Below are 144,179 nucleotides of genomic sequence, written 5' to 3'. Positions count from 1 at the left end.
TATAGGGCTATCCTTCTATAACCAGGGCCCTCGATCCACGTTCCTAGATTACACAAGTCACTTCCTAACATTAAATTGGGAAAACTCTTTAAACTCTAACTAATCTTCCTAACAAGGATTAGTCCCTATGTTAAGATCTTTTTGTTAGAATGTATACTAAAAGCCTAGCTTTTTGTATGAACATTTATTTTGAAATGAGAATCACATTGGTCAAATGTCTGCATTTAGTTAAATGCAGTTGTCCATTTAATTTATATTATAGATAACATGGTGTGTGGTGTCACACAGAAGATCATGTTATCAGTTCCTTATAAATTATAAATAGAAGCTCACAACCAAGATGGATTGGGGCAAACCATTGGAATGGTTGTAGTGTAATTTGATACTAGTTTATCTTGACTATAAATTTATACTAGTACACTATGTGTGTATAGAGTAGGACCATTTGAGATTGTTCCTTTTATACTGACTACATAAAAGAACAGAACCTCTGTTATTATGGATGTGTGTACTCTTAATCCCGATATAATAACAAGCACGTGTACTTAGTATTTATTTCTTTAATTTATCAAAGGGTGAGATTTATTCGTTAAATCAATAGGCCCGATAAGTAGGGAAATAATATTATTTATATGGTGTGTTGTTGATTATAGAAGGAAATTGTGTCCTAGTTATCTAGGTTGATGATGTCCCCTTGAGGAGCTCATAAGGATTGTCAAGTAAACCCTGCAGGTAGACTTAGTCCGACATGACAATGAAGTTGAGTGGTACTACTCTTGGAGCTAGATATTAATTAAGTGAGTTGTCAGTAACTCATTTAATTAATGGACATTCGATATCTTAAACACAGGGAGATTAACACACTCATGATAAGAAGGAGCCCATAATGTAATATGGGATTGGTGCGGTAGTTCAATAATAACTCTTTAGTTGTATGAGTTATTATTGATGAACTTGAGTTGAGTGTTCAAGTCGAACATGTTAGGACCTTCGAATGCGGCTAGAGAGGTGGGGTGTGAATAGCCGACCCCAAATTTTCGTTTCTTCCTACAATTTAGGTTAGCGCAGCGGAAATACAGTGTAGAAACGAAAGTGGAGAAGATCAAACCTCAAACACGATGATGTAACGAGGTTCGGAGATGATACTCCTACTCCTCGGCGTGCCCGTAAGGTGGATGAAGCCTATCAATCTGTCGGTGGATGAGACCCCGGAAAACCGGCTAACAACAACTCCTTCTGGGTGGAGAAACCTCGCCACAAACTCTTTTGCAACAGCAATAAAGGAGTACAAGATAGAGCAAGAAAACAAGAAGAATATGAATGTAACAACACTTTTCTTGCCTTCTTGTCGACTGGAGTTCGATGAAGCAACAACTTCACAATGCCAGCAGCAACTGATCAGCAAACCAGCCGAGGGAAGCTCACACGAAGCTTCAGAAACACAGAGCTCAGCAGAGCTCAGATCGCAAGAGTGAGGAACAAGAAGAATTACTGTAGAGGCCCTCGACCTCGAGATATATCTGCACCTGCGAAGAAGACAAAGAACAACACAGAAATCTAGCCGTTGTGTCTCAACGGCTAGGCCTGGACCGATCAGGCTATGGCCTGATCGGTCCAGGACATCCCTGATCGGTCTGGGGACCGATCAGGACCTATGCTGATCGGTCCCCAGACCGATCAGCCCGCTTCATAGAGAGTTGCCGAACTCTCTGATAGGTCTGTGGACCGATCAGGACTCAGGTGGATCGGTCCACAGACCGATCCCCCTCTTTCTTCTTCCGATCTTCTTCGCTTCTGTATGATTACTGATCGGTCACCAGACCGATCAGGTAATTCACAGAAACACACTGTTTGGTTACTGATCGGTCACCAGACCGATCAGTCAACCAGCGTATCACTGGATCGGTCACCAGACCGATCCAGGTTTAGAGCTCCCAGCCCTAAACCCTACCTGGTCCTGAGAACGAGCTACCGAGCCCTCTCAGACCTAGTCCGGAGAACGAGCTACCGAGCCCTCTCCGACTTCCCATGTTCGGTCCAGAGAACGAGCTACCGAGCCCTCTCTGACCTAGTCTGGAGAAGGAGCTACCGAGCCCTCTCCGACTTCATCCGGTCCAGAGAACGAGCTACCGAGCCCTCTCTGACCTAGTCCGGAGAACGAACTACCGAGCCCTCTCCGACTTTGTCTGGTCCAGAGAACGAGCTACTGAGCCCTCTCTGACCTAGTCCGGAGAACGAGCTACCGAGCCCTCTCCGACTTCGTCCGGTCCAGAGAACGAGCTACCGAGCCCTCTCTGACCTCGTCCGGAGAACGAGCTACCGAGCCCTCTCCGACTTCGTCCGGTCCAGAGAACGAGCTACCGAGCCCTCTCTGACCTAGTCCGGAGAACGAGCTACCGAGCCCTCTCCGACTCCATCCGGTCCAGAGAACGAGCTACCGAGCCCTCTCTGACCACAGTTCGGAGAACGAGCTCCCAAGCCCTCTCCGACTTCCCATGCCAAGTTTTCATACTTGGACTTTTCTCGTGCCAAGCTCCCTGCTTGGACTTTTCACCAGATGTCTGGTCAATCTTGACCTATCTGGATTTCCCTTGCCTGGCTTCACTCACCAGGACTTTCCAACTGCCTGGCTTCACTCACCAGGACTTTCCCTTGCCTAGCTTCACTCACCAGGACTTTCACCTGGCTTCACTCACCAGGATTTCCCGAATCAGGTCGACTCACCTCGGGTCAACCAGGTCAACCTTGACCAAAGATTGCACCCACAATCTCCCAAGTTTGTATTCTGTCAAACATCAGAATACAACTTTTCTACTCTCGTCAAACATCAGAATAGAACTATTCTATTCTCGTCAAACATCAAAATACAACTCGAATCAGGTCAACTCGAGTCAGGTCAACCAGGTCAACCTTGACCTAAGGTTGCACCAACAGAACACAGGAAGCTCAAGCTCATCAGGAGGTCAAAACCAATTCCTCCTTTAGGTCACTGTTGTAGCTTCTATATATAAAGACTCGCATCCACCCAAGTCATCCTTATGGCCGGCCACATCCTTGCTTGGGGGCCGACCAAGATGGGTTTAAAAGTGGGTTTTTAATTTTTTAAATCTTTCTTTTTGTATCCATCTACAATGTTTTAAAAGAGAGATTTTAAATTTTAAAAACTTTCCTTTTTTGAAGCCATCCACATGGTTTTAAAAGAGAGTTTTAAATTTAAAAAATCTTTCCTTTTGTAGCCATCTACAATGGTTTAAAAGAGAGATTTTATTTTTGTTAAAACTTTCCTTTTTGTAACCATGATTTAAAAGAAAGGTTTTAATTCTAAAAATCTTTCCTTTTTATAGCCATCTACAATGTTTAAAAAGGGGATTTTTAATTTTAAAACATTCCTCTTGTAGCCATCCATAATAAGAAATTTAAAAGAGAGATTTTAATTGTTGTTAAAATCTTTTCTTTTTAGCCATTACCAAGGATTATAAAAGAGGATAGATTGTGCCTTAGAGGAAATAATCATCTACACAATTTCTATTCCTCTTCTATTCTCCTTGTGGTCGGCCCCCTCATATTCTTATTCTCCCCTTGCTTTCTCACCTAAGGACGGCGGCATCAAGAAGCTTCAACCATCTTGTGGCCGGCGGGTTGCAAGGAAGAAAGAAGAACAAGAGGTGGTGTTCCTAGCTTTGATCCCTTGGTGGCCGAAAGTCTTGGAAGAAAGAAGAACTTGGGTGGTTTTTGCATCTTGGTAGATCGTCACCCACATGACGTCCAAGAGAAGGAGAGGAATATAGCAGAAGATCAAGAGGTCTTTAAGATACAAAGAAATGTATAACTAGTTAATTGTTTCTGTTGTGTACTAGTTTATTTTTCCTTTGTATGGATCCTGAAGTACCAACACAAGAGGCTAGCGATCTTATGCTTTGATTGAGATCTCTGTAGTTTAACCTAGGGTTTACTGTAAGGAGTTTAAATATTCAATTTCTTTGAAAGGCTTTGACTAGGAAGTGGTGGATGATCTCACACCCAAGAAGGCCGAGTGCCTCTCCAACGACCTGGAAGCCAATCCTTGAAATAAATATTTAATCAACTTCTGTAATATGGTTTAACTTCCGATGAACACATGGGTTGAACTTAGATTAATAATGTTAAGTTTTATTTGCAATCCAAGTTTAACTTCTAAAAGGCACATGGGTTGCTAGGAAAAGTTCTGTGCCTGTACAAATTTTTGTACAGGGGAAACAGAACGGAATTCCGAGTAGCGCCAACACTTTTGACTCTAGAAATTGGGTAAGTATCGATGTCCTCTGTCACAAAGGACATAATATGTCCAGTTAAATGGGTATCCTTCTGTCACAAGGATCCCCCGGTTATCCAATCTAGTAGCAACTTTAACATAAAGAAAAATCCCTCATATCTACATGAATTGTCCTCACACATATTTCGTCAAACACATAAAAGGCACAATACACAATAGAATATGATATAAACACTTTATAGCATAAGGAAACATCCAAATACATAGTTCATACATCACATCGCATCACAACTACTTCCTACATCCTAGATCTAGAGATCTACTCCATTGCAAGAGAGTTTACAAGCAAAGATGATAAGTAAAGCAAACTACAACTCAATACATGAAGATATAGAGAAGAGAAAGCTTATCCTTGATGCGTGGCATCCTCGGAGGTGCTCCCTTGCTCTGGAGGAGGATGGATCGGCAAAGATGGAAGATCTAGGGCCTCCCCAAAGGGGAGAACCCTTCCCAAACAATGGGGAAGAGCCCCAAGCCAAAGATGAGTGAAAAGGGGAGAAAACCCCTTTTATAGAGCAGGGCACGGGAACCACATGGTTGTGTGGCCTCCACACGGCCTCCTTCTTCTTGCTCACGGCCAGGGTTGTGGCTCACACGGTCATGTTCTGCTTTAATTTTGAATGGGCTACACGGCAACGTGTCTCACACGACCTAGCTCTTTTTGACCTCTGGAAATGTTGCACGGTCGTGTGGCTCACATGGCCAACCACTACTTACTCTCTGGAAGTGTTGCACGGCTGTGTGGATCTCACACACCACTTGCATGGCCCTTGGCATGGATATGTCTCATTATACCATCTTTTATACCATCAATATGGAGTTTTATCTAGTTGAATCTTTATCAAAGTTGTAGATCTTGAAGTTATCTACATTTTGATATAAAGAACAACCCATAACTCCAACCGAGCACAAAGTTATGCCCATTTTAGTTTCATTCTGTAGTGCTGAAAATTTCACGCGGCCTTCAAACGACCATGTGGATTCCACATGGCCTCCACATGACCCCCACATGGCTTCCACACGCCCGTGTGATTTCTACACAATCGTGTGGTTTCCACATGGCCAGAACATGGAAATACTTAGTTTTCACATGCCCGTGTGAGTTCCACACAACCCAGACACTCTGGAAGCTCTAAACTTCATTTAAGCTCCGTTTTTGCTCCAAATCGCATCTTATCAATCAAAACAAGCAAAGTGCAGATCTCCGAATAGAATATAATGGAAGTATGATATTATAATAAAATAGAGTACAATAAACATAGATTATGCTAATGAAATACAAGTAGATGCACATCAAAATATGATTAAAAGTGTATATAATCTATGCACATCACACCCCCAGACTTAAACCTTTGCTTGTCCTCAAGCAAAACCCGCAATCTAGATTTATGTGCGTAGATGGCATGTAATAATCCCTAATGAATCAATATAAACCTATCATATAGTTTCATTGATGAGCATGATACAAAAATTATTTGAGTGTGGCCTAAGTAAAAGTTCTCCATGCTTAGTGTGATAAATGGCTTAACTTTCTCAATTGTTAATCTCTAAGCTTAGTCAATTTTTTATTTAACCATATTCCTCATACTTCCGGCGATAGGCACTTACCTGTCACACGCAAGGTTCGTTCCCCACAAAATGCTATGCATCGTCTACATAAGGTCTCAAAGGAATACTCAGTATCAAGAGAAACATAGCATTCATTTCCCCAATAACCTAACTCAGTCTCAAAAGAGTGAACTACTAGTTTCCACTCACAATAACTATTTTTTTCCCTTATTTTTTTCTTTCTTTGAATGTTTACAAAGTATCAAACTTGAACAAACCTTCATTATTTTTTTTAGGGATTGATTTTTCCAAATGAGCTTGCATGATCTGAGTTTATTCAGTAACTAAAATGTAGTTGAGATGTCACCATAGAAGCAAGAGTACTAGTCCGGTTCTATGAATCATGACTATTTTCAAAAATATCTACCATCAAAGTCAAGCATAATGTGAAGAGATCCTAAACTAGACCAACATTCAAATTCTTCTAGTAATAACAATGCTCACTTCATGCTACTATGGATAGGAAAACATAGATCAATGGACATACTAGCATACCAAATCATACAACATAAATATCTAGATGAAACATGCTAGTATTTTGCATAAAGGAACAAACAATCATGATGTGATGATTGATGCAACTTGGAAAATTTTCAAAAAGGAATGTGCAAAAACTAAGAAATATGACAAATACTAACCTAAACTCAAATATCGCCCCAGACTTAAACTTTTCATTGTCCCAATGAAAACTATAAATGGAATGTGGAGGAGATTTATGAAGTTTAGAGAAGTTACCAAGTGATGAGCTCCAAATGGTTGACATTCATGTTTTGAAGATACTTCCCTATATGTGAATTGCAATCCTCCACAACTTAGCATCCTACAAAAAGAAATAGACAAGAAACATTAAGTAAAGGGATTAGAGTTATTATGAATAAAGGAAAGAAACTAGAAAGGAACTAAAAATATAAAGAAAACAAGAAAGAAGAACTTGTGTTGCCTCCCAATAAGCGCTTGTTTTAGGTCATTAGCTCGACCACCTCATTAGTCTCATCAAAATCTTGCTCTTGGAGGGATAAGATATTTCAGCACCCACTTACCAAGGGCTCTTATTATAGAGAGAGCTTTCATCAAAGGAGTTGCAAAGTAAAGTATAGCTCTCTCCATCTTCATCTTCTTGAAACTTCCTTCAGGAGGTCAAAGATGATTCAGATTGAGCTTCCAATTTTCAGCCCAAGTAAAATCTACACACCTACAAGAAAAATAAATCTTCCACAAGAAAATAATATAAGAAAGAACTAGAACCATATTAGAATGAACTGAGTATGTATCAATAATTAAATCATATCTAGCAAAATTAATTGCAGGTGCCTCCATGAAATTTTCTAAAAGATCACTAGAAATACTAACCTTGCTTTGCTGAGAGATACCTAAAATTTCTAAACATGTGAATGTGACTTCCTCTGAATCAAATGATGGTTCTGGCTCTGGCTCAGGTGTTGGTGCTACCAAATGTGGTGATTCTTGAGACTCTGTTAATTCTGCATAAGTCCTTACACATTGGTCCACAACATGTTCAATCCTTGCAACTCTCATAATATCAGAAGATTGTGTGGGCAAAGGAGGTGATTCTTGAGATGTTGCTTCCACAACAGAGCTCCCTACACTTTCTTTTATAACATCATCATCAACACAAACATCAAAAAATAAACCAACATCAATATCCTCAGTGGGAGAATCAACTATAGGAGGATCACTGACTTCATTTGCATTCTTAAGTTGATCTACCTCATTACATTCATCATCTGTAAATTCAATTTTATCATAATATTCTATAAAACTTGGAGGTAGATCTGAAAACTTGTTATCCACTGCATTATCATCACAATCCTCATATGAAAAGTCTTCATCTTTATATATATCCAGAAATCTGCACTCAACCATATTAGAATCACAGAATTTTTTAAAATCTTTGTTTTCATTGACCTTTACTAGCCTTTGTGGAAAAGGAACCTTTAGTGAAGATCTTGGGAAAGATTGAACTTCTTTTTTCCCATATTCCCTTTGAGCTTGCAAAGGAGGTCCAACTTGCTTATCTAGTGTTGGTGTGATCAATCGTTAAGGGAAAGGTACTTGTGGCCTTTGGGAACTTCTTGGAGAAATGGAATTGAGTTCTTGAGGTCTTCTATTGTTCTTCTTCTCAATTCTATACAAGTCCTTTTTTAGAAGTTCTTCACGATTCTTGCCACTTCTCAACTTAATATCATTACCATTTTCACTAGATCGTGTCTGTGTAGGAGGGGGATCATGTTTGAACCATTTTTAAACTATGCTATCAATCTTTACCTCCAACTATTTGGACCCCTCATTCTGTGACTTGTAAATTTCAAAACTCTTGGATGGTTGAATTGCAATTTGTTTGACAGGCATTCTTGCATTTATAGCTTGCACTTCTTAAATTTTTGAGGGAGATTCCATCCAACTTTTGTTCAACCATTCATGGAGGTTCAATATGAGTTCATGAAAGAACCACCAGCTGATGAATCTAACGAACACTTATCTGAGAAAGAAATTCCCCTTATAGAATATGTGCAAGGTCAACCATTTTTTCAAACCATGATAAGGGCACTGTCTTTGTAGACTCTTGAATCTATCTCATGCTTCAAATAGTGATTCTCCATCTGCTTGAGTAAAATTTGTGATGTAATTCCTTATATACATTGTTCTGCTTAGAGGGAAAAATGATTCAGAAATTGCTACTCCAATTGTTTCCAACTTGTGATGCTTTGAGGATGGAGAAAATTAAACCAAGTCTTTGCCTGATCTTTAATACTGAAAGGAAATGCCATCAATCGAATTTCATCCACTGAGACACCCTCAGAGTTTACTATATCAATCAGGAATTCTTGAAGATGAAAATATAGGTTTTCTGATAGTTCTCCTCCAAATTTGTGACCTTATATCATGGTAATTAACTCTAGGACTAGTTGGAAACTCTCTGCTTCGACATGAAGTTGCACAATCAGAGATAAAAATCTTACATAAATAGGTGCAAAAAATTCTCTCAAAGGCCTGCTTGACATGTTAGTGCTCATGATATCTTAAAAAAATTATGAGAAAAAAACAAAAATGAAGAATCAAAGACAAGAAATAAAATGTTATAAGAAAAATAAGAAAGAAAATGTAGAATTTAAATTACAAGAAAGAAAGTGCATAATGGAAACAAGAAAGAAAAGGCAAAAGGAAAAAGAAAAATGTCTAGAGTAACTCATATGCTAATCAACTAATGTTAATCAAAAACAGTCCCCAGCAACGACACCAAAAACTTGTTACATCATGGCAAGTGCACGATTATGTCATCAATAATACAAAAGATTTTCAATCCCACAGGGGTTGTTGATTAAACACTAGTTAACTTTGCTAGAGAGAAAGAAAAGAGAAATGAGAGAGAGAGAGTAAAGAGCATAAGTGAATGAAGGATGTTAGATACTAGAATTTGGGTTTCATTGCGATGCTAGTTAATGTCCCTATGCATTATTCATTTACCTAACTTCATGCTTACACTCGTGTAGGAGTTCTAACTAAAGTCCGATACAATCCCGTGAAGATCACACCGAAGAGTTTACCCAAGTTCTAACGCCATTAAGTAGAAGAGGTAATTTAGGAAGCCCGATTATAGGGCTATCCTTCTGTCACCATGGCCCTCAGTCCACATTCCTGAATTACACAAGTCACTTCCTAATAGTAGATTAATGTAATTAAGTAGAAGAGGTAATTTAGAAAGTCTAATTATAGGGCTATCCTTCTGTCACCAGGGCCCTCAGTCTATATTCCTAGATTACACAAGTCACTTTCTAACATTAATTTGAGAAAACTCTCTAAACTCTAACTAATCTTTTTAACAAGGATTAGTCCCTATGTTAAGATCTTTTTGTTGGTGCAATCGACCTAGGTTTTGATGTGTGTGTCAAAGAGTTTAAGTTAGACTTTCATATGTATTTGATATGTGTTTGAGTCTTGCAAGACTTGGAGAAATACATGTGGAACTCATCCAAGGGCTCGGATCGTTGAGTCGGTGAAGGGTGGTGTGGAAGACATCCGAGGGACTAGAGGACGAGGAGCAATGGAGTCGAGCCGAGGGAAGTGGACTTCAAGGCAACGTGAAGGATGGCATGGAGAGGAGTCGTGGGCTTGGGTGCATCTGAGGGATGAAGGCCGAGGAAGAGGACTTCAAAGGCGACTCTAGAAAGGATGAGAGGAGTGAATGTACTGGGACCAGTCGACTGGTCATGGGACCAGTCGACTGATCCAACTTCACGGAATGCACAGAAGCATTCTGTGCGTGTTGGCTACGGGGACCAGTTGACTAGTCCTGAGACCAGTCGACTGGTACATAGTCGTTGGCAGAATTTGGCGTTCTGCAGAGAGTCGTTGGATGTGTCCAACGGCACACCAGTCTACTGGTGCTTGGACCAGTCGACTGGTGTCGGGGTTTGAGTTGATTTGTGATCAACTCTCTCCTCTTATTTAAGGAATGCTTCGGGGCTTGAAGAGCGTTACTGGTGCTAATTGTAAACCTTCTCAGTCTTGCCCAAAGCTTTCAAGTTTAATTCTCTTCCTCCCAATCTAAACTCCATCTTGTAAAGAGGAAGAGATCATTTTGTGGGAGGTTTGCTCCACCGAGAAGGAGAAGCTTTAGCCGGAGATTGCTGGGGACTGATCCACCGAAGGATCAAGGGATCGTCCACCTCAAGGACACGTGGTGGAGTAGGAGCATCATCTCCAAACCACGTTACATCGAGCGTGTTAGCATTTGTATTCGTGTTTGTTTTTCATTGCTTTAGTTTTAGCATATTCCGCTGTGCACTAACCCTCTTGTAGAGAAGAAATTGATTTGGGGGTGACCTAGCTATCCAACCCCCCTTCAAGCCAGCCATCGATCCTCCAACAATTGGTATCAGAGTGAGGGCACCCTTCAATGGACTAATCGCCGAGAAGAGCACTTCATCAGAATGGCCGGCTCAAACATTCATCCACCGAAATTCGAAGGGGACTTCTCATGGTGGAAGAAGAAAATGGAGGTATTTTTCAATACCAATTTTGACATTATGCTAATCATGAGAAGTGGTTTTGAAGAGCCCAAGGATGAACGTAATGAGACAATCGACATAACAAGATGGACCAAAAGGCAAAAAGAAGAGGATCTAGCAAATTCCAAGGCAATGCATCACCTACTACATGTCCTTCCACAACAAAAAGTAACAAGAATTGGAAACTATACAAGTGCCAAAGACTTGTGGGAAAAGCTAGTGGAGCTTCATGAAGGGACATCGGAAGCAAAATTGGCAAAAAGAGACCTCCTTCGAACTCAACTCAATAATATCAAGCTTAAGAAAGGAGAAAAGGTATCAATTTTACATTCTAGAATTAAGAAAATTATTAATGGGCTAACAAGTGTAGGTGAGACACTTTCAAATCGAGACATGATGATGAAAGCCCTAAATGCTTTCCCAAGAACCACAACTTGGAGCTCCATTGTAGATTCATACTACATATCAAAGGATCTAAAGAAATCCTCTCTAGATGAACTCTTCTCAACAATGGAGCTTCACGAAACAAGAGTTGAAGGATTAGATGGAGAAGCAAATAGATCAAGAGGAGTAGCCCTTGTGGCAAACAAGGGAAAGGGTAAGAAGAAGAAGCCTTCATCCCCACCATCCTCCGACTCCGAAGAATCAAGCGCCTCAATGGATAGCGACCAAGAGGCGTATATGGTAAGAAAAATGAGAAGAGCTTTTAAAAAAAAAATCATCTAACAAATCCCATGATAGGAAAAGCTCAAGAAGCAAGAGTAGGACAAGGAAGATCATTTGCTACAATTGCCAAGGAGAGGGACACATAAGAGATGAATGTCCCTATTGAAGAAGAAGGAAGAAAAGAAAAAGACAAAAGAAAAGGGGAAGAAAGTCAAAAATCTAAAGGCGACATGGAATGATCCATCATCATCATCGAAGGAAGAGGAGCACCATGTAGTCAACTTTTCTCTAATGGGAATTGATGATGTAGCCTTCACCTCATCCGAAAATGAAGAAGGGAAGAGCTCAAGTGAAGATGAAGAAGGGAGCTCAAGTGAAGGGGGAGGTCAAACATCGGATTCGGACGTCTCGGTAAGTGAGGTATACAATCTTCCTCCTCATGTTTTAATTAAGATCATTAAAAGTACAAATGATGATTTGTTCAAGGCAAAAAGGAAAAATAAAACCTTGAAAAATGACATTTGCATGCTTAAAGAAAAATTAGAATCCATGTCTATTAGGGATGATGATATGCATGCTTCTTCTTCAAGTTCAAATGTATCATGTTTAGAAGAAGAAAATAGGGAATTAAGGGAAAAGGTAGAATACCTTACCAATGCCCTTAGGAAATTTGAAATTGGCTCTAAAACCCTAAACATGATCATTGGGAGCCAAAGGGCAAGTTTTAAGAAAAATGGGATAGGATACAATGAACCAAATAATGAAAAGACCTATCATTGTTTACTTGCTAGGAGGCAATCAAAAACCAAGACCATATATAGAAAATGGATCCCCAAGGAATATTTGGTTAACCCAATTAGAAAGAATTTCTATTGGGTGCCAAAATCAATCCTCAAGGGTTAGAGGATTTTGAGTTTAGTCAACCAATGAAATCATAACTCAAATTTTTGAAAATTGGTTGACTTGGAACCTTAAGGGGGAGGACTTAGCCTTGATAGAGATTCATGATCAAGAGGGCTAAGTAGAAGTTACCTTTATCTCATAATGACTTGTCTTATTTTCTAACCATAAATGTGAGATATTATGATGATACAAATAATTCACATATGCTTATGGCATTTTGATGAGTTATGTGATGTATCAATTTTTAGTGATCATAAACCAACTATGGGGAAAGCAAATGTTTAATTAATGGACATCTTGCCCATAGATCATAGTTGGATATTTTAAATATTTTGAAAACAACTCTATGTTTTATTTACTATGGTATAGCTATATTGAAACATATGAGTGCAAAATTGGGTTTTAACTTGATACAAACTTGCATGATTTTGAGATTTTTGAGATTTGGTCAACATTTCAAAAATACTTTGACTTTTCATGAAAAAATATTTTTCCTTGTTAAAGAACATGTTAAGAAATATGTTGTCAAAATTTCATGATTTTTCAAATTTTCTAGAATTTTTTATGCATTTCTGAAGTTGGCCTCAGAAGGCTGAAATTTGGGTTCAGCATGTACCAGTCGACTGGTACCAACCTTTCAGCACTCTGAGGGTTTCTGAAATCAAGTTTTTGGTCCAAAATTGGTTGGAATTGATGTCGTAGTATGTGTACGTGTCTAGTACAATATTTTTGATGGTGTCAAAGGGGGAGAAAAGGGGAAGGTTAAGTTAGTAACCTACTTGGTTTACTTGTGTGAAAATTTTTGAAAAATAAGGTTGAGAGCATGTGTTAAGGGGGAGCTTGGGTTTTATGCTTCATGTTTACATATTGCTTCAAATTTTCAAAGTTGTTATTTATGCCTAACTTAAACATATTGCCACACATCAAAAAGGGGGAGATTGTTGGTGCAATCGACCTAGGTTTTGATGTGTGTGTCAAAGAGTTTAAGTTAGACTTTCATATGTATTTGATATGTGTTTGAGTCTTGCAGGACTTGGAGAAATACATGTGGAACTCATCCAAGGGCTCAGATCATTGAGTCGGTGAAGGGTGGTGTGGAAGACATCCGAGGGCTGCAGGACGAGGAGCAATGGAGTGGAGACGAGGGAAGAGGACTTCAAGGCAACGTGAAGGATGGCACGGAGAGGAGTCGTGGGCTCGGGTGCATCTGAGGGACGAAGGCCGAAAAAGAGGACTTCAAAGGCAACTTCGAAAAGGATGAGAGGAGTGAATGTACTGGGACCAGTCGACTGGTCATGGGACCAGTCGACTGGTCATGGGACCAGTCAACTGATCCAGCTTCACGGAATGCACAGAAGCATTCTGTGCGTGTCGGCTACGGGGACCAGTTGACTAGTCCTGAACCAGTCGACTGGTACATAGTCGTTGGCAGAATTTGGCTTTCTGCAAAGAGCCATTGGATGTGTCCAACGGCACACCAGTCGACTGGTGCTTGGACCAGTCGACTGGTGTCGGGGTTTGAGTTGATTTGTGATTAACTCTCTCCTCTTATTTAAGGAATGCTTTGGGGCTTGAAGAGGGTTACTGGTGCTAATTGTAAACCTTCTCAGTCTTGCCCAAAGCTTCCAAGTTCAATTCTCTTCCTCCCAATCTAAACTCCATCTTGTAAAGAGCAAGAGATCATTTTGTGGGAGGTTTGCTCCACCGAGAAGGAGAAGCTTTAGCCGGAGATTGTTGGGGACTGATTCACCGAAGGATCAAGGGCTTGTCCACCTCAAGGACACGTCGTGGAGTAGGAGCATCATCTCCAAACCACGTTACATTGAGCGTGTTAGCGTTTGTATTCGTGTTTATTTTTCATTGCTTTAGTTTTAGCATATTCTGCTGTGCACTAACCCTCTTGTAGAGAAGAAATTGATTTGGGGGTGACCTAGCTATCCAACCCCCCTTCAACCCGGCCACCGATCCTCCAACACTTTTGACTTTAGAAATTGGATAAGTATCAATGTCCTCTGTCACAAAGGACATAATATGTCCAGTTGAATGGGTATCCTTCTGTCACAAGGATCCCCCGGTTATCCAATCTAGTAGCAACCTTAACATAAAGACAAATCCCTTATATCTACTTGAATTTTCCTCACACATATTTCGGCAAACACATACAAGGTACAATACATAATAGAATATGATATAAAAATTTCATAGCATAAGGAAGCATCCAAATACATAGTTCATACATCACATCACATCACAACTACTTCCTACATCCTCGATCTAGAGATCTACTCCCTTACAAGGGAGTTTACAACCAAAGACGATAAGTAAACCAAACTACAACTCAATACATGAAGATTTAGAGAAGAGAAAGCTTATCCTTGATGCGTGGCATCCTCGGAGGTGCTCCCTTGCTCCGGAAGAGGACAGATCAGTGAAGATGGAAGATCTAGGACCTCCCCAAAGGGGAGAACCCTTCTCCAATCGATGGGGAAGATCTCCAAGCAAAAGATGAGTGAAAAGGGGAGAAAACCCCTTTTATAGAGTAGGGCACGGGCACCACACGACCGTGTGGCCTCCACATGACCTCCTTCTTCTTGCTCTCAGTCAGGGTGACACGGTCGTGTGGCTCACACGACCATGTTCTACTTTAGTTCTGAATGGGCTACACGGTCGTGTGGCTCACACGGCCAACCACTACTTACTATCTAGAAGTGTTGCACGGCCGTGTGGATCTCACACACCCCTTGCATAGCCCTTGGCATGGCTCTGCATGGATATGTCTCATTGCAACATCTTTTATGCCATCAATATGAGGTTTTCTCTAGTTGAAGTCTTCATCAAAGTTGTAGATCTTGAAGTTATCTATATTTAGATATAAAGAACAACCCATAACTCCAACTGAACACAAAGTTATGACTGTTTTAGTTTCCGTCTATAGTGCTGAAAATTCCACACGGCCTTCACACGACCGTGTGGATTCCACACAGCCTCCACACAACTCCCACATGGTTTCCACACAACCGTATAGTTTCCACACAGCCAGAACATGGAAATACTTAGTTTTTGCTTGCCTATGTGAGTTCCACATGGCCCAGACACTCTGGAAGCTCTATACTTCATTTAAGCTCCGTTTTTACTCCAAATCGCATCCTATCAATCAAAATAAGTAAAGAGCATATCTCCGAATAGAATATAATGGAAGTATAATATTATAATGAAATAGGGTACAATAAATATAGATTATAATAATGAAATATAAGTAGATGTGCGTCAAAATATGATTAAAAATGTATATAATTTATGTACATCATTATCTTAGGTAACTTCTCAAATATAACATGATCTCCTTGGTTATTTTTTATATGTGTCAAAGGGTAAAAGGATAGGTTAAAAGTTAAATTCTATATTTTTTAAAAAATTAAAAAAATATATAAAGAAATTAATTTTAGGGTGAGAGATTAAGTTAAGAGGAGGTGTTTTTAAAAATTACTTCATATTAACTTTTTGAATCGCTTTATTTTTCCTTAACTTTAAACAATGTTGCTATAATCAAAAAGGGAGAGATTGTTGGTGTAAGGAGTATCATATAATCGAACCTGGTTTTGATATTGGAATAGGGTTCAAAGTTAAGCTTCGTTGTGATCTAACAAGATTGATCAAGTGTGCACGTACCTCAACTAGGAAAGTCCTAATAGTTCAGCTGGACCCGATACTAGGAAACTGAAAGTCCTAGTAGGTCAGTTAGACCAAATACTAGACAAAGGTGGAAGACTTGGTAGATCAAGGACACTAGGTGCAAAGACTGCTCAGATGTCTAGCGGGTCAATGGGTCAGCAAGGACTAGACATCGAAGAAAGTCTTGGGGTCATAGGATTAGATGCTAAGCAAAAATCTAAATAGGTCTCAACGACCAGATGTTTGGCAACCAAGAAAACTGTCCTGAGTAAAGTGGGTAAGGATGGGTTCCCTTTAAATAGTAGGCATCAGTCCGACCCTGGGTTTCACGAGAAATCTAAAGTCATGATCAGACAGTTGAACAACTATAAAAGTTCTTATTTTCTATATATTGTTGTGCTAACATTATGATGCAGGGATTTATAATCAGAAGATGCTAGAATCAGTGAACTCTAGGTGACCAGACTGGTTCTAGCCACCAGAGATCTGGGTGACCTAACAGGGTTTAGGTGCCTGGATGGTCCGAACTTAGTCTAGTGTGCAAATGAGGAGGCACGCGTGATTGGTCTGCACACATCAGCATCCAGATGCGTAGACAAGGATAACTCACCACTGAAGAGGTCGGATAGAGCTTCACCTAGTTCTCACCACATCAGCAATCTAGGGCCTAGAAGGAGTCCAAGCACTCGGAGATAGATCATTTGGATATAGTCAGATCAGACGAGGCCAAGCTGGGGTCACCCGGGGCTAGTCTAGGCGCTTGGAATGGTCTTTAAAAGAAGTTGTGAATAGGAGCCTTGTATAGATGAGGTGGCACAAGCTGATTAGTCTGCACACATCAGCATCCAGACACCGAATAAGGATAACTCTCCACTGAAGAGGTCGGATAGAGCTTCACCCAGTTCTAACCATGTCAGTAATATAGGGGTCCAGAAGGAGTCTAGGCCCCCGAAGATGGATAATTGAGACATAGTCAGATCAAACGAGGCCAAGCTAAGATCACCCGGGGATAGTCTAGGCACCCGGAATGGTCTTTAAAAGAAGCTGTGAATAGGAGAGTTGTACATCACTTGACTATGTCCTAATACTCCTATCTCATTCCTGAAACACCGCTATAATGCCAAACTACTATAACGACTGTCACACCCAAGAGGAGTCCCTGCTCAATAAACGAACAACATCTCCCCTGTAATAGTGACAAATGAAACCTAGCTCACACTGTTATACAAGAATAATATCTACAACCCACACAGCTGGAATCAAACACAACCACACAAGATAATATACAGCCCACGTGGTTGAATCAAAAACACAGCGGAAGACATAAGAAAAATATATAAACAGCACAACTGACTGCAAGCCATCCCAGCTTGACACAACAATTACATAACCAAATAAAAGGATGCCACAAGTCTCAAAACCCACACAGAAGATACATATTACATGTACAAGAACAAAACCAATAATGCGAGTGAAAGTAATAATGAAAGACGTCACTCAATGTGACATGGGACTGACGGACAGGACCTCCAAGAGACTCCATAAATCTTCTACCCTCTCCCTGGTAAAAAGAAACCAGTACAAGGGGTGGTGAGTCCAAATGACTCAGTGGGTATAAGACAAATAGTGTATGTGTTAGGATGTATACTAAAAGCCTAGCTTTTTGTATGAACATTTATATTTTGAAATGAGAATCACTTTGGTCAAATGTTTCATTTTATATGTTAATGAAGTTGTCTATTTAATTTATATTATAGATAACATGGTGTGTGATGCCACATAGAAGATCATGTTATCAGTTCCTTATAAATTATAAATAGTAGCTCACGACCGAGATGGATAGGGACAAACCATTGGAACGGTTGTAGTGTAATTTGGTATTAGTTTATCTTGACTATAAAATTACACTAGTACACTATGTGTGTATTAAGCAGGACCATTTGAGGTTGTCCGATTTATACTGACTGCATAAAAGAACAGAACCTCTGTTATTATGGATGTACGTTCTCTTAATCCTGATATAATAACAAACACATATACTTAGTATTTGTTTCTTTAACTTATCAATGGGTGAGATTTATTCGTTAAATCAGTAGGCCCGATGAGTTGGGAGATAGTATCATTTATATGGTGTGTTATTGATTATGAAAGGAAACTGTGTCCTATTTATTTAGGTTGATGATGTCCCCTTGAGGAGCCCATAAGGATTATCATGTAAACCCTGCAGGTGGACTTAGTCTGACATAATAATAAGGTTGAGTGGTACTACTCTTGGAGCTAGATGTTAATTAAGTGAGTTGTCAGTAACTCATTTAATTAACGAACATACAATATCTTAAATACAGGGAGACTAATGCACTCATGATAAGTAGAAGCTCATACTATAATATGGGATTGGTGTGGTAGTTTAATAATAACTCTTTAGTGGTATGAATTATTATTGATGAACTTGAGTTGGGTGTTCGAGGTGAACACAGGAAGCTCAAGTCCATCAGGAGACCAAAACCAATTCCTCCTCTCGGACCCTATTGTAGCCTCTATAAAGCCTCGCATTCACCCGTTTTGGTTTTGCTTCCTATCCAAGAAAGGGGTCGGCCACATCCTTGCTTGGTGCCTAAGCAAGGGGTCAGCCAAGCCTTACTTGTTGCCCAAGCATATGGTCGGCCAAGCCTTGCTTGGTGCCCAAGCAAGGGGTCGGCCAAGCCTTACTTGTTGCCCAAGCATAGGATCGGCCAAGCCTTGCTTGGTGCCCAAGCAAGGGATCAGCCACAATAAAAGAAGAAAAAAAGGAGTTATGAAAAGGGAGATTTTTTCTCTCAACAGAATTCTAAAAAATCTATTACTTTTTCTCCTTTTTTTATCTGGCGCAAAGGGTTATAAAAGGAGAGGAGGTTGGGCCACAACAATCAATCAATTAAGAATTGATAAGTTTTTCTCCACAACTAAAAAATCTCTCCTCTCCATAGCTAAAGGGGGATGCTGTTAAGTTGGAATCACGTACAGAAGTTTGCTTGTTTGTGGGTTATCCTAAAGGAACGAAAGGTGGTTTATTTTATAGTTCTAAAGATCAGAAGGTCATTATAAGCACCAATGCTCGATTTTTAGAAGAGAACTATGTGATGAACCACAAGCCCATGAGTAAAATTGTTCTTGAGGAATTAAGAGAAGACACGTCTACTTTAGTACCAATGGTACAAGATAAGATACCACAAGAAAGTGCAACACGTGTCACAAATGATGCACAATTACAAGTAGTGCCTCGTCGTAGTGGGAGAGTTGTTCGGCAACCTGATAGATTCATGTTTTTGGGAGAATCTTTGGACTTGATCCCTGGTGAACATGAAGTTGATCCCTGGATATATGATGAAGCACTCCAAGATAAAGATGCAGCATCTTGGCAAAATGCAATAAACTCTGAAATAGAATCTATGTATTCTAATCAGGTCTGGGAGCTTGTAGAACCACCAAATGGTGTAAAAGCCATCGGATAAAAATGGGTCTACAAAAGAAAAAGAGGGATAGATGGGAAGGTGGAAACCTTCAAAGCAAGACTTGTTGCAAAAGGGTATACTCAGAAAAAGGAAATCGATTATGAGGAAACCTTTTCATCGGTAGTCATGCTCAAGTCTATCCAGATTCTTTTATCTATTGATGCTCATATGGATTATGAGGTTTGGGAAATGGATGTCAAGACAGCTTTCCTTAATGGAAGTCTTGAAGAAAACATCTATATGAAGCAACCAGAGAGATTCATTACAAAGAGCAAAGAGCATCTTGTATGTAAGCTCAATCGGTCCATTTATGGACTGAAGCAAGCTTCAAGATCTGGGAACATCTGATTTGATGAAGTAATCTAGTCTTATGGATTCATTTAGTGTCCAGATGAGTCTTGTGTATACAAGAAAAGTGACGGAAATGTGGTGATATTTCTTGTACTATACGTAGATGACATTTTACTCATTAGCAACAATGTCAAAGTGTTGTCAGACATAAGGGTATGGTTGTCCAAGTAATTCGATATGAAGAACTTGGGAGAATGTGGACATATTCTTGGGATCAAAGTAATAAGGGATCGTAAGAAAAGAATATTGTGTTTAACCCAAGTTTCATACATCGATACTATCCTAGCTTATTTTAGCATGCAAAACTCCAATAAAGGTTTTCTACCTTTTCGGCATGGAGTACCTTTATCTAAAGAGATGTGTCCTAAAATATCAAAGGAGATAGAGGAGATTAAGGCAGTTCCTTATGCTTCGGTTGTAGGAAGCCTAATATATGCAATGCTATGTATGAGACCGGATATCTGTTTTGTCGTGGGCATGGTTAACAGATATCAAAGTAACCCATGACAGGGGCATTGGACTGCTGTAAAGCATATATTAAAGTATCTGAGAAGGACTAAAAATTATATGCTAGTTTACTAGGTAGATGATTTGCTCCCTGTGGGTTATAGAGATTCGGACATCCAATCAGATAGGGACAGTAGTAAGTCAACCTCGGGGTATGTGTTTACTTTGAGAGGTGAAGCCATAGCATAGAGGAGTGTTAAGCAGAAATATGTTTCAAACTCCACCATGGAAGCCAAGTATGTGGCAGCCTCTGAGGCAGCCAAAGAAACTGTATGGCTCAAAAACTTCTTGATGGACTTAGATGTGATTCCTGGTTTGCCCAAAATTATCACAATTTATTGTGATAATAGTTGTGTAGTAGCAAACTCGAAGGAACCACGAGCCCATAAGGCAAGTAAACACATTGAGTGCAAGTACCACCTGATACAAGACATCGTAAAGCGAGGAGAAGTTGTTGTCACCAAGATTGCATCAGTAGATAACCTAGCAGATCCTTTCACTAAGGCCCTTCCGGTGAGAGCTTCTGATGAGCATGTTGAGGGGATGAGAATCGGATGTATGACAGCATAGTCTTTTAGTATAAGTGGGAGATTGTTAGGATGTATACTAAAAGCCTAGCTTTTTGTATGAACATTTATATTTTGAAATGAAAATCACTTTGGTCAAATGTTGCATTTTATATGTTAATGCAGTTGTCCATTTAATTTATATTGTAGATAACATGGTGTGTGATGCCACACAGAAGATCATGTTATCAGTTCCTTATAAATTATAAATAATATCTCACGACCGAGATGGATAGGGACAACCCATTGTAACGGTTGTAATGTAATTTGGTATTAGTCTATCTTGACTATAAAATTACACTAGTACACTATGTGTGTATTGAGCAGGATCATTTGAGGTTGTTCAATTTATACTGAGTGCTTAAAAGAACAGAACTTCTGTTATTATAGATGTGCGTTCTCTTAATTCCGATATAATAACAAACACGTATACTTAGTATTTGTTTCTTTAACTTATCAATGGGTGAGATTTATTTGTTAAATCAATAGGCCCGATGAGTTGGGAGATAGTACCATTTATATGGTGTGTTGTTGATTATGAAAGAAAACTATGTCCTATTTATTTAGGTTGATGATGTGCCCTTGAGGAGCTCATAAAGATTATCATGTAAACCCTGCAAGTGGACTTAGTCCGACATGATAATAAAGTTGAGTGGTATTACTCTTAGAGCTAGATGTTAATTAAACAAGTTGCCAGTAACTCATTTAATTAACGGGCATACGATATCTTAAACATAAGGAGACTAACGCACTCATGATAAGTAGGAGCTCATATTATAATATGGGATTGGTGCGGTAGTTCAATAATAACTCTTTAGTGGTATGAGTTATTATTGATGAGCTTGAGTTGGGTGTTCGGGGCGAACACAGGAAGCTCAAGTCCATCAGGAGGCCAAAACCAATTCCTCCTCTCGATCCCTGTTGTAGCCTCTATAAAGCCTCGCATTCACCCGTTTTGGTTTTGCTTCCAACCCAAGAAAGGGGCCGGCCATATCCTTGCTTGGTGCCCAAGCAAGGGGTCGACCAAGCCTTGCTTGTTGCCCAAGCATAGGGCCGGCCAAGCCTTGCTTGGTGCCCTAACAAGGGGTCGACCACAATAAAAGAAAAAAAAAAGAAAAAAAAGAGTTATGAAAAGGGAGATTTTTTCTTTCAACAGAATTCTAAAAAATCTATTACTTTTTCTCCTTTTTAATCTAGCGCAAAGGATTATAAAAGGAGAGGAGGTTGGGCCACAACAATTAATCAATTCAAAATTGATAAGTTTAATTTTCTCCACAACTAAAAAACCTCTCCTTTCCCTTAAGGTCGGCGCCCCATCCTTTTCTTCTTCCCTTTCTTCCCTCTAGGGTCGGCGCCCCACTTCTTTTTCTTCTTCCATTTCTTCCCTCTAGGGCCGGCGCCCCATCTTCTCTTGGTGGCCAGAGCTTGGAGGAAAAGAAAACGAAGAGACGAAGCACCTTGGTGGCCGGCGATTATGGAGGAGAAGAAGGAGGAGGCGCCCCTTTTCTTTGCATCTTTTGGTGGTACGCGGCTTGGAAACAAAAAGGGTTTGTGTGTTTTTGTATTGGTAAATCGTCGCCCACTCGATGTCCAAGAAGAGGAGAGGAATACGGCAGAAGATCAAGAGGTCTTTATCTACGAAGAAAGGTACAACTAGTTATTTATTCCGCAGCGCAACTAGTTTTGTTTTCTTTGTATGGATCCTGAAATACCAACACAAGAGGCTAGCGATTTTGTGTTTCGACTTTGTGTTTTTATTTTGTGTATCAATTTTGTATTTCGATCTTGTGCTTCGATTGTGGTCTCTGTAGTTAAACCTAAGGTTATTGTAAGGAGCTTAAATATTCAATTTCTTTGAAAGGCTTTGTCTAGGAAGTGGTGGATGATCCCATAACCAAGAAGGTTGAGTGCCTCGCCAACGACCTGAAAATCAATCCTTGAAATAGATATTTAATCAACTTCTGTAATATGGTTTAACTTTTGAAGAACACATGAGTTAAACTTGGATTAATAATGTTAAATTTCATTTGCAATCCAAGTTCAACTTCTGAAAAGCACATGAGTTTCTAGGAAAAGTTCTGTGCTTGTATAAATTTTTTTTTACAAGGGAAACAAAATGGAATTCCGAGTAGCACCCAACAGTATGAACATAATATATCTATAGATTCAAAGGTATATAGTCTCATGGGAAAATAATAACATGAATAATAGTGATATCATAATAAATATCCATACCTTGACCCATATACTAAGCAAGTAATAGAAAGTTAGGTGTAAGTGAGGATCTACAATAGTACTGCTCATAACTACAAGAGCAACATGAATGGCATATAGATACTACCAATAACTAAGCCGGTGTCAATACACATGTAGTAGGCATATCTCAATCATATGTAAACACAACGTAATCATATGGATACAATAAAACAACAACATATGCAAACACAATATCATATGCATATACACGACATGGTCACTCCCACCCACCCCTCAGCATCATGACCCCTGTATGGTCGAGAGGCATGGATAATGACAACTGTATGACACTCCAACCGCCACTACTTTCGAGTGACCTAGTGGGCAATTTGCGTAGTAGCTAACTTGCTAATATACGTAGATTATATACACTCTTATGCATATTTTGAGACACATTCATGTACTTTACTTATGCTTGATCTGTATATTTTTACACCTCTTATCTTACTTTCAGCATAAGAAGAGGAGCAAGACACGGTCGTGTGATCCCACACGGTCGTGCCACTCTTCCAGAAAGCAAGACACAGCCATGTTATCCCACACGATTGTACCACTCATCCAGAGAGCAAGCAAGACATGGTCGTGTGACCTGAGCTGAGACCAAGAAGGAGTCGTCCATGTGGATTCACACAGTCGTGGCATGGACCATGCCAAGCATATGCCTTGCACTATAAAAAGGGGATCTCTTTCCCTTTCCAATGGGAGGAAGGTTCTCCCTTTAGGAAATCCATCTTGCTACCAATCCATGACCATTTAGACCTCTGTTCAACAATCTGAAGCTGCTTCCACCATATCACCAACTCTGGAAGCTAAGGATTGGATTTGAAGATCACTTCACTCTACACGATTGGATAAGCTTCTCTTCCCTTCTCTTTCTCATTAGGGTTTGGATGCTTGTAGTTCTTATGTCTTTAGATCTCTTTTTTATTGCCATGGAGTAGATATATTGTTCTAGGATTATGGGAGTAATTGTGGTGTGGATTGATGTAAGGACTCATGAATATGCTAATTTACTATCTAGATGACATTATCATGCCTTGAATCTATTTGATCTTATGTGAATGCATGTGTTTTGAGCTTAATTCTCATGTTTGATTGAGTGGGATGTGTAGGATTGTTGATCCCATAGGGAGATGTCTTAGATTATATGACTAAGGGGCCCTAGTGATAGGGGTAACCCGTTAACGGACATTTCAAGTATGATTTTGAAAGGAAAAATAATTCTCCACAAGGAAGTAGGGAATTAGACATAATTGTCATTTCTATCTCTATGTTATTGAGTGTTAGTATATTCTTGTGATTTATAACCAAGGGGCCCTAGTGACAGGGGTAATCCGTTAACGAATTTCATAGGAATTATTACCATTTAGTAGCATAGGATATGGTTCAATATAGCATTCCAGCTTGTCCACTGTAGGGAGAGCCGGTAATGAATCTAACTTCCTAGAAGTGCATGCAAATTGAGGATAGGTAATTGGTGAACCATGATGCATTAATAAACATCACAATAAAATCGAACCACTAGAACATTTCACAAACCAAGTTCCTCTCTCTTCTTATTCTCAATCTCATTTCTTTTACTTAGCACGTAACTTATCACTGTCAATTGTTTAGCTAATTCTATGTGAGAGATCACTAGTGATTGTAACAAGTCCATGTGGGTACGATAATCTTTTATATTACTAATGATATAATCGTGCATTTAGGTTCGTAATAAATTTTTGACGCTATTGTTGAGGACTGTGCTTATAATATTAGTTGATAATCATTTGAGTTAGTCTTTAAAAATTATTTTTATTTTTCTTATTGTAAATATTTTTTGTAATTCTATTTTTGTAGATATATCTTGCAATTGTTACTTTTTTCAGTAATTTTCTTTTTACAACTTAAATTCTGCACTTTGGATTTCAAGCATTTTAATTCTACTTTAAAAAACTAAAAAATTATGTTTCTTTTGCACTTAGAATTTGTTATTAGAATATTTTTAATCTTATTCTAGTATATGTTGGGTTTTTCGAGCCGTGAAAACTGCTTTTCACGTTGCAGAAACCCCAAAACCCCCCAGCCACGGATCCGTGCGAAGTAAAAACTTTCAAAAACAAAATTACGAGTATGAGTTTACCAACCTATAGATCTACACTAGAACTATATGTTAAGAGATTTTTACCCTTGATGCGTGCCTTTCGCGAATCCGCTCGTCCAAGGTGTCGGATCTCAAGTTGTCAAGGTAGACAACTCCCTATGCGTATCCACACGAACACAATAGGTGGAGAAGCCAAACAAAGGTGTGCTAGCACCTAGAGTGTTCGGCCAAGAAAGGAGGAGAGGGAGAGAAGAATTGGAGCAAGGAAGAAGATAAAGGAATGAATGAGAATTACTCACAAAATAAAACTTATTCATCATTGATGTGGCCAGCCACATTAAGAGATGTAGTAACCTCCATGGAATGCCAAGAGTCACAACTCTTGGTAACTCCCATGAGGTGGCATCGCTCTCAATCAACCATAATGATGTGGAGCATCATCATTGGCCCACTCAATGCCAACTCACCAATGAGGTGGCATAAAGTCAAGTCAAACTTGACTCTTCATCTTCCTCTCAAGTCAAGTCAAACTTGACTTAATCTCTCTCATGGTTGATCTAATCCAACCATTTAATTCAAGCCAATTTAATATAATGAATCTAATTCATTTAATTAAATTGATTCAATGAGTCATAATCTAAATTAGACTCATTGAACACATGAATCAACTTGAGTCCAACTCAATTAGCCCAATTAGGATTACTCTTAATCCAATTTGATTCATCAAATGAATCTAATCCTCTTGGTTCATCATATGAACCTAATCTCCATCTAATTGTCCTTAGTGTGTGACTCTATAGGTTCTTGTAACGTTGGCAATGCCCCTAAACCCATTTTGGAGCATAAGTAATGAGCGGTATCTAGCAAGACATCATTACTACCCAAGTTACAAGAATGTTGAGATCCAACATCACCTTGTGACTACTAATTGTGACTCCTCACAATATATGACAAGTGTCCTTCTATCCTAGACATCTAGATTGATCAATGTGAGGCATAGACCGTGTCATCCTCTGATCAATCTAAATCTTGATCTCCAAGTAGACTCACTAAATCAAATGAGCTCAATATCTCATATTGACTCATTTGGGCATGGCCATGCACTTCGTGGTCTCACTCTATCAAGAATATCGATGTCGCTCCCGTCATATAGGAGGGATAGATCCCATCTACATCACTCACATCCCTCTGCATAATTCGTTATATACCCAGTAATCACCTTTATAGTCCACCCAGTTACGGGTGACGTTTGATGAAACCAAAGTACATAACTCCTTATGTAGGGATCCATGGTGACTTCAGGTCTAAGGACTAGTAGTCATACTAATAGCCACATGAGAAAGTATATGACACTGATATAACGATCCATGATACTTTCTCATGGCGGATCATTCAGTATACATTCTCCAATGCATACCCATGTGTCAACTTGATATCTCTATATCCATGACTTGTGAGATCAAGTCATCGAGTTGACCTATATGCTAGTCTTATTGCATTAACATTGTCCCTGAATGTTAATACTCGACTAGGAATGATTAAAAGTTGTGTTCCCTATATCATCTCACTATCGGTTCAACTAACCGATTGATATAGGTGAGAACCTTCTACTCAAGGACGCTATTATACTTAGTTTATTTGGCACCAATATAAGTAAGTATAATAACCAAAACAAATGCCTTTATTTATATAAGAATATGATACAATAAGTCCATAATACAATCATCAAATGATTGACTCTAGGGCTCTAACTAACAGCATGCAAATATCCAATCTTGCAGGAGATCTATTACCACTCGATCCTAAAATTGATAGAACATTTTGTAGAAAGAGAAACCTGCAAAGACATCAAGAAGAACGAGAATTATCAGAAATGGCAAACAAACCTCTAAAGGATTACGCAACACTTTATGCACGTGGGCTTCAGTCTAGCATAACTAGACCACCCATTAAAGCTAATAATTTTGAGATTAAGCCTGCGGTGATCACAATGATTCAACAAAATCAATTTGGAGGGGAATCACATGAAGATCCGAGCCAACATTTGGAAGTTTTTTATGAAATTTGTAGTACAATGAAGATGAATGGAGTTCCAATAGAGGCAGTAAGATTATTGTTATTTGGATTTTCCTTAAGAGATTGAGCCAAGCAGTGGCTTAACTCCTTACCAGCTAATAGCATCACATCTTGGGAACAATGAATCAAGAATTCTATCCTCCCAGTAAACTGCCCATATGTGGAATCTTAAAGTAAGTTTCAAATAGTCAGACTCATAATCATTATTTGAAGCATGGGTTAGATTCAAAAATATGTTCAGGTAATGCCCGTATCACGAACTTGAAAAGTGGTTAGTGCTACACACTTTTTATAATGACATCAATTATCACACGAAGGTGTCCCTTGATTCCACAATTGGAGGGCATTAATGAACAAAAGCTTAGATGAGGCCAAAGATATCATAGAAAGTGTGCCTCAGAACCATCATTAGTGGGCATCTGAAAGATATGGAAGCTCTTTCTCTAGAAACCCTATCAAAGCATCAAGAAAATTTGATATGGATGCAATCACTCTTATGTCTGTAAAATTATATGCTCTGACTAAAAAGCTTGAGAATATGGGAACTAGTACGACCAATGCGATTGTATGTGTATGTGGCACTTGTGGAAGCACAGATCATGCTCAAGACACTTGTCCTTTAGGGGCCATCTTTGCACAAATAAATCAACTTGAGCAATACGATACAATAGTGAGTTATAATCAAAGATAAAATGATCCGTATTCCAACACATACCACCCTGAATAGAAGAATCATCCAAACTATTCTTACTAGAACAACCAAGATCAAGGATCATCCATAGGGGCAAGGCCAAGTTACCAACCTGGACAATAAAGCTATCAATAATAACCAACACGAGGCAACTATCCAGAATAGAAAAGTTGCTTGAAGAAGTTCATGCTGAGCAAAAGGAAATGAAGAATGAAATCAAATAGCTTACTCAAAGAATGGTGCAAGATAGCCAGATTGCCCAGATAGCTTCATCTTCTTCAAGAACACCAGGAGCATTCCCAGGCAAGCCTAATGTAAATCCAGTGGAACATTGTAACATAATAGAACTCCAAAGTGGACAAACCTTGGGTGATCCCCAAGTGACTGCTCCTAAAGGGATTGACATTCAGGAAGAGCCCTCTCCTCCTACACCTAACCTTGTTAAGATCCAAGGAGATGAGGAGATTATCAAGAAGGTTGAAGGGACTCTTCCACTTCCTATACAAAGTCAACTAGTCCCTTTTCCACAAAGACTAGCCATGACATAAAAGGATGAAGAATTCAATATATTTCTAGAGAAGGTTAAGGAGATTTGTATTGAAATCCCTCTAATTGACGCTCTTCTACAAATACCTAAGTTTGCTAAATTTTTGAAGGATAACATATCCAACAGAAGAAAGAAAGGAGAGTTCGAGACCATAGCATTAACGAAAGAATGCAGTGCTCTGTTCATGGCACGATAGGAGCTACATTTATAGAAAAAGCTTTTTGTGATTTGAGTACAAATGTTAGCCTCATTCCATATTCGGTCTGTAATAAGCTAGGTCTCAAAAACTTTAAATTTACTACTATGGCACTTTAGTTAGTTGATCATTCATGCAGGTACTCAATGGGTATCGTCGAGTACGTGCCAATAGAGGTGGATGGTTGTATCATACCCACCAATTTTATCATTTGTACATGGAGGAGGATCCAAAGATCCTAATCATATTAGGAAGACCTTTCCTTACTCGGAGCCATTATTGATATGAAGAATCATAAACTATCTCAGCTATTGGTAAGGAAAGGTTAGAACTTGATCTATCTGAATTCCCTAACGATGTCTCTTCTTTTCTAGTAAGCATTTGCAATGGGGTAAATGCTTTTAAAATTCAGGAATGAACTTTCCATCCTCATGGAAGGCCGCCGGATGAAACACATGACCCGACAAGAGTTGGGAGAAGGCACCCAACAAATAATGAAAAGTACATCTGCCCTACAAGGGCAAGAATGAAGGAAGAGTCAGCAGCACTAAACCAAGGAGGAAAAGTCGTGCCTCCATGGGTATAATCCATATCAACGGAGACGGGGTCAAGCTAAAGACCTAAAACAAGCGCTTCTTAGGAGGCGACCCAAGGGTTCTTTTTAGTTAGTTCAATTTTTTATTTTTCTCTCTTAGTTAGCTTATCTAAGTTTTTCTTAATTTTGTTTTCAAGTTGTGATCTACCTCCATGAACTAGCCATTGATCATCTCATGAGCGTGGAGGCATCAATGAAGTTAAAAAGGAGAAAATTTAGCTCTTGTACACTTCAAGAAAGCGGTCGTGTGACCTCACACGACCATGTGAAGCAAGCAGAAAAGGAAAAGCACTAGGCCATGTGACTTCACACGGTCTTATGACCTTGGAAGAGAAAAGGAAGACTACCGTGTGATTTCACACCGTCATATGAACTTAGCTGAGAGGGAGAAGAACATGGTCATGTGACTTCACACGACAGTGTGAGGATTACAGAAAGGAAGCAGACACGACCCGTGCCAATCAACACGGCCGTGTGGATCAAGCCGAAAGGAGGAAGAAGCAGGTCATGTCACTCAACACAGCCGTGTGAAGTTACCCTCGGCCGGGTCGTGTCTATAAGATACGGTTGTGCCGAGGTCGTGTCAGCGACAAAATCTTTCCAAGAGCACCATCTTCACTCATTTCTTCTCTCCAATCCTTTTCCTCCTCAATCCCTCTTCATCCACCTTACAAATCTAGATCTTAGACTCCTTTTCTTCAATATCCAAATCTAGATCTAGAACTAAACCCTACTTTCAAATCTAAGAATTCCCCATCTTCTCCTCAATCTTCTTCCTTAAGATCTATTTCTTCTCACAAGATCTTTCCTCCTTTTCCTTCAATCAATCACTATCCCTCACTTATCTTTCCATCATGTCTCAACTTTTGAAAAGAATCTGAAGAGAAAGTGGTGGATCTAGTGGAGGAAAAGAACCGAGAAGGGATAAAGGCAAGGAAAAAGTTTCATCAAAGAGCAAAGGCAAGAGGATGGCACACGATGAAGGTAACGATAATGAGCATCGTATTATTTTCAAAAATGAAGAGAGCATATATATATATATATATACATACATACTCTTGTTGTTAGAAAAATTATGTTCACTAGATATATGGATCCAACTACCATGTTTTGAGAATTAGGGATGATGTAGATTTGATGATTAGTGCTTTTGATTGGGATGATATGATGTACTCATATATATATATATACTCTTGTTGTTAGAAAAATTATGTTCACTAGATATATGGATCCAACTACCATGGATGCTTTGAGAATTAGGGATGATGTAGATTTGATGATTAGTGCTTTTGATTGGGATTATATGATGTACTCACATCTACCAATATATCCCCACCTTGTCCTTGAATTTCTAAGTTCAATTGATGTCCACTTCTCTTCTGAAGATGATTAAATTGGCAAAATCAGTTTTAGACTAATGAATCAAGAATTTCAGTGGATATTTAGTGATTTTAATAATTATTTTTTAATTACCTATAGGGGTGCTCGAAGGTTTAATTCTAGTTTTAACTGGAATGGATTTTAGACCTCTATTACCTGGTCAAACAATCCTAGCCCTCTAGAGCTAAAGCTTCCCACATACAAAATCTCGTATTCAGATACCTGTACTGTGTTATGAGTAAAATTATTTTTAGTAGAGGGGATAGTGATAGTAGTTAGAAAGGTGGAACTTTACTCTCTTTGGGTTATGCTCAATAAAGTTGATTTTGATTCTGATTTTTATTTTTTTATAAAACTTTGTGAGAGCCAGGAAAGCATCCTTGTTATAAATTTGGGTTATGAACTTGATGAGTTGAAAGTCATTCATGGCAATAACAAGATTGATATCGATGCTTGTATTTCCATGAAGATGATTTTTTGGAATGAGAACGGGTTTGCCTTTCCTAGAAAGGATGGTTTTCAGATCCCTCTACCTTATCCCGAGCGTACCTCAGTTTGTAACCCTGCTAATTGGGTTATTACCGATGTAGATCCCGAATCTGTCCCTCCATTGGTAGGAGACACCGAGCCTCACCTTGAGCCCTCATCATCTGGACACCCATAGCTCTCCGGACAACCGAACCCTACAAGGTATTCTTTTGCCTATGGTACGGGTCCTTCCATATTTGACTTTTCTGACTTTCGTGCCTCTGTAGATTCACTTTATGAGAAGCACAGTGCCCAACAACAAATGTTGGAGGGTCACTTGAAATTGTCTGATGACCAGTTCCAAGAGGTATGTGACCACTTTCAATTCACGAGGAACTTCCAAGGCCAAGTGGCCGAATTTATTCAGGATTATGATACTGACCAAGTGAGAATACAAGAGTTTATGGAGGCCATGAATATTACTAGACATCAGGTGGATACTCTATTCCACTACCATCAGCAATTGGCCAACTCCCTGGTATGCTTAGTTTCCCTTCTAGCCGACGTGGATGAGGACCTCCCTTTCCCCCACCTCCACCACCAAACTAATTTCATCGGGACGATGAAAAGTTTAAGTCTGCAACTTGAGTCTTTTGCATTTCCTTTCCTTTACATTTTTAGCACTTTCATTTATTTTGCTTGTTTTGTTTGCTTTGCTTGTTTGCACTTTCATTTATTGTTTTCTAGTTTTTTTATCATCATTTTGACTGTCTTTTAAATTATTTTGTATCATATCAAGAATATTGTTCCTCACTACTGTTGACTTGTCTAATAGTAAAATTGTTTGCACGTTCATTTCTTGATTCATGTTGTTGGGATATAATGTTGTATGTTTAGTGTACCTCTTTTCTATATCTCTAGTAGCATGAAATAAGCTAAGTATTGTACAGAGTTAAGTTTAAGTTTTAGCCTAACCTTAAGGATCTTACCTTCACTTTACTTAAGCTTGAATGGTAGATATCATTGAAATAGTCACAATTCATCCTATTTATTTAGTACTTTAGTTCCCATGATGATTTCTTGGATTATTTTTTTGTTACTTGGTGATCTTGGATCATGTCAACTCATTTGGAAAAAAATCAAAAATCCCTACATTTACAATTGTGTTAGTACTTCACCTTCAAACCACCAAAAAAATGATGAATAAGGGATTAAAAAATAGTTGTTGTGAGTGGAAACTAATAATTTACCCCTTTGAGACTAAGTTAGGTTACTGGTAAAATAAATGTTATGTTTCTCTTGATTCTGAATAGTCCTTTGAGACCTTGTGTGACCTAAGAAATATGAAACAAGTGTGTGGCAGGTACATGTCTATCACCAGGAACATTAGGAACTCAATTGGATGATGACTTGACTAGGACGGAGATTAAAACTTAAAGAGTTTAAGTCACTCATTGTACTGTGCACAATACCTTATGCTTAGGTCATACTTAGGTTATTTTCATGATCATGCTCACCAATGAAACTAGTTGATAGAGTTAAGAAAGTGCACTAGGATTATGATGCATTATAGGAGCAAATGAATTTTGATTACGGCATTTTACTTGAGAACAAGTAAAAGTTTAAGTCTAGGGGTGTGATGTGTGTAGATTATATATACTCTTATGCATGTTTTGACACACATTCACATACGTTACTTATGCTTGATCTGTGTATTTTTACACCTCTTATCTTACTTTCAACATAATTACTCTTCTTTGTTGGAGATCTACTCTTTGTGTATCTTTATGTTGACAGGAGCCACTTTTGGAGTGAAAACGACGTTCACTGTCGATCCGGAGAGCAAAAGAAGGCAAATGGCACCAGCCATATGATCCCACACGGTCCTGTCAAAGAACCAGCCAAGAGGATAGCCATGACCGTGTGAAGGCATATGGTTGTGTGGCCTGACCAGAAGAGGAGCAGAACATAGCTGTGTGATCCCACACGACTATGCCACTCATCTAGAAAGTAAGTAAGACACGGTCGTGTGATCCCACACGGTTGTGCCACTCATCTAGAGAGCAAGCGAGATACGACCATGTGAATTCACACTGCCGTGTGACCTGAGCCGAGGCCAAGAAGGAGCCGACCGTGTGAATTCCAAACGACCGTGGCACGGGTCGTGCCAAGCCTGTGCCCTACACTATAAAAGGGGATCTCTTCCCCTTTCCAATGGGAGGAAGGTTCTCCCTTTGGGAGATCCATCTTGCTGCCGATCCACAACCTTTCAGACCTCTATTCGACGATCCGAAGTCGTTTCCACCACCTCACCAACTCTGAAAGCCAAGGATTGGATCCGAAGATCACTCCACAATTGGATAAGCTTCTCTTCCCTTCTCTTTCTTATTGGGGTTTGGATGCTTGTAATTCTTATGTCTTTGGATCTCTTTCTTCTTGTCATGGAGTAGATCTATTATTTTAGGATTAAAGGAGTAATTATGGTGTGGATTGATATAAAAACTCATGGATTATACCAATTTGCTATCTAGATGACATTATCATGCCTTGTATCTATTTGATCTTATGTGAATGCATGTGTTTTAGGCTTAATTCTCATGTTTGATTGAGTGGGATGTGTAGGATTGTTAATCCTGTAGGGAGATGTCCTAAATTGTATAACCGAGGGGTCCTAGTGACAGGGATAATCTGTTAACAGATATCTAGAGTATAATCTGGAAAGGAGAAGTAATTCTCCACAAGGAAGTAGGAAATTGGATATAATTGTCATTTCTATCTTTATGTTATTAAGTGTTAGTGTGTTCTTATGATTTATGACCAAGGGGTCCTAGTGGATTTTATAGGAATTATTATCATTTAATAGCATAGGATATGTATCAAGATAGCATTCCGACTTGTCCACTACAGGGGAGAATCAGTAATGAATCTAACTTCCTACAAGTGCATGCAAATTGAGGATAGGTAATTGGTGAACCATGATACGTTGATAAACATCGCAATGAAACCGACCCTCTAGAACATTCCACAAACCAAGTTCCTCTCTCTCTTCTTATTCTCAATCTCATTTCTTTTACTCAGCACGTAACTTGTCGTTATCAATTTTTTAGCTAATTCTATGTGAGAGATCACTAGTGATTACAACCAGTTCCTGTGGGTATGATAATATTTTATATTACTGATGACGTAACCATACACTTGCAGTTCATAACACTAGCTACATAGCAATAGAGCCCTACTATTCGTAACTCCAGTTACCACTACTCATGAGTGGTCGAGTGTGGCACGACAGGACAAGAGGTACATATTCTAACTGCCACTACCCATCAGTGGCTGAGTGTGTGGCTCTGTCCAATGATTCTCTCAATCATAAGGGAGACATAGTCACCAACATGCATGCAATGATATGATGAGAAAGATGCGAACAGTCATCACCATAGTTTTATAAATAGCAATTAACTATGCTAACATGCTCAACAGAGTACATGTATATACGACATTCAATGCGAGTAAATAAGGTATCCAGTATCTGTTGGTACTGGAAGCATCCGACGATCGAACTTGTGTTTTGATAATGGCAAAGGGTTCAAAGTTAAGTTGATTTATGATCTAACAGTTTGAATAAGCTTGTAGGAAAGTCCTAAGTGTACTTAGGCAAAAGTCCTAGCTGTGGTTAGGCAGGTGGAAAACCCTAAGGGGTGGTAACCCTAGGTCATAGGAGGTGGTAACCCTATGCGGAAAGTCTTGGCGGGTCGAGGGCTTCAGACAAAAGTCCTAGGGGGTGGTAACCCTAGGTGGAAAATCCTAGTGTCGCGAACCAGGTGGAAGACTGGACGGGTCGGGGACCGGGCGTCCAGTAGAAAGTCCGGAAGCATCGAGCGCTGAGCAAAAGTCCAGTCAATCTGGAAGATCGCACTAGCAACAGGTAACTCTCCTGAGTGGAGTAGGTGAGGATGAGTTCCCCGTAGAGGGAACAGTAGGCATCGGGTCGACCTAGGGTTTCCGGTAGAAAATCCGAAGTCAGACCCGGGCAGTCCAGAGACTGTCAATATTTTATAACTATTATGTATTAACTTTGTTTTGCAAGGTATGTGTTTGGGACTAACACATTTTGCAGTAATAAAGGAGCAAGTCACACTTCAGATGAACAGTATCTGAGGCGCCTCCATGGAGCTTGGAGGCACCTCGAGTGCAAGGCGGAAGCTGTCTGCGGCAAGGAGTTGGAGGAGCCTCCATGGGACTTAGAGGCGCCTTGGAGTTGCGTTGAAGGCACCTTTAGATGGATAATGGGCAGCGAGCAAAGGCTTATCGCAGAGTGGATTTCGGGATCAAACTTCAAGTTGGAGGCGCCTTGAAGCGTGATGAAGGTGCCTTGAACACCCTATATAAGAGGGTCTCGACCAACATCTTGAACACACACATTCTAAGCGATCCTTCCATGACAAGTTGCTAACAAGAAGTTCTCGAAGTGCTGTAGCAACATCCCGACGACCCGGAGCTCCAGATTTGATATTCTTGTTGTCAGTATTGCTTTCTTTACAGTTCAAATTGTAATAAGTTTGTAATAATCTTTCGAGCTTATAGTTGTTGCCCACCGGAAGCGATCAACGATCGCGGGCCTTAGAGTAGGAGTCGTCATAAGCTCTGAACCAAGTAAACAACTTGTGTTAGCGTTTGACTGTGTTCTTTTATTTTCCGTTGTGTTTATTATCTCGAGTGTTTTAAATTGAATGAAATAGCCACGAGCGCTATTCACCCCCCCCCCCTCTAGCGCTTCTCGATTCAACAATTGGTATCAGAGCGGGGTCGCTTCGATTGATGCAACCACCAATCAAGCATTTTTTTGTGGTTATTTTCAGTTTTACGGAGTCAATTAGAATTAGCTTAATAGCTACATTCTAATTCTTTTTACGAATCGAGGTTTTACTTGAAATTGGTGCAACACCACTCGAGCTCGTTATTTTAACTTTTTCCCGCACTACTAATCCAAGACCTAGTCTTGGGACATCTCATTCTATTTTGTTCTTGCATATTAATTAAATGGCTCAGCAAGAAGGTTACAACACCGTTCATCCCCCGCTCTTCACTGGAGAAGATTTTGGGTACAGGAAAGGATGAATGGAAAATTTTCTAAAAATCTAGTTCGAAATGTGGATGATCGTCAAGACTGGATTTCAACTGCCAACCGACGAAGATGGCAAGCCTACACCCTGCGAGAACTAGGAACCAGCTCTAATCAAGAAGGTGGAAGCCAATGTCAGAGCAACCTGCACCCTCCAATGTGGACTGACCAAGGAAGAGCTCAACAGAGTTGGTCCATTTTCAACCGCAAAAGAGCTATGGGAGAAACTGATCGAACTGCATGAGGGCACCTCCGACACCAAGGTAAGCAAAAGAGATTTGTTGTTTAATAAATTATATAATCTCAAAATGCAAGAAGGAGAGACAACAAGTCAACTCCACGCACGTATTCAAGACATTCTCAACTCCCTCCACGCGATCGATCAAAAGGTTGAGAACAGAGATATTATAAGGTACGCTCTCAACGCATTTCCGAGGAGTACATTGTGGGCTTCAATGGTAGATGCCTACAAAGTCTCCAAGGATTTATCTTTTATAAAATTAGACAAGTTATTCTCTGAGTTTGAATTACATGAGTAGACTAATGCACAGCCGACCGAGAAGGGCATTGCTTTGGTTGCAGGTACAAGCAGAACACGCGAACCAAGACCAAGGCGTAGAACCAAACAAGAATCAGATGAAGAACCTGACTCAGACGATGAAGATGATGAACTAACGACTGAACTCATCAATCTTGTAAAGAAGCTCTACAAGAAGAAGAAGGGGTTCAAAAAAAGGGACCTCAAGAAGGCAGTCCAGTCCAAGGAAGCCCAATCAAGCTCAAAGGTAAAATTTGAAGTGACGTGCTATGGCTGCAACCAGAAGGGACACATCAAGGTCAACTGTCCCAACCAAAAGGAGATAAAGAAACAAAGAAGGAAAAAGGTCTTGAAGGCAACATTTGAAAAATCTTCCTCAGAAGACGACGACGACGAACTCGATCAGACGAGCCTCCTTGCACTGATGGTCTGAGAGCGAGAGCGAATCAGAAGCTGAATCGGAAAGAAGCCACGGATCCGTATCCATTTCTAAAGGTCCTGACCCCACTGTAAGTATTCCACGTTTAAATAATTTAGTTAATATTTGTTACGTAAATTAGAAAAATCCAATATTCGGATCAAGCCACTTCTGAAAGAGGTGATAACCCTTAAAGAAGTTACCAACTCCAAATCCTTGTCTGAATCCATTTAGACTGGAACCTCGACTCAAGTCCAAAAGCTTGAGGAAGAGAATTCCAACCTGAAAATTCAAGTCAAGGATTTGAAGATCGCGTTGGAACGGTTCACTTTGGGTTCCAAGAATCTTGACTTGATTCTTGGAAAACAAAAGGTCATATACAACAGATCCGGAATTGGATTCAAGCCTAAAAAGAAGTATAGATCTTATTTATCATTAGTCAACAAACCAAATAGTAAGACAGTCCAAGCATGGGTACCCAAGTCCAACTTGGTCAATCAAGTTGGACTTGGTCAATATTGGGTTCCCAAGGAACAAGTATATTACCTTGATAGACCTTATCGAGACTATGATCCAGGGGAGCAAAAAGAAAAATTATCTTAATAAATAGATAAATAATTAAAATATAAATAAATTAAGAAACTTAAATCCAATCTATAAATTAATAATGTAGGGAGGCTCCAGAATAGTTGGCACCTCCAAAACTAACCTACCCAACAGGGTAATCCAAACCAAGCTACCCGACAGGGTAATTAGGGTTAGAACTAAAAGGGCTAGGTTTAACTTGACCTATGTTACTGGTGAAGTTCTGGATAATAGTATGTTAGGGAAGCTTAGTCTATGCATGTCTAGGAAAATATGACTTCAACCTAGTGCATTTGGCTAAGTGGAACTGACCGAAGCTACCCTTTACAGATCCTAACTAGTTAGACCAAGGTTTTGTACTAAGTTCGGAGGATAGGACTATTTGGAAAACTTCGAAGGCATGGTCACTTTAATGATGTCCAAGTGACTCACCATAGCCCAGAAGTTTATCCAAACAATGCCTATTTGCTGAGCCCAAAGCTAAACCTGAATTTAACACAAAGTTAAACCAAACCCTATAATTGAACCTAATTCATCTCACAAAATAATAGGATCCCCTGATTGAAAATTTTAGATTGAGTGAGATGACTAAGGATAAAATTAAAAATCAAATTAAATTAAATTAAATCAAATTAAATTAAAATCAAATTAATTAAAATCAAATTAATTAAAATTAAATTAAATTAATTAAAATCAAATTAATTAAAATCAAATTAATTAAAATTAAATTAAATTAACTAAATAAAATAAAATTAATCTATCCTTTAAAACGTTTTAAAAATTTTATTTAAAAAACTTATTCAAAATGTTTTAAAATTTTATTTAAAAAACTTATTCAAAATGTTTTAAAAATTTTATTTAAAAACTTATTCAAAATGTTTTAAAATTTTATTTAAAAAACTTATTCAAAATTTTTTAAAAATTTTATTTAAAAACTTATTCAAAATGTTTTAAAAAATTTATTTAAAAACTTATTCAAAATGTTTTTAAAATTTTATTTAAAAAACCTATTTAAAAATCTATTTTAGAAAAACAAAAAAAAAACTTATTTAAAAATTAAATTAAAATTAAGTTAAAATTCAATTTAAAGTAAAATTTCTCAAAATTACTTACCTTAATTATTCTTCAAAAGGCACTTACCTTACTCAACTTAAAACAAACTCAACCATCTAACAATCACCCATAACTAAACTAAGTGTTAACCTAGACTAGGTGAGATGGAAAGACAACTTAATTCAATAAAACTATCTTCTGATCCATCAAATAGAATTCAATCCAAATATTTTATGTGTAGGGATTGGATCAATGGATGTTAGATAGTGGATGTTCCAGACATATGACTGGAGATAGTTGAAGTTCACTAAGCTCAAATGCAAGAACCTAGGATCAGTTGCATTCGGCAACGTCGATAAACTTAAGGTAATCGGAAAGGGTAAACCTAGCCGACATATTCACAAAACCCTTACCTGAACTTGAGTTCAGTGCACTTAGAAGACAAATAGGAATGTGTTTAGTAGAATAGAACTTATTCAGTTTTTTTTGAATTTTAAACTTCTAGGAAAAATAATTTCAAATTTTCAACTTTATTAGATTTTCAAAATTGGACTTAGCCTAGGCACTTACCTTTAAATATCATGTTACCCTAGATTTTAGCCAGAGCATCTCACAAGCACACTAGGCATAACTTGTTTATGTTTATAAAACTTAGAACGACGTGAGATGCATAGGGTACAACCTAGACTTCAGAATGCTTATTCTTGTGCATCGTAGGAAGTCTGGGCGTTAAATACTAAAAATGCAGTAATCAAGTTAAGTGATCCTGACTTAGTCAAATCTAACTGGATTGTCAACTTAACTTGACTAACCAAGTGAAAGTTGTTACCTTCTAGGTAAACAGTTAGTAGCTAATGGTTAGACATTTGACCCAGTAGATTAAATAAATACTCATGCTTGGACTTTAGGGCTACCTGAATTTAGATGAACGACCTTAATTCAAACTTTCACAAGTTAAGCTCCTCCCTTTTTACAGCTAAATTTAACTAAGTCTTTCAAACTAAATATTTCAACGTTAGCTATATTTTCTAACTTTTCAAAGCTATTTTTCAAAAGACCTATTAAAAGTACCTTGTATAGCCATTTTCAAATATTCTTGCAAATGCCTTTTTTGAGAAAAATTCTTTAAAGTCATTCGAATCTAACTAACTTTTCTCAAAAAGGGTTTTTCCTTCAAAAGTTACCTAAGTACTTTTTCGAATTTTGCTTCTTAATATAACCTTTTCAAACTTTCTTAAAAAAAGATCCTCTCTGAATCCTTAAACATTTACTTAGCTAAATGTTTTACAAAAATCACTCTCTTAGTTAAGTACTTCTAAATTCAACTAAGTATTTTGTTTTTCTTTAAAGTATTTTGATTAGCTAAGTTATTTCTCAAAATTGAAATAATTTACAAGAATATTTCTTCTAAAAAGCTAAGTATTCTTTCAAGGTATAACTAAATATTTTTTAAAATCTTTCTAAATATACCTAAGTACAATGGTTTTTCCTTTTTTCCTTATATTTTGATATATGGCAAAGGGGAAGAGTAGCATAAATTCAAAATTCAAAAAGAAAGCTCTAATTAAGGGGGAGCCTTACACTTTAAGGTGTTAGATTAAGCTTTGATTGCGTCTAAAATTGTGTTCTTATGCTTACACTAAAACTTTAAAAATGTTACTTATGCATCTGTTTAATTATGCCTATTTTTACTTAACTTTGAATTTGAGTTATCATAATCAAAAAGGGGGAGATTGTTGGTGCTGGAAGCATCCAACGATTGAACCTGTGTTTTGATAATGGAAAAGGGTTCAAAGTTAAGTTGATTTGTGATCTAACAGTCTGAATAAGCTTGCAGGAAAGTCCTAAGTGTACTTAGGAAAAAGTCCTAGCTGCAGTTAGGCAGGTGGAAAACTCTAGGGGGTGGTAACCCTAGGTCATAGGGGGTGGTAACCCTATGCGAAAAGTCTTGGCGGGTCGACGGCTTCAGGCAAAAGTCCTAGGGGTGGTAAACCTAGGTGGAAAATCCTGGTGTCGCGAACCAGGTGAAAGACTGGACGGGTCGGGGAGCGGGTGTCCAGCAGAAAGTCTAGAAGCATCAAGTGCTGAGCAAAAGTCCAGTCGATCTGGAGGATCGCACTGGCAACAGGTAACTCTCCTGAGTGGAATAGGTGAGGACGCGTTCCCCGTAGAGGGAACAGTAGGTGTCGGGTCGACCTAGGGTTTCCGGTAAGAAATCCGAAGTCAGACTCGGACAGTCCAGAGACTGTCAATATTTTATGACTATTATGTGCTAACTTTGTTTTACAGGTATGTGTTTGGGACTAACACATTTTGCAGGAATAAAGGAGCAAGTCACACCTCGGAGGAACAGTATCTGAGGCGCCTCCATGGAGCTTGGAGGCGCCTCGGGTGCAAGGCGGAAGCTGTCTGCGGCAAGGAGCTGGAGGTGCCTCTATGGGACTTAGAGACTCCTTGGACTGCTGCTTGGAGGCGCCTTGGAGTTGCGTTGAAGGCGCCTTCAGATAGATAATGGGCAGCAAGCAGAGGCTTATCGCAGAGTGGATTTCGGGATCAAACTTCAGGTTGGAGGCGTCTTGAAGCGTGATGGAGGCGCCTTGAACACCCTATATAAGAGGGTCTCGACCAGCAGCTTGAACACACACATTCTAAGCGATCCTTCCGCGACAAGCTGCTAACAAGAAGTTCCCGAAGTGCTGTAGCAACATCCCGACGACCCAGAGCTCCAGATTTGATATTCTTGTTGTCGGTATTGCTTTCTTTACAGTTCAAATTGTAATAAGTTTGTAATAATCTTTCGAGCTTATAGTTGTTGCCCACCGGAAGTAATCAACGATCGCGGGCCTTGGAGTAGGAGTCGTCATAGGCTCCGAACTAAGTAAACAACCTGTATTAGCGTTTGATTATGTTCTTTTCTTTTCCGCTGCGTTTATTATCTCGAGTGTTTTAAATCGAACGAAATAACCACGAGTGCTATTCACCCCCCCCCCTCCTCTAGCGCTTCTCGATCCAACAGTATCTACTAAATATCATGAATGACAACGAGAGTCTGTATAAATATTAAAACGATTATCTCAAAGATCAAGTATGTAAGTATCAAGCTTAGGTAAAATGTGAGTGGAGTCAAGGTAAATGCAACAACTATCCTAATATAGCTCATACACTAAGATCAAAGTACTAAAGTGTCAAAGTAGGATGTACCTGACATATGTGTAGGTCGCGCTAAATGACTCCCATGTCGTGTCACTCATCTCGGTAATAGTCCTACATCCGTATATACAATTTAGCTACCTTTATAAGAATTAAATAGCTGAATTAAATTCTCTAAACTAATTAGGGAAGCCCAAATCGATAATACAATCTCCACTTAAGCCCTGAATAGATATTTAAGTCTCTCTAATCCCATTTTCTTCATTAGATTAGGTTTAATCCTCAATTAGCTCTAATCACTTCATAATTAAATTAGATTAGCTAAGCATGAATCAATTCCAAAAACTCACCCAAGTTGATGCCTCAGTCGTTGCTTCATAGTTGGAGAATGTCACTGTCAGAATTGATGGTCAGAGCTACAATAATCGATCAAGCTGCTAATCACAATATCCCAACACTGAGAATGAAAACAAATCTCTACAAATCTAACCCTAAGAATGTCTTACGCCTGAACTAGATTGACTGATTCCTCTCGAACGGAATCTAAATGCCGCTGTGGTTGCAATGAAGCACTCTTTTTCGAATTCGTAGAAGAAATGGTGTCTCTGAATCGTCCCTCTCTGGATTGGGGGGGGAGGAGTATAGGGATCTAGGGCATGGTAGCGAAGAATTGAAAAGAGACTCAACGATGGCTGCCATGGTACCATGCCGAGGTAGAGAAGGGCAGCGATAGCTCCACACCGGCGATGAGGGGTAGCGAAGGTCGGCGATGATGTGGAGCTTACAGCCTCTAGCTTGTGGCCGAAAAGGACAGCCATCGGTGAGGATGCGACAGCATAAATTGAGAGAGGAAGAAGGGGGCTCAGTTGACGGTGGATTGAATGGGATCAGCGCAATCGGGATGTCAGCGACAGAGACACGACGACAGCAACGGAGACACGACGACAACGACATCTGGCGTAGGGTGGCCAACGAAGGGCATTGGGTCGTGGTGGTCAGCAGCATTGCAAAGAGGAGAAGGGAGAGGAGCGGCGATGTTTGGGATCGGGAGAGAGGAAGAGGGAAAAGGATAAGGTGAGAATGAAGAAAGGAGTTAGGTTTTGATTTAAATACTTAGATTAAATATAATTAAACCTAAGTTAATTTCTCAATTAACTCCCACTCGAATGATTATTTCAAATAGTCTTTTCTTAACCCTAATTACTTCACCCCCTTAAACATGTCATATAGACTCCGTTTAAATCCCGAAAAAGTTTTAAAATTTTTTAAAATATCCAATAAGATTATTTTTCCAATAACACTTGTTATTTAATTACTATATCTTACACCGGCAACTACATATATGCTACTCCGAGCTTTTTATTGTTGGTATACTTTTAGATATTGTTGTTCTTTTCGTGCTTTGATTCGTTATAAATGGTTAACATGTTACTGCTCCTCGATTTTTGTAAAAGACGAATCTCTATCTTCGAGTTGCTATTTGGAGGAGATTTATTAGTGGATTGTCTATAAGAAACGATCAAAAACCGCGAACCTTGGACTAACAGCCACCGAACTATGAACCAAGTAAAAAAGAAAACATATCATTGTTGTGTTGTGTTTTTATTCCGCTGCTAAAAATCAAACAGAGTTTTTGAAAAATGAGAGTTAGCGACACGAACTATTCACACCCCCCTCTATTACTTTTCTCGATCCTACAGCTCCATCTGATTAACTAATCTTCACTTCATCAAATTTTATTCACAACTTTGATCGACAACACTACACTAGTTGGTCGACTAAACAATTGTTGACTAACTTTAATTGACTCCGTCGTGACTCTTACCTACATTGGTCGACTAATAGGACATGTTTGGTTAATTAAACTCATGGTCGACCAAACATAGGCCCTCGTTCGATAAGATCATAAACCACAGTTCATTATTTTTTTGTCAACTATTTTAATCAACTATTAATTTGACTGACTCATTTATAAATTAAATCCGCCTAACTTGAGTTCTACCTTCACCCAAATATAGGTTCGCTCAACCCTCAGCTCACGACCCTTTGCCTTCTCTAATAGTCTCCCATTAGGTTAATAATCCCTTTGATGCATCAATCCTCTGACTCTCTTCCTTCTAGTTCCACCTACTATTCCACCGAGTTCCTCTCTTAGATGTACTTGGTGTCTTTCCTACATCTTTCATGCTTACTTGGTGTCTTTTGCTTTTCTAACATAGCTACCTCAGATTATTCCTCATATTTTGAGCCATCAGGTACCAATGCAAGGCCTTTAACATATGTTCCAATGCAAGTTTTTTTTTTGGGGGGGCACTCGCCAATATAAAATTAACATAACTAAGAAAAAAATTGTCAAAAATCAAAAATTGACAACATACTGTCAGCTTTCTGTATGATTATTTACCAATCAAAATAACACATTAATACAATCACAAATTTACAAGTTGAAAATTGATTTCAAACAGTCATGATTCTCTGTTCATTGCTTGAGACTACTTTCTTATACTTTTTCGATGAAAGGTAAAAATGCATATCATCAAAAGGTGCACAAACATACAAAGGTAATGATGGATCCCCTTTTGTCATCACACATCCTGATCCTATGGAATACATCTTCCATATTCACAATTACATCTACCTACCGAATATATAGGCATCTTCCAAATCCAGCATTCTCCATTCCATTCTCAATCACATCTTACTTGGCGGCTTATCCTTAATAAGATATGTTAGACCTTTCTCAGCATCAACACCCAAATGCTTTTCTGCAAGGAACTTGGAGAAACGAGATCCTTTGCTTTCGTGGTTGTTCTTATGTGAATCTGAGGCATTTTGCAATTCGGATGGAGGTAGCAATGCCCAAACAGAAGATAAGAGATCATTGGGCTCATCCAAAACTTTTAGTATTGAGAAGTTACGTTCGTCTGTACAAACACAATGATTTTGTATTTCTAGAAGCTAAAAGTAGTAAACAAATAGAATCCTTGTTTGAAAACTTTAAATAAAAGTTATAGATCACCTGAGAACCTGAATATGGGCAGCAATGCTGCACAAGGGATGCAAAAATTTAAATGTGGTATGGTACTCCTGTCACCATGCTTGGCATTGCTGAAAGAAAAAGAAACTGGTAAGCAACCAACAATCTCAAACGTGCTATAAAAGATAATCTTTTAAAAAATATAAGAAAAAAATAACTCGATAGTTCCTATTGTCTCCGGAAGAAAATTTTGCCTCATGAAGCACACTTAAAAAGACGGGTTTCCAAGAATCAGCATAAAGTTCCATTAACTAGGGACACTTGATCATCAAAGAACATGCTGAAGCTAGGGCTAAGTGCATCCACATCAACTTCCCTAAATATAGAATTTACATTAAATTTTACATTTTACGTTAAAAAAACTTTTGCATCAGCTACCCTATTCATTCTCTAAATTTAAATTTCATGAATAATACTTTTTAAATTTAGGAAATGAAATTCATTCCCTAAATATTAAAATATCATTTTATTTGAGAGAGAAAAAATCAAACAAATGGATTGGGCAATGAAAAGTATATATTACATAGGGAGAGAAAAAATTTAAAAAAAAATTGAAAGAGAGAAGAAAATAAAAAAAAATGAAGATAATGAAATTTTAGGATAGCTAATGTAATGCATAATGAAAAGTGATTGTCTAAATTTAATAAAATGGGTGGTGTATCCTAAATTTTAAATATATTATAGAGAAACTGGCATGGATACTCTAAGTTAGTCGCTGTGACCAAAGATATCCTGGTATTGTGAAAGTAATGCATAAAGAAAACTGGTTGAGTACAGGTTATACATTTAGCCCAAAGCACATTAGACGCATCAAAAGGTTAGGAAATTTGCTAGCGAAAGGAGGTGAGTAGTGGATGAAGCGAACCAATTACTAGGAGTATGCTTGATTAAGGCTATGTTTACTTGGAAGTAAATAAAAACTACCGAAAAATTTTCATCGTGAAAAATTTTCCTTTGTTTACTTCGTAAAAAAGGATGGATTATATTCCTTTCTTTTATTTACTTCAAACAATTGGAGTTATTTTCCTTTCTTTTGTTTTACCTAATGGATAGGACAAGTTAGCAAATTCATCGACGGATCATTTTTTTCATCATTTTTGCTTCCGTCCAAATCGGGCAAAAAGCAATTCCCTCTTTCAACGTTTCAACGTGCACAACTATTTCTCACAGTTGCGACTGACCTCATGCAACCGTAATCCGCGGCCCCACACGACTTCCTCTTCCTACCTGCAGCCCCAAGAAGGCGTCACGCATGGACAGGAGGAGGTGGTTGAGTGAGCGCGAGCAACCTCCGAGGTTGCTCGCACAAGCGAACTCATCCCGCGAGGGCGAGCGACCTTAAAGGTCTCTCACAGGATAGGTGAGACCCAATTCTTTCCATCTCTTTCCCTTCCCTCCATGTAAAGCTTTTTCTTTTCTCTCTCCCTCGTATTCTTTTTTTTTTCTCTTTCCTTTCTCTTACCCTTCCCTACGGATTTTTTTCCACCATTGATTCCTTTCCTTTACCTTTCCATCTTTCAAAGCAAACATAGCCTAAAGAAATTGATTAGGCAGGACGGATGTGTGAAAGGTTTCTTACAATACAACCAATTTATGATGTTGAGAACAACGAGCCGCGCACATCATTCTAGGCTTTGAAAGATACTTATTACTATTAAGTAATGCAACCAGAAAACTACTGGGAGACACATATGAAAGATTGATGAACAAGTTGTTTAGAAGATGATCAGAAGGAATTTAGAAGTATATATAACCATGATTTAAAATCTCATGTCATATCAGCATAGGCAAAACATTTCGTTCCACCTACCGACCGACATGGCATAGACATCGACAAGCCCCGCAATCACCGGACATCGCGCAAGGCCCACGATCGTCGCGAAGGTCTTGTGTTAGATACGACAATTAAATAATAATTAAGTATTAATTAAGAAATTACCTTGTAGAATTTTCTAAGAATGTTTAGGAATTTTTCGGAATTTAAATCAAATTCGTATGACATGTTTAAAGGAATAAATCTATTAAGCTTGGAGGAAATCTATTTGGAATATCACTTAAATGGAAGTTGATTGATTTAATTAATATAAGGTTATAACTAATTAACCTAAGATATAAATATAAATAACTAAGTTCTTTCACTCCTTACCCAAGCCCTTCTCTTTGGCACCGCCATTGCTCCTCTTCTTCTCCCGAACCAACTATCGCCCCTCTCCGGCTGTGTCAAGCCCTAACCTCAATCCATCACCGCCTTTCCTCTGCTCCAGCCGTCGCAACCCCTACGTTCAAAAACGGGTGGCTATCCTCAACCACCACAACTGGTTAGTGACCACTGGCCATCGGTTTCTTCGATCGGCAGCCCAACTCACTGCCAACCACCTTAACCCTCAACTCAGTGGGTCGTTGATCACTGTGAGCCACTATTAAAGGAGCCTAGGGTAACGAATCTCCCTCCCTAAGTTCTATTCATATAAATTCGTGAAATGTCATCTGAGTATATTGAGAATGAATTTGGTTAGAGATTTTTCAAAGGGATTAGTCATTTTGTTAACACCATTGATGGTTCAAACGCTGTTGAGATTGATTTGGGTCAATATTCATGATGATTAATAGTTGATTTAATACATGGATTAAACGATTGGTTAATTATTAATTTTGGGATTAATTAGGTAAACTTTAGTGTACGAGTAACATGGTGGTTGAATCCTTAGCTTGAGTTAATCAGTGTTCCTAATCAATTTAGGATTAGGGTTCGTTACTCGATTTATGGTAGACCTTGGTTTTGATTATGTTTTATGTTGCAGGGTTTTATTTTTGATGTGAAGCAGACTCTTGGACGTGAAGACATTTAGCACGATCTACAGATCATGCGGGTACTTCTTTCCTTGTTTTCTTTAGTTTATTTACCTTAGTGCATGAATTATGATTTAATTGGTAGCTTTAGTAACTTGACTCTATTCTTATTTCGTAGTGCTTGACCTTAAAAATGATCTACTTGATGTCAATACAGTCTCTATTTTTTTTACTATTCATGTGGTTTAGCAGACTTATACTTCCAGATATACTTGTGTTACTGTTGCATAGTGATGACTATATCTGTGGTTATGATTTATTTACATCTCACTTATCATCGCATTACATTGCATACTATTAACCATGTCTCCCTTGTAGTGTGAGAGAGTCGTCAATCATTTTATCTACCCACTCAACCACTCAGGGTAGTGGAAGCTAGAGTGCGTGCAACTTGTCATGTCATGCCCACTCGGAGTAGCGGTAGTTGGAGTTGCATGCAGGTAGTGACCTCTTTTGTTATGTACCTAGATAGCTACTTGCATACTATCCACTCGACCACTTCAGCTGTAGTGGTAGTTGGAATTGCATACAATTGTCATAGTCCTGCCCACTCGGTCACATAGATATCGTGGTAGCTGAAGTGGTGTGTAAGAGTAACTTTGCATATGCATGAAATGTGTGTTGCATAATTCTATACTTGATGGATCAGATCAGCGTATGTGCATTTGTTATGTTCTTACTGTTATTTATGTTGATAGTACCTTTGAGGCTGTATACCTTTGAATCTCCTTACACTTAGTTCATGCAGTATCTTCTATTACCCGCTGAGTCATTTAGACTCACTACCCCGTTTATGTTCTTTCTTCCTTAAATAGCAGATAGAGGATGTATGGAATCATTTGGAGATTCTGTCCATCACACCCACGTCATGTCGAGAGCTTTCCATATTGTTTAGTATGCATTTGCTTGCACTTTGAATTTTTCAAACTCGTTTCATATGATAATTGACTTGTGTGTGAATTTTGATATTGTTAGGTATTTTATCTTAGTTATGGTACTTGTTATGTTTAAGTCATGCATGCACGCAGTCTATTCAGTTTTATGTTTGAGTGGTTTTAGATGTATTTACTCTTGATAGTTGGTTATTATTATCTTGCGTGGTTGTGCTTGTACTAGCTATATGGTCATGTATCATGTTGTCTCTAACATTGTCAAAGGGGGTACCGTCCGTTTTGTTGGATAAGTATACCTCCAAAGCGTAACAATTTATTGGTATCAGAGCCACGGGTTGCGAAGCCTATTTTTATATTTCGGATTTCGCGATTTGCTTTCGCGATATGACTTTTTGAGTTTTGGGGTCAGGCAACGACAGTAACTATTAATTATACTTCTATTAGTACTTATTTAGTTGTCTGTAATAGAAACAACACGTGATCAAGGATTGCGGTGTCGTTTCGTGTCGAGCGGCACGAACGGTTTTTACCGTTCCGTCGCCCGGCCGAAACCGGCACACGACACGCCGCGATTTCGGCGCGTGTATTGCTCGGGCGTGGGCTGTGCTTTCGGCGCGTGATACGCGCGTTGATGCGCGCCAGCACAAGCTACACTCGCGACAGAAGGAATCGAATCGATTCCTTCTGTCGTGCGAAAAAATCCTATAAAACGTACCGATTAGCAGCAGCAGGCGAGCAGCGGCAGAGGTACGATTCCCTATTCCCGACGCCTCCGGCGCCGCCGAAGGCGCCGCCAGACCCTGCGATCCGCCGCTGCCGAGCGGCGAGATCATTCCCAGCGGCGAGATCGGGTGCGCCTCGTGCGTGCCCGAGAACCGAGAGATTTTATTTCGATTTTAGAAAATAAATTGTAATTTGGATTTATAACAATTCCTAAGGTTGGCGTGATATTCCAAACGTGATATTCCAAACAAACTTTTATAAATCTTAATTAAATTTTCTTAATAAAAATTAAAATATATAAAAAATATATTTAAAAATTAAAATTTAATTAATATTCTGAAAAATTAATTTTTAATGTTTTAAATTATATTTAAAAATTTTAAAAATATTATAATAAATCTGTTTAAAATTTTAAAAAATTATAAAAATTCAGATATATGTTATAATATTTTTTTATTTAAAATTTAATTTATTTTTTAAAAAAAATAATAAAAATTCAGATTTATATTCTAATATTCTAAAAAAATAAAAATTCTAAAAAACTAATAAATTAAATTTATATTTTGATATTTTTATTATTTTATATTTTTAAAATAATAATTAATTAATTAATTTGTATAATTATTATATATAAAATAACATCTTTATGCTAATTTATATATTTATTATAGATAATATTTTTTATCTTAGGATTAATTTAAATTTGGATCTATGAATATTAACTTTTGTACTTTTGTAATATGTTTAGAAATATTACAAGTCTTTTATTTTAAAATTTTTGATAAAGGTATGTTGTTATGTTTATGATTCCTAATAAAACACTATTAATCTTGTGCAATTCTGATCAATTTAAATTGAGAAAGATGAATTAATATTTTTAGGAGATTGTTTCAAATTTCAAAAGTTGATGTTTATAGTTTATATACTTAATTTGTAAATTTACAATGATAAATACATTTTTGACATTATAAAATGATGATCATTACCTAGAAATGTATATTATCCTTATTTTTCGTATAATGTATAGGTAATGGCACCAAAACAACAATCTCATGATCCAGCTTGGAGACACGCACGTCGATTAGAAAATCGATTCCATTGGCAATGTTTGCATTGCGATATGATTGGACGCGGCGGCGGGGTCACACGCTTAAAACAACATCTTGCTGGTGGATATCCGGATGTTTCTAATTGTCCAAAAGTTTCTCAAGAAGTTCGTCGTGCAATGAAAGAGGAACTTGATGGCAAAAAAGCATTAAAGTATAAACAACAACGAGAACGTGAACTTGTTGATAGTCGAAGCTCTAAAGAACCAATCTATGATGAAATGGAAGGTCGTGGTGAAGTTCCAAATGACGAAGACTTTTTAGCAGCTCTCAGTGCCTCTCGAACTCAATATGACTATGAGCAAAATATGCAACATAGAAGTGGCTCTGGTGCTAGTGGAAGTGGCTCAACTACTGCATCAACATTAGGAAGGAGTGCAAGTGTTCGTATTACTTCAACACAAGGTGGTATTGGTCGTTTTTTTTCTTCTATGGGACGAAGACGTGCAGTTGATATTGCTGATATTGATCCACTAGCATTTCCAGACCAAACTAGCAAACAGACTAGGATTGATGATGCATATTCAAAAGAGAAGAAGAAATCAATCGGTAAAAGTATTGTTAAATTTTTCCATTTTAATCATGTTCCCCCTAATGCAGCAAACAACACATACTACCGTAGCATAGTGTCCAACATCCAAAAATCTGGTCCTGATATTCAACCTCCGACTGCATATGAAATTGCCGGTCCATATTTAGATCATGCAAGAAACAATGGAGCTTATATGGGGTTACGTTGATGTGTGATGGCTGGACAGGACCTACACGGATGAGCATCATCAACTTTCTACTATACTGCAATAGAAAGGTGATATTTCATAAATCTATTGATGCAACTACAGACTATCATGATGCACCCTACATATTTCGTTTGATGGATAGTGTAGTTCACGAGATAGGTGCAGAACATATAGTACAGGTGATTACAGATAATGGTGCCAACTTTAAAAGGGCTGGAGTGATGTTGGAGCAAAGGTATCAAACATTATTTTGGACACCATGCGCAGCACACTGTATCGATTTGATGATGGCAGATATCGGTAAGCTCGATATAGTGAAGAAGATAGTGAAAAAAGGTCAATCTTTAACAAAATTCATCTATAATCATCATTGGGTTCATGGATTAATGAGGAAATTTATTGATGGGGAGATTCTGCGACCAGGAGCGACTAGATTTGCCACTCACTTTCTACTGTTAAAATCCTTGAATCAGAAAAAAGTCGGATTAAAGGCCATGTTCTCTTCTGAGGATTGGGAAGCCTCTCGATATTCTAACACGACTGAAGGTAAGGAGGTGCAAAAAATTATTATGTCTATCAGATTTTGGGACTATATTGCAAATATTCTTATAGCAGTAGAACCATTGTACGTTGTTCTACGTAAAGTTGATATGGACAAGAAGCCACAAATGGGCAACGTTTACCGCCTAATTCATGAAGCAAAAGAGGAAATTAAGAGGCGTCTACAATCACCGACCAAGTATCAACATTACATTTATATAATCACTACAAGATGGGATGATCAAATAGGAAAACCTATTCATTTGGTCGGTACGTATTTTTTAATGATAACGAATTTTTAATATTGTTATTAATAATTATATATGTTTAATTATTATAGGCTATTATCTCAATCCGGCATATCAATATCGTTATAATCTTAGCACAAATGATGATTTATTAGTGGCCCTCAGACATGTAATATCAAGACTGCATACAAACACAGAATCAATTGCTGAGACTATTAATGAAAGTCGATTATTTCGAGAGACATATGGTTATTTTAGCAATCCTATTGCAGTTTCATGCAGATATAAAATGGATGCAGGTAAATATAGTAAAAATTATTTCTAATTATTGTCAACAAATATAAATAATTATTTTAATTTTGTTCTTATTTATCTTACAGCTGAGTGGTGGTTACAATATGGAGGATCAACTCCAAATTTGAAAAAGATTGCAGTACGAATTCTCTCACAGACAACGTCTTCAAGCGGTTGTGAAAGAAATTGGTCAACTTTCTCCCTCATTCATACAAAAGTACGAAATCGTCTTTCTTATCGTCGCTTGGAGAAGATGGTCTACGTTCATTATAATATGCGTCTTCAACTAAGAGCAATAACAGAAGAGAATGAAGAGCAGGAGTCTGGTGATGTAGACTCATTTGATATTGGATTTGTCCAGACTGAGAATGATCCAATGATGGATTGGTGGAGCGCTGTTGAGGCTGAGAATCCATTACTTGATGAAGCAGGAGACCCACCACGACCATCTCAATTTCTTACTCAACAGATTGAAAAAATACAAGCTAGAGGAGATATCTGCAAGGAAGAAGATGATGAAGCTTTTGATCAAGAATTTCGATTTTCTGGATCTCGGTCTAGGCGTTCTCAAACATCACAAACCCAACCAAAGTCCATAGATAAAGGCAAAGGCAAAGCTCCTGCAATTTTTACTAAAAAGAAAGAAAAAGGCAAACCTCCTACTTTTATGGGAAGTGGTCCATTTAGAATTAGAGAAAATCCACTCGATGCAATTGATGAGCAAGAACATGATGACAGTGATGAAACATCATCACCTTCTGACACTGTAGTCCGACGAGAAGTTCGAAATGAGGATAGTGATGTTGATAGCAGTGCAAGTACTCATGGAAGTGATGACAGTGGTGATGCATCTAGTGGTAAAAATTATATCCCCTCTACTCTAGCACCAGAGCCATGGACATGTGAGATAGATTACACACATGCAACTCAAGATGATGATCATGGAGCTAGAGGTAATACTATTCAATATCAACGTCGATATAAGGGTGACAAACAAAAGAAAGCTCATAATTATCAAGATATGAGAGAAAGTTTAGCTGAGATTGATTCTAGTCGAAGTTCATCATACTCGCAACCTTCTTATTATAACTCTGATGCATCATATGGTGATCCGTCATACCAAAGCTCGGGGGCGTATGCTTATCCTTATCCTTATCCTGTGCCTGTACCCGTTCCGATTTCAGTGGTGTCAGTTCAAATCCAACATCCAGTGATGAATCGAGACATGCTGATGAACATGTGGAGAAATTAATATCCATATTGCATGTCATAGGATGCTTATTTAATCTGGTCATTGGAGAATTATAGAGTTGACTTAGGCAGAATGTCGCAAGAACCAATGCTTCCATCTGATTCACGCCACTCCTTTTGGTATTAATAAGGTAACATATTATGATGTATCAATTTTAATTCAAGTTATTCCTAGATTAACTTTTTTTAAAGAAAACTATATTTAATTATTTTTTCTAACCATATTAAGTTGTTCAATAATTAAGAATTTATATAAAATTAATATACAACTTATTTTAAAATTATACACAATAAACATATTTATCTAATAATTACTATATATAAATAAAAAAATACCGAAACAGTATCGGCACGGCACGATACGATACCGAAACTGTATCGTTCCGGTCTGGGGCCGAAACCTCGGCACGGGTCGAGATTTTAAACCTTGCACGTGATGGGTCAGCCACTGTTCACGGCCATGGTCCTGGTCGACCACGGAAACCACCTATTGAGTCGATGAAACCTGAACCTGTTGCCAAAGAAGTAAAATTTTTTTGAGATCCAACTGAGGTTGAGTTAGATAACAGAGGTCAGGCCATAAACCCCTATTGGAGATCAGTCTTAGAAAATATCACCAACAATACCAACCCCTACTACTACCAGCTGGGTGAAAGATAGAGTCGTATACCCTTGTTAGCTCGGTAAGTAAAGGACTGATTTACTTTGTTTCATGGAGATTTCGACCCTTGGATTGCTCATGCTTGGTTAGATAACCTGGAATGCACATTTGAGTATCTAACTTGCACGAATGCAGAAAAGCTGAATCAGCTACATACCATCTAGCCGTTACTTTGTGGAAAATGCATAAGACAATTTTTTAGAGAACAACACATCACTTGGTCTTTATTTCGAGGTGCCTTTGAGGGCAATACTTCTCGCCCCCATTGTGCATGGCTCGTCGTGAGGAATTTTGAATCCCAAGCAGGGTGATCGTACTGTGATGGAGTATAACGCAAAATTCAGCCGACTCGTTGAATTTTGCCCTCATCTTATATTTCAGGACTATGATCGGATGTGTCAGTTCACTCAAGGCCTTGCAGCAAATATTCGGATCAGGATGTCAAGATCTTCTACCAACACTTAACGGGAAGCGTTAGATCGAACCTTATTTATAAAGATGACTCAAAACAGGTGTCTCACGAGAAGGGAAACGATAAGCGGATGTTCCAAAATAAACATCCGAATCAAAAGCATCAGGTTACTAGACAAAAAAGAAAAAACATGAACCAAGGCCCACGAGCTACCACTAGAGAGTATTCACATAAGACAGGTTAATCATCATCAGGATCGTCTTGTTCTCATCAACAAAATCAGAAAAATGACATTGGGATGTTTAAATGTTTACAACATGATTCCAGAAGTCATATAAAATAATATGCGTAAATCATATACACTTTTAATTATATTTTGACACATATTCACGTACTTTATTTGTGCTTGATTTGTGCATTTCTACACCTCTTAATATACTTTCAGCATAATTACTCTTCTTTGTTGGAGATCTGTTCTGTGTATTTTTCTGCTTACAGGAGTCACTTTTGGGACGAAAACAACGCTCGTAGACGATTCAAAGAGCAAACAAGGACAAAAGACTCTAGCCGTGTGAATCCACACGGCAGTGTCAAAGAAGCAGAGAAGGAAAAGGTCATGGTCGTGTAACTCCACACGATCGTGTGGCCTACCAGAAGAGAAGAACACGGTTGTGTGACTCTACACGGTCGTGCAACCCATCCAGAGACTAAGCAAGCCACGCGGCCGTGTCACCTGATCCGAGGGCAAGAAAAAGATGGCAGTGTGGATGCCACACGGTCACGACACGAGTCATGCCAGGCCCGTGCCCAACACTATTTAAGGGGATCTCTTCCCCTTTTCAAGGGGAGGAAGGTTCTCCCTTTGGGAGATCCATCTTGGTGATGATCTACGTTCTCCACGCTCTCCGTTCGACGATCCGAGGCCGTTTACATCATCACATCGACTCCGTAACCAAAGGATTGGATTTGAAGATCACTCGACGTAGCCGGATAAGCATTCTTCTCCCTTCCGCTTGTTGTTGGGTTTGGATGCTTTTAATCCTTATCTTTGGATTTCTTTTTTCCTTGCAGATCTATTGTTTTAGGAATAAAGGAGTAATTGTGGTGTGGATTGATGTAAGAACTCATGGATATGCCAATTTCCTATGTATATTACCATGTCTTGTATCTATTTGATCTTATATGCATGTATTATGTTTGAGCTTGATTCTTAGGTTTGATTGAATGGCTATGTAGAATTGGTGATCCCGTAGGGGAAATGTCCTAGATTGTATGGCCGAGAGGTCCTAGTGATTGGGTAACCCGTTTCCGAACGTCTAGGACATTACCTTGAAAGGAGAAGCAATTCCCCACAAGTAGAGAATTAGACATAATTATTATCCCTATTCCTATGTTTATTAATTATAAGTGTGTTCTTCTGATTTATGACCGAGGGGCCCTAATGACAGTGGTGACCCGTTACCGGACTTCATAGGGATCATTTCTATTTAATAACATGGGATATAGATCCAAATGGCATGCCGATTTGACCACTGTAGAGGAGAGCCGATAATGAATCTAACTTCCTATAAGTACATGATAATTGAGGATAGACAATTGATGGACCATGATACATTGATAAACATCACAATAAAACTAAACCCCTAGAACACTTCCCCAAACCAAGTTTCTTTCTCTCTCTTTCCTCTTCTCAATCTATTTCCCTTACTTGCACATAAATTTCAATCGTCAATTGTTTAGCTAATTCTCCGTGAGAGATCACTAGTACTTATAACCAATCCCTATGGGTTCAACAATCTTTTATATTACTGACGACGTAACCGTGCGCTTGCGATTGCATAACCAGTTTTTGATGTAGTTGTCGGAGACTGCAACTATCACATTAGTAGATAATCATTTGAATTAATCTAAGCTAGTTTTCTTTCTTATATTATAAATATTTCTGCAATTCTATCTTTACAATTACATCTTGCATTTGTTTACTTCTATTTTTGCGTTTTTAATTTTTGAGTTTCCCAATTTATATTTTTGTAAATTCTTTTTTTCATGTTATTTGCATTTTAGTGTTATCCAATTCCTCTTACACTTCTAGCTTGCTCAAATAGATATGGTTCTAAGACCGTTGAAAGATTATGGGGCTCCTAAGTCTGCTAAAGAGTTAGGCCCATTGTATTGCTAGAAATTCAAGCAAAGAATTTTATGCTTAGACCATCTTTTATCTCCAGGATTCAAGAGGATCAGTTTGGGGGATTAGATTCAAAGAATCCCTATTCCCATCTCATGGAGTTTCAAAGATATTACAACACATTGAAATATGAGGGGGTTTCTACTGATTTCATACGACTTATGATTTTTCCTTTCAGTCTTAGAAATGCTGCAAAGGTTTGGTTCAATACTCTGCAACCTAGAAGTGTCAGAACTTCGGACAAGTTAGAGCAAAAATTTTTGAATAAATATTTTTCCCCAAGGAAGACCACCCATTTGAGAAATCAAATTTTACATTTTAAGCAATTAGACGGAAAGGGATTGCATCAAACTTGGGATAGATATTTATCTCTTCTGCATCAGTGTCCACATCATGATATTGAGAATTGGTTGATCATCCACTTATTTTACATTGGGTTTTTTTTTCCAAAATAAGAGTCAGTCAGACGCTAAAAGATCCTTTATAAGGAAAAGTTTAGATAAAACACATGAAATAATTTATCGGGTGGTGTCAAATGGTCGGGACAAAATTTGATGACCCTTTCATTGCGTGCATTTGAAGCAAAGGAAATAAGGAGGAATCAATATAAGGGAATGAACAAGTGTATGAAGATGCCAAAACTCAAAGCAACTCGGAAAAGGACATAAATTTACAATGTGAGGATCTCCAAAATTTATCCCCTTGGTATGGTGAGTCCTTATCACAATTGTTAGGAGGAATGATTTCTTCAGCTGATCCTATTGTAAAAGAGAAATGTGACAATATTCTGTATGAGGGGAGAATTTGGGCTATGAAGAAATAGAAGAAATGGTACTAGAAATTAGGAAAATTTTAGAAGAAGTGATAATGAAATAGGGAAATAAAGTTATTAGAGCAAGATCCAACCTTGCCTGAGATCATACCGCCCCAGGTGGAGCTAAAACCTTTGCCGCTCAACCTCAAATATACATTCCTTAATCCAAATTCTACTTTTCCAATAATAATTAATGCAAATTTAATTGAGCTGGAAATACATAAATTAATCAAGGAGCTAAGGTTGCACAGCATTGATGATATTAAAGGAATCAGTTTTATTTGTATGCATAGAATTTTACTTGAAAAAGGGTACAAAAATTAGTTGAACATCAAAGGAGATTAAACTCAAACTTGAAAGAGGTGGTGAAGGAGGTACTTAAGCTTCTAGATGTAGGGATTATCTACCCTATCTCCGATAGTGAGTGAATGAGTCCAGTGCGCGTGGTTCCAAAAAAAGAGGAATAATCATCATCCGAAACAAAAGCAACTGATTCCAACAACAGTCACAAGATGGCAAATATGTATTGATTATAGAAAATTAAACTAAGAAACTAGGAAGGATCATTTCCCCTACCACTTATTGATAAGATGCATGAAAGATTAGCAAAACACTTATATTTCTATTAGTTGGACGGATATTCTGGTTTGTTACAAATTTCAATACATCCCCAAGATCAAGAGAAGACCACTTTTACATGCCTATCTGGGACTTTTGCTTATCGTCATATGTCATTTGGACTTTGTAATGCCCAGCTACCTTCCAACGATGCATGATGGTAATCTTTTCATATTTAACGGAGAAAATCATTGAGGTATTTATGGATGATTTCTCAGTTTATGGGAATAACTTTGATACCTGTCTATTAAATCTTTCTAGAGTCCTTCAAAGGTGAGAAGGATGTGAACTTAGTCCTAAATTGGAAAAAATATAACTTCATGGTTAAAGAAGGAATTGTCTTGGGGCACAAAATTTCAAAACGAGGAATTGAAATGGATCAAGCCAAAGTAGAAGCAATTGATAAACTACCCCCGCCAATTAATGTTAAAGGGGTAAGGAATTTTTGGGTCATACTGGATTCTGTCAACGCTTTATAAAGGACTTTTCAAAAATCTCTATGTCATTGATTAATCTGTTGATTAAAGATGTTGAATTTTGTTTTGATGATAATTGCATGGAGGCCTTCAAGAAAATTAAAAATGATCTTATCACAGTTCCAGAAATTCATGCTCCGGATTGGGAGCTCCCGTTCGAAATCATGTGTGATGCTAGTGATTTTGCAGTAGAAGCAATTTTAGGATAAAGAAAGGTTAAAATATTACATGCAATCATTATGCGAGCAAGACATTAGATCCAGTCCAAGTAAACTATTCTACCACAGAAAAAAAAATTGCCAATAATCTTGCATTTGACAAGTTCAGATCTGTCAATGCTTTATAAAGGACTTTTCAAAAATCTCTATGTCATTGATTAATCTGTTGATTAAAGATGTTGAATTTTGTTTTGATGATAATTGCATGGAGGCCTTCAAGAAAATTAAAAATGATCTTATCACAGCTCCAGAAATTCAAGCTCCGGATTGGGAGCTCCCGTTCGAAATCATGTGTGATGCTAGTGATTTTGCAGTAGATGCAATTTTAGGACAAAGAAAGGATGAAATATTACATGCAATCATTATGCAAGCAAGACATTAGATCCAGTCCAAGTAAACTATTCTACCACAGAAAAAAAAATTGCCAATAATCTTACATTTGACAAGTTCAGATCATATTTGGTAGGCTCAAAAGTAATAGTGTATACTGATCACGCTGCCATTCGATACATGCTTAACAAGAAAGACGCTAAACCACGACTTATTAGATGGATCCTACTTCAAAAATTTAATTTAGAAATCAGAGATGAGAAAGAGACAGAGAATGTAGTGGCAGACCATTTATCCCGAGTATGACAAAATGGGGCAAAATGGGCAAGAGGATGTAGAATTTGATTCACCTATTAATGACACTTTTCCAGATGAACACCTTTTGGCATTGGCTAATGTAAAGGTTCCTTGGTATGCAGATTTTATTAATTTTCTTACAAGTGGAGTCCTATCCCCAAACCTCACTAGACAACAAAGGAAAAAGTTTCTTTCGGATACCAAATACTACGTATGGGATGAACCATTGCTTTACAAGAAATGCGGGGATGCAATCTACCGAAGGTGTGTGCCCGAGGAAGAAGTCAAGAATATTTTGTTCCATTGTCATTCATCATCTTACGAAGGGCATTTAGGGGTTTTGAAAACAGTTAACAAGATTTTACAAGCAGGTTTCTTTTAACCACATTTATTTAAAGATACACGAAAATTTATGCAATCTTGTGATTAATGTCAAAAGACCGAGAGAATCGCTAAAAGAAACGAGATGTCATTGAACTATATCCTTCAAATTAAGTTATTTGATTATGAGTCTTTCCCTTCGAATGTGGAAATGAATATATCCTAGTGGCAGTGGACTATGTGTCAAAATAGGTAAAAGTCATAGCTTCTCCAACATGTGACGCTTGGACTGTCATCAAACTATTTAAGAAGGTGATCTTCCCACGATTTGGTGTACCCAAGGTAGTTATTAGTGATGGAGGTTCTCATTTCATTGAAAAAAAATTTTGAAAACTTACTCAAAAAATATGAAGTTACAAAGTGGCGACACCTTACAATCCACAAACTAGTGGACAGGTTGAGATATCTAATCGGGAAATTAAAGCAATTCTAGAGAAGACGATGTCCACCTCACACAAAAACTGGTCATTGAAGTTAGATGATGTTTTACGAGCATACCATACAGCTTACAAAACTCCAATTGGTATGATCCCGTTTCGGCTAGTCTACGGAAAGCTCTACCATCTTCCGATAGAATTAGAATATAAAGCTTATTGGGCGATTAAACAGTTTAACATGGATCTCAAGGTAGCAGGAGAAAAAAAGAAACTCCAGTTAAATGAACTTGATGAATTGAGGATGGATGCTTACGAGCATGCTAAATCCTACAAAGAAAGAACAAAGAAATAGCATGATCAGCATACACTACGCAGAGAATTCAAGGAAGAGGACTCAGTGCTATTGTTTAATTAAAGTTTGAAACTCTTTCCCGAAAAGTTGAAATCACGATGGACAGATCCGTTCAAAGTTAAAAAGGCTTATCCATTCAGAGCGGTCGACATTTGGAATGAACAGTTCGGGTTAATCAAAGTAAACGGACAGCGTTTAAAAAGATATCTCCACGACATATAGGTTAAAAAAAGCAAAAGTTTATATTTCTCCGAACCGCGCCCTCCAAAATGAGCTGATATAGGTCGAGCTAAAGACCTAAAACAAACGCTTCTTAGGAGGCAATCCAAGGGTTTTTTTTTGTTTAATTCAATTTTTAATTTTGTCTATAGCTTGTCTTAGCCGTTTTTAATTTTATTTTCAGGTTATGAACAGCCTCTACAAAGTTGAAAGGAGAATTCAGCCCTTACACACCTAAAAGAGCTGGCCTTGTGACCTCACATGGCCGTGTAAAGCAAGTCGAAAGGGAAAGGGAGAAGGGCAAGGCGGTGTGACATCACACGGCCATGTGAATCTAACTGAAAGGAAGAACATTACCATGTGACTTCACACGGCCGTGTGAAGTTAACCGATAGGAAGCCGACCCAGGTTGTGTCAATCGACACGACCGTGCAATTCCGATTGAGAGAAAGAAGAATCCGGCTGTGTCAATCAACACGACCATGTGAAGTCAGTAAGAATAGGGCCATGTGGACCAGCCCAATCACCACATTTTAGGGCACGGGCGTGCGGAATCTGCACGGTTGTGCCCGCCGACTCTTCTTTCCCATCCCTCTCCAATTCTCTCTTCCTCCAAAAGCCCTCAAATTACTCCCTTCTGTTGGTGCGGTTAGCACTAACGGTCTAACTCAGGTTTTGATGAATGACAAATCAGGTTAAGTTAGGTTCGTCGTTATCTAACACTCTGATCGAGTGTGCAGGATAAGTCCAGACAGGTCGACGGGCTCACCGGATGTCTGGCACGAAGTCCAAGCGGGTCGACGGGCTGACCGGACGCTTGGCGAGAAGTCCAGCTAGGTCGATGGGCTGACCGGATAGCTGGCGAGAAGTCCAAGCGGGTCGACGGCCGACACGCTGGCCGAGCAGGGCGTGGCGGTGACGGTGGCGGAAGCGCGGTTCGCCAAGCCGACTGGACGTGGCGCGGAGGTAAGTCACTGGAGGGGAGTGACTGCGAGGACGCGTTCTCGGGAAGGGAACATTAGGCGTCGATCCGGCTTAGATCCATTTCGGATATCTAAGTCGAGATCGTGACTAGATTCCGGTCTCGGAAAGACGGAATCTAAGTCATATTTTTACTGTTAATTCTATTTCATAAATTGTGCTAACAATCTGTGTTGCAGAATACATATGTGCCTCGGACTAACCCTGTTTTGCAGGAAAGGAAGTTTCTGGAAACAGGAGGTCCGGGCGCCCGGAAGGGATCCGGGCGCCCGGAGGTGAATTTTATCCAGGCCGAGTCGTCGCCACGTGGAGTTCGCTGATTAGACCTGCCACGTCGCACCAGGGCGCCCGGAAGGGATCCAGGCGCCCGGAGCAGCATATAAAAGAAACCCCAGGGATGGAGCTTCTTCAACAATCAATCTGAGAACTCTTCTACTGCTGGTCCTGCTGCTCTACGTTCCTGCGACGCCAACAAAGCTCCGACAAAGTGCTCCTTCGGTTTTTAGTTAATTTCTTTGTCGACATTACTTTGTTTCACTAGCATTTCCTGTATTCATTTTGTAATTATATTCGAATTGCTAGTGATTGCCCAACGAAAGTGGTCAAGGACCACGGGCCTTCGAGTAGGAGTCATCACAGGCTCCGAACGAAGTAAAAACAACTGTGTTCATTTACTTTTCCGCTGCGTAGTTTTACTCGACTTTTCGAATCGATATTCACCCCCCCTCTATCGAACGATCACGGTCTTACACCTTCAACCCTCACCATCCATTCCCTTTAAACTTAACATTTTTATCATCCACAATGTCAAATCCCATAAAAGGAAGCACTCCAACAAGAAAAAGGAAAGGAGAAGATGAATGCTTCAAGAAAAAGGAATTCACGCTTCCAAGGTATATCTAATAACTTCGGTATCATTTTCTCTAGTGACGAACAAATGCATCGCTATAATTCATTGTCTAAACATTCCATTTTGGACACTAGATTCATGGATCAAACAATCTTAGATGTGTTGGATTTTAGAAATGATGTAGATTGGCTCCTCGAAAGGTTAGGATGGAACAACTTGATGAATATGAAATACTCAACTTATCCTAGGATTGTTTTAGAAATCTGAAGTTCCATCACTGTTGACAATATTCGAGGGGGGAAACTCAAATTTTGTTTGTTTAATGATAATTATGAATGGACACTTGATGACTTTAATGCGTGTTATGATTTGCCTAGAGTTGGAACATGTATAATTCTCCCTACTTTTGAAACCTCAAACATATGACAACTGATCCCTGAGCAATCTCACTATAACCCTCACGTATCCGTGGCTACTAGTATCATTAATCCCATTTTTCAATTGGTCATGAAGAATACTATATTTGGATGGGGAGGTAAAGAAGGAATAGTGAGACTTTCATATTTGTATTTGTTTATGAGCAATGATAGAAATTGTTTCAATAAATTCTGATTATTTCTTTCTAAAGCACTTAGTGAAATTAGAAAAGATGTCTTCTACTACCCTCATTGTTTTGGAAGGGGTGCTCACTCATATGGCACTAGTGTTAGGCTATAATCTCGATGACTTAGAGATAATCGAAAATGCTCCTGGAATAGATTTAAATTCATGTCTGGCAATACATATGATACGTTGTGAGGGATACGAATATAGTCTTGTACTCAAAAACAACTTCCCTTTACGATTGCACAATCCAGACTTGATCACGATTTGCATTAGAGATAATTGGCGTTTGACTTTGGCAAATCAACACTCTGGCCCCTTCTCTCTCTAGTTCCTAAAGACCTCCCTTCGGTTAGTCAAGATCTTAATTTCCTTGAGTTTCGTCCTATTCTTGAAAACTTGCATCATGATTTAGAACTACATAATAAGTTGCTTACAAGTGATATATACATGGCGGACGAACAATTTAAGCAATTGCAAGATTATTTTAGGAATGAGAGAGAATTGTGCAAAAAAATATCTGAGTTCATGAAAGCTTATAGATATCAAATGAAGTTAAATGAAGATTTTCAAGGTTTCATGAAATTTCTTCAAGATGATTTCAAAGAATTGTTTTATATCATAAATTTGTGAGGGATAAGGTAAGACGATTCATTGATTTATTTCCTGATCTTCCTAAATTTTCTAATTTCCCACCTCCACCATCTTATTGATTTTATCGGGACGATGAAAAGTTTAAGTTGGGGTGTTTACACATCCCGAGTCCTTTGCATTTCTTTTTCTTTATATTTTCAGCACTTCCATTTGTTTTGCTTGTTTTCATTTTTTTTCAGTTCTATGTTGCTTCTTGCTTATTTTTCATGTTAGTGTTTGCTAGTCTTTATTCAGTTTATTTTGATTGTCGCTTCGACTGCCTTTTAAATTACTTTGTGACATGTCGAGAACATCAATCCTCACATTAGTGCTAACTGTCTAATAGCAAAATTGTTAGCACATTCATTTCTTGAATCATATTCTTGTGGATATAGTGATAGTATGTTTAGTGTACCTCTTTTCTCTATCTATAGTAGCATGAAATGAGTTAAGTATTGTACGGAGATAAGTTTGAGTTTTGGCCTAACCTTAAGGATCTTACCTTCACTTCACTTAAGCTTGGATATTAGATAACTTTGGAATAGTCATGATTTATTTGAATTTTTAATACTTTGGTTTCCATGGTGATTCTTTGAATTGCATTTTGGTTACTGGATGACCTCGGATCATATTAACTCATTTTGAAAAATCAAAATCTCAACATTTGCAATATACTTGCATGTGTTAGTGCTACACCTTTAAAGCACCCGGGATGAAAAATATAATTGTCATGAGTAGAAACTAACAATTTACCCCTTTGAGACCGAGTTAGGTTTGGGAAATAAATGTTATATTTCTCTTGATTTCGAGTACTCCTTTGAGACCTTGTGTGGTTTAAGGAATATGAACCAAGTGAGTGGCAAATAAATGATCATCACCGACAACATTAAAGAACTCAATTGGATGACTTGATTAGGACAAAGATTGAAGCTTAAAGAGCTTGAGTCACATAATGCATTGTGCACAAGAACTTATGCTTAAGTCATACTTAGGTTACTCCACAATCATACTCAGAAATGAAACTAATTGATAGAATTAGAAAAGTGCACTAGGGATTATAATGCATTATAGGAGCACATGAATTTAGATTGCGCCATTTTGTTTGAGGACAAGAAAAGATTTAAGTCTGGGGGTGTGATGTGCGTAGATTATATACTCTTTTATGCATGTTTTGACGCGCATTCACGTATTTTATTTGCGCTTGATTTGTGCATGTCTACACCTCTTATCATACTTTCAACATAATTACTCTTCTTTGTCGAAGATCTGCTCTGTGTGTTTTTCTACTTACAGGAGTTACTTTTGAGGTGAAAACGGCGCTCGTAGACGATTCAAAGAGCAAACGAGGGCAGAAGACTCTGGCCGTGTGAATCCACACGGCTATGTCAAAGAAGCAGAGAAAGAAAAGGTAATGGTCATGTGATTCCACACGATCGTGTGGCCTACCAGAGAAGAAGAACACGGCTATGTGACTTCACACGGCTGTGCAACCCATCCAAAGACCAAGTAAGACACGGTCGTGTGAAGCCACACGACCATGTCACCTGATCCGAGAGCAAGAAGTTGGTTGTGTGGATGCCACATGACCGTGGCATAGGTCGTGCCAGGCCCGTGCCCAGCACTATTTAAGGGAATCTCTTCTCCTTTTCAAGGGGAGAAAGGTTCTCCCTTTGGGAGATCCATCTTGGTGACGATCTACGTTCTCCACGCTTTCCGTTCGACGATCCCAGATTGTCTACATCAACGCATCGACTCCGTAAGCAAAGGATTGGATCTGAAAATTACTCAACGCAACCGAATAAGCATTCTTCTCCCTTCCTCTTGTTGTTGGGTTTGGATGCTTTTAATCCTTTTGTCTTTGGATCTTTTTCTTCTTGCCATGGAGCAGATCTATTGTTTTGGGATTAAGGGAGTAATTGGTGTGTGGATTGATGTAAGAACTCATGGATATGCCAATTTCCTATCTATATGACATTGTCACGCCTTGTATCTATTTTATCTTATATGCATGTATTGTGTTTGAGCGTGATTCTCATGTTTGATTGAATGGTTATGTAGAATTGTTGATCCCATAAGAGAAATGCCCTAGATTGTATGACCGAGGGATCCTAGTGAGGAGTACCCCGTTTTTGAATGTCTAGGACATTACCTTGAAAGGAGAAGCAATTCCCCACAAGGAAGTAGAGAATTGGACATAATTGTTATCCCTATTCCTATGTTTATTAAGTATAAGTGTGTTCTTGTGATTTATGATCGAGGGGCCCTAGTGACAGGGGCAACCCGTTATCGGACTTTATAGGGATTATTTATATTTAATAACATGGGATATAGATCCAAATAGCATGCCGACTTGACCAGTGTGTGGGGAGAGCTGGTAATGAATCTAATTTCCTACAAGTACATGATAATTGAGGATAGACAATTGGTGGATCATAATACATTGATAAATATCACAATAAAATCGAACCCCTAGAACACTTTCCCAAACCAAATTTCTTTCTCTCTCTTTCCTCTTCTCAATCTATTTCCCTTGCACATAAATTTCAATCGTCAATTGTTTAGCTAATTCTCCGTGAGAGATCACTAGTGCTTATAGTCAATCCCTGTAAGTTCGACAATCTTTTATATTACTAACAACGTAACCGTGCACTTGCGATAGCATAACACCAAACCAGATTACCCTTTGGACCAGGCTATAAGCTTGTACGGTAAACTTCCTGGGCATGTGAGCCAAGTTTGTAGTCTAAAGGCTCAATTGGAGACTACTAATGTATCCCCTCAAGGGGGTCGATCTACCTCGTCTCAACCGTAGAGAGGATCCTAGAGGACTCAGTACCCTTCACATCAACAGCGATTGATACCTCCACAAGCGTAGGTATATTACATCCAAGGTCAGGAGCACATCATGATTCCTATGTCTATCTAGTACCTTACAACAACCTCATCCCATCAGGCATATCCAATACAGCAATACTTACCTCCACCTCGACCATATCCATTGCCCCAGCCTCAATCTCAGAAGTTGACTACTGCCCCTCCGATCTAACCTCAACCTGTTCCAGAAATGTTGTCGTCGAACTCAAAGGATGTACATGTCTATGCAGTTACTCGAGAGGAGGCACAACAAGTCAAGGGATCTGTCTGTCATGGTATTATTTCAGTTTATTCCACTCTTGCAAATTTATTGATAAATACTGGTAGTTCACATTCTTTATATCTCGAATGTTTTGGGGTAAGATTCATAGAATTCTCATACTCAAATCAAAAGATTTAGCAGTATCTCTACCGTTTGGAGAGGTGTTGATCATCAATCAGAAAAGCAGTGGATGCCCCTTGGACTTCGGAATCCATACACTCATAGTGGATCTTCAAGTGCTTGAAATGGTGGAATTTAACACCATCCTAGGCATGACCAAAGATAATGGAATTTATCTTATTTCAGCACTACAAGCTCAAAGACTATTATCCCATGGTTGTCGGGGATAATTATTATCATTAATAAAGGCTAATGAGGATGATGCTTCATAGCTCTCAGACGTTTGTATAGTTCGAGAATATCCAGACATATTTCCATAAGAACATCCCGACTTACCCCCAAAGAGACAAATAGAATTTGCAATTGAGATGATTCCAGGTGCAACACCAGTATCAAAGACCTCATACCTTATGGCACCAAAAGAACTGAAAGAGCTAAAGATACAGCTACAGGAGTTGTTAGATAGAGGATTCATCCATCCTAACATTTCCCCGTGGGGAGCTGCAGTACTTTTTGTTAAAAAGAATGATGGATCATTAAGATTATGTATAGACTATCGATAAATGAATGTGGTAACTATCAAGAACAAATACCCTCTGTCATGAATAGATGATTTATTTGACTAGCTCAAGAACACTTGTGTATACTCAGATTGATTTACGCTCAGGCTATCATCAGCTTAGATTAAGGGATGCAGATGTACAAAAGACAATATTTCGAACCCAGTACGAACATTATGAGTTCTTGGTAATACCATTTGGACTTACCAACGCTCCAACTGTTTTCATAGACATGATAAACCGAGTATTCTTAGAGTATTTGGATCAGTTTGTCATTATCGATATTTTGATATATTCCCGGTATGAGAAACACGAACGACATCTTCGCATAATTCTGGAGACACTTTGACGAGAACATCTCTATGCGAAGTTCAGTAAATGCGCATTTCGACTGTTCTTCTCAGATATATTGTTTCTAGTAGAGGTATTTCAGTAGATCCTCAGAAAATAAAGGTCGTTACCAATTGGGAGCAATCGAAGCGGAAGTTCGTAGCTTCCTAGGTTTGGCTGGATATTATCGGAAATTTATAGAGGATTTTCCGAGCATTTCTACACCGTTGAGTCGACTAACCATGAAGGAAATGAAATTTACCTGGACAGAGGTTTGCGAGGCTAGTTTTCAAAAGCTCAAACAAAGAATGATAATTGCATCTGTCTAAGTGCTTCCCTCTAGTGATGATAGATTCATGGTCTACATAAATGCATCGTTCTAGGAGTTAAGTGCAATTCTGATGTAGCATGAGCGAGTAGTATCATATGCATCTTACCAGCCGAAGGACCACGAGAAGAATTATCCTGTTCATGATTTGGAGTTAGTAGATATCATCTTTGGTCTAAAAATATGGACACATTATTTGTATAGAATTACTTTTGAGATTTTCACATATCACAAAAGATTTAAGTATCTGTTTACTCAAAAGGAAATGAACCTTGGGCAAAGAAGATGGATGAAATTTTTAAAGGATTATGACTACACCATAAACTATCATCTAGGAAAGCCAATAAAGAAATTGATGCTTTGAGTAGAAAATTTTAAGGGGTTCAAATAGCAACACATCGATCTAGATTTGCAATTCATCCGGCTGGTACTTGAATGTATAGAGATTTGAAACGCTCCTATTGGTGGAATGACATGAAGAAAGACATTACGAATTTTGTAGCCCGATGTCTGATATGCCAGCAAGTGAAGGCTGAACATCAGAGATTACTTCAAAAGATTCAGATACTAGAATAAAAATGGGAGCATATCACAATGGACTTTGTTGTGAGATTACCTAGAAAACAGAAGGGACATGATATAATTTGGTTAATTGTTGATCACTTAACCAAATTTGCTCACTTTTTACCGATCCATAAGATAGAACCGTTGGATCGCCTAGCAAGGTTAAACTATAGAGAGATTACTAAACTTTAAGGTATACCTCTGAGTATCATATCGAATAGAGATTCACGATACACCTTCTGATTCTAGCAAAGTCTCCAACAAGCCATGGATACGAAGCTCCATTTCAGTACAATTTTTCATCCATAGACAGATAGACAGTCAGAGCACACTATACAGACATTGGAGGATCTATTGAAAGTGTGCGTAATGAATTTTAGAGGAAATTGGGAAGATCATTACACTTGATGGAATTTGCATACAACAACAGCTATTATTCTGCAATTCAGATGGCACGTTTTGAGGTTTTATATGGTAGGGCATGTCGAACCCCTATCTTATGAGAAAGTTGGAGAACAATAAATTTTGGGACCACGGAGCATTCAGCATGACGCAAAGTTAGTACACACCATGAAGAATGTTGGAAGCTAAGGATCGATGAGAGAGTTATGCGGATCAGAGACGAAGACCTTTAGAGTTCACAGTGGATGACCATGTGTGTTTGCATGTTTCACACACTAAAGGGTTTGGATTGAAAGATAAGTTAGCCCCTCACTATATCGAGCCCTTTCAAATATTAGAGAGGATAGGTGAGGTAGTCTATCGGTTGGCGCTACATAATATGTTCCATGTATCTATGTCGAAGAAGTATGTGTCGCATCCTACTCATATTCTGAAGGATGTGCCGATCCCCCATAGCCAGATGCAATCTATGAAGAGGTTCTTGTGCGAATTCAAGGTCACAAGGAGCGTCAGTTGTGGAACAAAACCATTCAACTCGTCAAGGTCGAATGGCAGTCATACCAATGAAGAAGCAACCTGGAAGCATAAGAAAAGATCCAAACTCGATACCCTCACCTGTATACCTAAGATGCGTGTAATTTCCTTCAATACTTGAACTAATTGAATACGATAATGTTTACTTATCGCACTTAAGTAGGAAATTGAGGAACCAAATTTTTATTAATGGAGGAGAATGTTAGATACGACAATTAAATAAGTGTTGATTAAGAAATTACTTTATAGAATTTTCTTAGAATTTTTAGAAATTTTGCGGGATATAAACTGAATTTGTATGACATGTTTAAGGGGATAAATCTATTAGGCTTGGAGGAAACCTATTTGGAATATCACTTAAGTGGGAGTTGATTGATTTAATTAACATAAAGTTATAACTAATTAACCTAAGATATAAATATAAATATCTAAGTTTTTTTCTTCCTTACCCAAGCCCTACCCTCTCTCAATCCACTCCTTCTCACCCATGCCCTTCTCTTCGAAGTCGTCATCGCTCCTCTTCTTCTCCCGAACCATCTAACGCCCCTCTCCGACTGTGCCAAGCCCTTGCCTCAATCCATCGATGCCTTTCCTCCGCCAAAGCCCCTGCGGTCAAACGCGAGTAGCTATCCTCGGCCACCACAACTAATTCATGGCCACTGATTGCCATTTTCTTCTACTAGTAGCCCAACTCACCGTCGACCACCTTAACCCTTGACTTAGTGGGTTGCTGATCGCTATGAGCCTAAGGTAATGAATCTCCCTCCCTAAGTTATGTTTATATAAATTCATGAAATGTTATCTGAGTATATTGAGAATGAATTTGGTTAGCGATTTTTCGAAGGGATTAGTCATTCTGTTAGCACCTTTGATAGTTCAAATGCTGATGAGATTGATTTAGGTTAATCAATTCATAATATTTAATAGTTGATTTAATACATGGATTAAACGATCAGTTAATTATTGATTTTGGGAGTAATTAGGTAATATGTAGTGTATGAGTAACATAGTGGTTGAATCATTAGGCTGAGTTAATCAGTGTTCCTAATCAATTTAGGATTAGGGTTCGTTATTCGATTTACATTAACCTTGGTTTTAATTGTGTACTATGTTGCAGGGTTTTAATTCTGATGTGAAGCAGACTCTAGGACGTGAAGACATTTAGCACAATCTACAGATCAAGCGAATACTTCTTTCCTTGTTTTCTTTAGTTTATTGACCTTAGTGCATGAGTTATGGTTTGATTGGTAGTTTTAGTACCTTGACTTTATTCTTATTTAGCTTTAGCTTGATACTTAGTGCTTGACCTTAGAGATGATCTACTTGGTATTGATACACTCATGTGGTTTAGTAGACACCTATTAGCTCTCATATATAGTGTTTACCGTTTATACATCCAAATATACTTGTGTTAGTGTTGCATAGTGATGACCATATCTATAGTTATGATTATTTACATCTTGTTCATTATTGCATTACATTACATGCTGTCAATCATGTCTCCCTTATGGTGTGAGAGTCAGTCGTCATTTTAATTGCCCACACAGCCACTCGGGGTAGTAGAAGCTAGAGTGCGTGCAACTTATCATGTCGTGCCCACTTGGCCACTCGAGGTAATGGTAACTAGAGTTGCGTGCAAGCAATGGACCCTTTTGTTATGTAACTAAATGGCTACTTTGCATACTGTCCACTCAGCCACTCTAACTGTAATGGTAGCTGGAGTTGCATACAATTGTTATAGTCCTGCCCACTTGGCCACACAGATATCATGGTAGCTGGAGTGGTGTGCAGCAGTAACTTTGCATATGCATGAGATATGTGTTGCATATGCATGTGATGAGTATATATATATATTACATTTGCTAGGTGATATGTTGCATATGCTTGAGATATGGTTGTTGCATGTATTGGACATTATCATGCATGTTATTGGTATACATATAGGCTTAATGATTCAGCTAAAATGCCAAAAAGGGCCTCAATGGGATCGGCAGGATATGATTTAGCAATAAATAGAGCACAACTTATCCCAAAAATGGAAAAAGCAATGTTATCCACCGGAATCTGCATACAAACCCCACCTGGAACATATGCTCGTATTGCCTCTCGATCTAGTGCTGCATGCAAGGGAATAATAATCCTTGGGGGAGTAGTTGATACAGATTACAGAGGGGAGGTAAAGATTATTGCTTACAATATTACTAATGAAGATATTTTCTTGCAAACACATGAATGCATAGCGCAGATTATTCTTGAAAGAATTTTTACTCCTGCGGTACGAGAAGTGAGTACACTGCAACCAACTGATCGAGGAAATAGGGGTTTTGGCTCAACAACAGTATATGAAGAATGCTCTAAAGAAGAAGTTAATCCAAGATGTGCAGGGTGTCCATATTGTGATGATGATATTATGTTTTCCCGCCCTCCTGAATTTTATATGGATCCTTCTTATATTGATAATCGTGAATATGTGGAATATCAGCCAAAATCAAAAAGTCTCAATTATCAGACTAATGATTATTATGCATATACAGTTGAACGAAGGACGGCCAAAGAGGTATTTAAGCAAGAAAGAAGAAAGGCAAAAGAAGCACTTATGCAAGATGAGGCTCTTGATTTACCTCAAAATGAAGCATATGCAAGAAGTTTCGAAGAAACCTACAGGATCCTCCGGACTTCTAAGCCTCCAGAACATACACCAACATTACAAGAACCATCTTCGTCCTCGAATTTTCTACGCATTGGCATCATAATGATGCCTTATACTAAGATGAGGATGATTATTTTGAATATTTACAGTATTTAGCATTACAAGATACTCTCCCACCTAATTATTCCTCTGATGAATTTATCAATCCCTTCGCAGCAAAAGATGGTGGGAAAGAGCATTTAATTGCTGCAGGAACTTCATCACGGGAGGAACCGGACTGGATAATGGAATACCCTAAGTTACAGCGATTAACTGAGCAAATATATTCTCAAGAAGCTGTATCACAATATCAGCCCCCTGTTGATACAACTATGAATCCAGTAGGATACCCTCCAACAAGGCCTAAACCAGAGCCTATTAGTATTGCAAAAGAACCCAAAATTGACATCAAAGGAAAAGGAAATTTCAAAAGAGACAACACTTCTGAATGGTGGAACTTACCTTCAGCCCAGCAACAGACAGGTGCTATATTAACTCTTCCTACGCAATTGGGCAAGGTTGAAGATGTCTTTCTAAGATGGGAAGCTATAACGAAGAATATTGTCGCTCTCCAAAATTTTACTGATACACAAGACAAAGCGGATTTTATTGAAAACCTACTTGGGGAAGCTGAAAGACTTACCTGGATACAATGGCGGATGGCTTTTCCTAATGAATACTCAGAACTGGTAAGGGCAGCAGATGGTCGAAATGGTACGCAAGATCTAATTTCTCAAATACGAAGGGTATTTATTTTAGAAGATCCATTTCAAGGATCTACTGACATGCAAGATAGAGCTTATCGAGATTTAGAAAGATTAACCTGCTCTCAAATCAAAGATATTATACCCTTTATGAATGAATACATGAATCTGGCAGCCAAAACAGGACACCTCTTTACAGGTCCAGAACTATCAGAAAAATTTTGGTTAAAATTACCAGGAGATCTTGGAAGAAAAATAAAAGCAGCTTTTGAGTATATATACCCAGGCAACACTATGGGCGTACACCCTCGCATAATTTTCGCATACAAATATTTAGAAGAAGAATGCAAGAAAGCCGCTTTTAGTAGATCATTAAAAGATTTATCATTCTGCAGTCAAATACTCATCCCAGGCTATTATCAAGACACAAAAAGAAGGTATGGGGTACGAAGATCTACTACATATAAAGGAAAACCTGATCAATCCCATGCTCGAATAGAAAAGAAGAAGCACTTAGTTCGAAATAAAAAATGCAAGTGTTTCTTATGCGGAGAAGAAGGCCACTTTGCTCGTGATTGCCCCAGAGAATATAAAAATGTTAAAAGGGTAGCAATATTTGAAGGCCTGGAACTTCCTGAAGAATATGAAATTATGTCAGTACAAAAAGGAGATGATCAATCTGATGCAATCTACAGTATTTCGGAAGGTGAAGATAAACAGGTATTATCCATAGCCACAGAATACTTGTTTGTCTTTATGGAAACCAAAAATTGTTACATGATAGGAAAAACTGAAGGATGGTAACCTATGGTTCGTGTCTCCAAGGAACAACATGACTGCAACCATATTTGGTTAATAAATGATGATATTCCATTTATATATGAAAGATGTCATTGTTGTAAGCGCGAAACAATGAAGAAGCATAGGATTCATTGCAGCAGCTGCAAAATCACGTCATGCGATATGTGTACTGATAATTATTTCAACATGACTATACCTGTGCAAAGAATAGTTCCTGTACCATATAATCCTACAAATTTAGTCAAGGAACAGCAGGCTTATATAACATGGGCAGAAGCGAAAATCATAAGGCTGCAGCAGGAAATGGAATCAGCCCAAGCTATGATGAAACTCCAAATTGCTCAGATAGAGAAGGAATTTCTTGATGAAAAAGAAGAAATCCTCAGGAATTCATCTGCAGACAAACTGGAAGCAGAAGCAGAAAATGAAGAATTAAGGCTCAAGGTGGGGGCACTTGAGTTGGAAAATTTTGATTTACAAAAATTATTACAGAAAGGGCAAGAAGAAATTGCTGGAGTTTTAACCTCAGAAAAAGACAGATGGAATACCCTAGGAGAACCTAGTGGTAAGTATGATTATCTAGTGAATTATACTACTCCTGTTGTACAACCCTTAGTACTTGCAACAAAGCCATCATGGGGAGATGAAGACACTGAAAACAATCCTTCAGAGGAAGAATCAAATATGCTTATTTCAGAAGGCAGGGATGAAATAAGCAGGGAAAAGGTTTTCTCAGCAGAAGAAGTTTCCCAACCAAAGAAGAAAACAAATGGACTTTTTAATTTGAGCGTCAGGATCTTCATACCAGGTATCAAGGAATTTAAAGTTAATGTAATTCTTGATACAGGAGCAACTACATGCTGTATTGATCAAGCTTCCATCCCAGCAGAAGCAATAGAGGATAATACTTTTATAGTAAATTTCAATGGCATTAATTCCAGAACTACTGCCAACAAAAAGCTGAAATATGGGAATATGATGATAGGGGAGCACTCTTTCAGGATACCCTATACATATGCATTCCCTTTATCTATTGGAGGTAATATTACAATGATTATTGGGTGCAATTTTATCAGATCCCTTTATGGAGGAATCCGAATTGAAGGTGATGAGGTAACCTTTTACAAAAAACATTACAACTATTAAGACTCATAAAAATGTGATCACAGCACCTGCAATAGAAGAACTTGACCTTGAAGAAGAAGAATATTATCAGATAAAAGAACAAATTTGCACATGGCAAACAGGTACGCATATTGAAGGCATTATTAAAGAATTATCTGATACAGGATATATAGGGAATGAACCAATGAAATATTGGGCAAAGAACCAAATCAAGTGTACATTGGACATCAAAAATACGGATCTGACTATAGAAGATAAACCTCTGAAGCATGTCACACCCCAGATGCAGGATGCTTTCAGGAGGCATGTTAAAGCATTACTAGATCTGCAGGTAACTCGACCCAGTCAAAGCAAACATCGAACAACTGCTATTATAGTTCATTCTGGAACCACTATTGATCCAATTACAAAAAGAGAAATCAAGGGCAAAGAGAGGATGGTCTTTAACTACAAAAGACTCAATGACAATACTCACAAAGACCAGTATAGCTTACCAGGGATCAATACTATAATTAAAAGGATTGGAGGAAGCAAAATTTATTCAAAGTTTGATTTAAAGTCCGATTTTCATCAGGTTGCTATGGACCCCAAATCTATTGAATGGACAGCCTTCTGGGTACCCGACAGGCTATATGAATGGCTTGTAATGTCATTTGGATTGAAAAATGGCCCTGCCGTCTTCCAAAGAAAAATGGACAACTGCTTCAAAGGTACTGAGGAATTTTTGGCAATTTATATTGATGATATACTTGTTTTTTCTAAAACAGAAGAAGAGCACAAAGAGCATTTAAAGATTATGCTTGAAATTTGCAAGAAAAATGGGCTAATACTAAGTCCGACCAAAATGAAGATAGGAAGCCCAACTATTGAATTTCTGGGGGCTACTATTGGGAAGTCAACAATCAAACTTCAAACCTATATAATATCTAAGATAGCAGATTTCAAGGAGCAAGAATTATCCACTACCAAAGGCCTGCGATCGTGGTTAGGCCTTCTTAATTATGCCAGAAGTTACATCCCTAATTTGGGACAGTTATTGGGCCCATTGTATTCAAAGACAAGCCCAACAGGAGAAAAGAAAATGAATATGCAAGACTGGGAATTAGTTCGAAAAATCAAGAAAACTGTCTTGGAACTACCAGACTTGGCAATTCCCCCTGAAAATAGCTTTATTATTATTGAAGCAGATGGATGCATGGAAGGCTGGGGAGGAATTTGTAAGTGGAAACCTCAGAAATATGACCCAAACTCAGATGAGAAGATTTGCGCTTACTCTAGTGGAAAGTATAATCCACTAAAATCAACCATAGATGCTGAAATCCATGCTGTTATGAACAGTCTCAATAGCTTCAAGATCTATTATCTTGACAAAGCAGAATTAATTATTCGCACAGATTGCCAAGCAATAATAAGCTTTTTCAATAAGTCTGCTCAAAATAAACCATCAAGGGTTAGATGGTTGGCCTTCACAGACTTCATTACAGGACTTGGCATAGACGTCCAATTTCAGCATATAAACGGTAAAGATAATTTATTAGCTGATGCCCTTTCTCGACTTGTATGTTCTTTAACAGGACCATGGATCCCTATGGAGAAGGGTCTTCTACTTCTAGTCCAGATCGAGGAGATGCTATCACAGATCCAAGACAAGCCCAATTCGATGGCATCCCAACACCTAGCGGGCCTTATTACTTACTTCAACAATACGAAGAATTGGCATACTGTAACAAAAACGCCAGCATCGTCCACAAAGAGGAACATGACAAACGATCACATATGGCCGACATCGAATGGACAGCATCAAAGCAAATCCTTAGTAGCATTAAAGAGCTTGAGCTTATCTGCCAGCTCAAGGAAACAGACTTTCGCAAAAGGAGCCACTACCAAGGAAAAGATACCTACTGGCGAAAAGCATTACCAGCTGTCAATGAGGCAAGAATCGAATTATTCAAAGCCTTTATCAACATGCAGCGAATTGCACATCTCATAAAAGACAACCCTCCATAATGGAGCATGGTGAGCCCAAAGAATCCAAACTTTATCTCAAAACATGGATTGAGCCTCGGGGAGCCGTCCATTTGTTCATAGAGATAAACTTTCTGAGTCAGCACTTTATTTTTAAGCAGCTTTAGTATTGTAAGGGTCACGAGATGAGAATCGATTGAATGATGATGGGGCCCAATGAGCACCCAGTTCATCGATTTCTTTCTCTATAAAACCCAAAGTAATCTCATTGCAAGGCATCAAGCGCTTCACGCTACAAACCTTACTTTGAGAAGCTTGTAAGACTCTCAGTTTCTTTGTAAGTCTCTTAGTTCCTTTCTCACAAATTTTAGTCTTGTACTTCTTTCTAGTGTCTTATACATTATCTAAGTTTGTGAAAAAGAAGTTTTGTTACTATTTTTGGTATCAGCTATATATGTTGCTCATGCGGTTACGAGCGGTACTGTTGCAGATCATTATTTATTTCTGCCCATTATTCTATACTTGGTGGATCAGATTTTGATATGTGTATTTATTATATTTTTACTGTTATTTATATTGATATTACCTTTAAGACTGTATACTTTTGAATCTCCTTACACTTAGTTCATACACTATTTTCTATTATCTGTTGAGTGATTTGGACTCACTACCCCGTTATGTTATTTCTTCCTCAAATAGCAAATAAAGGATGTATGGAGTCCTTTGGAGATCTTGTTCGTCAATCCTACGTCATGTCAAGAGTTTTCCATGTTTTGTATTGCATTTGCTTGCACTTTGGATTTTTCGGACTCGTTTCATATAATAATTAACTTGTGTATGGATTTTGGCCTTGTTGAGTATTTTATTTTGATTGTAGTACCTGTTATGTTTAAGTTATGTCGGCACGCAATCTATTAAGTTTTATATTTGAGTGGTTTTAGATATATTTACTCTTGATAGTTGGTAATTATTATCTTGCGTGGTTGTGTTGTATCTAACATTGTCAAAGGGGGTATCATCCGTTTTGTCAAATAAGTATACCTCTGAGGCGTAATACCTTATGCAAGTCCAGTCATAAAAGGAGTTTTATTTTAATTTACATTTTTTTCTACAATTTTTTTTCAATTTTATTTTTTTAAACGATTATTATTTTTTATTTTTTTCATGATTAATTCATTCCCTCTTAATTCTTTCTTATTTTCCCCCATATTTTATTTTTATTCATATAAAATTTTCTTTTTAAATTCCCTTTTCTCCTTAAAAAATTTTCTTGCACTGATTTAAATAAATTATGAATTTAATTAAAATCTACTCGATCATAATCATTACGTTGCACTTTAATTAATTATTTTTAATCAATTTTAATTTTTAAAATATTAGTTTAACCTAATGTTAAGTATTTATAATACTTAAATATTATAATAATATTTTTTAATTAATCTATTTTATATTAATAAAAATATCGAAACGGTATCGGTGCGATATAATACGATAATAAAACCATATCATTTCGGTTATAAATCAAAACTCAGATACGGCTCGAAATTTTAAACCATGTCAATGACATGGTAGTTATGATTAAGACTAGAAAAGAACATGTACACAAATTTAAATAAGTATTTAATGCATTTAAGGAATCAGATATGAAGTTGAACTCACTGAAATCTACCATCAGTATTGGATCCAAAAAGATTTCAGGATTTAGGGTTTATCAGAAAGGAATTGATATTAACTCAAAAGAGGTAAAAACTGTCTTGGACATGAAGCCACCAAACACTAAAATTGAGGTGCAATGGTTGAATAGGAGGAGCTAGAGAAGTTCTTGGATTATCGCCAAATGGAGTTAGCCACCCGCAACCTCTTCACCGGTAGGAGCCCTATGGCTCAGTTGGATCTCATGGCCTGCGCCTTGCAGAGGACATAGCCCAAGTTAAGCCGTCTGACACTAAAAATGGTCGAGTACCAATTCCCTAGCAAGCAGGCTGGCAAATCTAGCTCACTCAGTATGGTAATGAGCAAGCTTGAGATTCTTGATGGCTTACATGTTTAGCTGTCTCTGACTTCAAGGCCTCTTCCTAGTCAAGAAACTACTTTCCTCTAGGCTACCAAGCTTACCTAGAGCACCTGATCGACTGAAATTATCTATAGTAGGAGATGAGCTCCCACTTTCCATTGTCCAAAGTCCTCTTCATAATTCAATAAGGCCTCTTTCTGCACCTTGGCATCCATCAACTAGTCATTGAGTTCTTCAGCCTGCTTCCTAAAGTATTCAAGCTCAGCCATCTCAACTTGTTTCTCCTTTAATTTAGCATTCTCCTCCTTAAGCCCCATGACTCGCCTCAAAGAAAAGGTTGATGCAGACAATTTGCTCATGGAAGTACTATATTCTTGAAGGAATGAACAAGCGAGTCTACAGAGAGGTTATAAAGATTTTAACTAGGTTCCACAACATCGCCTCATCTAGGTAACTACAAACTAATAGGAGGAGCCAGAGAAGTTCTTGGATTATCGCCAAATGGAGTTAGACACCCTCAACCTCTTCACCGGTAGGAGCCTTTTTATAAACATAATGTGCCCTATGGCTCAGTTGGATCTCATGGCCTGCGCCTTGCAGAGGACATAGCCCAAGTTAAGCAGTCTGACACTAAAAATGGTCGAGTCCTAATTCCCTAGCCAGCAGGCTGGCAGATCTGGCTCACTCAGCATGGTAATGAGCAAGCTTGAGATTCTTGATGGCTTATCATGTTTAGCTGTCTCTGACTTCAAGGCCTCTTCCTAGTCAAGAAACTACTTTCCTCTAGGCTACCAAGCTTACCTAGAGCACCTGATTGACTGAAATTATCTATAGTAGGAGATAAGCTCCCACTTTCCATTGTCCAAAGTTCTCTTCATAATTCAATAAGGCCTCTTTCTGCACCTTGGCATCCATCAACTAGTCATTGAGTTCTTCAGCCTGCTTCCTAAAGTATTCAAGCTCAGCCATCTCAACTTGTTTCTCCTTTAATTTAGCATTCTCCTCCTTAAGCCCCATGACTCGCCTCAAAGAAAAGGTTGATGCAGACAATTTGCTCATGGAAGTACTATATTCTTGAAGGAATGAACAAGCGAGTCTACAGAGAGGTTATAAAGATTTTAACTAGGTTCCACAACATCGCCTCATCTAGGTAACTACAAACTAATAGGAGGAGCCAGAGAAGTTCTTGGATTATCGCCAAATGGAGTTAGACACCCTCAACCTCTTCACCGGTAGGAGCCTTTTTATAAACATAATGTGCCCTATGGCTCAGTTGGATCTCATGGCCTGCGCCTTGCAGAGGACGTAGCCCAAGTTAAGCAGTCTGACACTAAAAATGGTCGAGTCCTAATTCCCTAGCCAGTAGGCTGGCAGATCTGGCTCACTCAGCATGGTAATGAGCGAGCTTGAGGTTCTTGATGGCTTATCATGTTTAGCTGTCTCTGACTTCAAGGCCTCTTCCTAGTCAAGAAACTACTTTCCTCTAGGCTACCAAGTTTACCTAGAGAACCTGATCGACTGAAATTATCTATAGTAGGAGATGAGCTCCCACTTTTCATTGTCCAAAGTCCTCTTCATACTTCAATGAGGCCTCTTTCTGCACCTTGGCATCCATCAACTAGTCATTGAGTTCTTCAGCCTGCTTCCTAAAGTATTCAAGCTCAGCCATCTCAACTTGTTTCTCCTTTAATTTAGCATTCTCCTCCTTAAGCCCCATGACTTACCTCAAAGAAAAGGTTGATGCAGACAATTTGCTCATGGAAGTACTATATTCTTGAAGGAATGAACAAGCGAGTCTACAGAGAGGTCATAAAGATCTTAACTAGGTTCCACAACATCGCCTCATCTAGGTAACTACAAACTGTGAGCTTTTCCAATGTCTTCCACCTCATGAAGAGTACCATTCCTTAAAAGAGCAGAAATCAATTGCAGATATCCTCAGGAATGGAGAATTGAAGACAAAGGGCATTCAGCAGAGTTTGATTCTCTATTATGGCTACCTTATTGCTTTAACCTTCAGATGAAAACCCCTTCCTAGAGAAAGCTCATAGGGTCTTGGGCTCTACACTATGAGCGCTTCAACCTTGGCCTCAACAAATTTGGCCTAGTTTATTTTGAAAATCATGTGTTTCTTGTGAGATCCAAATGAGGTTGATCAACACCTCAATTGTAATGCAAACAAACTTGGATGCGACACTATAGGTCGAACGATCAAGCCCTCAGCTAAAGTTTCAGTGGGACTTGCTTAGTATTGGGTTCAACTTCCTGTTGACAGGTTTTGCCTAAGAGGTGTTACCAGGTATCAGGATCCTGGGTAGTAAAGTACTAACCTATTTGGGAAGAAGTCTCAACTTCTATTAAAGTGCAGGCATGAGTTTTCATGGGAAAGTTGTAAGGTCTCACGAGCCAGATTAAAGACATTATTTAAGAAATTAGCTTATAAAATTTTCTAGGAATTTTTATAAATTTTTGGGATTTAAAATGAATTCGTATGACATTTTTTAAGGAGTACATCTATTAAGCCTGATGAAAGCCTGTCTAAACACCCAATTAAGTTGGGAGTTGATTATGTATATAAACTTATGTTTAATATTAAACCTAGGTTTTTAATTGCCCTAAGTCCCTCCACCGCTCACCCCTCCCGATTCTCCTCTGTCGAGTTCCTCACCTCCTCGTCTCTCTACCTCCTCAACCCAAATTCTTCACCGTGCTCTAAGCTTGGCAGGCCGGCGTCATCACACCAGAGATCTCCTCAGTGAACATCGCCACAAGTCGTGGAGTTCCGTGACTACTCTTCACCGCCGGCGCATCATCCCGTGGGATAAAGCTCCTGTCAGTGACACAAAAAGGAGAAAGGCAAGTATCTTCCCATTGTAGATTAGATATGGATGAGGGTTTCCTCTAGATAGGATGGTGAAAACTTCACTTGATCCCTGTTCCGGTGAGAAAGCTTTTGTATGGGTTTCTCTTTCTACCTAAAGATCGCTCATTCTTAATTCATACTGTAATGAAAGCTACTTGAAGCTTGACTCTTGCAGAAACGATTAGTTGCTTGGTTTTGTTCTGATGAATATGGTGTTAGAGGAAAGTCAATACTGGAAATTGGAGATGGGCAGATTTTGCTTGGTGGTCTTAAATTAATAATTTTGTATTTTGAGTACATACCTTTGTTACAAATAAGCCAGCAATCGAAAGGAAGTCAAACCAGGGGTTGTAGAAGCAACCCAATGGTCAATGGAGAAATTATAAGGTTCTTCGCGGCTCTTTTAAATCCAACAGGATCTTGTTCAATCTGATTACATCATTGAGTTTAATTGAAGGACCTGAGTTGTCTTATCTATTTGGGACGATATCCATAAAGGTCCTTTTTTTCTTTATGAAAATATGGAATATGGGATATCAGCTAATACAAAATCTTTGTAGGAGGGCTCCTATTAGTGTAACAAAATGGAGTTGTATCTTATACACTTCTTCTGGCAACAGCACTCTAATGATGACAAAATTTACATGTATAATTTATGATTAGTGTCTATTGGAACAAGTATAAATCATAGATAATGAAAGGATGACAAACTGCAAATTGAAAACATATTATTGATGAGGAAAACTATAGAGACTAGAAAAGAGAGAAGATAGAGAGACGTACAACCCAAAATATTCATGCCAAGATGCAATGATTTGTTTAAAAAAAATGGAGTTGACGTTGACCAATTTGTTATTTATGATCTAGACATGTTTCATACAACTTTCATATCAGGCATGCTACATACCACTTTAATATCATCACCATAATGGTTAAGCATATTACCAATTTTCTTTAGTAATCTAATAATTTATAAATTTCTATTGTGTTAATTGTAGTTGTAGAATTCTGAATTTTATTTTTAATGTTGTCTGCCTTTCGATCATTCAATTTTCCGTTGTCAGCAACAGCTTATTCAGCAAATAAATGAAGCTGTGTGATTATTTTATTGTTCACAATTTTAGTTTAGTTAAATAGGAAAGTGGTGTTGTTTAAGTAGTTGTGCTATCATTTCTTCCTTTTGGGTCCTTAGGTTGCATGATCATGCATGGCAAGTAATTGTTCCTCCGTTACTTCCTTATGATCCTTTGATTCGCATATGTTTTGTATATAATTCCCACTATATCATGTATGAATGCTAGTATAATAACCATGCCTGTGTACCTGTGTGCAATATTATGTTTTACTCGTGGTTTTCTTTTATTTTTCCTCGTATGGTATATGGAATGAATATGGGCATGTGTGGTGACAATACAGGATGGGTGCCCTGGGATGAACTCCAGGGAGGGCCCTTCCAATCATGAATGATAAAGAAATGTAGAATGACTACGGATGAACGATCTATGTTCTCCTAAGAGGTACCTCAATGGATCATGAAGAAGGACCAAATGAATGTTCTCTAGTAAAGGTTACCACCATTGCATCATGTTTATCCCTATTATGTTATGTTGAAGTTTATTTTGGTGGATGCAAGACCATGCTCAATTCCAAACAGATTAACCGAAGAGTTTCCTATAAAAATAGGGTTCTATCAACGATCAACTTTAAGTTTCTATCTTTTTATACTAATCATTAGACAAACTCACTAGACACATCTAAGACATGGTACCGCAGTGCATATTATTTGCAAATAATATTGTTTTAGTAGATGGGACATGTGAAGGAGCGAATGTTAAACTCAAATCTTGATGAGAAACATTGGAAATGAAAGGTTTTAAACTCGATAGAGTAAAGTAGAGTAAACAGAATATATAAAATTTAAATTTAGCAATATTAGACGGAATGAGATAATTGTTAAGATAAAAGATGACAAGAATATTTAAAATCATAATAGCATATAAATAGGATGATTGAAATGGAGGAAAGCGTCTGTTCTTTATGATCATAATGTACCTTTAAAATTTAAAAGGAAAGTTATACAAAATGGCAATTTGGCATGCTATATTATATAAAAATAAATGTTGGGTTATGACTCGAACATAAGTAGAAGATAAGAGTCGTAGAGATGAGAATATGAAGGTAAATGTGCAGACATATGAGGATGAATAAGATACAAAATGAGAATAGTAGATAGAACGTCAGAGTTGCACCCGTTGAGGAAAAACTCCGAGAGATACGGTTAAGATGGTACAGACATACACTTAGATGATCAATAAATGCTCCAGTTAGGCAATGTAAAACTATAACAAATATACACATCAAACAAAAAAGAGGAAGATCAAAAAAAGACTTAGTTAGTAATAATAAAATAAAATTTCTTTAAATATAAATGATGATACAGCAGTGGATAAAACCAATGGTATAGAAAGATCCATATAATTTACCCCACCTAATAGGATAAGACTTGATTACTGTTATTGTTCTAGATTGAGTCAACTAAGTAGTTGACTCTCAAATAATAGAATTATTCTATTTGGAGTGGAGTCAACTAGGCAATTAGTTGAGCTGATACTCTGATACTGTTTGATCTATTTGAGCTTGGAGTCGACTAGGTACAATTAGAGTTGAATAATAAGGATTTTCATCCGACTCAATTCATGATTGTAGGGAAGACAAGCTTAAATTTTTATTTAGAGGAGTCAACTGATAACTGTCTGACTAGTTTGGATATGGGTTGACTTGGAAGATGTTAAGTCAACTGAGGGTAGAAGTTGGTAGAGAGATCTTCTGTGATCTATGTTTGAGTCAACTAAATGGCATGATTGAGTCAACTGATAGTAATCCAACTTAGTTGGAGTTTATCCGTGGTTATTTAGAGGACTATAAAAGGAGTGTCAATGGAAGCTCGTCTAACAACAATTTCAGTGCAACAAAGTGATCTTTCACTTACTATTTCAAATAACTTATTTGGTGATTGCCTAGAAGATAAGCTTATATTATTATTCAAAGAAGTCAACGTCAACTAATTTTGATATGAGTCAACTTAAAAGGTGGAATCAACTGAGGAAAAAAATTGGCAATAAATCTACGTGATTCATGTTTGAGTTGACAGATGACGTGATTGAGTCGACTAATACAACTCAGTTAGATTTTATCAATAGTTATTTAAAGGACTACAAAAAGAGGATCAAGAGGAGCTCGTCTAGTGACAATTCCGGTGCAATAAAGCATTCTTTCTCTTACTAATTCACTTCTCAAATTATATTTAATTTATTGTCTTATTTTATTTTTATTTTAAGCTTAAATTCTATACCTTCAAGCTTTAGCCCTGTTACAAAGCTTTTCTCATTCTTTATTACTTTTATTTTTTGCAAAGGCTTTTCTCGCATTTTATTGCTTTTAGTTTCTGAGATGGTTTTTTACAAGGTTTCTTCGCCTCTAAAAGAATCTAAGAAAGAGAAAATACATTGGTTTTGCGTGAGTTGACTCACCTTATGAGTTCGCAGATCGTGGAATAGGAATCCGAGAGTTTCAAACCACATTAAAAAATTGAACCTTTATTGCTTTATTTATTTCTTGCGTGTTATTTGACTCATATAGAGAATTGACTCACAAATAAACTCCATAAATTTAGAATGTTGGGCAATCATAATGTTAAAGGGCATAACAGAGACTGGCAATAAAAAGATCTTGGAAAATGTTGCAACAGTTTAGATGAAGATTATAGACCCTCTCATCTTGTCAATGTTTTTGTTGCATTACGGACTCAGAATCTAGGACTGGAAGTGGATTTTCTCAAATTTAGATGTGGTTATAGCTGAGTACTTGAAATAAACATCCTCCCAAGTAACCTGCTAGATTTAACCTGGCGAAAGTTGGGTGAGTGGATTGAAAGGCAACAACTTCAAGATGTTCAATTTGAGGGATGACATTGACAAAATAAAATCAAAGTCAGTTCATTGGAAGTGAAAATTGGTTGACAAGGCATGAAAGGGTCTAATGAAAGCTAAGGTGAGTTTGTCTAAATTAGTCTCAAGACATAAGCTGGACAATCAAATATAATAGGAAATAAAAAAAGGTAAAGAGTCGAAGAGATCCTTATTGTTGTAAAATTTATCGCAGTAGAGTAAACAGCGGTGAACTAGTTGTGAAAATAAATGGAGATCGAAGGTCGAGATAAAGAGTAATTAATGCAAAATATATAATCTCTCAACAAATTATGTGAATTAACACTATGAAAAGCTTAATCCGAGGGAGAGTAACTAATATGGGTAAAATACCCATTCGTGTGACTCTCTCAGATCATCCAGGTAGAAAAAGGAATCTTTATAGAAGAGGTGAAGCAGTTCAGATGATAGAAAGTTAATGCAATAAATAGCACCAACAGATGGCAAGATATGATTGGATGGCACTTATTTCCAGATCCTACAGAAGGGAAAGACTGCAACCATTTAGAATTATCTCGGACTGTGTGCAAGGCATCCCCAGTTTGGACACTGATTTCACCGTGTCACAATTTATTTTTAACCACACTTTCTCCCACAAAGATTAAAGTACTTAATCCAAGCTCAATCTTACATCACTGTCATTTTCCTAATTGCATAGTACATTGACTCATCCAACTCGAACAAATCCCAGAACAACTTCAACGAGTTGACATTTACTTTATTACCTCTTGTTGACTTCGTTTGAACTGGTTCAAATCCAGACAAACCGTACTTGATCTAACCTGACTTCCTCTGACCCCATTTCCTATTGAGGTCTATGTGGATTCCTAACAACTGACAGACTTATTGTAAATTATTGTAAAATAACAAGTAGAACAAAAGAAATAAATTTTATTTAACTGAAAAAAGACAAAGAACCTTGTTATTAATCCAATCATATGACCATCTGAATTGACAACAGCACCACCACTGGCTCCTGGATGGACTGCTGCTGTTGTTTGAAGCATCACAGGTACACTTGCTTTCTCAATTTCCATGTTGCCAGATTCTTCAATATGGAAAGGCCCTGGTAATCTAACAACATGTGAAACAACTCCAGTAGAAACAGATGAGCAGAGGTCTGCAGTGAGATGAAGGCAATCAGGAAGTGCCTTGTAAATAAAGTGTTTAGCAATGCTGCAAAAAAAATATAATAATAATAAAGAAAACTAACAACACTTAATAGTATGCATCAATTCTCTGGGAACCTTCTATTTCTCACCAGATTGAGGCCCAAATAGACCATGCCCAATAACATGCACAGGTAAACCAATAGATGGGCAATTAAATTCAGGATTGATGGCACAAAGTTGCGATGAAACACAATCAAGCTGCAAAAGTGCAACATCCAGTGGTCCCTTTGAGACATAAACCACAGTAGCATCACTCCAAAACTGAACTCCCATGTGGTGGAGGCGAACTGAGATTTTCCCATAGTTTTGACATGGACCGAGTGATGGGATGCCATGAGCAACAACACCATAAGAACTCAAAGTTCCTGATACTGAAGAAAGTAATCTTCGGTTCTCTTGTTCGATGGTTTCTTCCTCTCGCTCAGAGAAACAAAATTTATCTTCAGCAAGGATTGCAGTTCTTTTCTTCATCAGATTTACTAATGATTTTCCAACAAATCTCCATGGTTCCAAGACATGGGCATTTGTTAGTATCAGACCTTGTCGATTGAGTATGGTGCCAGAAGCCCAGGACCCACCTACTGAAATAAGTACAATTGAAGACATAGCTCTTCCTAGTGAAGTCACATGGTAAAGACTACCAATTTCAGGTAGGCATCTGCTAGCCTTTGGATAAGCAAAGTCATGCAACACACTGCTCTCTTTGTCCAAGTACCTTCCTGTCAGTTCTTGCTGGGAATCTTGAGATTCTTGCAGTCGTTTTCGCCATGCAATTGTTATTGCATTCCATGTGATTACAAGCTGTTTAAGAGATCCCATTTGTAATTTCAAATACAGTTGAAAAGCCAAATATATCCAAGTAACATTCCTTACCTGGATTTCTGTGTTGCTGTTTTTTTGTCTTAATGGACATGTCAGCATGCCTATGAGGCAAGCATGTCTATCAAAAACAGGACCACCTTCCATTCCTGAATAAACATACATCAAGCTTGACTAGTGGTATAATATTAGTAGAAAAACAGATCCTTCAGTTTGTCACTGAAACAAAAATGTATTCACATTGACATACCTGGAAGACCACGAATGTCAACAAGCAGTAATGAATTTTGAACAGAACAAGAAGAGCAGCAGTTTGCAACAGTTCCAAAAGACACACTGATTAAGACAGAAAAATAATCAAATAACTCAATATCCAATTAAAGATTAATCAAATAAGATATTATTTAGGTAGAAATTTTTTGGACTCATTTTATTTTATACCAATCATTTCAAATCCAGTAATTGGATTTCTGTTGATTATTACTTGATATAAAATAGGCCATGACAGAAAATCATATTAATATCATCCTATATTATGCTCCATGTTTTATCCAGGTAAAAAAATTATGGATTCATTCTATGTTACTATACCAATCATTGTTAATACAATAACTTGTTAGAGTTTTTTGAAACTAAAAAATTCCAAATATAATTTTTATTTATTTAGTTTTGAAGGTTTTTAATATAAAGTGGATCCACAACTTCCCTAAGATATTTTATCAATTTAAGTAGAGACTTAAGAGTTTATCCAAATAATGGATAAATGTTATCTAATTAATATATCCAGCCAATATAGATAAGCATAAACTTATCCCTATCACAAGTGAAGACAACTTATTTAAAGGGAACAACTCATGGTGTGGATGGGTGTACTATTTTTTATATTCTTGTTATTTTAGGATCTCCTACTATTCACTACCAGAAAGGAGAGGTTATCTATCACCAGTTATATCTTGGGATGCAGTTGATCATTCTGCACAAAAAGGTCAAAAAATTACTTTAGGACAGTTTTCTTGCCACCAGATTTTATCTTCTTAAGCTTTTCTCAATTTTCATATTTTAAAGTCGATCCACAATGTTTCCAAAATATTTTATTAATTTAATTGACTAGATATGACTTGAGTTTATACAAATAGTGGGCAAATGTTATCTAATTAATCTATCTAGCCCAATAAGCATCAATTTATCACTATCACAGATCAAGACCCTATTTAAAGAGATTAACTCACCATGTGGATGGGTGTATTATTTTCAATATTCTTGTTTCATCTTGGGTTTTAAAAATTGCATAGGATGTATCTCCCACTGTTTCATTGCAAGCAGAGAGCTTCTCACTCATTGTATCTTGGGATATAGTTTCAAATTATCTGGTGCCAATGGCCAGAAACTTGGCATAGGATAAAATTTTCTTGCATTCAGGTTATATGGCCTTTGTATTTTCTCCTTAAATTTTCAAATTTAATTTGATCAAAGTGTTGAAAGGGAGCCTTGGACTGTTGCCATTTGACATGGAGGTCACGGATTCGAGTCTCGGAAACAGCCTCTTGCTGCGTACAATAGACCCACATTGGCGGGAGCTTCGTACACTTGGCTGCCCTTTGTCAATAGAATGAAATTTCCTCTTGTATGTTGTACATATATAACATAATTGGGTTTCTGTTGATTATTGCTTAATATAAAATAGGCCATCATAAACACTCATATTAATACCATCCTATATTGGTTCTCCATGTTTTATGACACTGAATGAAACAATATAATAGACATGATATTCAATTCAACATTGTCAAAGAAAACAAAGTATTTAAAAGTTCAAAAGATCACCATACTCAATTAGTTTACATAATATAACATGCAGCAAGGGGAAAACAAGAACCAGTTATTTTGGTAAATGGTATCATTACCTATTAAGAAAGTGCAATGGAGACATGATTCCGAAAGGAGAACCCATAGCCAGAAGTAAATCTCCTCTTTGTTGATCTTGAGAAATATTTAAAGGCAGAATGTTCTGACAATCATCAAAAGCAGTTATAGATCAACATGGGTTTTTAACAGTGGTATATTGCAATCCCAAAAATATGCTGAATTATAGAAGATCCAATTTACTTCACCATCAACTTAAAAATGCATTAAGTATACAGGATCGATAACCAAATACCTACCTTCAGTTCTAATCCTGAAACTCCAAGAATAGCAATTCTTGAGATTGACTTTACCATCTGCGAGAGAGTAGGTAGCTAAACACTGGAAACAACGTTAACTGATAGAATCAATAAAAATTACTTATTAAAACAGTAATAAAAGTTTGAACAGGGCCTCACTAGTATACCAACTTCGTGCCCGTGAAAAACAGTCAAGAAATGAGAAGGTTGTACTCATTTTTGAATAGAGCATCACTATGCTAACTATGTCCACAACTACACAAACCCTTCTTGACCTAGGACTCTGTTAGAAAAAACTTGAATAGATGGAAGACATCTTTTAAATTAAATACCTCATGTTAAATTTTCAAGAAAAAAAATAGCAGAAGCATACCAAAATCCATCACAACTTATAACTGCATATGGCAGAATCATACCTAAATCCATAACTAATTACTGTTTTAGAACTGTGCAGTTTACCTTTCTGATTAACACGTTTTTCCAAAAGAATCTTTTCCCTTGCTCCCTGTTATCTTTTTCCAATCATGAGATGCCAAAAAAAGTAATGTCATGTGTGTCCTGTGAACCATATCTACCATATAGATAGATAACTTCCATTATCTTTTGATATTTCTAATATACCCTATCATAAGATACCCTTAAATTTCTACACATTAAAAGTCCACACTATCGAGCACATTAAAGCGTGAATCACTCAAGCCTTAGAAATTCACTTTTAAAAGGGCTTAACCTTATATGATACTCCAACCTGCTTGGTACATCGAAAGCAACTACTAACTCTAAGCCTTGATAGACTAGACTAGAAGTAGAACCCATAAACCCGTATCCAATCACTTAGGACTTTTGAGTTCAACGCATAATTATTCACGTACAAGTTCAATGTTGGATTAAGGATACAACAATATGTGTAACCTTATAATCATGCATTGCAAAAATAATCGTATGGATTCGACATTGTTGCAATTATCAAAATGTATCTATAACAAATCCTCAACAATCATACCAACCTAGGATCAATGCAGCCTTCACTACATTTGTCATAACTTTGACCCCATCAATGTCACATATGCAAATACAATTGAATAGCATGGATCATGATGTGGATGTGTAGCATGAAAATCTTATGCAATGTGAATTTATTTCCAGCTAGTCAACCCTTAAACCTTGGTAAGATCCAACCATACCAAAAGTGTACTAAAATCAAGGTGTAAACAAACTAAAACTTTATTTTTTTTTCAAAAATAACCTTCAAATTATCTGTAAACAGAAACAACTGAAGAATAATTTTTAAATTGCAGAAAAGCATCTAAAATTATAACCCACTAAAAATCTAAAAATGGATATCCTCAAATGGCGTAACACATCTACGAGCAATGCAATGTACTCATGAAACACTTTGCATGGCAATCCCTTAGAGGATCTACAACTATAGAGTTTGCTTTGATGTGTTATGTAGACAACTATCCAATCTAAACAATTTCTTTAACAACTAGGAACTTTTATGTCCATATATTTTGACTTTGTCAAGCTATCTTATAGCTATTGGATTACAAAATTGGCAACTTGTTGTCACAAAATAACTTGAGTGGTCTTTTAATGAAATGTCCGTTTTTTTTTAAAAAGAAAGAGGAAAAATAATAATAATGATGATGATGATAGACTTTCTTTTGAAATAATGAAAGTAGGGGTTAAATCGTTATTTAGCAATTAAGGGACTTATGGACTCAACCCAATGCATGGATTAAACCCTAGGATTTAGTTGTTTATAAGGGGAATAGGCGGCGGAAGAAAAGGAGGAAAAAAAAACAGAGAAGAGAGGAGGAGTCTCGGCGGCAACAAGAAGAAGGGAGAAGGGACTTCGACCTTGGAGGAGAGAACGATCCAAGCACCAAGGCACCTCTTAAAGACCCTTCCTTTTTCATTTGTTTAGATGGGATTCCGTTGTAGATTCTTGTTTTTGTTTTTGTTTTTGTTTTTGTTTCCTTTCCTTCAGACTTTCTTTTGGCACCAAGGGTTTCTGCTCGTTTTCCATGCTTCGCTTCTGATTCGAGAAGGGTGGTCGGATTTCTGTGATTTTGTTTTGCCTCCTTGTTGGGTTGTGGTTTCCCATATCTTTGCTGAAAATTTCTGGACAAATTGTAGTTGGAGGATGCTCTTATTTGCTCCTTTTAGTATCCGGGAAGACAGGGATAGATTGTGGGTAAGTGAAGCTGAGAGGGTTTTCATGAGTTGCTGGAATTTTAGAAAGAGTTTTGGAAAACGTGGTATGGATTTTCTACTGTGAGGCTTTTCATGTGTAGCTGAAATTCTAGAACAGTTTTAGGAAACGTAGTATTGATTTTCTGCGGGAGGGTTTTCATGTGTTGCTGGGATTTTAGAACAGTTTTGGATACGTTGTTTTGATTTTTCTGTTGTGAAGGTTTGCTTGCGTTGCTGAAATTCTAGGACAGATTTGGAAAAACAGTGTTGTTTTTTTTTCTGCTGTGAGGGTTTGTTTTCGTTGCTGGAGTTAAGGACGGTTTTGATTAGGATGCGTTGAATTTGTTCTAGCGATGTTTTGGTTTCCCTTGCGTCGCTAGAGATCTGGGTACAAGTCTTAGGAAAATGGAACTTAGGAGGGTTGAAGTAATAGTACATTTATGAGTTTCTTCGGAATCAAAGATTTTATTTGCACTTTTGTATCTCTATGCACATCTTGATATTTATATGTTAGGATTATGGTCTGGTATGAATGCCTAATTAGTTCTATATAGTAAATAATAATTGTGCTTAGTTAGCATTATCGGTTAAAGTTCTCCATGCTTACTATGCTTACTGAACTCATGTATGTAATGGTACTATTGATTTAATTAGTTTATGTTGTAGATGATAATTCATGCTCATTTTGTGTATCTAGTTGATGATAGTCATGCTTAACGGGCCCAAATGGTTACGATAATTGAGACTATGAGAATCTGAATTAATTGAACGATATGAATGTTTATATTATGGTGGGGAAAAAAAAACAACAACAATGATGATGAGGACTAATGGAAATCCTGTGAGGGCCAAGGCCCCAGAGCGATCCCGTTTACGGGACAAGGCCCCAGAGGGACCCCAATACCAGATTTCCATATTTGGCCACGACCCAGTGACGAGAGTTGCTGACGCCCCGCCACCTGGTACCATGGTTATACGGATTGATCAACCGAATAAAGGATGAAGGATATAATATATAAAGAATGATATAATATAAATGTTTTCTAAAGGAATACATAATTGTTGTGTTTGAAGTTTACGCAAAATAGATGTTGTGTTTCTTTTCCTTTGTTTTATGTACTTGCACTTCGATAAGAAATGTCAGTTAAGGGTAGGTTTAACGATGCATGTGATGGTATATGAATTCTTTTGCTATTTCGGTTTAGAGGTGCTGAGTTAAACTCATGAGGCTTGATAATATGGCAGGTGAAGGATCTGATGATGTTGGACGCTCGAACCCTTGATCGGACTGGGCTGGACAGTACATTCCCGGGGACCATACAATTCCGCATTAAGAATGAATAAACAATGATTCTAGTATTGAGTTTAACCTTAATAGGATGATTGTCTAAGTTTATGAACATTTCTTCTTTCATGGTAACTGTAATGGGTATGAGTATTTACTTATTAATTGCGGACAATATTTTCTTATTTTTGATGGATATGAAAAAAAAAAATTGGGTCGTTTCAGTTGGTATCAGAGCAAGGTTTCCTGTAAGGGATGTGTACTGCCAGATCCGGGAGGTTCACGGACCGAGCCTCAAGACTGTGAGTTATTACCATTTAAAAATTGTGTATGCTGGATTATATGCTTTCATAATATCAAAGTTAGGTGGTTAAATGTTTTAAATAGGTGCACGATGATTATGAATAGGATGATATGTACAGGTATGCCGCCAAAACGAGTTTATCAAAGGCATAAGGAGGATGGCCGTGATGGGGGCGAACGTGAGGAGAGACATGCAGCGCCTGACCCCCCATCTCCGCTACCAGATGCTGCTACTCGTATACTAGAAGGAATGGCTCGACTCCTGGAGCAGCATACCGGCAATGCCCATAGGGGGCAACAGGAGGATGTGTATGTGCAGTTCAGGAGGATGGACCCTAAGGATTTCGCTGGCACTACAGATCCCTTTGTAGCTGAGGGGTGGATCCGATCCTTAGAGGTGATATTCCGATACATGGATATGGCTGATAGAGACAGAGTCCGATGTGTTATATATCTGCTGAAGGATGATGCTTCTCTATGGTGGGAGGGAGCTGAGAAGGGGGACTTGGGAGGGGTTCAAGAAGATCTTCTACGAAAAGTACTTCACCGCTGATGTGAGATCAAGGTTGAAGAGGGAGTTTATGAGTCTCCAGCAAGGGAACTTGTCTGTTGCCGAGTTTGTCAAGAAGTTTGAAAGAGGATGTCATTTTGTCCCCTTAATCGCAAATGATGCTAATGAAAAATTGAGTCATTTTTTGGATGGACTCAGGCCTACCATCCGTCAGGACGTTCTGCTAGCCGATCCAACTGAATATAATGATGCTGTCACTAGAGCTTATAGAGCTGAGTAATCTCTAAAGGATATCGAATGGGAGGTGCAGAGGAAGAGACCCCCTCCACAACAACAACAACAACAGAATAAGAAGTCATATACAGGACCTCAGAAAGGACAGGGACAACTGAAACCTCAAGGGAGCGCGAAGCAACAACCACAGGGAGTGGCTACCTCAAAGACAGAGGAAAAACCATTGTGCAAGGAATGCAATTGCCAGCATTACGGTCAATGTCTGTGGGGTACCTACAAGTGCTTCAAATGCGGAGAGGATGGACACAAAGCTAAGGAATGTCCAAAATTACAAGAACCTGTGACTGGACGGGTCTTTGTGATGCATGCCAAGAAAGCAGAACCAGACACTACGCTTGTCACAGGTAACCCGGTTAATTTCATGTACTTATTGCCTAGCGTGTAAAAGTTAAGCATGGGTGAATAGAATTCTATGACTAGAATTAACAATATGATTAAATACAAGAGATGTAGAGTACCAAACATAAATGGAAGTATACAAAACTTTAAAGGGGAGTAGTGGGTTTTTGGAATTGTAAGCTTAAATGGATATAATGGTATGGTTGTCACAGGTAGGATATCAATCGCGAGTGTGACTACCTATGCCTTGCTAGATTCAGGAGCTACACATTCATTCATTTCAGAAACCTTCGTCAAGCGACTGGGGATCTTACCGAAGGACATGGGAAATGAGAGTCACCAGACCCTCTAGCGAGCAGATGTTATCCACCAGGATGGCAAAGGACGTGGAGCTTAGACTACAGGAGCAGATGGTTCAGGCAGACCTCATAGTGTTGCCAATGTCTGAGATCGATATTATTATGGGAATGGATTGGTTATCACAGAATGGAGCTAAGATCGACTTCCGACAAAGGTCGGTATCCGTTCAACCACCTTGCGGCGAGTCGTTCATTTTCAAGGCAGCCCGGAACACACAGGGGTCGCACCTAATTTCTTGCATCAGGGTGAGGAAGCTTATGAGGAGCGGCTGCCAAGGATTTCTAGCCAATATTGTTTCAATATCAAATGCGGTCAACCAGAAGGTGGAGGATGTCGAAGTTGTGCGAGAATTTCATAGTGTATTTCCTGAGGATGTCTCTGGCATTCCTCCGGAAAGGGAGGTGGAATTCTCCATCGAGCTGATACCGGGAACGGTGCCAATCTCTAAGGCACCGTATCGTCTCGCTCCGGCAGAAATGAAAGAACTAAAGGAGCAGATTCAAGAACTACTAGATAAAGGATTTATTCGCCCAAGTTATTCGCCATGGGGCGCACCAGTACTATTCGTAAAGAAAAAAGATGGAAGTATGAGACTCTGTATTGATTATCGGGAATTGAATAGAGTGACAGTAAAGAACAAGTATCCTTTGCCCAGGATCGAAGATTTATTTGATCAGTTGCAGGGGCGACAGTATTCTCGAAAATAGATCTCCGATCAGGATACCATCAGTTGAGGGTAAAGGAAACGGATGTGCATAAGACAGCTTTCAGAACTCGATATGGACATTATGAGTTTAGAGTGATGCCATTCGGCGTGACAAATGCCCCAGCAATCTTCATGGATCTCATGAATCGCGTATTTCAGCCATATCTTGACCAGTTCATTATTGTATTCATAGATAACATTTTGATCTATTCGAGGAGCAGGGAGGAGCATGGTCAACACTTGAGGACAGCTTTGCAGATATTGCAAGATCGGAAACTGTTTGCAAAGTTTAGCAAGTGCGAGTTCTGGTTAGAGAGAGTGGCATTCTTGGGTCACGTTATCTCGAAAGACAGGGTGGAAGTAGATCCTGCTAAAGTCGAGGCAGTCAAAGGGTGGTCGGTGCCTAAAAATGCAACCGAGATACGTAGCTTCCTTGGGTTGGCGGGCTACTATCGGAAATTCATCAAGGGCTTTTCATCCATTGCAGTGCCCTTGACCGCCCTGACGAAGAAAAATGTCAAGTTTATACGGGGAGTCGATTGTCAAGATAGTTTTGAACGGTTGAAGCAAGCACTTACCACGGCGCCCGTTTTAGTCATGCCATCCGGACAGAGGGAGTATGTGTTATATACGGATGCTTCAAAGCTAGGTTTGGGAGTGGTTCTTATGCAGTGCAATCGAGTCATTGCATATGCATCTCGACAACTAAAAGTGCATGAAAAGAATTATCCAACTCATGATCTTGAACTAGCAGCGGTGGTGTTCACTCTGAAGATATGGAGACACTACTTGTATGGGGAGAAGTGCAAAATCTTTACTGATCACAAAAGCCTAAAGTATTTCTTTACCCAAAAAGAGTTAAATATGAGACAGAGAAGATGGCTAGAGCTTGTGAAGAACTACGACTGTGATATTGGCTACCATCCCGGGAAAGCTAACGTGGTTGCTGATGCTTTGAGTAGGAAAACGGTAGTCATTGCACAACTAACAGTACAGGGGCCTCTTCAGATAGAAATTCAGGGATTTAATCTCGAGATGTATGCTCAGGGCCAGGCTCCTAGCTTAACCACTCTAACAGTACAACCTACCTTGAGGGACAAAATGCGGATAGGACAAGCTACTGATGAGCAGCTACAAAGGTGGAAACAGAAGGATGAGTCAAAGGGTTTGGGTCTATATTCGGTCGAAGATGGTACTGTCAAATATCGGGGTCGACTCTGGGTTCCTGATGTTGACTCGCTTAGGGTCGAGATTTTGACGGAAGCCCATAATACTCCATATTCTGTCCATCCAGGGAGTACAAAGATGTACAAGGACTTGCAGTTACTTTATTGGTGGTCAGGTATGAAACGAGATATTGCGCGTTATGTTTCAGAATGCCTAACTTGTCAACAGATCAAAGCAGAACATCAGAGGCCAGCAGGGATGCTTAAGCCACTTCCAATTCCGGAGTGGAAATGGGAGAGCATCGCCATGGATTTTGTGGTGGGATTGCCAAAGACGGTGAAAGACTTTAATGCCATTTGGGTAATAGTTGATCGTCTCACTAAGTCGGCTCACTTCCTACCAGTGAAGATGACCTTCTCTGTAACTCAGTTTGCAGAGTTGTACATTAGGGAGATAGTCAGATTGCATGGGATTCACGTTTCCATAGTATCGGACAGAGATCCAAGGTTCACCTCGATTTTCTGGACAGGTTTGCATTCGGCTTTGGGAACTAAACTATTATTTAGTACAGCATTTCATCCCCAGACAGATGGTCAGTTGGAAAGGGTGATACAAATTTTGGAAGACTTATTGCGAGCGTGTGTAATTGATTTCCAAGGAAGCTAGGAACCGAAGCTACCACTCGTGGAATTCACTTATAACAACAATTATCAGTCATCTATAGGCATGGCTCCTTATGAAGCACTTTATGGAAGGAAATGTCGATCCCCTATCCATTGGGATGAAGTGGGGGAAAGGGCAGAGGTGGGCCTAGAAATCATGAGGCATACGACAGACCTAGTAGCTAGAATTTGGGACAGAATGAAAACCACTCAAAGTCGACAAAAGAGTTATGCTGACAAAAGAAGAAGGGACTTGGAGTTTGCAGTTGGGGATCACGTTTTTGTGAAAATAGCACCGATGAAGGGTGTTATGAGATTTGGCAAGAAAGGTAAGCTCAGTCCGAGATTCATTAGGCCCTTCGAGATTCTAGACAGGGTGGGAGCAATGGCTTACCGGGTGGCCTTGCCACCTAATCTTGCAGGGGTGCATAATATGTTACATGTCTCGATGTTGCGCAAGTACATGTCGAATCCCTCTCACGTGTTGAATTTCGAATTGCTACAGCTTACTTCAGATTTGTCCTATGAGGAGAGGCCCATACAGATACTAGACCGACAGGTGAGGAAGTTGCGAAGTAGGACGATCAAGATGGTCAAGGTTAAGTGGCTGAATCACGCTGACGAGGAAGCCACCTGGGAGATGGAAGCTGATATGAAGGACCGCTACCCGGGGTTAATTGGTAAGTTTTAAATTTCGAGGACGAAATCCATCTAAGGGGGAGAGGATTTGTAATGTCCATTTTAAAAAAAAAAAAGAAAGAGGAAATAATAATAATAATAATGATAGACTTTCTTTTGAAATAATGAAAGCAAGGGGGGCGGCGGGGGGGGGGGGGGGGGGGGGGAAAATCGTTATTTAGCAATTAAGGGATTTATGAACTCAACCCAATGCATGGATTAAACCCTAGGATTTAGTTGTTTATAAGGGGAATAGGCGGCGGAAGAAAAAGGGGAGAACAAAAAACGGAGAAGAGAGGAGGAGTCTCGGCGACAACAAGAAAAAGGAAGGGAGAAGGGACTTCGACCTTGGAGGAGAGAACGATCCAAGCACCAAGGCACCTCTTAAAGACCCTTCCTTTTTGATTTTTTTAGATGGGATTCCGTTGCAGATTCTTATTTTTGTTTCCTGTCCTTCAGACTTTCTTTTGGCACCAAGGGTTTCTGCTCGTTTTCCATGCTTCGCTTCTGATTCGAGAAGGGTGGTCGGATTTCTGTGATTTTGTTTTGCCTCCTTGTTGGGTTGTGGTTTCCCATATCTTTGCTGAAAATTTTTAGACAAATTGTAGTTGGAGGATGCTCTTATTTGCTCCTTTTAGTATCCGGGAAGACAGGGTTATATTGTGGGTAAGTGAAGCTGACAGGGTTTTCATGAGTTGCTGGAATTTTAGAAACAGTTTTGGAAAACATGATATGAATTTTCTGCTGTGAGGCTTTTCATGTGTAGCTGAAATTCTAGAACAGTTTTAGGAAACGTAGTATTGATTTTCTGCGGGAGGGTTTTCATGTGTTGCTGGGATTTTAGAACAGTTTTGGATACGTTGTTTTGATTTTTCTGTTGTGAAGGTTTGCTTGCGTTGCTGAAATTCTAGGACAGATTTGGAAAAACAGTGTTGTTTTTTTTTCTGCTGTGAGGGTTTGTTTTCGTTGCTGGAGTTAAGGACGGTTTTGATTAGGATGCGTTGAATTTGTTCTAGCGATGTTTTGGTTTACCTTGCGTCGCTGGAGATCTGGGTACAAGTCTTAGGAAAATGGAACTTAGGAGGGTTGAAGTAATAGTACATTTATGAGTTTCTTCGGAATCAAAGATTTTCTTTGCACTTTTGTATCTCTATGCACATCTTGATATTTATATGTTAGGATTATGCTCTGGTATGAATGCCTAATTAGTTTTATATAGTAAATAATAATTGTGCTTAGTTAGCATTATTGGTTAAAGTTCTCCATGCTTACTGAACTAATGTATGTAATGGTACTATTGATTTAATTAGTTTATGTTGTAGATGATAATTCATGCTCATTTTGTGTATCTAGTTGATGATAGCCATGCTTAACGGGCCCAAGTGGTTACGATAATTGAGACTATGAGAATCTGAATTAATTAAACGATATGAATGTTTATATTATGGTGGGAAAAAAAAGAACAACAATGATGATGAGGACTAATGAAAATCCTGTGAGGGCCAAGGCCCTTGGCCCTCACAGAGCGATCCCGTTTACGGGACAAGGCTCCAGAGGGACCCAGTACCAGATTTCCATATTTGGCCACGGCCCAGTGACGAGAGTTGCTGACGCCCCGCCACCTGGTACCATGGTTATACGGATTGATCAACCGAATAAAGGATGAAGGATATATATATAATGGAAAAAGATAATGTAATATAACAGGATGTTTTTCTATAAAGGAATACATGAATTGTTGTGTTAGAAGTTAATGCTACATAGTAGATGCCTATGTTGTGCTTTTCTTTTGTTTTATGTACTTGCACTTCGATAAGAAATGTCAGTTAAGGGTAGGTTTAACGATGCATGTGATGGTATATGAATTCTTTTGCTATTTCGGTTTAGAGGTGCTGAGTTAAACTCATGAGGTTTGATAATATGGCAGGTGAAGGATCTGATGATGTTGGAGGCTCGAACCCTTGATCGGACTGGGCTGGACAGTACATTCCCGGGGATCATACAATTCCGCATTAAGAATGAATAAACAATGATTCTAGTATTGAGTTTAGCCTTAATAGGATGATTGTCTATGTTTATGAACATTTCTTCTTTCATGGTAACTGTAATGGGTGTGAGTATTTACTTATTAAGTGCAGACAATATTTTCTTATTTTTGATGGATATGAAAAAAAAAATATTTGGATCGTTTTAACCTTATAATCATGCATTGCAAAAATAATCGTATGGATTCGACATTGTTGCAATTATCAAAATATATCTATAACAAATCCTCAACAATCATACCAACCTAGGATCAATGCAGCCAGGGGCGTTGTTTGCTACCAGTGTCATCGTTGTCGCTATACCAATACTCCACAACAAACACCTTTTGATTGAAATAAAGTTTTCTTATTTTTTCTTTTTCGTTACGGATATAAGTGTCAAAAAAATATATAGTGTCGATTTTTCATATTCATGTTTATTTGTTTACTATCAATTTTATTATTATTTTTGAATGATTAAAAAAATAGTCATTAAATTAAGTGATTATGTGTCTAAAATATTATATTAATGATAAATTAGGTGAAATAATAATATCGAAGTATTTAAAAAAAATATGAGATATACTTACTTCAAATAGGGCATCCCCCCTTTTCTCTCTCTTCCACCTAAATTGATTCTTAGGCTTTAAGTCATAGATAAGATCTGAGGATCGATAGATCATTGTTTCAACTAAAATCAAGGGCTAAACTAAAAATTTTTAAATTTAAGTTCATTTTTAACTCCTTAAATTTGAAAGTTAGACTTTTGGAGGATAAAAATTGATCTACATTAATATTTAGAATTTTTATAAAATCGCCCCTCCTGATCTAAAATCCTGGCTACGCCACTGCAGCCTTCACTACATTTGTCATAACTTTGACCCCATCAATGTCACATATGCAAATACAATTGAATAGCATGGATCATGATGTGGATGTGTAGCATGAAAATCTTATGCAATGTGAATTTATTTCCAGCTAGTCAACCCTTAAACCTTGGTAAGATCCAACCATACCAAAAGTGTACTAAAATCAAGGTGTAAACAAACTAAAACTTTATTTTTTTTTTCAAAAATAACCTTCAAATTATCTATAAACAGAAACAACTGAAGAATAATTTTTTAATTGCAAAAAAGCATCTAAAATTATAACCCACTAAAAATCTAAAAATGGATATCCTCAAATGGCGTAACACATCTACGAGCAATGCAATGTACTCCTGAAACACTTTGCATGGCAATCCCTTAGAGGATCTACAACTATAGAGTTTGTTTTGATGTGTTATGTAGACAACTATCCAATCTAAACAATTTCTTTAACAACTAGGAACTTTTATGTCCATATATTTTGACTTTGTCAAGCTCTTATAGCTATTGGATTACAAAATTGCCAACTAGTTGTCACAAAATAACTTGAGTGGTCTTTTAATACCTCCCACTATGTGCAACCTTGTCATAAAATTTCACAGCCATATTTTGTGATTAGATGCCTCATAACACACTATAACATCTACCACGATAGTAGAAGAGGTTATAAGATATAATTTAGCATTCTTCCAGAGAGAGAACACCGACCAACTAGTAGGTAGATATAGCTCGACATAGATCTCATACTATCTTGACATCAAAGTCCGTAGACAAAATGATCTTACGCAAGTCCAACCTTTGATAGGGAAGCATGTAGTCTTTTATTCTTTGTACATACTGCAAGACTCATTTGACTACATTCTAATGATCCATTCTAATAAATTACCGAAACTTGAAACTAGGCAAAACTACTCAACATAGGTAATTTATCATGTGTTATTGTATCAATCATGTCGATGAGTATAGTGTCATACTAACATTCAACAACCTTTGACATGTGACAAATTGAGTCAGCTTAAAAGTGATGTTTGTTTTTTTTTTTATCTTTTGTCCATGCAACACAAAGTTAAAATTGCACAATTCTATATTGAAGTTAGAATAGATGTGTTCTTTTCTTATTCTTCTTTTTCATCTCTTCCTCCTTTCAATTCTCCAAGAGCACCACGCATTGAAACATTGATATGGGAAACAGTATCATTCAGTCAAAGTTCGATGTTCTAGTATGGCTGAGATTTTGAACCTTGGATGTACGATTGAAATGCACCACTAGGGCCTCTATATCGTCCATGCCTTCTTTGTGGACCCTTTGTGATAAGACAAGCCTTGTAGCACTTCATATATCCTTTCAAATACCTCTTTGTTTAACTATCCATTTACAACCAATGGGGTTCACACCTCTTGGCAATGGGATAAGATCCCACCATTGTCCTTTATGAACATCATCTCCTCATTCATGTTCATGGACTCGTATGACCCCGTGGGTCATCCGAGATGGTATGGGGTGGAAGTTGCTGTAATGAGGCCACCGGGTCGAAACTCAGTGGCAACGGGGGAATAAATCCCCTATCCCTATATCCCACCCGGTCCGTCCCATGTTAGCTCGGGTGCTGCGATTTACCTCCCTCACAATGACCGTGGGTCCGGTCGGTGGGGGCCCTGGGGGCGAGGGTTTCGCCTTTTTGCTGTAATGTTCATGGACTCGTATGCTCATTCATTGCATTAATCCACTTTTGAGATTTAGAATTTTTCATGACTTGACCGAAGTTAATTGGATCATCTATCATCACTCTAATATCAACCTCGCCCTCATCGTCAACATGTTTTTAGAAAAATACAATTGAATTATTTGGCACACTTCTTTCTCTAGTGGATCTCTTTAACAATATAGGTTAATATTTGGACTAAAGATCTAACTCAAGGTGTACACAAGGTGTACTCTAGCACTGCCTAGATTAAAGTGAACTCGTAAGATTAGAGGATCGAATTACATAGACGAAGCTTGAGAAACTTGATGAAATTGATAGGCCAAAGGTTTGACACGAGGTGGACTTAAGTACAAGAGTATCAACAAGGTTGAAAACTTGGAGGCATGATAGTTACTAAAGATGTGATATCACCATAAGTTTTTGCTTTTTAGCAACATCATCAAGAATGATTGTCGCCAGATAGAGGTAAAATACCTAATGTCTTGATGGCTTGGTTTAAAGCCTTCATCGGAGGGACAATTACTAAGATGTATTTTACCAACTTAGCTTTGTCACAAAACATTGTGTAAATTAATTAGGATGTAAGTCCAGTGAGGAAGGGATCGCTAATAAAATTCAATCAATTGGTAATTCAATCGACTAGACTAGTTCAACAAACTAGTGAGGCAATTGAATGTAAGTGTTTGGTGAACGACAAGGTTTTATTTGAGCAACAATTGACTAGACCAAAACTTCCAATTAATTTTAGTCTTAGATATAGTCGTGACTGCTTAATAGTAACATTTTCCCTATAAGTAAATGGAAGACTTTACCGATTAGAGGTGGAAAAGATGTGTTTGTTAGAGCTACATTTATATAAGAATTTATAGTCTTGAGTCAATAAAGTTGCATGAAACCACGCTTAATTATCATGTCAATTTGTGCTCAAATGTTCAACTTCTCTAAGGGCGAAACCGTGTTAATGGATTCAAAATAAGACTTTAGTAATCTCTTCTCACTAAGTCTTACATTTAAGAGAGAGAAGTGCAATATTATATTCATTCCAAAGATTTGGATTATAAGAGGCTTGTTTTATCACCTTTTGTGAAGTAGTAGTTTTAGTGGATTATTCGAGGGTGACACCAAGGTTTTCAATAATAGCGAATAGCACGCTACGATCAGCGAACGCTGCAGAGCATTCGTTGATTAGCGTTTGTCCCGAATAGCCCACGCTATTCGGGACACAAGCGTCGATAGCGCATATAGCGTGCGCTATGATGACCTAGCGGCCGATAGCGGGCACTATAATTGCAAATTGCTTACAAAATAGCTAGGACAAAGGCGAGTGGAATCATGATCGTCGAGAAGGTAGGGCAGAGGCGACAAGCGGCGATCAGCGAGCAGCGAGCGGCGAGCGACAAGCGGCGAGCGGTGACGTGAGTGGTGGCGAGGGACAGCGATTAGAGGTCAGCTTTTCTCCTCCTTTCGTTTTCTTCGTTTAATTTTTCCTTTTCGTTTTTTGTTTCTCGAAGGAGCAAAAGCGATTTCACGATTTCTAAAAGTCGAGCATCTGGATCGATCAAGTGACCGATTGAGATCCTTTCTGGAGCATCTGGATAGTTCAATGGATCGATCCAGATCCTGGATCGATCACTGGATCGATCCAGATGCCCTGGATTGATTCCCATTTTTTTGCTGATTTGTTTCTAATTAATTAATTATTTGTTCTAATTTTTTTTTTTCTAGGATTTTAATTGTCTAGTTAGAATTTGCAATGTCTACGAATTTGTCAAAAAAAAAAGATATTGGTTGGAAGTATTATTATCAAAATGAGGGGGGGGAATCTGTTCGGTGCAAATTTTATCATCATATATCGAATGAAGGGACTACTCGCTTGAAGGAACATTCAGCTCAAACTCATAAGGGGGTTGTACCTTGTGTTAGCGTTCCGAATGATATTAAGAAAGAAATTAGAGAACCACTTGACAAAATTAGAGCATCTAAAAGTAAACAAACCGAATTGTTACGAGAGATTGGTGAGGGTTCCAGAGTATGAGTACGCAATCATCAAAAGTTGGAAGTGTATGGGGAAATTCAATTGGATGTTCTGGTAGTGATGAATCAAAAGGTAAAGGTACTCTTCATGGGTTTGTTAGTTCCGAATCTAGACAAACAACCCTAAATTCGACATACAAGAAAGATTATTGGTTGATGAGAAGCGTAGAGTTGGTCGTTTTATTTACTCTACCGCACTACCATTTAATGTTGTGAATGATTCTTATTGGTTGAATATGGTTGAGGGTATTACGGAATATGGAAGAGGGTTCAATCCTCCTTCAATGCATGAATTAAGAACTTGGATACTTAAAGCTAAGGTTGATGGCATCAACCTAATATATGAGGAGCATAAAAAGGCATGGAAAAATATGGATGCACTATTATGTCTGATGGTTGGACAGATGGAAAGAATAGAAGTTTGATCAATTTTTTGGTAAATATTCCCGCCGGCACTTTCTTTTTGAAATCTATTGATGCATCAGCTTCTATTAAAAATGAGGAATTGATCTTTAAATATCTTGATGATGTTGTTGATGAGGTGGGAGAGGAAAATGTGATTCAAATTGTCACAGATAATGCTTCGAATTGCATTAAGGAAGGGAAAAAATTATGGAGACTAGACACAGAATTTGGTGGACACCTTTGTGCGGCGCATTGCATTGATCTAATGTTGGAGGATATTGCAAAATTGAAGATTTTTTCTTACATAATTGAGCATACTAAAATGGTTGTGAAGTTCATTTATGGTCATGGGACTATACTTTCTTTAATGAGAAAGTATACAAACGGTAAAAGAAATCCTCCGTCCCGCTGTTACTCGCTTTGCTACTTCATTTCTCACTCTTCAGAATGTGTAAGGTTAAAAGGCCACTTAAACAAATGTTTGCTTCCGAAGATTGGGTTAGTTCACCACTATCTCAAACAACTCGGGAGAAGGTCGTGAAGAGAATTATTGTTAATGATCCAAACTTTTGGCCACATGTTGCATTTTGTGTCAAGAGTATTGTTCCTCTTGTAAGTGTGTTAAGGGAAGTTGATTCGGAGGAGAGATTGGCCATAGGATATATTTATGAACTTATGGATAAGGCAAAAGAGATAATAAAATTTAAGTGTGGGGGAGTTGGCAGAAAATACAAGCCCATTTGGAAAAAAATTGATTCCCGATGGACTCCACAACATCATCATCCTTTACACGCGGTCGGGTACTATTTGAACCCGCAATTGCGTTATGAAGAATGATTTTCTTATTGTGATGAAGTTAGAGATGGATTGCATACTTGCATGGATAGGATGTTGTCTTCTGATGATCGTCTTAAAGCGGGCATTCAATTGGACTTGTATAACAAAGCTGAAGGAGAATTTGGAACTCCAATAGCAAAATGAACAAAGAATGTTGCGAACTCCGAGTAAAATTTTCTTCTTGTAACCATTCTTGTAAAATTATACTAGCATTCGTATTTTAAAATTATATACATTCTTGTAATTTTTTTTTTATGTTATTACTTATTAGTCTCGTGGTGGGAATGTTTTGGAAGTAAGACACCCGAGCTTATTACATTTGCAATTCGAGTACTTGGTCTCACTTGTAGTGCTTCGGGATGTGAAAGAAATTGGAGCACTTTTGAATCAGTGAGTATTCTAAGTTTCTAACTCTATTTGAATTTTAATTGTTTTATAATTTTCATATCATTGTTTAATTTTTTTATATATATTTTCTTCTGTGTAATAATAGATTCATACAAAAAAGAGAAATAGGCTTGAACATGCAAAGTTGAATGCGTTGGTGTTTGTGAAATATAACTTCAAGCTTAGGGAGAGAAGCATTAGGAGGAGAGACAAGATTGATCCCATTGTAGTTAATGGAATTAATTCGGATAATGAATGGATAACTGAGAAAGAAGGTTCAGTCCTCCCCGTAACTACTAAATGGCTCGAAGATGATGAATTATTTGAAAGTGATCCTATTGTGAGTGTGTCGTCGACTACCTTTGAAAGTCTTTTCGACTCAGATAAGCGAATCGAAGATGTTGAGGATATAGTTGAAGTTCCTCCTACGAATTCAAAAAAAAGAGTTGTTGAAAATTCAAGTAAGCACTAAGCATATGCAAATTATTTACTTATATCTACTTCACCTATAATTGATTCTTAAATGTCGTATCTCTTATATAATGGGTGGAAGCAAAGACAAACAAGCAAAGTTGAGTCTTGTTGATGTGGAAGATAATCATCTTGATGCTGAAAATTATGGTGGAGTAATTTCAACAACTTTTGATAGTGGAAATTTTCCAATCATAGACACTATTGATGATGATAGTGATATAGAGTTGGATGATACTGATTATTTTTAGGTTATGTTGTTTTAATTATAAGGCTTTTTAAATTGTTGTTATGGGATATTTTGACATATAATGAATTATTATGATTAATTTTAGGTTATGTTATTTTTATTTTACTTATATAAGTATATTTTGTTTTTTTAAATTTAAACATTGACGTGCATGAAAAGCTTGCGCTATGCGCTTCGCTATTTACGCTACGCGATGACAAAACAAAAATGTTATGAACCAACGCTACGCGATTTAAAACACTGGGTGACACATTAACACATAGGTTGTCAATTATAAGCGAAGTCTCCAAACCACACAAAATAATTGTACCTAATTGTGTCTTGTTTGATTTGTATTGTTTCAGATGGATATACTACTTGACACAATCAATAAGGCATACATGAGCATTGTTGAACAAATAACTTGTGAATTATTTGTGTTTTACAAGAATTGTGCTTTAAGATTCATTTATTCACTTCCTCTGGTTGATGTGTTGGACCCATTTTATTCAATTTTGCACTCCTTGGATGATTTTTAAACATTGTGCTCATGACTCCTAAAAGTATCAAGAGGTTTTCTTGCCATGGCTTGAAGCTAGGGCGATTTAACATAAGAATATAGTTGATGTTGGCAAAAATATTAGGAGTATTCATAGGTAAACAAAGACCAATAAACAAACAAAACAAGCTAAAATAAAATTGATAATAAATTTAAAAAAGATAAATATAATCCATGATGCAGTCCATTATTATTTTTTTGGACAAAGCAATCTCTTGGTGTAGTAATCAAACTATGCTAGGAAAAACATAACAAACAATAACCTTTTTGGAGTTGATTTATGTTCACATGAAAAGTCAAGTAATCATCAAGTATTTATTACCACATGTGGACATGCAAGATTGTTAAATATCCACATTGCTTCTTTGAGTCAGTTAATATTCACATAAGTTAAATGCACAAAACTATTTATATTGCAAAATAAATTAATTTCCACAAGATAGGTCATTTAGAGACATGTTGCTTTAACTAATTCATCTCCAAACATATATTATGATACTAATGTTTGAATTTACTGGCAGCCTAAAGAAATATTGGCTAAATATCTTGAAACCTAATAGGCAAACCTTTTTTAATTTCAATTAATAAGCATAATAAACACTGAACCCAACTGAAATCAACCCTTTTGATTTAGACAACCATTGCAACCATATCTGATTCAATTCCAAAAGATAAACCTAAATGCAAGTATAAAGAATTTTTATTCCTTGCAAAACCAAATCCCCAAAAAATTAATATAAGGAACTAATAAACAAAAATAAAATAAAAATTTTCAGGAATTTATATCAAAAAAAGTCCTTCAATGTACTCAAATTTAATAACAAAATTATATATATATATATATATATATATAACAAAATGTAACAAAATTTGTACATAAACAAAATTTAAAAAATATTTATCAGTGATTCAACGTGAATTCTAGTACCACTTGTTAGGAAAAAAACTTGAATAGATAAAAGGCATCTTTTAAATTTAGTATCTACGTTCAATTATCAAGAAAAATAAATTAGAAGCATATGAATCCATAATAACGAATTGTGTAGTTTGCTAGTTTATCTTTGAATGCAACACATTTTCCAAAGAGACTCTGTCATCTTTCTCTGGTGACAGAATATAAAAAAAAAGGGTAATGTCACGTGTATTCTATGGATCATAACCACCAAATCTATAGATAACTTCCCTATTAATTTTTTATATGCCCATCATAAAAATAGAAATTAATCTTAAGTCTCTATACATTAAAGGCCTACACATTATGAGATATATTAAAACCCGAATTGCCTAATACTTTTTAAATGTAATTAACCTAATATGACAATCCATGAAACAATTATTCACATATAAATCCAATGTTGTATTACGAAACTCAACAGAATCTGATCTAACCCATGGTCTTCTCCTAGACTCACTATATACATTGATACGGGTTATGTTAGATGGGTCGAACAAGTGAAAGAGGAATTTAAGTCCAGAAAAATAGGAGAGGTATAATCAGTGGTCGAACAAAGGCCGAATGATTGCCTTTGTGTCCATGTATGCTCGGCCAGGCGAAACCCGCCCAAGCATAAAGGCATTTAGCCTTATATAATATTCCCAGTATATTACCGGCCAACCGAAGGCCGAGTGAGCGTCCCAGCGCTCATATAGACTCGGTCGGGCAAAGCCCGCCTGAGCATAAAGGCATTTATCCTTATATAATATTCTCAGTATATTACCAGCCGACCGAAGGCCGAGTGAGCATCCCAGCGCTCATATAGGCTCGGTCAGGCAAAGTCCACCCGAGCATAAAGGCATTTAGCCTTATATAATATTCTTAGTATATTACCGGTCGACCGAAGGTCGAGTGAGCACCCCAACGCTCATATAGGCTCGGCCGGGCGAAACCCACCTGAGCATAAAGACATTTAGCCTTATATAATATTCTTACCGGTCGACCGAAGACCGAGTGAGCGTCCCAACGCTCATATAGGCTCGACCGGGCAAAGCCCGCCCTAGCATAAAGGCATTTAGCCTTCTATAATATTCTCAGTATATTACCGGTTGACCAAAGGCCGAATGAGCGCCTCAGCGCTCATATAGGCTCTGTCGAGCAAAGTCTGCTCGAGCATAAGGGCATTTAGCCTTATATAATATTCTCAGCATATTACCAGTCGATCGAAGGTCGAGTGAGCGCCCCAGCGCTCATATAGGCTCAGTCGAGCAAAGCCCGCCCGAGCATAAAGGCATTTAGTCTTATATAATATTCTCAGTATAATACCGATCGACCGAAAGTCGAGTGAGCGCCCCAGCGCTCATATAGGCTCAGCCGGGCAAAGGCTGCCTGAGCATAAAGGTATTTAGATTTATATAATATTCTCAATATATTACCGGCCAACCGAAAGCCGAGTGAACACCCCAGCGCTCATATAGGCTCGGTCAGGCAAAACCCGCACGAGCATAAAGGCATTTAGCCTTATATAATATTCTCAATATATTACCGGGCATATATGCTAACAGCATATACGGTCTGCTTGAACGACCGGACGAGATATATTTAACAGGAAGCATTCTTAACAGTATATACAACCGGCTTGAACGACCAGCCGAGATATATTTAACAAGAAGCATTCTTAATAGTATATACGACTGCCTTAAACGACCGACCGACATATATTTAACAAGAAGCACTCTTAACAGTATATACGACCGGCTTGAACGACCAACTAAGATATATTCAGCAGGAGGTATTCTTAACCGGCTTGAACGGCTAGCCGAGACATATTTCACAAAAGGTATTCTGAACAGTATATGCGGCCGGCTTGAACGACCGATCGAGACATATTGAACAGGGGGCATTCCTAGCAGTATACATGGTCGGCTCAAATGATCGGCCGAAACATGCTTAATAGAATATTTGACGAGAAATATCTTCTAGAAACTTCTTTAATTATGATGACGTGTTATAAACGACAAAACGGGTATATCTGGGGTACAAAAAAGATTCCTTAAAGGATTATTGCACGAAATATAGAAGATGATTTCATCTCCTAACAAATTCTAACGAACCGGGAACCACCTCACGACTACTAAGGTCACGTGAGGTGATATAAAAAGGGGAATCTTATGCTTTGGCAAGGTACGCAAGTTCTAACATCAGAACTCTGTTTTTCACTTTAGTTACTCTTCTTCTTCTGCTGCTACTTCTTTCATCTTGGAGAAGAATTGACTTGAGCGTCGGAGGGTCTAGCTAGGGATCTCCACCCCGGTCTTAGGTCACTAACGCTTTATTGGCGCGTCTCACTGTGCGTAGGAGCGTGGAGTAGTTTCTTCGGATCATCGGGGTTCATCTTCATCGGAGGTCATCATCATTCATCAGGACCAGTGCTTATCCTTACAGATCTCAGACAGGATTTTTTAGAATATAAAGCTGATTTATATGAATTAATTAAATTTATTAGAATTTTAAAAATTTTAAATATATTTTTTATATATTTTATTGGGATAATTCAATTAGAATTTATGAAAGTCTATTCGAACTATCCCATTTAAGTTAGAAATTGATTGAATTAATTAAATCGGCTCCCACAATTGTCACAGTGCTATAGTGACCACGAGCATCGCGACACTTCCAGCGGCACCGGAAGCGTCCCGCGACATCTCTAGGATGACGGAATCGTCACAAGGATCGTAGAAAAAAAATGTTTCTAGGCTTCGCGCAAAAGCGAACGCTTGTGCTTTTGTGCGAAACGGAGTGAAGTGCAAGGCTTGCGCCTCGCTGCACCTCGCTGCGCTTCGCGTTTAAGCGAGCAAAGCGCTCACTTTAACAACTATGGTTCTTATCTAAACCTAGATTGATGTTGTCTGCGAGATTTGAAATCTTGTATAATCTTGTTAAAACTGTAATGATTAACATAATCAATATTTTACTTATTCTGTTATTCATCATGAACCATCTTAATTATTTTAAAGAGGATCTTGTCAGCTTCCACAGCTACCAAAAATTAATTTGAGCTATCTTTTACACCATTTTTTGTAATTTTCTTTTTAATAATAGCCAACATGGTTTAAAATTTCATTTTGTGCCAAGAAAAACACGCAAAATTTGTTGTTCAGCCCGCCACTAGCACCGGCCACCGCAGGATCACAAAGGCACCGCGATCCTGCGGCCAACTCCGCGTGATCATGGAGGTCGGTGTGACCTTCGTGGGTCGCGACGGGGATGCCAAGGGAGTGTGGATGGATGCATAAGAAAGCAATGTAGGTTAATAATTAAGTTGGTCAATAATTTCAATCAAGTTCTAGAATAATCTAAACAGGATTAATCGAACCCTAATAAAGTTACACCCATTATATATATATATATATATATATAATTTGTTTTAATTTTGAAAATATATAACAAAATTCTTATTTATTTTTTATTATATGGAGGGTTGTGATTCCATTTTATTTCTTTTTTAAAAAATTATTTTATTTAAAAATTTTTTATTTTTAAATATTTAGATTAAATTTTTATTTTTAATTAATATATTTTATATTTAAAAAATACCAAAATCATATCAACACAACACGATACAGTACTGAAATCATATTGATCCAGTTTCAAAATTTTAAACCTTGCTAACCAATATTGGTTATTACCCAGGTTCAAAATTTCAAGTCATGTTGGAGTTTCAGCCTTTGATTGAATAAACGATATTATTTCATAATTGTGCCAACATTTTGATTTATAGTGTGAGTAGCAAATTAGAGGTGAATGGGGGAAAGAGATGGGAAAAAAATAAGACAACTATCTACTAAAAGTTTGGATTAATATTATCTCAATTCATCTTAACCTATCTTACAACATGTGTCTTATATCATGAGTGTTGGCATGAAATGATACTCATCAACATGATTAACACAATAACATAGGTGACATTGTTTGTGTATTAAATTTCAATAATTTATCATAACAATACGTTTTAACCTTGCCATCTCATACAATACGAGATCTCAAACCAATGGTTACCACTATTAATAGACCCCCTCCTAAAGCATAACTAGCATCCAAATCTCATAGGTTTTGAACCTAGCATCAGAAGGGAGTCACAACCTCAATGATAATAGACCAAACTTATATAAACTAGAAAAAGATTTTGATGTACATCGTAATCTCCTTTAGTATATGAAAAATTATCATACCAAACCTAAATGGAAAAATGCATCAGAAGAAATAATAATTTTACTGTTAACCTTTTATAGTTATGTACATACAAAGTAAGATAGTTTATTCATAACTAAAAGTCAATGACTATAGTTCCAAAGTTAAACCTTTTTGATATTACCAAGATAGTCAATCCATCGGCATGGGAAAAAAAAGGTAATCAAAGCATGATGTGCATTTTTAAGTTTGAAGAAACTGAACAGAAAAGTTTTTAACAAAAACATCTACCATTGTCTCATTGTTGTCATCCCGACTAGCGAAGGAAAAACCCACATCCCATGAAGAACTTTGCAAAATATTCTCACCTCCAACCAAGGATTGAAGAGCAATGGAAGATGCAGTAACATCAACCTGAAGCACATTAAAAAACTGAAATAATTGTATGCAACTTGCACAGATAGTATGGACTCTCAAATTAATTAACAAAATACACTTGAATCAAAGGAAACATGCTCAGTAACTGGACTCTGAAATTAACTTAACATATCCACTTGAAAAAGGTTGATTATATCTTGGTATTAAAAAGACAAAGGTCAAACCCTTGGCATCTTGGCCCCTTGGTTCAGATTACCAAACCAAGAAGGAAATCAGCAAACTTTTATATTTAACCTAGGATAAGGCTTCAATTAAATTAAAGGAGCTATTTAGCTAAATGTCAACGAAAACACATATAACACAATCAACTCCCACAGTGACTTAAGGAGCAAAAGCACAACACAAATCCTTTTGGATGTGTGACAAGTGCGGATTGAAAGAGCATACACTTCCATAAATTTAAACTGTAATAAAATCGATGTTTCAACTAAGAGATTCAGGCCTTCGTAGTGCAGGCATGCCCTGGGATTATAAACTCTTTGATCTTGTCTTTCTGGTGCAATGACTATTATTCTGGCTCTTGAGTTGTAGATGCTATGGACATATAAATGCTTAATGAAAATTCTAGCTGACAACAGTGAATGAGATCTTCTACAAGACAACTATCATTGGACAAACAAATATAAGATATGAACAAGCATTCACTCAGACATACATTAGATACCACAAAGTAATGAAAGAGTACAAAATATCTACCAATGCCAAAATTTTGCAGCTATGCCAGAGAGGATTTGTATTATGATCTTTGTTGTTTCTTCTTTCCTCTCCCTGCAAAAGAAAATCATTAAGAAAGTATAAGATGTATGTGCTTCTTCCCAGGGGAAAAAACAATTCAAGATCTTCTAGCTCTGTTTTCATCCCAAATGCTCCTAGTAGCTCAGAGTTCCAGTAACATCTATTAAAATCAATACCTCTACCAGAACATCAACATGAGCAGAAGAAATCAATTTTGGTGAAAATTCCTGAAGCAAAGAGAAAAAAAAAGTGGTAAAAAAAACTCTAACATAACAATTGAAAGTAATAAACAACAACAAATGAAGTAACAGGATGATCATTTTCCATTTTCCTTAAATCGTAATAAATCAACAAAAACAACCTGAGTGGCCTTATTCCTGTATTCAGGACTCAGAAAGGGCTCCACCAACGAGGCAGTGGTGACAACGAGATGGCCGTGGTGTCCATGAATGCCGCAAACATGATCAAAGATTGGGGGTCGAGTGCTGAGGCAACCAGCAGGCAGTAAAATCCCTGAGGCTGAAAGGGTTGTAATTCCTGTCCTGATTCCAATTACATAAATTCGTAAATCCGCAAAGTCAAGCAGCAGCCATCTAAAAGAGGGGAAATCGACATGAAAAGGTTCAGAAGTTAAACTCACTGATGGAGGTGGAAAGGATGGTTGCGCATCTTGAAGCCCTTGGGGTCCTGGGAAGCAAACAATCGGAATTCATTGAAGTTCACTCAGAGTGTGAGAGAGAGAGAGACGGAAAGAGAGAGGGAGAGAGGAAAAGACTGACTGGGCCTAGGGAGCGGACCATGACGGCGAAGTTCCGGGAGTACGCGGCCACGTTCGGAAGCACCTCCATGTTAATCGCTTCTTCGGTGAATCGAGGACGATGGCTTCAAGATGGATATAATATTAAACGGGCTCCTAAAATCGGAATAGGAATGAGTATGAGTTTGGGTATTAATTTTAAAAATGATGTTTGATTGGTTAAATATTTTTAATTAGAATGAACCTAAATTTCCTTTTTTATTTTTACAGGAAAATAAGAAAAAAAATTAGATTGAAGAAAAAGTTGAATGTGAGAGAAATATATGATGAGAGAAAATAATGAAAGAGAAAGTGTGTTGGGAAAAAATGAAGAGAGAGAAAGTATGATGAGAGAAATGAGGAAAGAGTGCATGATAGGAGAGATTGAGAAGAGAAAAAGTATGATGAGAGAGAAAAATGTGAGAAAGAGTGATGAAAAAAAATGAAGAGAAAGAAAGTATTATTAGAGAAAATGAAAGAGTGAGGAGAGAGAAAGTATGATGAGAAAGAAAGTAGGTTGAGAGAGAAAGAGTGATGGGAAAAAATGAAGAAAGAGAAAGTGTGATGAGAGAAAATGAGAAATTGAGGAGAGAGAAAGTATGATGAAAATAGAAAGATGGATGGAAAAAATGAAAAGAGAGAAAGTATTATGAGAGAAAATGAAAAAGTGAGGAGAAAGAAAGTATAATGAGAGAAAAAGAATGATGAGAGAGAAAGTGGGCTGAGAGAGAAAAAGTAATGGGAAAAAATGAAGAGAGAGAAAGTGTGATGAGAGAAAATGAGTGACTGGGGAGAGAGAAAGTATGATGAAAGAGAAAGTGTGCTGAGAGAGAAAGTGATTAGAGAAAATAAAGAGAGAGAGTGTGATGAGAGAGAATAAAGAGAGAGAAAGTATGATGAGAGAAAATAAGGAGAGAGAGTATGTTAAGAGAGAAGTACGATGAGAGAGAAAGTGCGATGAGAGAGAAAGTATGATGAAAAAAATAAGAAAAAAGTGTGTAATGGGAGAGAAAGTGTGATGGAAGAAAATGAAGAGAGAGAAAATGAGAAGAGAGAGTGTATGATGAGAATGAGAATCGGAATGGGAATCATTGTATTGTGGAATAGGAATGGGAATCAGAATGGGAACCACTCTTAAAAGCAATGTTTGGTTAGTTGCATACTTTCTATCGGAATAAATCAATATTTCCTTTTTTACTCTTAAAGGAAAATAAGAGAAAAAAATTAAAGCAAGTAAGAAATAATAAAAGTAATGAAACTCATGCTGTATGCTTAGAATTAAAGGAACTAAACTTCTGTTGATTCTAGACATAGGTGGTACTTGTTTCATTTACTTATAGCTTTATACTTGAAATTAATCTTTTAATTTCTTTTTCTTTTACTTTTCTTTCTTCTTCTTTTTCTTTGGGCTCAGACTTAGTTCCATCTTATGTGCGCTCTCTAATAGTGACTGGGGTAGCGAGCCTCCAGCCCTATGAGGATAAAGACCTTGGTCTTACCAGGGGCAAGACCTCGGAATTGGTCACCTGGATTTGTTTAACGACAACTTCGGAAGTCGGGTACTAGCCTCTTGCTTTGATTTACTTGTTATCTTTTTCTAACTAGACCTTGGTCTATTTCTTACTTGTAGTTACCCATAATCCTCAAAAGGTTTAATAGGGCACATAATTATTCCATTAAAATACATGACTATTCATCTTATTAAAATAGCAAAAACAACTAACTATATGCTTTAGATTAAAGAGCTATTAAAAGCTAACTAACACATATATATGTATATGTATCAAAATAGGAAACTAGAAACTGAATTATAATTCAATACTGCTCATGCTATTCAAATACTGCAAGTGTATCTAACAAGTAGAGAATTGCAACTAACTGAGCATGCTATAAAAATAAACAAGCAAATCAAACTACAAGATAAACTTAATAGCTGTTCATGTTCAAGAAAACCAATAAACTAACACTACATGCTTTAAATAAAAGCTGTTCTTGCCCTTTTGAGTAGCAAGGATAATGTTACACCTATTCTAACTAAATAAAGGGGCTGTTCTTGGATAAGAAATTACTCATGCTTATTTAAGAAACTTTCATGCTTAAAACAAAGCTGTGAAATTCTGAATTTCAGGTTAAAATGCTAAGGAACTAAGCAACTGAAATGCAAAGCAACCAAATACTAGAATACTAGAAAAAGTAGCACAACAAGCTAACTCCAAATCATAAAAACAAGGTTGTTCATGTTAATCCAGGAAGCAATGAACTCAGAACTGAAATGCTGGAAACTAGGGCTGATCGGCCTTATTGAATTAGCACAGAAAAAATCTAAACCTCCTTATAGCATGCTTCAATAATCCAGAATGCAAGATACGGCAGCAAGCACAAGTAGGAAACATAAATCTGTACTCAATAAACATAGTGTATCAAAAATCTAAACTGCATACTTAAAAAGGAATCTGTTCATGTTGGTTAAGCAGGCAAGAATTCTGACTAAGGAGTTGTTCATGCTTGTTAACTACACAGCTAAACCCCTAGCACCCATTCTGCACAGAAAAATCTGAATATGGGAGCATGTTGTGGATGGTAAGGAGTGAATATACAACCCCGAAACTACTCTTACTACATGCCTCAGAAAATCTAACTCACGGCAGTAAGCACAAACAGGAAAATCGATACAGCATGCTTCAACTTCAAGGGAAACAAGGAACATCCCAAAAATTTCGGAGCAACTCCTACCACAGGTGAGTAGTACTTACCACGACTTCTTGGACTTACAACTGAAGGAGGAAAAAGAAGCTGTTAGGGTTCGGAGAACTTCGAATCTCGGCGGCTCCTTTGTGTTTCCGAGCTCCCCTCGTCGAGGTGGTCACGTACGGTGAAGACCGGCCGGAAAGAACCTTTCGCCGGTGCCGAAGACAAAGCCCTAAGCCTGCTTCTTTGTTTCCGCCGTGAGAGTTTAGTGAGTAACGGCACGGCCAAAGGGTCGTCGGTCGACGACATGAGAGGTCGCCAAATGGGCCGATGACATAAGGGTCGCTAGTTGGGCCGCCACAAGGGCCACCCAAGAGGCCAAAGGGCCGGGTCGTTACAATAAAAGGAGCTTTTTTATTGTAACGACCTGACCCTCTTGGCCCATTTGGCGGCCCATTTGGCGACCTCTCATGTCGTCGACCATCGGCCCTTATGTCGTCGGCCCATTTGGCGACCTCTCATGTCGTCGACCGATGACCCTTGACCGTGCCGTTACTCACTAGGACTTTCCACCCCTAGTCAGTGGATTTTGCCTCCCCCAGGATTTGAACTCTAGACCTCCAGGCTTAAGTACTAGAGTTTATGAATCCTGGTAACAAAGTGAGATCACTCACTTTGTTACCAAGATTCATAAACTCTAGTACTTAAGCCTGGAGGTCTAGAGTTCGAATCCTGGGGGAGGCAAAAATCTACTGACTAGGGGTGGAAAGTCCTAGTGAGTAACGGCACGGTCAAGGGTCATCGGTCGACGACATGAGAGGTCGCCAAATGGGCCGACGACATAAGGGTCGTCGACGACATGAGAGGTCGCCAAATGGGTCGCCAAATGGGCCAAGAGGGCCGGGTCGTTACAAAGAAGGAGGCACCCCTTTTTGCTTTGCATTCTTTGGTGGTAGACTGCTTGGAAAGGAAGAAGAGGTTTGGGTGTTTTATCTTGGTAGATCGTCGCCCACACGACGTCCAAGAAGAGGAGAGGAATACAACAGAAGTTCAAGAGGTCTTAGCATACGAGGAAAGGTACAACTAGTTATTATTCCGGAGCGCAATTAGTTTGTTTTTCTTTGTATGGATCCTGAACACCAACACAAGAGGCCAGCGATCTTGTGCTTCGATCAAGGTGTGCTTTGATCAATCAAGAACTTTCTTGATTGATCAAACACATGTCTGATCAAGCATGTGAGTTGCTAGGAAAGGTTCTGTGCTCGTATAAATTTTTGTACAGGAGATTTACACCGAACTAAATTTCCAGCGCCAACAATTGGTATCAGAGCAAGTTTTCTGCCTCTGAGTGTTTGGTTTTCGGTTAAATTATGCACTATTTATATATAATTTAGGCAGGATAATAGTAGAATATGCAAAATAGATTAACTCTGTGGTTGTAGGTATTCTTGTTCCAACTATTATGGCATATTGTGTCTGTATGTGATTTGAACCCTCGGGCATGTCGAGGGTATTTTGTGTGTGCATGATTGTAATTATTAAATACAGCTGAAGCTATATTAGTTTATTTTAGATTTTGTTCGATATAGATTACATGTACATTCTTTCGTGGAATATAGGATCGATAAATGTAATTTTTTATTTCTTATTGTTGCGGCTTGCTATGTGTGGTGCTACCTTGAGGACCGGAGGCGTGGCGAAGAAGGAAGAAAGATAGACGTGATGACATAAACCCTAGGGCCGACGGCTAGGTTTTCTCCTCCTCACCTGGCTAGGGTTGGCGACGACTAGGGTTGGTGGCATACGGAGGGCAGCGATGGATGAGACCATAATAGTTGAAAATTTATTTTCATATTTATTGCCTTTATATGTTGTGTTTGTGTGCATGTGTGATGTGTGTACATGTTAAAATTCCTTAATTTTAAATAACTAAGTGGGAGAGGATTTTCATATTTCTACGGTCTCCATTACTGGTTTGTAAGTGATGCATTCAAACTTGCGCGTTGGCTTTGAGTGCCTTCCTCCACATCGGATGAGCTTGTTTGCGGATCACTAGATCAAACTTCCTCTATAGATGATTATAGGAAATTATCTAAGTTTGTGTAATCTTCTCCATCTGAAGGGGCATAATTCTAATTAATGGACTAAGTATCAAGTAATGGTATACACTTAGGCGCATTTAATAGTATCCTCCCCATCGGAGTCACTGCTATTATTTATGTGACCGAAGATAAACCAACTATTAATTTTATTTGTCATAAAGTTAGGTTGACAAGATAATAAAATTAATGGGTAAATCTCCTCTTACAAATGTTTAAATTAGTATACGTTCATACTATCGTGGCATATGAAATTCACAATATTTTAAGATGTTAGTGAATTTAAACTATATTATTCAAGGAATCAATATTATTTTAAATTATAAAGTTTTGACCAAATATTTTATGATTCTCAGGATTTCAAAATGACTTTCAATCCTCTTGCTGTTATTTTAAAAGAAAATAAACTTACTAGTCCCAATTATATTGATTGGAAATGAAACTTGAAAATTATCTTAACTGCTGAAGGATACAAGTTCGTACTTTTTGAGGTCTGTCCTAATGTGCCTGATAGCGATTCTAGTGAAGAGGAGATTGACAGATATAGGAAATGGGTCAAGGCAGATGAGATGGCACGGTGTTACATTTTGGCTTCTATGTCAAATGTGCTGCAACATCAGCATCAGCCCATGCCTACTGCCTATGACATGATGCACAATCTCAAAGAACTCTTTAGACACCAGAATCGGGCTGCCAGGCAGGAGGCTATGAGAAACCTGATGACGACTACCATGATTGAGGGGACACCCGTGAGGGATCATATCCTCAAAATGATGGCTCACTTGAACGAGATATGAAATTACCCTTACCATTCTACAACTAGAATAAAATTTAGTTAGCATATGATACGACCAACCCACTATTGGAAGCCACAGGTGTGATGCTCACTGTTGCCCACATTTCCATCTCCTACTAACCTAACAACCAAATCACATAAATCCATCAATTACCCTATAACAAAATACAAGATCAACTCTTAACCTTACCTTAACTCCATGTCAACAACCCCTTCTCCAATGTTTCACTGCCCGACAACATTTCCTTGCAGTGAACGCCCACTGTTCTAGCAACAACACCTCAAATAGATCCCTACACTGAAACTCTATCTCTGATCAGCTAACCTCCCATATTTAATCCTCATCGGAGCAACACTGATCAGTCGCATAGTTAATCTCAACATCAAAGTATGAAATCAATCCATGTTAATCAATATTGAGCTTGACTTACCCGTATACCATATCCAAGATCTCTCCTAGATGGAATCAGGTTGTCGCTGCGGCAATGAGCTAGGGCAGAGGATAGGGCGACACCGGCACAAACAAAGGAGACAAGAGCACAAAGCATTTCATCAAACACCTGTCATGCATCACCTCAAACAGTCCACCTCTTGGCCAAAACAATCACCTGAGAGGATTACTGAGAGGGCAATGATCGGACGAACTCAACGATCAGAGGAGGAGAAGGTATCTCGGCTAGCGGTGGAGAACGGGAGAAGAGTATTGGGCATGCAACTCTCAAGTGGCGTTCGGGTGGCGCTCAACAGCTTGGAGCAATCCGTTGGACTCGATCCCAGCGATGGTTGCCAGGGCTCGAGATGGCAAACAAGCGGTAATGGGAGGCGACAATGTACAAGACGAGGACGTTGGTGGCTCGTAGCGCTTGACGCCAATGTCTCACAGTCAGGGTGGCACGGCGACACGAGAGGGAATCGGCGGAGGAAGAGAGGGATCAGGGATGAAGAATAAGAAGATTAGGTTTTATATAATAACTTAGGTTTAATTAATTAAATCTAAGTTAATTTCTCAATCAACTCCCACTTTAATTGGGCATTTCCAAACAGACTTTCCCCAAGTCCAATATATCTATCCCTTTAAATTGTCTCATTCAACCTCCATTTAAATCTCGATTTTTTTTAAAAAATTTCTGAAAAATCTAATAAGATTATTTCTCAAATAATCTTATTATTTAATTATTATTTGGGTACCGTATTTTATATTCTCCCTCACTAATAAAAATTTGGTCCCTAAATTTACTGCTCAACCTTCGGGATCCTCATCTAAGGATAACAACTAAGCAACATACCCATATACTACACCATTATAGTATTATGAACAAATCTCCAACCGTTAAAGGATGACTTTGTGGGTTATGAGCTCACCCTGCTTCCGCTACTCCCACACTCCTATCTAGCCAATTGTGGGTAAAATCTACTAGTCACAAATGGTCCTGACATGAAATCTATAACACCCATTATCAACAAATCCTCCAACATATGTATAGTGCGCTTAGACTGTCCATCTATCTGAGGGTAGAAAGTTGTACCAAAATAGAGCTCTATACTCATAGTCTAGTTGTAAAATCTGCCAAAATTGTAATGTGAATCATGGATCTCCATTTGATCTAATACTCAAAGATATACCATGAGATATGATAATCTCTCTATAGTATAACCCTGCTAATTAATCCAAAGAATCCATCCTACAGATCGATAGAAGAGCATCAATTAATCAATCAATCAATCAATCAATGATTACCCAAATCCCAAATCTCTAGTAGTAACTGATAGACCTAAACAATGACTGACCCAACACATGTCATACATGCTATAAATAACTAGACAAGTATCAACCAAGGTGTATGATAACAGTACATAAACATACCTCCTATAGCTTGGAGATATCCTATCGTTGCTTGGCCCCAAAACTCGAAAAGTCACATCAAGAAATCAAATCACAAAATCCAAAATATGAAGAAATAGGCCTCGTAAACCTGTGGCTCTAATACCAATAGCTTCATAGCATTACAGGAGCATTTTCAGAGCACCAAGTAGAAGAGAAAGTCGTTGTAGTTATTGTTCTAAGATCCGGGTTAAAGGCCTTTAAATGGGTCTATTCCGGGCGTCTAGAACCCCTTTGGGCTCTTGGACCACGTGGCTCAGGCAAACGATGCACTCCACGTTTAATGTAAAATACATGACCCAAATAATAATTAAATAATAAGATTATTTGAGAAATAATCTTATTGGATTTTCATGAATTTTTAGATATTTTTTGAGATTTAAACAATGTCCGTATGACATGTTTAAGGGATGGATTAATTAGGCTTAGGGAAAGTCGGTTTAGATATCCCAATTAAAGTGAGAGTTGATTGATTTTAATAAACCAAAGTTGGATTTAATTAACCTTAAGTATATATATAGAAAACCTAGCACTATCTCTTCATATCGCTGATTCCCTTCTCCCATTTCCCCGATTCATTGCGCTGCTCGTCTCCCTTCTTCTCCCTTCATCACCGTCAACTACTGATGACGAGATGTTGAGTACCACGAGCGCCACCCTATTGCCCTCTCCTCTCTTCTCCAGACCCATGTCGCCGCCCTTATTTCCCCTCATGAGGTCCCAACCATACTGCCCTTGTAATGTCGTCAAGCGCTGAATGCCTGTTTGCCGTCGCTGCCACCTGATCGCATCAGTGCCGCTCGACCCAGCCATCGACGGTGTTAGAGCCACTATTGTCCATTGTTCTTCATGGCCACTTTGCCTTTCACTCGATTGCCACTGATGCAGTAGCCAGAGCTATCGCAGAAGGCGATGTCGTGAGTCATTACGAGAGCCACAGAGCCCGTCACACCCATCTACATCACTTCTCCTACTCTGATCGTCAGTTCATCGAGCCCCGATCCACTACTGGTCAAGGCTTGCTACTCTCCTACATCCTCTACATCTTGTTTTGCACCATTCGAGCCACACCACACAGGGGAGTTTTCAGCGAAGGGCAGGGAGCTGTCGAGTCACTGTATTTGTGCGCCGTGGCTCCGACCTCAGATCCCTTCTGCCAACCCTCTATCTCTAGGTTAGTGTCAGATTTCTGCCTATGCTTCAAAGTGAAGCCCCTGGCTGGAATCCCTAAACTGGTTAGAATTTTTGCAAGCGTTAGCAATTTGAACACAAATCAGAGATCACTTGAAGGTAAGATCTCTTGTTTAAGGGTTGTGGATTTAGATTTGGAGCTAATGCTCAGATGTAAATGTGTTGATAGTGTTGTAGGGTGATTGACTGTGGTATCTATGTCCAACCACATTATCCAGTAGCAGGTGCTCTGTCGGTGAGTTAATAGCGAAGTACACTGATTTGGGTGAGTTTTAGAGTTGATTCCATTCCCGCTTTGGATTTGATTTGTTAATGGATGATGGTGTTATGCTTAGTTGAATATGAATTGCTTAATGAGAATGTTGATTATAGAATAGGGATGATTTGTAAAATACCAAAAATAGGCGAATATTAATAATGGAATTTTCTGAAATTTTTGGAAATTTTTCGAGATTTTTTTGGAGCTCGTATGGACAAGTTAACGGGGATAAAAACGGGGCCCGGAAAAGCCTGTTTAGGCTACCCCATTTAAGTGAGGAAATGTTTATATTTACATTTCCTTTTTCTTTAATTTTCTTTATTTTCTTTATTTGTTTTTTTCTCTCTGCCTCGCTGAAAAACCCCGTGCCCGAGCCCCTCGCCGTTTCTTCCTCTCCCGCGCGCCCGACGCCGATTCCGAGCCCTAACCGCCGGCCACGACAGTTCCTCCTCCTTCTATTTCTTCCTCCCGAGCCGCACACCCGAAGCCTTCTCCTCTTCTCTGCCGCCACCACAACGCCCTCTCCTTGCCCTAACTTGTGCCGCAACAATCGCCGCCGTCGCCTCCCGAATTCCTTTCCCCCTTCTCTGGTCCGACGAGCCACCGCCGACCGAAGTCTTCTTCCTCTTCCTCCCTGTTCAAGCACTGCCGACGCACGGAGCACTGCCGACACCGTGCCCTAGCCGAGCCCTGCCGACGTCGTGCCCTAGCCGAGCCCTACCGACGCTGTGCCCTAGCCGAGCTCTGCCGAAGCCGTGCCCTTGCACTGTCGCCGGCCACAGGTTCGATCCATCACAGATTGTAGGCTCTGTACCCTAACTTTGATTGGAATTAGGTTGTGGTTCTGTTCTCAGATTTTGTTGTGGAGGAATTGATAAGTGTTTGGATTTGGTTTATATGGCAGAATAGGGTTTTCAATCTGCTGCGGCTAATTTTGGTTCAGTTGAGGGGATTAAAGGAGGAAGCTGTTAAGGTTAGTTTAATCTAGATGTTGAGTTAATATGGATGTGTAACAGGTTTCTTTAAAGGTTGGAATCTGTGTACTTGGTTAGTTAGTGATCATACTTCGATTAGGGAAATTGATTTTTAGTCGTAGGTCATGGTTTGATTTGATTTCTAGATGGTTATGCATGTTGATGAATTAGGTTTATGTGTTTTGAAATTAGAGTTTTTGCCCTAATTAAGGGTTAAGGTTAACAAAGTTAATTCTAATTGATTAGTTGGATTAGAATCTAGTTTGGCTAATTGTTGTATTATAGAATTAGCTAAACTAGACATTTTGTTTGATACCGCAAGACTTTGACGCGAGACGAGTATCTCGATTTGTCGGACTAGACCTTTTCCTCTTGGAGGCGGGTACTTTTGACTTATTGTCTTTGATATGCATAGTAGTGAAATTAACAAGTTGCATTAATTATGTTCCTCATTTGTTTCGGTTAATCACTACCCGATTACCTGTTACCTGCTTGATTGATTGTTTGTTTTGCATTTTGTGTTGTTATGTACCTGATTACATATGCTCATAGGGGTAGTGATATAACCATGTTTCACCATGTTCAGGACCTATGTTTGATACCTTATTTGATCAGTGTACTTTGATATGATTTGTTCACTATGGTGCACATCATTATATGTCCATAAATTTGGTTTAGTATATTACCATGCTTAGTGTCATGCACCATTCGCATGATTGCATGCTGTGTGATAGATTGCTCCATTATTATCGAGCACATCGCCAGTTTCATCACTGTTCGATGCTCCGTTGTGACGCTCATGGGTAGCGTGATGTAGCGTGGTAGCACGTCAATTTGCTCTTCCGGTGCTCCATTGGTCCGCTCAGGGGTAGTGTGACGCAGCGTGTAGCACGTTAGAGATCCCTCCCCGTCATAGTGTACCGGGAGATGAGAGCATTGCGCTCCCCCATTTATGATTTGGGGTAGGAGTATGTGTGTACTCCGACAACATCCCGTCCTCTCTATCACTCATCAGGAGTAGTGATGCAGAGTGCACGGTCGTCACAGCCCTACCCACTCGGTCCTACTTTTGTTGTGAGTTGGCTGACTGACGTCAGGGGTGACCATGACATTGGCATCATATGCATGATGCATTTATTGCTTGTGTTTGTGTTTGCTGCATTTATATGCTGCATATTGTTTGGATACCTATGTTTGACATGCATACAGGATTTCTATACCACTCGGACTGTTTGTCCTGATACCCAGGTCCTGGTTAGTACAGTTTCTCTCCTGTTTTACTTCGGTTTGCATTTACCTTTATTTTATCAGGAGACTGTACTCATGATTAGTATTAGGTGTTATTTCCTTACTTTGCATATCAATTGTACCTGCTGAGTGTTAGACTCACCCCGCCTCCATTGTTGTTATATTTCAAGATGATGCTGTCAGGAGAGAGTTCTAGTTGCTGGTCCCCTGAAGACCCCGAAGACTTATGGATCTTTTGGTTTTGTTTTGCTTCTTATTTGACCATGTTTACACTTGGTTTTGTTTGATACCTGGATATTGTATGGATTGTCCTTGTTGATGGATTTTTATTCGATATGTTTTACTACATGCCTGCCTGGACGACAGAAGAGGTGAGTTTGTTGGATTTGTGTTTTATGAGTGTAGTGGAGTAGGAAAAATCAGATTTGAGCTTTACGAGTGTAGTTGAGTAGGGTTGATTTCGAGTCAGAGTGTTATTGTTCTGTTTACTTGTTATATAAACTACGTGGAATGTCTGTGATTGTATTTTATTTCTGATATTATTCCAGCCGCCTGTGGCTGAGGTATATGAGGATGTAGAAAAGTTTCAGATTGTCCACCGTACAGTGGAGATGCTGCCGAAATTTTCTCGGACAGGGACTCCTCTGGGGCGTGACAATTTAGTGGTATCAGAGCTTAAGTTTTACGATCTTTGTTTTCGTATTTTGGATATTTGGGATAACCTGATACCAATTGATATGGTATCAGAGCGTCAAAGTTTGGCGATACTTGTTTGATTTCCGTGTGTTGGATTTTTGAGATTTATCTGATACCAATTTATTGGTATCAGAGCGGGTTATGATATATGCTTTTGGTGATCTAGATTTTTGGGATATCTATTTCGGTTTGTACGGATTTCTATTATGGTTATGTTTCGGACTTTCGTTTCGGATTTATATGGATTTTCGGTGATTTTCTCATTTGAAATTTTGAGGTTAATTTGGGGACTGGACAGCGACGGAACATCTCCAGACGACATATAGGTATGATGTTTATTTTATGATAGTTATGACATGTATTAGCACTTTATCTTTAGTACCTGTCTGGTTGTTGTAACACATATTATATGTGACGGGTTAGCCATTGAGCATGGTTGACCTTAATAGAGATCAAGGACTGATTTTTCATATCATACCATCAGTAGTTTTAGTTTCTGTTACTACTAGTAGGAGTTGGAGGCACATACCAGCCTCTGCTATTGTTAGCTGGGTAATGGATGATACCTACATATTTCTGTTGACTTAGCCAGTAGAGTTTTTATACTCATATCTTTTGGATAATAGGGTACCCGATACGATAAAAATTGGTCATTGGAGAGTTATCATGTTTGATCATTGTTGAGAATGGTTTGAGGTTGAGAGATATTGTGAGATCTGATATTGTGATATGTTGATTTCTAATGATATATGAGAGTAAATGTTATGTGGTTGTCTGATGATCTATTATTTGGGTTGGTGTCTGAAGGGGTGTCTTCTGTCAAAGGTAGCACATCTGTTCTTTGTTTACCTCATCTGAGTGTAAACATGCTAGTACCACCAGGGACTGTAGGATCTCTCTCTCGGATCATTATGGCAAGAATTTGTTGAAATTTACCATCAACAATAGAAAATTTGATTTAGCTACTTGAAGCTGCAGATGTTTCTTAAAGAAGAATCATTAGGAAATTGACTTTTATAGATGACATTAATGTTCACTAGGATTGGTGCTACCCTAAACGTCCGATGCAAGCTAAAGTGCATTACTTCGACCTTAGCAATTAATACTTAAGTACTTAATTGTATGTAGACACACTATTTGTGCCCTGCCTTATGGTTGACACAAGCATTTTTACAAGTCCCTTCAGCATAGTTCCTTTGCTAAAAGAGAAGCCCCATTTAGCAAGCTTCTGCTTCTTTTTTTTTCTTTCTGTTTAACCTATATTATTTTCTCATTTTTCTTATACACTTCTAAATTTATTTTACTTTAATTTGACTTAACAAATTCAAAAGGATCCTTAGAAATGTTAATCCCGGGTTCTTGTTCATATGTGCTAACCTTCACTGGTATCTGACAGTTGCTCTACCACTCTCTTCTAGAGCATTTTCCAATGCTCTTAAACGACCTTTATCTGGTACCTCTTCATTTCAGTCAATGTTAGTTGGGATGAGATTTTAAACTGGCTCTAGTTCTTTAATAGAAGGATTCTCATTTTCTGGGAAATGGGTGCTGATAGTAGCCTCGATGTTTTTTTTTGTTTCAAAACATGGTAAGTGTAGGATAATTTGCCAAGATTTCTTACTGGTGCATCGTACTGCACTGCTGTCTGTGATAACATGACTGATATTGTCACCAACCCTTCTACAGCATGAAACTGGTTAATTTTGTTATGCAGCCCAATCGACGACCCCATGAAGCAAAATGTCTATAGTAATAAATTTGAGGATAGTTGTGCAGTTCTGCTTTAAAATTTACCTATCTGATTTAGAGTCGATAGACCCCAGGACTGAGATAACAAAATTCTTGTAGAACAGTTGATTAGGCTGCTTTATTTTGGGGTGTCTATGATTGATGTATTCCTGCTTGATACCTATGTATGATTTTGTTTAGGTATACCCGTAACCCATGAGTGTTGGTAGCATAGGGTTGGTCTCTTTGATTGAGCTAGTATGCTGATTATGCATGTCTATGTTGCATGTATATTATGATTGTTATGTGTTGTAGGAGTCCTGTGGTAAACTGTCCATTTGCAAGTAGTATAGGTATACATGTTCTGTTATGGGTTGTAGGTTCCTTGTGGATCATAGCTATGTAGTTCGGTGTATGTATTTGATTGTATTATTGAAAGTATCTTGTCGATTTAATTTATGTTGTGGGATGTGCACATGAGTTTAGGTATTTTTCTTGATGTATCTTGTCGATTTAATCTGTGTCGTAGTATGTGTGCATGTGTTTGAGTGTCTTAATTGGAAGTATCTTGTCGATTACATCGGTGTTGTGATATGTACATATGGGTTTGGTGTGGTATCTGAGGTATTTTTTTTTTTATTATGTTTGATTTTGAGTGCACCTGGGTTTAGTATGCTCTATTGGAAGTATATGTTGATTATACTCTTGGCATAGGTGTACATATGTCATGTGAGTGTTGTTTGAGGTGTATTGTTGATTTTGCACACGTGTTCGGTATGTGTTGTTGGAGGTATCATACTGAATATACCTGATTTGTGTGTGTGTTTGGTGTATCATAATTGGAGGATTATGTTGATCATACATATGTTGTGTGTGCACGTGTGTCAGGTGCATTATTGGTAGTCTCATGATGATTCTACCTAGGTTGAGTGTTTATCTTTATGTCTTTGGTTATACACCTTGTCAACTATTTCTTCTACTAGTGAGTGATCCACTACGATGTTGAGAGAGAGTTGACAATGGATTTGATTTACTTACTAGGTTGTTACACCTTTGGCTGACCACAGTGATATGTAGTAAAGTGATCTTGTACAGACTCTAGTTGGATAGTTAGATGTCTTGGTCACTTATGGATTGTCTGTGGTAGAGCAACCTCATGCAGTCTCTGGCTAGATAGTAGGGTGCTTTGGGCACTTATGTTTGTATGGACTATTTTTGGTGGAGCGTTGTTCCCATATATTGTGGATTTCTTGTAGTGGAGAATTGCTCCCTTATATATATTGTAGACACATATTGAGGATTTATTGTGGTAGAGCGTTGCTCCCACATATATGGTATTTCATGTGATGGAGCGTTGCTCTCACACTGGAGGATCTATTCTTTGGTGATTTATGTCGTTGGTGATCAGATTCCTAACTTGTTGTCGAGGATCTTATGGTTAGGAATGCCTATGATACAGACATTATGTGTCTTGGTTTTACTATTAGGGCTTGCGAAGCCTTAGGGGTTTTCAGGGACTTGATGATTTTGGTATTCCCAGAATGTTTGGATCGGTTTCCATTGTCTTTGTTGATGATGTTGTGATCTATTTCGGATCCGCGGTGAGTCACGCACACCATTTTGCATAGTTCTAGAGATGTTTTGATGGGAACATCTATATGCGAAGTTCAATAATGCATTTTGGGATTGTCTTCTGTGAGATTTTTGGGACACATGGTGACCAGTAGGAGTATACCGTGGTTCCACAGGAGATCGAGGTTGTTACCGTTGGGAGTAGACGGAGTCTATAGAAGAGGCTCGCAACTTCTTTTGTTTGGCTCGATAATTTCGGATATACGTTGAGGGTTTTTCACGGATTGCAATGCCGCTGACACGCCTTACCAGGAAAGGCGTGAAGTTTACGTGGTCCGAGGATTGCGAGACCAGCTTTCAGGAGCTGAAGCGAAGATTAGTGTCAACTCCAGTTTTGGTTTTTTCCTTCTGGAGAGGACGGATTTGTACTCTACACGACGCTTCTCTACAGGGTTTGGGTGCTGTTCTGATGCAGCACGACAGAGTAGTCGCTTATGCTTGTCGTCAGCTGAAGGAGCATGAGAAGAAATACCCAGTTCATGATCTGGAGTTGGCCGCTATTATTTTTGCCCTGAAGATTTGGCGACATTACATGTATGATATTACATTGAGATTTTTTACTGACCATAAGAGTCTCAAATATCTGTTCACTCAGAAGGAACTTAATCTTCGACAGAGAAGATGGATGGAGTTCCTGAAGGATATGATTTGTATCATTAGCTATCACCCGAGAAAAGCTAATGTGGTTGCTGATGCACTTAGCCGGAAGTCCAGAGGGACTTTAGCTTGTCACCGAGTTGTGGTCACAGATTTGATTCAGGGTTTCTCCGAGTTAGACCTTGAGGAGCAGGGACAGACAGAACAGAGTATTCTTGTTACCATAGTTGCTCAGTCATCAATCAGAACGAGAATTCGAGAGGCCCAGTTGTTGGGACCTCATAGAGCTCAGCATGAGGCAGAGTTGGACCGTACTATTAGACGGAGGGTGTCAGAGGCACAGGACTGCCAGAAGAGAGTTATGTTGACCGGAGTCGGAGACTCTTAGAGTTCTCCATTTGTGACCATGTATTTCTGCGAGTTTCACCCACGAAAGGGGTGAAGAGATTTGGCCTCAGAGGTAAGCTAGCTCCGCAGTACATTGGCCCTTTCGAGATCTTGGAGAGGATCAGAGCGATAGCTTACCAACTAGCACTACCACCGTTCTTGTCAGGCGTCCACGATGTATTCCACATATCTATGCTATGGAGATACATACCTGACCCGACGCATGTACTGACAGATGTCTCAGTTCCAGTTCAGCCTGACGTCACTTATGAGGAGATTCCGATACGAATTCTGGACCGGAAAGAGCGTTAGTTGCGGAACAAGACTATCCGGCTGGTTAAAGTCGAATGACAACATCATTCGGATGAGGAGGCTACTTGGGAGCTCGAGGATACTATCCGAGCTCGATACCCCCATCTTTTCACTTGAGGTATGTGATTTATTTACCGTTCAGCATTTATACTCTATATCGCTTGTTAGTACTTGCTGATGGTAGATAACGAAATTTGGGGACCAAATTTTTATTAGTGGAGGAGAATGTAAAATACCGAAAATAGGTGAATATTAATAAGGGAATTTTCTGGAATTTTTGAAAATTTTTCGGGAATTTTTCGGAGCTCGTATGGACAAGTTAACGGGGATAAAAACGGGGCCCAGAAAAGCCTGTTTAGGCTACCCCATTTAAGTGAGGAAATGTTTATATTTACATTTCCTTTTTCTTTAATTTTCTGTTTTGGCTACCCCATTTAAATGATGAAAAGTTAAAATTTTCTTAATTCTTTTCCTTTATTTAATTTTCCTTTTTCCTTCATATTTCGCCGTTTCCTCTGTTTCTTCTCCCCGACGCCGCCCACGCCCTCTCCTTGCCCTAACCAGCGCCGCAACAACCGCCGCCGTCGCCTCCCGAATTCCTTTCCCCCTTCTCTGGTCCGACGAGCCACCGCCGACCGAAGTCTTCTTCCTCTTCCTCCCTGTTCAAGCACTGCCGACGCACGGAGCACTGCCGACACCGTGCCCTAGCCGAGCCCTGCCGACGTCGTGCCCTAGCACTGTCGCCGGCCACAGGTTCGATCCATCACAGATTGTAGGCTCTGTACCCTAACTTTGATTGGAATTAGGTTGTGGTTCTGTTCTCAGATTTTGTTGTGGAGGAATTGATAAGTGTTTGGATTTGGTTTATATGGCAGAATAGGGTTTTCAATCTGCTGCAGCTAATTTTGGTTCAGTTGAGGGGATTAAAGGAGGAAGCTGTTAAGGTTAGTTTAATCTAGATGTTGAGTTAATATGGATGTGTAACAGGTTTCTTTAAAGGTTGGAATCTGTGTACTTGGTTAGTTAGTGATCATACTTCGATTAGGGAAATTGATTTTTAGTCGTAGGTCATGGTTTGATTTGATTTCTAGATGGTTATGCATGTTGATGAATTAGGTTTATGTGTTTTGAAATTAGAGTTTTTGCCCTAATTAAGGGTTAAGGTTAACGAAGTTAATTCTAATTGATTAGTTGGATTAGAATCTAGTTTGGCTAATTGTTGTATTATAGAATTAGCTAAACTAGACATTTTGTTTGATACCGCAAGACTTTGACGCGAGACGAGTATCTCGATTTGTCGGACTGGACCTTTTCCTCTTGGAGGCGGGTACTTTTGACTTATTGTCTTTGATATGCATAGTAGTGAAATTAACAAGTTGCATTAATTATGTTCCTCATTTGTTTCGGTTAATCACTACTCGATTACCTGTTACCTGATTGATTGATTGTTTGTTTTACATTTTGTGTTGTTATGTACCTGATTACACATGCTCATAGGGGTAGTGATATAACCATGTTTCACCATGTTCAAGACCTAGATTTGATACCTTATTTGATCAGTGTACTTTGATATGATTTGTTCACTATGGTGCACATCATTATATGTCCATAAATTTGGTTCAGTATATTACCATGCTTAGTGTCATGCACCATTCGCATGATTGCATGCTGTGTGATAGATTGCTCCATTATTATCGAGCACATCGCCAGTTTCATCACTGTTCGGTGCTCCGTTGTGACGCTCATGGGTAGCGTGTTGCAGCGTGGTAGCACGTCAGTTTGCTCTTCCGGTGCTCCGTTGGTCCGCTCAGGGGTAGTGTGACGCAGCGTGTAGCACGTTAGAGATCCCTCCCCGTCATAGTGTACCGGGAGATGAGAGCATTGCGCTCCCCCATTTATGATTTGGGGTAGGAGTATGTGTGTATTCCGACAGCATTCCGTCCTCTCTATCACTCATCAGGAGTAGTGATGCAGAGTGCACGGTCGTCACAGCCCTACCCACTCGGTCCTACTTTTGTTATGAGTTGGCTGACTGGCGTTAGGGGTGACCATGACATTGGCATCATATGCATGATGCATTTATTGCTTGTGTTTGTGTTTGTTACATTTATGTGCTGCATATTGTTTGGATACCTATATTTAACATGCATACAGGATTTCTATACCACTTGGACTGTTTGTCCTTATACCAGGTCCTGGTTAGTACAGTTTCTCTCCTGTTTACTTCGATTTGCATTTACCTTTATTTTATCAGGAGACTGTGCACATGATTAGTGCTAGGTGTTATTTCCTTACTTTGCATATCAATTGTACCTGCTGAGTGTTGGACTCACCCCGCCTCCATTGTTGTTATATTTCAGGATGATGCTGTCAGGAGAGAGTTCTAGTTGCTGGTCCCCTGAAGACCCCGAAGACTTATGGATCTTTTGGTTTTGTTTTGCTTCTTATTTGACCATGTTTACACTTGGTTTTGTTTGATACCTGGATATTGTATGGATTGTCCTTGTTGATGGATTTTTATTCGATATGTTTTACTACATGCCTGCCTGGACGGCAGAAGAGGTGAGTTTGTTGGATTTGTGTTTTATGAGTGTAGTGGAGTAGGAAAAATTGGATTTGAGCTTTACGAGTGTAGTTGAGTAGGGTTGATTTCGAGTCAAAGTGTTATTGTTCTGTTTACTTATTATATAAACTACGTGGAATGTCTGTGATTGTATTTTATTTCTGCTATTATTCCAGCCGCCTGTGGCTGAGGTATATGAGGATGTAGAAAAGTTTCAGATTGTCCACCGTACAGGGGAGATGCTGTCGAAATTTTCTCGGACAGGGACTCCTCTGGGGCGTGACATGATTAGATTTGATAAATGATTCATGAAGCTTAATCAATTAAGGTGTTAGGAGATAATGGATGGATTGAGGGAAAATAATTAGAGTTTCCTAATTAAATTAGGAATTTAGTTTAGCTATTAGATATATGTTGGAGTAGCTAAATTATACGTTTGATTTGCAGGACTTTGATTCGAGATGAGTGTCTCGACGTGAGATTGTTCTGCATGATCTAAGGTAAAAGATAGGTACTTCTTACCTTGATTCTATATTACTTTGACCTTAGTGCATGAGCTATATTCGGATAGTTGCTGTATTTACCTTGACTCCACTCATATTTTTCCTGAGCTTGACACTTATCCACTCGATCTTTGGGATAATTGATTTGATGCCTACACAGTCTCTCGTTGTCATCCATGATATTTAGTAGATACTAGATACCATGCTTACTTGCCTTGATTACTGTTTATTCACATACCTTATTGAGCATGCTGGTTTACTGTAGCATACTTAATTTCTGTTGACATATATATGATGACTATTACATCTTGCATATTATATCATTACATGCATATTGACGACGATTATCTCCCTTGTGGTGTTAGAGAGTCGTCAGTTAGGGCCGCACACTCGACCACTCATGGGTAGTGGTAGCTAAAGTGTGTCGCTTGTCCTATAGTGCTCCCACTCGGTCACTCATGAGTGGTGGCGGCTGGAGATGCGAGTAGCAGGAACCCCGTTGCTACGTAGCTAGTTAGCTACTATGAAAATTGTCCACTCGGTCACTCGAGAGTAGTGGCGGCTGGAGTGTTATATAGTTGTCATTGTTTTGACCTCTTGACTATACAAGGGTCATGGTACAGAGGGGTGAGTGGGGTGATCATTTGTGCATATGCTGTTATTGTTATACCTGCTGATGTTGTTGATTGCTTACTTTTGCAGTTGTTTTATTATATCCATGTGATATGCTTACATATGTTGAGTTATATACCTGTCGCATGTGGCTAGACTCTAGCTTAATTATTGGTAGTATATATGTACCTCACATGTTACCCTTGTAGTTATGAGTAGTGCTGTAGCAGATCTTTACTACTCTTGGCCTTCTATTACTAACCTAGGATATGAGTTCAGGTATGGACATTTATTATGATATTATGGTAGTATCTACTATTTTTCCTATGAGATTGTATACCTTGTATCTCTAATTATTTATTATGTTTATGCACTATCTGTTTATTACCCGATGAGTCCCAACACTCAGCACCACATAAACTGGTTTTCTTTCATCAGGTAGCAGGTAAAGGATTTATGGAGTCGCTTGGAGATCCTGTCTACTAGTCCCATATCACATCGAGCAACTTCTATCATTATTGCTTCCACTCACATTATTGGTTTTGCATTTATATTTGTATTATGTACCTTCTGTATGGATTTCCAAACTTGCGGCATCCTTTATTTCGATCATGTACTTGTTGTGTTAAGTCAGGTCGACTCGTAGTTAGTTGTATTATTTTTATATTTTACTTATGTCTTCCGTTGTGTTTTTAGTACAGTTATATAGGCTGCTTATTATACAATTACGTGGTTATGTTCTTTTTGTTCTAACCATGTGGGTTGTGTATATAACTGCGTAGTTGTGTATGTTTTAGCCGTGTGGGTTGTGTATGTAACTGTGTGGTTGTGTATGTTCTAGCTGTGTGGGCTATTGATAGCTTGTGAGTAGCCTTATGGTAAGGTATACTGGTTTTATTTGTCACTACTATAGGGGAGGTGCTGTCTTATTTTCGTCAGAAACCTTATCTGCGAGGCATGATAATTTATTGGTATAGTTTACGAGGCCTATTTTTCATGTTTTAGATTTCATGATTTATTTTCTCGATGTGACCTTTTCAAGGTTTGGGACTAGGCAGCGACAGGGCATCTCTAAACTATAGGAGGTATGTTTGTGTACTATTATTATACACTTCGGTTGGTGCTTGTCTAGTTATTTATAGCATGTATGATATGTGTTGGGTTAGCTACTGTTAGGTCTATCAGTTCCTACTAGAGATTAGGGATTACAGTCTCATAGGATTTCGTCTACCATACAATTAGTACTACTAGTTTCTACTATTACTAGTTGGGTAGTGGATAGTATCTGCTAAATATCACATTGGCTCGGTCAGTAGAGTATCGATTTACTGGTGTTGGTTCGGTCAGTAGAGGACTGATTTATCTTTGTTGGTTTGGTCAGTAGAGGACTGATTCATTCTTATTGATTTAGTTGGTAGAGGACTGATTTACTCTTATTAGTTCAGTTAGTTGGGGACCGACTTACTCTATTTCATGGAGATTCCGATCTTTGGATTGTTTATTTGGTTAGATAACCTGAAAGGCACATTAGAGTACATGACTTGTATAGACGTAGAATGGACTGAATTAGCCACATACCATTGTCGGCTTGACTAGTCTGTAGAGGATCGATGTATCCTATTCCATGAAGACTTTGACCATGGACTATATATACCTAGTAGGATAACCTAAAAGGTACATTTGGATAGATGACCCCCACTGATATGGAAAAATGTAGAGCTAGTTGCTTAACACTTACAAGATACAACCATTATAGGATGTATAAATTGGAGAGAACATTCAGATATATGATTTGTACTGGTGCAGAAAAGAAAAAGGTTGTTGCTTATGCTTTACGTGACCAGGTACCATGTGAAGGAAAATGTATAAGACGACTTATGGGAGCAGGGCATCTCTTGTTGATGATTCTAAGATACTCCAGAGAGATAGTATTTCTCTGCCTCCTTCTGTATAGCTTGTCAGGAGTTCTTGAACCGGAGAAAGGAGGAATCATGGTATAATGGTTTATAAGGCGATGATCAATTGACTCGGCTAATGTTGTTCCATGGGAGATCCAAACTCATGGACCGATCAGATATGGTTAGATATCCTTGATGATACCTAGAGATATACAACCCATAATTATGCAGAGAACATAGTGTTAGTTGATTAACACCTATAAAATTGAGTTGATACTAAGTGGAAATATCAGATGGTGACTTTTGAGGGGTAGAGCGTCGAATGACAGTTATTTGACCAACTATCTAGTGATAGTGCTCCTCTACCATTGTGCACATGACTTGTCACTAGAGGTCCCTGAACCTCAGGTGGAGCAATAGTAGTATGATGTGTTACAAAATAATGGTTAATCGACTCAGCTAACATTGTCTCCATAAGTAGCTCAAGACCTTGACCACATAATCAGTTACTAAAGGTCTTAAAGTCTGTATCTTAGATCAGAGTGTTCGACATTTTGACGACAGTTATCGGAGGACATTTTACGGGTATGGTTATGAGATTTGTAGTGATATTCTCTGATGGGCATACTTTTAGTAGGAGGTTGAGTGACCCTTTAGACTTTGGATTGTCATTTCTTTACTATAAATATCTGAATATTGGGAAGGATGAGATTTGACATACTCTTTGGATATTTTTAGATAAAATTAGTAAAGTTTTTATACTCATATCTCATGGATTGACCATATCTCCACCATTTGGAGAGTTGTAGATTATCAATCAGGGAGTCAAGGGATATCCCTTTGACTTCAGTAGTCATATATCATAGGTAGGATGGTGATATATTTCTACATCTTGATAGTACACTATAATGAGAATTGGTCATTGGAAAATTATCAGGTTTGATTGATGTTGAAGATTATTTGAGATTGATGGATATTGTGAGATCTGATATTGTGATATATGGATTTTTGATGATTTATTAGTTGATATTATGAGATCAGATGTTGTAATATATGATTTTTTTTTCTGATGATCTATCAATGGGTTTTTGATTTGATGATCTATTATTATTTGATATTTGTTGTAGATAGTGACATGGGAAGTAGCATGTCTATGATGTTTGTGGATTTGGTGATTTATGGTTGGCAATTAGATCATAAACCCGATGCCTGTGCTCTTACGTTTGAGTATGCCCTATGTATGGATATTATGAGTTCTCGGTAATGCTAATTGGGCTTACTACTGATTTGGATATTTTCATGGATTCGATGAGAGTTGGATATTCTGAGAGTATTTAGATCAGTTGTAATTGTCTTCATTGACAATATTGTGTAAATTCATGATCCGAGGTGGATCATAAACAATATCCTCACATACTTTTGGAGATACTTTGACAAGAACATCTCTATACAAAGTTTAGTAAATGGGCATGTTGGGCTATCTTCCGTGGGATTTTTGGGACACATTGTCTCTAGCAGGAGCATATCAGTGGATCCACAGAAGATAGAGGCTGTTACTAGTTAAGAGTTGCCAAAGCCTGTACAGGAGACTTACAATTTCCTCGGTCTGACAAGATATTACTGGAGATTAGTTGAATGGCTCTCTAGCATTGTTATGTTGTTGACTGGACTGTCTATGAAGGGTATGGAGTTTGCCTAGATAGAAGCTTTCGAGACCAGTTTCAGCAGTTGAAACAAAGGTTGATAACTGCACTCGTCTTGGTGTTACTTTCTAGTGTTACAAATTTGTACTCTACACGGATATATCGTACCAGGGATTAGGTGCTGTTTTGATGCAGCATGAGCGAGTAGTATTGTATGCTTCTCGTCAAGTGAAAGAACATGAGAAGAATTATTATGTTCATGAGTTAGAGTTAGCTATCCTCCAGGGAAAGCTAAGATGCCTTGAGTAGGAAATTCTGAGGAGTTTTGGCTTGTCATCGGATTATGATTACAGGATTGGTTCAATGCTTTCGAGTGGAGACTGGTAGAGTAGAGATAGGCAGAGCGAGGGACTCTAGTACCCATGGTTGCTCAGTCACCTATTGTTGAACAGATTTAGAGGGCTCAAGCTAGTGATCAACATCTTTGGTTTTTTATGTAGCAAAGTAGTCTCAAGACAGCAGATAGAATTCTCATGTGCTGAGTACGAGATTCTTTGCTCTGTGCTAGATTATGTGTGATCCTAAGTCACATCTTGTTCGAGAGGAGTTACTCTAGGAAGCACACTGACCTAGATTTGTGATATATTCGGATGATACCCGATGTATAAAGATTAAAGTGTTCCTATTGGTGGAACGATATGAAGAAAGACATCGCAAATTTTGTAGCTCGATGTCTAGTATGTCGGTAAGTGGAGGCTGAGCATCATAGATTAGCAGGATTGTTACGGTAGATTCAGATACTATAATGGAAAGGAGAGTTTGTTATGATGGACTTTATTGTGTGATTACCCAGGACACAGAGAGGATATAATGCGATTTGGGTAATCATTGATTGGTAGACTAAATTTGCTTACTCTCTATAGATCCATAGGATGGATTCTTTGGATCAATTAGTAGGGCTATACTGTAGAGAGATTACCAGACCTCATGGTATATCTCTGAATATTGTATTGAATGGAGATCTGCGGTTCATACCATGATTTTGGCAGAGTTTACAGCATGCCATGAGTATGGAGATTTGTTTAGTACAACATCCACCCTCAGACAGATGGACAGTCTGAGCGTACTATATAGATGTTAGAGAATCTGCTGATAGTGTGTCTTATAGATTTTGGAAGATAGTAGATTTTACCCATAGTTGGCTAGGTAGTAGTGTAAGAGTAGCAGAAGCAGGGTGAGCTAATAACCCACAAGGTCATCCCTTATGGTTGGAGATTTTTTCATGATACTATAATGGAGTGTATATAGGTATGTTGCTTAGTTGTTACCCTTAGATGAGGATCCCTGAGTTGGAGCAGTAAATTTAGGGACTAAATTTTTTATTAGTGGGGGAGAATGTAAAATACAACACCCAAATAATAATTAAATAATAAGGTTATTTGAGAAATAATCTTATTAGATTTTTTAGGAATTTTTAGACATTTTTTGAGATTTAAATAGAGTCCGTATGCCAAGTTTAAGGGATAGATCAATTAGGTTTAGGGAAAGCCGGTTTAGATATCCCAATTAAAGTGGGAGTTGATTGATTTTATTAAACCAAAGTTGGATTTAATTAACCCTAAGTATATATATAGAAAACCTAGCTCTACCTCTTCACATCACCGATTCCCTTCTCCCATTTCCTCGATCCATTGCGTTGCTCGTCTCCATTCTTCTCCCTTCATCGCCATCAACCATTGATGACGAATCGCCGGGTGCCACGAGCGCCACCCTGTCACCCTCTCCTCTCTTCTCTAGACCTATGTTGCCACCCTTATTTCCCCTCACGAGGTTGCAACCATATTGCCCCTGCGATGTTGTCGTGTGCTGAACGACTATTTACCGTTGCTGCCACCTGCTTGCATTAGTGCCGCTCTGTAACAACCCAATTTTTCCTATTTCGAGTTCTAAATGTCCTTAAAAATATTTAGAAATGTTTTTAAAATATTCTAGAGATTTTTAGAGTATTTTTATGCAATTTTTGGAGGTCGTTTGATATTTTTACTAAACGAAAGAAGTTTTGACAAAAAAATATCCAAGCCGAGGTTTGAACCAGCGACCTTTGACTCGGTCAAAACCCAGCTGACCAACTGTACTGGCGGTCGTTGCTGATAAATTAGGAAGTGAAATATATTTAAGCTATAGTTGGAACGTTTAAAATAAATTGGAATAAAAAGTGCGCAGCGGAGGAATCGAAGCCCAAACCTTTGATTCGGTTAAAAGCCGGCTGACCAACTGGGCTAGCGGTCAATGCTAATTAGATAGGCAACGACAAATATATAAGCTATAGTTGATAATCAAATACCAAGTTATTAAGAGAGGACTTAAGTTTTTCCCGTGACCTAAAACTCCTGAACCTCTCTTCTCCTCCTCTCTCGCGAACGACGGCGACTCCACTGTTCGGGCGGAGAAGGCGACGGAGCTAGGCCTTTTTCCGGTCGGTCTTCATTCAATCGTGGCCCTCTCGTCGTGGAGAGCACGCGGACGCAAAGAAGCCGCCGGGATTCTCATCTATCCGAAACCCTAGATCTCTCTTTCCGGCTGTAAGTCCAAGAAACCTAAGGTAAGTCGCTTACTCACCTGCGGTAAGAGTGGTTCCGGATTCGTTTGATGTTTCCTTGTGTCTTTTGATTTTTGAAGCATGCTATGAAATATCTTGTGTGTTTGCTGCCGTGTACTTCAAAGAAGGGAAATAATTGTATGAACTAGGCATTTTTGTTCCTTTAGATATAGGGCAGTTGACATTGAATAGGGGAAGAGCTGTAGTTTCGGGTTGCTTGTGTTGGTTGCTGCCATGACCATTAATTCCGAACCTGCTAGGTTGAATATGAGATCACCGAATTTGCTGTGGCACTGATCATCTTTGAGTTGCCTGCATTGTGCTTGATGATAAAGTTAAATACTTGAAGTCTAAAAAGCAAGATGTCGATGGAGCTTGTATATTCCTTCTTTGTATGTGGGATAATTCCTTTAAGATGCATGTAGTTCACAAAAAAAAAAAAAAGAAATTGGCCTTCTTTCTTAGTTTGTAACTGCAGTAATGACCGTATTAGGAGCACATGTAACAAGTCTATAGATCAAGCAAAATCTGATGGTAAACGTATGTACTATAACAAAAAAGGAAACATGATAGATAGAGTTTCTAGTTTTTCCTTTGTTGTTTGAACTTACCTTAGCTGAGCATGTTTTGTTTTCATTTACCCTTAGTTGATCATGTGCAGATTTTATTAAGTTATAATGCAGAATTTTATTAAGTATTTTTATTGAGCTTAAGTGCAGATTTTTTATAAGTGTAGTATGCTGATTTTGTTCCCTTTTTGCTTTTAGATGTGGATGAGCAGAAATAGCATATATTTCCTTGCTATAATGTGTGTTGTAAGAAAAACAAGATTAAGGGTTCTATGGGATTCCAAATTCTGGAATTAGAATCCGCAGCACACCAAGTGCTAGAAGGAATGCCAAGGCATTTTATTATATGAATATTAAAAGATAACAAGTATAAGAAAGATAAAGAAAAAAAAAAGAAAAAGGTCAAGACCTTAAGTAGATCCCAAAGTCAAGGCTTAGGGATTTTGACACACAAGGTGTTTGATAAAATGTCAAGACATTTAAAGAAAAGTAATTAAGATATTTTACTTTGAAAAGGCTAGTGCCCGACTTCCAAGGTTGTCGTTAAACAAATCCAGATGACCAATTCCAAGGTCTTGGCCCTGGTAAGACCAAGGTCTTTACCCTCAAAGGACTGATGACTAGCTACCACAGTCCCTATTAGAGAGCGCACATTGGTACTAAGCCTGAGCCCAAGAGAAGTTGATTATTATTTTAAAGTAATAAAGTATAAGTTTGAAACAAATAAAATAAGCTTCATTTATGCTTAAAGTCAGAAAGTTTAGCTTCTTTTAATTCGAAGCATGCAGTATTAGTTTTGTTTGTTTCCTGATTTGATATTTAACATGATTAGCTTTATCTTTTAGCATGCAGTTTATCCATGTATAGCATGATTAGCTCTTAGAATTACATGAGTAGATTCCTTAGCTCTTCTTTGCTATTAGTTTGACATGAGCAGATATATTTATGCTTTACTTTCTTTTAGAGCATATAGTTTCTAGTTCATTCTGTATACATGCATATTCGTGTTTTTGTGAGTTAGATAGCGCTTACTAAGCAAATTTTGCTTATAGATTGCACTTCCTCTTACTACAGATAAAGGAAAGGAAAAGATCTAGCAAGGAAGGCGACAAGGTGGTGTGGATGGTGTGTGATGTGTGGACTGTGGGAGAGATCAGGGGAATTGAGTCACACTTTATGTTTTATGTCAATAGAGATTGATAAAGAGTTGTTTCTATTTTTCTGATGTTGCTATTGAGTCTATTCCGCATTGTTTGTTTGGTTGTTTCCACTGTTAGAGTTTTATTCATTTACCATTGCTAGATTAGTTTTTTTTTTAGTTGTTGTGTCTTATTACTGCGTGGTTGTGATTAGTTTTTATCATTTACTAAACTGTGTGGGTGTTTGATATATTTCCAGCCGCCTGTGGCTGTGTATACTGTGAATGTATTGATGTTCATGGTCACCGGTACAGGGGAGACTCTGTCGAAATTTTTTCGGTAGGGATTCCTCGTGGTTTCGATCACACCAGTTAAGTAGAGTTAATAGTTAAGTAACGGTCACCTTAGAGAGTAGTAGAGTTGT

General features: G+C 38.3%; 1 protein-coding gene, 1 long non-coding RNA gene and 1 other non-coding gene across 7 annotated transcripts; 1 reads left to right on the top strand and 2 right to left on the bottom strand.

Annotated features, from left to right (window-relative positions):
* Window positions 1–8,471: 8,471 nt before the first annotated feature.
* On the top strand, window positions 8,472–8,577 carry LOC122022069. Its single transcript, XR_006122815.1, has one exon. It is a non-coding gene; the product is annotated as a small nucleolar RNA R71 (small nucleolar RNA).
* Window positions 8,578–44,627: 36,050 nt separating this feature from the next.
* LOC122021532 (glyoxysomal processing protease, glyoxysomal-like) lies at window positions 44,628–115,856 on the bottom strand. Of its 5 annotated transcripts, none has more exons than XM_042579653.1 (14): window positions 115,724–115,856; window positions 115,585–115,631; window positions 115,306–115,486; window positions 115,121–115,171; window positions 114,906–114,977; window positions 114,063–114,185; window positions 90,625–90,699; window positions 90,367–90,470; window positions 88,713–88,798; window positions 88,517–88,611; window positions 87,733–88,444; window positions 87,390–87,591; window positions 45,281–45,369; window positions 44,628–45,185 (listed from the first exon to the last, which is right to left on the bottom strand). In XM_042579653.1, the coding sequence occupies exons 1-14, from the start codon at window positions 115,790–115,792 to the stop codon at window positions 44,953–44,955; spliced, it is 2,139 nt and encodes a 712-aa protein (XP_042435587.1). In that variant the 5' UTR covers window positions 115,793–115,856; the 3' UTR covers window positions 44,628–44,952. The 5 variants fall into 5 exon arrangements, with proteins under 5 accessions (XP_042435587.1, XP_042435589.1, XP_042435588.1 ...); XM_042579655.1 differs by having other exon boundaries at window positions 115,742–115,851; XM_042579654.1 differs by having other exon boundaries at window positions 90,625–90,681; window positions 115,724–115,845.
* Window positions 115,857–121,378: 5,522 nt separating this feature from the next.
* Window positions 121,379–121,900, bottom strand: LOC122021292. Its single transcript, XR_006122498.1, has 3 exons — window positions 121,755–121,900; window positions 121,514–121,678; window positions 121,379–121,444 (listed from the first exon to the last, which is right to left on the bottom strand). It is a non-coding gene; the product is annotated as an uncharacterized LOC122021292 (long non-coding RNA).
* Between the last annotated feature and the right edge of the window lie 22,279 nt (window positions 121,901–144,179).

This window comes from Zingiber officinale, chromosome 9A (genome assembly GCF_018446385.1).
Source record: "Zingiber officinale cultivar Zhangliang chromosome 9A, Zo_v1.1, whole genome shotgun sequence".
Lineage (NCBI taxonomy): Eukaryota > Viridiplantae > Streptophyta > Magnoliopsida > Zingiberales > Zingiberaceae > Zingiber > Zingiber officinale.
Note: the sequence above shows the minus strand (reverse complement) of the source record. Positions and strands in the feature narration are given on the sequence as shown.

Excerpts from the sequence above, each read along its gene's own strand:
- LOC122021532 (XM_042579653.1), bottom strand. The coding sequence starts at position 115,792 with ATGGAGGTGCTTCCGAACGTGGCCGCGTACTCCCGGAACTTCGCCGTC. Across the intron at positions 115,172-115,305 it reads ACAGGAATAAGGCCACTCAG|GAATTTTCACCAAAATTGAT; the intron begins GTTGTTTTTGTT and ends TCTTTGCTTCAG. Across the intron at positions 88,612-88,712 it reads TGACATTCGTGGTCTTCCAG|GAATGGAAGGTGGTCCTGTT; the intron begins GTATGTCAATGT and ends ATGTTTATTCAG.